Here is a 118,675-nt window from a genome sequence, read left to right as displayed (position 1 = left end):
CCTACAACCAAGATTACTCGGCAAAGCTATCATTTAGAATCAAAGGACAAATAAAGAGCTTCCCAGACAAGAAAAAGCTAAAGGAGTTCATCACCACCAGACCAGTATGATATGAAAAGTTAAAGGATCTTCTTTAAGCAGGAAAAAGATTTTAAAAATATGAATGATAAAATGGCAATAAATAGATATCTATCAACAAGAAAATGCAGACAATTTTAACTGAATAAAAAAAAAAAAAAACAAGTGAATCTGGAAAACAAAATAAACAAACAAGGAGAACAGACACCAATTCATAGATGCTGAGAATATTTTGATTGTTGCCAGATGGTAGAGGGTTTCGGGAGATGGGTGAAAAAGGTGGAGGGATTAAGAAGTACAAATCGGTTGTTACAGAATAGTCATAGGGATGTAAAGTACAACATAGTGAATATAGTCAACAGTATTCTAATAACTGTGAATGGTGTCAGATGGGTTTAAGATTTATCAGGACCATCACTTAGCAAGCTACATAATGTCTAACACTGCGGTGTACATGTGAAACTAATATAATAATGTATGTCAACTCCAATTGAAAATTTTTTTAATGATTTAAAAATTTTTTAAACGAAGAGCTAAAAAATAAAATTTATTGTCCTAGCAACTTTCAAATATTCAGTACACTATAATTAACTATAGTCACCATGCTGTACATTACCTCCCCGTGACATTTATTTTGTAACCGAACATTTGTATATGTTTACGTCCTTCACCCATTTCTCCCAGAAGCTGGCAACCACAAATCTGTTTTCCATATGTATCCACTTAGTTATTTTTTGTTGTTTTAGATTCTACATATCGGATCATACAATATTTGTCTTTCTCTGACTTACTTCACTTAGCATAAGGCCCTCAAGGTCCATCCATGTTGTCATGTTGTCACAAATGTCAAGATTTCATTCCTTTTTGTGGCTGCATGCCATCCCATCGTGTGTGTGTGTGTGTGTGTGTGTGAAGCACACCATATATATATACCGCATGATATATGGTGTACACACACACACACACACACACACACACCCCATATATATACCATATATATGATATAAATATTTTTTCTTTATCCACTCATCCGCTGTTGGACACTTAGGTTGTTTCCATACCTTGGCTATTGCAAATAATGCTGCGGTAAACATAGGGATACCACTTGTTAACCTTGTTCTAAAATGCCTAGTTCCACTCCCCTGCCTTAGGAATTGGTGATAGAATTGGGATCTCCTAGTTGAGGAGTAAGGGTGGCAGGGACCTAGAGTGCTCCTCCACCCCAGGCAACATCACCTTCTATCCGGAATCCTGATCCTGTAGCTAGATCAGTGTTGGCTGATTTTGCCCTGAATCCAGGATGGCTGGAGGGTGGGGGAAAGGTTGACACATGCAGAACTGGCAATGGTTTGCATCCTTCCCTCCAAACTACTGGCTAGGCATAAATGGAGTTTTAATAAATTTGAACCTGGTTTGGCTAAACTTTCCTTAGCATTAAACACTAAAACATCACCCTGGCCAGTGTGGCTCAGTTGGTCAGAGACTCGTTCCATACACCAAAAGGGTGTGGGTTTGATTCCTGGTCAGGGCACATATCTAGGTTGTGGGCTCAGTCCCCAGATGGGGCATGTGCAGGAGGCAACTAATCAGTGTTTCTCTCTCTTTTCCCCTTTCCCTATCTAAAAGCAATGAAAAATGTCCTCGAGTGAGGATTAAATAAGGAAGTAAATAAATAAATAAATAAATAAATAAATAAATGCCAAATAAAAAATTAAAGCAGTGTCCAGGGCTTCGGCAACTCTCATTTCCTAGCAAGACAAGTGATAAATCCACTTGGCCCCATTGCTGGACCACTGTTTTAGCTCCCAATAAGTTTCCTAGGATGAATATTTCCTCATAGTCATCCTTGAAGGAAACCTGTCTAAAAATTCAATGTGCTCCTCTTGATTAGTTCCTTCAGGATGAAGATGGGCCTTTGAAATAGGGGGCTGGTTCCCTCAGTATGACTTTGGAAGGGGTTGCATTTTTACCATGCTCGGCTCCCTGCCCTTCACCAGGGTGATACTACCTCTAGTGAGGAGGGAGCAGAGCAGCTGGACAGCTGTCCGGATACTACCAGGCAAAGCATTAACAGCAAAGACACAGTACAGCTCACTTGCATCCAAGACCTGGAAAGTAATTAAAGAATATTAAAGGTGGGAGGATAGGAACAGACCAATAAGCCTAGTCCATAGCTTGGCACATAGTCCATGCTCACTAAGGGTGAGCTGAAGTTAGGGGGCACAGTATTAGCTTTCCTAAGATATTTCATTCTACTTTATTTATTTCTTAAGATATTTTAGCAATAAGGAAATAGCTTCTCCCATTATGATTTAAAATCTCCCTCTGAAGTGGGGCATAGAGCAAAACCGAAAAGTGTAGTGATTGTGGGGGGGGGGGGGAGGCGGGTGTGGGGGGAGGGGGAAGAGGGGGGTATAAGGGGGATAAATGGTAATGAAAAATACAGTAAAGATAAAATTTAGCCCTGGCTGGTGTGGCTCAGTGGATTGAACACTCGTCTGCGACCTGAAAGGTTGCCAGCTCAATTCCCAGTTAGGGCACATGCCTGGGTTGTGGGCCAAGTCCCCAGGAGGGGGCGTGCGAGAGGCAACCGATTGATGTATCTCTCACACACTGATATTTTGGCTTTCTCCCTCACTTCTCCTCTCTCTAAAAGTAAATACATTTTAAAAATCTCAAAATTTAAAAACCAAAAACAGAAAAAATAAAATTTAAAAATGCTCAATAACATAGATTTTCTTGCATGTTGTGTTTTTCTGGTATGACCCTAACTGGTCGATATACTAAACCAACCCCGTTTTTCCTCCAATTAAAAATTTGGTTTAAGAATAGAAGGTCCATGTGTTGGACACATCAGAGGGCTTTAATTCTCAAATGTGTCCCCTGTTACCATGGGTCACCCTCTTGTTATAATCTTGGATGGATCTTACAATGACATTTTTGTTCTGGAGCCCATTGGAGTTGGATCCTCTGGTGCCACTGCAGCCCAGAACACCCACGTTGCCCATGCCATGTTTGCCTCCTCCACCTGTGCTTTCCTTTGGCTTGGCTTTGACCTGCTACGAGTCCCTGTCATCAGCATTCATTTTGTATTCCCTATCTTCCAAGCTCTGTGCATTCTACGACAGTTTCTACAGTGTTTTTCTGCCAGATTCAAATTTTTCAAAGCATATCATCAAGAGAAGTTTACCCATTGCCTACTGAATGAGTTGAATAAATGAAGAAAGTCAGTGCATTATGTTTTTTAGGGCAAGTTTATGTATTTTCAGTAAAGATGTGAATTCTCTGTGTTCCTGATTTTGTGTGCCAAGTGGGGTTAGTAGTGCATAATAGGAATTGCTGAGGGATGGCAAGGAGGTGACATCCCTATGTCACTACCAATAGGCCCTCGATCTTGGATACATACATGTGAAAGATTTTGCAAAGTAAGTCCCTAATGAGAGAACATTGTGTTGCAAGTAGGGGCAGAGCTCCACTCATACTGAGGAGCTCAGACACAATCCTGCATTCTAAAGTTTTCCTAAGAAGCTACTCATAGATCCTTATGAAAAGATAGCATTCATTGCCCTAGCTGGTGCAGCTCAGTGGATTGAGTGCTGGCCTGTGAATCAAACGGTTGCCAGTTCGATTCCCAGTCAGGGCACATGCCTGGGTTGTGGGCCAGGTCCCCAGTCGGGGGCACATGAGATGCAAGCACACATTGATGTTTCTCTCCCTCTCTTTCTCCCTCCCTTCCCCTCTCTCTAAAAAGAAACAAATAAAAATCTTTTTAAAAAATTGAAGAAAAAACCCAACGATCTGTGTTTCTTCTTCTTTTCCTTTTTCTTGGCCTCCTTTGATCTCCTTTTTGTGTCTTCATCTGCAAATTAAAGCAATTAGAAATTAAAACAAAATTTAACTCTATCCCCCCAATACTTTTGAGTAGATAAATATCACATTACTGTTCTATTTGTTGTGACACAGAGATCCATTCATTGATTGCTACTTGTCAGAAAGTGCACTAGGCACCGGGGACAGAGATGTTAAAGTCACACTAAATGTTTGGTGATATAGGGCATTATCATTAATGTTATTACATGAAATAATAGTATTGTGATTAAATAGGAAAATGTCAAATAAGAGACGTATACAGAAATCCTTCGGGTGGCAGTGTGATATTTATAATTTACATCGACTATCTCAACAACAAAAAAATACCGTATTTTGCTGTGTATAACGAGCACCCACGTTTTTGTGTGCATCATACGTGGCATTATTATGCCCATGGCATGTACCATTATATACCCATGTATAATGTGCACCCTTATTTTTCCCTCAAAAATTTGGGCAAAAAAGTGCTCATTATACATGGCAACATATGGTATTTGAAGCAAATATGTGAAGCTACTAACAATCGTTAAAATCAAGGTGATACGCATATGGCAATATACTATTCTCTTTACTTTTCTGAATGTTTGGGTATTTTCAAGATGGAAAGAGAAAACCTTCGTGTGTGTTTGGGGGGATGCTTTCCAGGCGCACAGTCTAATGCAGGAGACAAGAGGTGAAGAGATAACCAGAATCCCGAGTGACAGAGGAAGCCGGGGGTGCTCTAGGCCCACAGAGGAGTCAGGCTGATTCGAGGAAGGTGGTTGAGGAATGGCTGACCAGGCAAAGGTGACTCTTAAGCTAGCTCTTTTTAAAATCAGTTCTATTACAAAAGTAATGCCTGCCCATTGTTGAAATGAGTAAGCCAAGCCGCATGCAGGGAGAGACTGGCATTGCGGGCAGGTGGAATGTCTGCATCAAGTAACAAAATCAAGAGAAAGAACATGGAACATCGAGGAGACAGAAAGTAGTCCTCAGGCTACAGAGGATGCCACGAGAGAAAGGGATAAGGTATGTGTGATTAGAGTAGCTCAATCAGGGTGTGAACTTTACTTGGAGGACTATGGAGCACTATTCAAGGGTTTTAAGAAGGGGACAGACACGCTCAGATTTGTGCTTTAAGAAATTTGAGTCTTCCAGCAGTGAGGAAGAAGAGTGACAATGGGGGCCAGGAAACCCAGGTGACATCAGAGGAGGGGCCACCTTTATGTAAAGCGTCCCCAGAGGAGGCACCCTCTGCCAATCATCAGGCAGGACTAGGTGCAAACAGGGGGCTTTTGTGATGTGCCAGCCCACAGGGTGTCTTCCTTAAATGAGCTGCCAGCCTGAAGGGGCCCTTTATGGTGTGGCTTTTTGAAAATTGCACAAAGGTGCCCACCGAGTGTGAGAATTACACAAAAGAGCTGCTCCACTGGGCTGAGGCAGCCCCGTAAGGCTTGGTTTGGTGCCACATGCCCTGGACACCTGCACACAACCAATCTAGAGTCACACTGCTTAGGTTTGAATCCCAGATGTGTGACCCTGTTGCTCCGTGCCTCCTTTTCCCCATCTGGAAGGACTATCCTCCAGCTGCTGTGTGAACGAAATAGCAAGCATGTAGCAGGGTGCCCATCACAAAGTCAGTAAGTGTCCAAAAACTCTTGACTATTATTATTGTTTTTAAGAACCTGCTTCTGAAATAAGCTTTAAAACGTAAAAGTAGTTTTGGGGCAAGGCTTGCAGAATGGTGTTGACTATCTTACCACTGGAGTCTGTTTCAGAATCCGAGTCACTGTCACTATCGTCAGAATAATTCTTGTGTTTTCTTTTAGATGATTTTTTCTTTCTTCTTTTCTTGGACCTTTCTTTTGAGTGACTATCCTTCTTCTTCTTCTTCTTTTCTTCTACATAGAATACAAATAAAAAACAACTTCTGAAGAAGTATTTCTGAGTATCAATTTTATTGTATTTGAAATACTAACATCGTAAACATGATGGGTAAAGTAAGTAAAAGCAAAGTTTAATGTTCAATTATTTATAAACTTATTTTAATTTTCCAACATAAAAACTCTGTATTTTAAAAATACCTTCTGAATTGGGAGGTGAAGGGATGCTTTTCTTTGAATCTTCATCCTCTACTGTTGTATATTCATCAGAGCTGAATTTAAAGAAGAGGGTTATAAAAATTAGAAATATGAACCATGGAATATAAACATGTAAAATTACTGTATTTTTCGGACTATAAGATGCACCACACCATAAGATGCACCTAGGTTTCAGTGGAGGAAAATAGGAAAAAAAACCCCGCTCCACCTCCACTCCCCCCCCTCCCCCGCCAGCCAGGTAAGCTACATTCGGAATATAAGACGCACCACCATTCCCCCCCCCAATTTGGGGAGTACGTCTTAGAGTCTGAAAATATGGTAAAATTTTTCAGTAATGAGCCCTGTCTGGTGTGGTTCAGTGGATTGAGCGTGGGCCTGAGAACCAACGGGTCGCCAGTTCAATTCCCAGTTGGGGTGCATGCCTGGCTTGCGGGCCAGGTGCCTAGTGGGGTGTGCATGAGAGGCAACTACACATTGATGTTTCTCTCCCTCTCTTTACCTCTAAAATAAATAAATAAAATCTTTAAAAAATGAATAAATTTTTTTAGTAATGATACTGATTGTCCAAGAACCATTAAAAGCAAACACTGTAATAACTTTTTGTAAGAGTACTCCTCAACAGTCTACCATCTTCATAATAACATATTCTTTTATACTTGCATAATACTTTAGTAGTTTACAAAGTGCTAGTCAAACTGAAAGCATCGTGTAAGATTTATATTTTCGGAAGAAATGTCAGAGCAGATATAGGGATCCATAAGGAAAGATGAAAGAAAGTGGAGATAGGAAGGCTGAGGGAAGATGTCATAATTTTATTCTACGTGTGTAAAGGACACATGGCAGAGCAGCAACTGTTCTGTCCCCCCCAGAGCAAGAAGAGACTCACACACTACAGTAAAAACACATTTCTTTCTGTTGTAGAGAATTCTGAAAATGAGTTATTAAAATTATGTAACAGTTAAAAAATGTAATTGAACAACAATAAAATAATTTAAAAATTGGAAAAAAATGAAATTTTTATATCATATAATCTTTTCCTCTGGAGATCACACTTGAAATAATTTAGGTATCGCCTAGAAAATTATTTCCAGGGTTCCTTCCAAATCTAATTCTATTTCAGGTTGTTATAAGAACATCTATAAGAACAAGTTTCTGAAAATAATGCTTTACTACCCTGTCATAAATTACAAAGTTTACTTGTGAAGCACATTGTCTCAACTCAACCTAAAGTAGACACAGCAGCTTATGAAGAACACCAAGGAGGAAAGAAGTAAGTAAAAAGGAGTATTAAACCTTCAGATAATATTAGATATAGGAAAATTAACTAAACAAAACCATACTGGTATATTAATTTTTAATATATATTTGTAGCCCTGGCCAGGTTGGCTTAGTTGGTTGGAGTGTCATCTTGTAACACCAAAAAGGTTATGGATTCAATTCCTGGTTAGGGCACATCCTTGGGTTGTGGGTTCGATCTCCAGTTGGGGCACATATGAGATGCAGTCAATTTCTCTCTCACACTGATGTGTCTCTCCCATCGCACTCTCTCAAAATCAATAAACATATCCTTGGATAAGAATTTTAAAAATTCCTTTGTAATGCTAAAACCTGGCATGCAATCTGCAATTGAGTTAGTTCAGAAAAAAAATAATTTAAAATAATATAAATATATTATTTATTTTAATGTTGAACCCTTCTATGAATAAGAAACTAGCATCCCGTGAATTATAATTTAAAGAGAACAATTAGCATGGTAAAATCCACTGGCAACATGTTTTAATTTTTAGGTATGTTTCATGTTTTTAAAACTTAAGGGACAGCCCTGACTATCAAGGCTCTCAGTTGGTTGGGCATGCTCCCACAAAGCAAAAGGTGACCCGTTTGATTCCAGGTCAGGGCACATGCCTGGGTTGTGGGCTCAGTCCCAGTCAGGGTGCATACAAGAGGCAACTGATCAATGTTTCTTTCTCATGTTGATGTTTTTCTCCCTCTCTTCCCCTCTCTCTAAAAATAGATAAATATTTAAAAAATTTAAGGGATAGAAGAGGATAAATCACAGGAAAGAAGAAAATGTGAGATGTACTTAAAGCTCTTCACCTAATAAAAATGTATCAATAGATTCTGGATTTAACAAATGTTATAAAATTTAAAAATTGTTTTCTACAAATTACTCTGGTTCAGGATTATATTAGTCAGCTAGGGCTGCCATAACAAAATACCACAGACTGGGTTGTTAAACAACAGAAATTATTTTTCCTACCATTCTGGAGGTTAGAAGTCAAAGATTAAGGTGCCATCAAGTTTGATTTCTGGTGAGACCTCTCTTCCTGGTTTGTAGATTCTTGCCTTTACCCTGCATCCTCATGTGGTCTTTCCTCTGTGTGCACCTGGTGGGGGAAGGGGTGGAAAGAAATATCTGTCTCTGGTGTCTCTTCCTTTCCAGATAAGGATGGCAGTCCTTTCAAATAAGGCCCCATCCTTATGTCATCATTTAACCTTAATAACCTCCTTAAAGGCCCTATTGTCAAACACAGTCACTTTGAGGGCTATAGCTTCAACATACTGGGGGGTGGGTGGGTAACAATTCAGCCTTTAACAAGAATTTTTTGGAGAATGTCCTCATGCTTCAGGAGCTCCCAATTCTCAACCCCCTCTCAATATAGGCATGTCAATAATTCAATGGCTGAATTTGGTTTCATCCATTTATGTGTATGTATGTGTGAAACTCAACAGGTCCAGTTAAGTTTCCTTCCATATTCTAAACTTTAAATTAATAAAACTTGGTATAAATGTAAATTCAACATTTAGGATTTGATGTTCTGATATCAAATGGCACAGACTACAGACAGCCTGAGAGGCTGGGCCAGATATGCAGCGTGGGAGGCAGTCAAGTGCATCCTCTCTGTCGCATACATGACAATAGTCCCAACTGCTCATGTCATCTTCTGAAATCTATGACAGAAACAGTTTTACATTGGGAAATAACTTCATTTGTTTACACATGTTTATAAAAGAAAAAACAAATCTTTTCAGTTTGGTTAAAACTTCAGTTTTCAGAAACCCAGGAATTAGTAAAAATAGCTTTTTTTTAAATGAAGCATTAGAAGGAGTAAAAAATAAATGGAGCTCTGGAAAAAAGTTCCATGTGACAAAAACTGAATTCTATGAGATTCAGTTTCTTTTCTGTTTTTCCTTTAGTTCCTTTATGTTTTTCATTTTTTGTTTTAATTTTTGCAGTTATTTATAAACTGAAAACAAAACAAAACAAAAAAGAACTAATAGGAACTCAATTCCCCAAAGTGTAGCTGTTCATGTCTTGTTTTTTTTAAATCTTTACAAAATAAATATATTTGGTTTCATTGTTTGAATAAATTGTTTTTACTTCTTTATTCAGAGGAGAAGGTACAACTGTGCACAGCTGGAACTCAGAGCGATTCCTACTTCAAGAAGCAGGCAATCTCCTCTGGGGGCATTTCCTCCCTGCAGTCTCAGTCCTGGAGCGGTGGTCTCCCACAGTCTGCTCTGTAAATGGGCTTCTTGGTCTAGCTCCTGGTCCCTGCCACCGTGAATGCGCCCACAAGAGGTCACCACAGCCGATGTTTTCACCAGCCTGCAAGCAAGAGCATGGCAGCTATCCCCTCCAGTGGCATGGTTATGGCCTCCCACAGCTACTACCAGCACTGCATGGGCTCCCCTTCCAGTAACAGCTCTTGTGGAGGTACGAGTCCACTAGGGAAGCTAACCCCCACCACCCTGGTATCCCCAAGGATGAATTGGGTCACTGGTGAGCAATCTTTTTGGGGATGTTCACTCTCCAGTTCATGGCCACAGTGTTGTGAGTCCCAAGAGCATTTGGAATCTCCCTGGGCCTCCAGCAGCATGACCACCTGTGACCTGGGTTGGGAAGCCATAAGCCAGCAGCCCAAAGGCCAGCCTGGCAAAACCAAAGCCATGCCCCCATGCTGAGTGGCCACCACCAGTCACCAGACTTCCAGAGGCCCTAGGCTCCTCCCCTACTCTCCTCCTCTACCCCCTTGCCCCTCCCCACCCCCAGCATAGACAGGCAGGCTACAGCTAGCGGAAACAGTTGGGTTCTTTTATATCAAAACAGCAAAACACCAAAAAGGAGTTGAGAGAGTCCTGCTCTTTGCTATCCAAGCCACATGTGAACCTTCCTAACACCCCGTAATGGTGTGCTTTTCACCAAGTGGAAAATAAATGACAAACAGCCAGCAAAGGGAAAAAAAAAAGGTGGCAATTTAAAAGTAAACACACAAATAACAGTACTTCTAATATATGAGTATAGGGGCTAATGGAGCCTACCAGACTGTAATGACACAGAGTCCTTAAGGTGTAAAGCATAAAATTCAGGTGCAATATTATGTGCTGCCTGCCTAGACATTTGCAGGCAGGGCCTCCAATGGCCTAACTGCAAATTTCCCTCCCCACTCTCTCCTGCAGATGTGGGCCCCTAGCCAAACAACCATCTTTATCAAAGGAACCAGGCGTAGTTCCAGATTATCCCTGGGTAGTGAGTCTTAGTACCTTTCCAGCCTCTGGATCTCATTTGTCGAGTGTCAGGTATCCTGTGTTCAGTCTCCTGGTAACCCTAGGGAAGTCATCCCTTCCTCACCAACAGGGTAAATAGGACACCATTAAAATGGTCCCTGCTGCTAACTGGTTTCATCTGTACTCTTAAGATAAATTATTTATCTTCTACATGCACAAATGCAAATTTCATACACGCTGTTCTTACATATTTTGGTTAAGATTCTAAAACAAGAAGTTGTTTTGAGTGACAGACTGGGGACAACTTTCTGAAACATTTAACTTGGAGAGGTAGGTCTCCACTGTAATTCAGGGTTGTTTTTACCATTTCTGCTCCCAGGCATGAAACCCTAATAGCTAATGTGCAACCTCCAAAAGCTAAGGAAACCATGGAAACCTTCCTAGTACATCGGCAAAACCCTTCCCCAGGCCTACGTGGCTTGCAGCCCACGACAGGAGTGTAGGTATGAGTGTAAACAAGCTGCCGTTACAATCGTGGAATATATATTGTTTCAGGTAGTAGATAATTACAACACTAAAAATGTCAGCACTATTTTTATCTCCTTTTTACAGGTGAAGAAATGAAGCTTAGAGAGGTTAAGGAACTTATCCAATATTTTGACTTTGTTAATTAACATTTGTTAAGTGGATGGTGAGGCAAAGTTCAACAACAGACCATAACAGTAACTGAAATAGTTTATTACTCACAGGTCCGGGAGGAAGTACACAGTATACCTGGAAGGTCCACATAGGGAGGTCAAGACAGAGTGTAGGCAGAGACTGGACCTGGGCATATGCCTTTTTTAGGCCCTGTGGGTGTAGTGCTTTAGGCTTGGACCAGATCAGCCCATTTAAACCAAAAAGAGTGAGGTTTTGTTCAGCCCCGGGGGGTCATATTTAAGGGGCCCATACAGCATACAGGTGATGGGAGGCAGGGGAGACAGTTGACCACAAGGGTTGCTGGGGAAATGGTATCAGGAATTACATTTGCTTGTGACTCTGGTGGGCTGCTATCTAGGGCATGTGGTTGCATGAGGGGGTGATGTCAATTTAAGGTCCCTGCAAGTCTCTTGGCCAAACAAAATGGATGCCAAAGCAGCAATACCATGCAGTAGCTTAGCTAAACTCTCCACACCCACGGTCACACAGGTATTAAGTGGCAAAGTGGGGCTTCGAACTCAGACAGTTATAAATCTGCAACTATACTCTTTCTCACTATGCTTTATTACCTCTCACTGACAGAAGGAAAAAGAACCATCAAGACATGTCCCAACTGCTGTAATTTCAACCTGCCCCTCAATACCTGGAATGTTTTTAAATTTCTCATTTTTAACACATTCAAGGCACTTAGTATGCTACCTGACACATTCAATAAACATTAGATATGAATACTTACACAGCAATAATTATTACTCTTCCTTCTCCTTCTTAAACTATTTTTCCACTCCAATACTCACTTTCATTAAGGAAAACTTATCTCACCTTCCCCCACTTCTTCCAGTTGAAGATAGAGACAACTTAACAAGATCTTTCTCAGGGCAGCCTCCTCTGCATTTTAGCATATCGCTTTCCCAACATTCACCCAATCATGTCTTTAGAGGAAGGTTTTTCTACTTTCCAATTTAAACCTTTAACTTCAATTCTTCCCAACTCCCTACAAAGAATTTCCATTTACAAATCCTGTTATCATCTGCAACCAATTGATATTCATTCAACAAGCAATGGTTGAGCTCTTACTAAATGATAAATACAGCGAATTTTATGATAAATAATTCACAGAACTCCTTCTTTCCACTAAGTGTAGTGGAAAATAAAATCTTGTTCACAAATAATAACACAAAACAAATAAATGCTATACATAGGTCTGCAAGGCTTGTCCATGTCCACTGTAAGACCAGAGGTGGAAGCGGGTGAAGGGAGACCAGGGCACTGTGTGAAGAAGGGGCCAATGGGTGAGTGAGAATTAAGGAAGGAAAAAGGCAAGCAAAGGGCTGCCATGGACAGACTGAAGAAAAAAAAAATGAAAATGGGCACAAGGAAGGTAGAAGGAAACGAAATGCAAATGGTCCAAAGTCGGGGGAAAGATGAAACAGACTCAGAAGGCAGGTGCACTGAGCAAAGGCGAATCATTCTCATGCACCTCCTCCCTGTCCTAGTCCAGGAGGCTAGGCCAAGGCTTGTATCTCCCACAGGGACCACAAAAGGCAACCGGGAAGGCAAAAGCTAAGCAGGTGCTGCGCACCGAGACCCGCTCTCCCGAGCCGAACCGTACCTTGAACCGGGACAGTAGAGCTGGTTTTGGTAACCTTGGCTGCGGCCATCCAGCAGATGCCTGAGGCCATTCGGATCCCTTGACGGAGAGCAGTAGTGTCAGGGAAAGTGGTAGCTCCCGCAGGGAACGCCTGGACTTACGGGCTCCAGGTTCTTGGACGAACTGCAACATTTTCCCTGGAGCCTGGAGCCCTCCCACTACCCCACCAGGCAGCGTATAGGTGCCAGCCATTGTTGTTGCCAAAATAGGGAACCGCCTCCTAAGCCTGGGAACCCGCCTAATTCCCAGAACCCACCACTGCGCAACCTCCGAAAGCTAAGGAAACCGTGGAAACCTTCCCGGTACATCGGCAAAACTCTTCCCCAGGCTTACGTGGCTTGCAGCTACGTAAAAGGAGTGTGGGTATTAAACAAACCGCTGTTACAATCGGTTCCGGGCATCCTTTTGGTTCCACCTAGGGCCCGCTTGCTCCAAACTGGACTGGAGACCATGTCTTCTCAGCCTTGTACTTGAAATAACTGAAGAGGAGGATGACCACAGAATATGTTTCACAGAATGGCCCTATCAACAATACAGTCAATTTTGCTTGTGTTTCAGGTGCTTTCTGTGCATATCTGTGTTACATATTCTATACTATTGGGTGCTTACTGTGTCTCATATATGAATATTTATATATACATATGTATAAATAATAGATGTATAAATAATATAACAATATGTATAGATAAAGTATGTGCATACGTGTAGAATACAGGGTGGGGCAAAAGTAATTTTACAGTTGTTTGCATAGAAAATAATACAATAATTAGTAAATAATAATACAAGAATAAACTCAAGTGTTTCACGTACTCAACTGTAAACCTACCTTTGCCCCACCCTGTATATAGTAATGGCTCAAATCGAATTAGTTATATGTGAATTTCAAACTGCCTGGGAGGTCAGTACCCCTAAATCCCCCCCATATTGTTCAAAGGTCAACTGTACATATTTTTAAAGTCTATCTTTAATTAAAAGACATCTAAATGGGATAACAAAAGGCACAAAGTATTCAAAGTATTTCCTAAGCAGCTGACAGTGTGTTTTAGTGTCAAGTTTAGCAAAAAGAAATAATACAGTAGACCCACTTACATTTGAATTTCAGGCACACAACAAATAATGTTTTAGTATAAGTATTCCCATACAATAATAATGCAACATGACATTTGCATTGGCTCTTTCCCTTAGTTCACTCTGTTCTCTGCTTACACATCATCTTTTCAGAGAGGCAGTGCCTGACCACACTATCTGCAATAACACCCTCGTCATTCTCTATTACTTTATACTCTTTACTTTTCTTCATAGCACTCATTACTTTCTATATTTAGGTAATATGTAAACATATGTGTATTGTATGTCTAAGTTTCATGAAGACTGAGACTTCATTTTGATGATGACTGTAGCCACAGTGCCTAGGACATTGCATGACACAGAGTGGATACTGAATGATGTGTATTTAATGAACAAATGAGTGGATTTTTATTGTGTCAGGGTTTATAGTAGTTTCACTGTCACATATTCATAATCAACCTTGTTGTTTAGTTTTAGCCCTTCACTTAAATATATCGGCTCACTCTAAAATGTCCATTCTTAATTCTTTATTTTGACCCATTTCTTATTTGATTTCATATTGTTAAGTAATTTTTTCCACAAAAGACTCACGGGCATTATAGTCCCTCAACTTTTTTTATAATTGAAATATCAAACCTGTTGCTTTTTTAGGTAGAATGCATTATTACAAGCAATTATCAACTCCTTCTTTACCAGAAGGGTTATATATCCCTATCCAATTGACTTTGGAATGTTTTAAGATGAAAAGGAGAATTAATAATATTAAACAAGTCACTTAAACAGAGTTGTTGGGATTAAGCAGAAAAGGGGCTGGTGATGAAAAAAACAAACATATTTAGCACTTACTGGGTTCCAGACACTCATTCATTCAATATTAGGTAACCATATCTGTCTACCATTTATTGGGTCAGGATAGGCTTCACAAATATGTTAGTGCTTGGAGTTGTGGCTTTCCAAAAGATCAGGCACTTACCAAACAACAGGCAAGGTAAAATGTGAATACAATAGGAATGGTTATTCCAGGCTCAACTTCCAGGTACAGACATGGAAGCACTAAACAGCACATAATATTTTGGAAACCATAAGCAGTTTGACACTATATGTATCCTCAAAACAACTCTATAGGAAAGTATTATTACCCTGGCTGGTGTAGCTCAGTGGATTGAGTGCTGGCCTGCAAACTAAAGGGTTGCAGGTTAGATTCCCAGTCAGGGCACATGCCTGGGTTGTGAGCCACGTCCCCAGTGGTGGGCACATGAGAGGCAACCACACATTGATGTTTCTCTCCCTCTCTTTCTCCTTCCCTTCCCCTCTCTCTAAAAATAAATTAACAAAATCTTTTAAAAAAGAAAGTATTATTATCCCTATTTTATAAAAGAAGAATCAGGCCCAAGGTTATAGTGCTATTAAGTGACAGTACCAGAATCCCAACCAACTAAAGTCTTTGTTTTTTCCAATATACTCTACTGTGGTTTCTTTTTTTCTTTTCCTTTCATGCCAGACTGGTAATATGCCAATGTCATAACAAGTTTTGAGGGAGGCACACCTCACACAGAGCATGAACACCTAATCATCATGCTTATGAATTAGGAAAGGATCATAGTTTCTTCTTATACTTGTGTAGTGGCCCTACTAAATCTGTGAAGCTAAGTATAACTCAGAGGAAGGGCTCTAGGATGGAATGAATGTCATTTTTTCTCTATCATCATCAATTAATATATATTAAGCACCCACAAGATTCCTGATATTTTAATGTAGGAGAGGGCAGTTGCCACCTTCATAGAATTCATAACCAAGTTCAAACAACACAAGCAAACACTGACAAGTGGTTCTGAAACAGATTCCACTATTAGCCAGTCAAAAACATTTCTAGAATGTCAAACAATTGATACTTCCAAATCCATTTGATATAGGTTCTTCTCTTTAAAACCTACTGAGTGTGAAGTGGGGTTAAGCCTGCAGATAAAAAGAAAGTGAAAGGTGAAATGACTTGTTGAGAATCAGAAAATTAATGAAGCTTTCCAAAGACCTTGTCCCAAAGGCAAATATTAAGGCCACTCAAGATTCTTGGACCACTCTGATTTCCTCCAAAAAAATTCATTTCCTACTCATTGGATCCCCTTTAATTATAAGTAGCTTTTAAATTTTAGTTTAGTTTTTGCTAAGTTATGGGTGAAAGACATGGACAGAAGGGAAAGGAAGGTTTCCTGTGCTTTGAATTAATAGGTTTTCATCATACTTCAGTTGAGTCTCCACACTTTTAAAGCCTATTCAGAAAAGGGACAAAAAGGCAAGGCAATACTGTGGGTGGTCTTGGTGTTGTTCACGCTGGTCAGCAAAAGAAGTTGTATTGCATCTTCAAATTTACTGAGAGGTAATCAGCACACATTTGATATCAAGAGTGGCAGCTGCTGTCACTGTGATCTGTATTTCAAAGTTAAGTCGCATTTTAGTTTTAGTCAACTTCACATTTTAGTTTTAGTCAACTTAGCTGCTTAAAGATAAATAGATCCTAAACTTTTGAGATGTACTTTATCCTAATACCATATGATTTCACATATATGTGGTATTTAAAGAATAAAATAAATGAACAAACAAAATTGAAAGACTCATAGACACAGAGAGCAGACTGGTGATTGCCAGAACAGAGGGGTGTTGAAGAAGTGGGTGAAAGGTGAAGAGATTAAGAAAAACAAATTGGAAGTTACAAAATAGTCACAGGGATGTAAAGTACAGCATAAGGAATATAGTCAATAATATGGTGCAGGGTGGGTACTGGAAATATAAGGTGGAACACTTTGTAAAGTATATGATTGTGTAACCACTATGCTGTATATCTGAAACTAATACAAAGTAATATTGACTGTAAACTGTAATTAAAAAATAAAATTTTAAGGTTCTTTTAAAAAGATGTACTTTGTCCTATTTCCTTTTTTTTTGCTACTAAATTTTGGGGGAGGATGACTCAAGAATGGTCATTAATCTACTAAGTAGTTTAGTTAGGTACTCAGTTGTTAGAAAAATACTACCATCTGGTTTAGTTTCCTTTATAACAGCACACTCTTATTTCCCATGAAATGTGTTTATATTAAACAATGAAACTTTCATAATTTTAAGTCCTAATAAAAAACCAACAATACAATAATTCCCACATAATTTTTTTTCCCAAAATATAAAATCTTGGAGAAGAAACCGAAGAATATTGTGTGAATTTCTTATTTGTGTGAAAATACAACTGTATTACACTACTTTGATGTTGTGCTATGTGGATTTACTCTATTGAGGAGAATGTAGAATAGACTGGGTATGGATAGATGATTATATCCTTGTCTGATTTTATGTTGAAGAAAATAAGATATAGTTAGGTCTGTTTTTGTCCTGATGGACATTTTTAGTAAGGTTTTTGTAGGAAAGAAGCACAGGGATTGACTGAAAGGTAAACAGGTACATACTCAAGTTTTTGGAAACTGATGCATTATTCTATACATATTTTTTAAAAAGAAAGTGATACCAGTGAGTCCTTTTATTGCCAAAGAAAAAAGCTACTATTTTGGTTCCTTAGTTGAATATGATCATTAACCAACCTAAAGGGAAATATTTTCCTCTACAAATACCAATCCCCTTGTGTCATTCATCTTGGTACTCAGTTGGAAGTATATTACTTGAAGATTTTTTAAAAATTACCGTAACTCAGTTATTCATTCATTAAACAATATTGAACACCTACTATGTGTCTGACACTAAAGCTGTCTGAGGAGGAAATGCTATGTAAATAAAAATAACAAATCAGGACTTCCTGTCAAGAGGGCAGTGTAAGTAAACACGGCTTGCCTCTCCACACTACCACATCAAAATTACAACTAAAATATGGAACAACTATCACTCAGAACCATCAGGACTTGAGTTGAATGGAAGTCTGACAACTATGGAATTAAAGAAAGCACATCTATCCAGACTCATAGGAGGGGCACAAATGCAGAACGGGTTGGTCCCTCACCCACGTGTGGTGGATAAAAATTTGGGAGGGACATCTCAGTAGTGAAGAGTCCCAGCCCTACAATAGGGCCACCAGGCCAGGGTTCCAGTGCCAAGAAGTCCCCACAACTTCTGGCTGCAAAAACCAGGAAGGATTGAGTTGGGGGAAGAAACTGCTGGAGCCTCAAGCAGTTTCTCCTAAAGAACTCACACACGGACTCACCTACTCAGACTCATTCCCTCTGAGCACCAGCGCTGGAGTAGCAACTTGAAAGGCACCAGTGGCATAAAGAGAGAAACTGAAGTGTCTGGCATCAAGGCAAGCAGAAGCCATTGTTCCTTTTCTAAGCCTTCCCCTCCCACAGAGCCAGTGAGCTGGTGACATATCTGAGACTCTATCAACCTGGTTAACACTGTTTGACTCACCTTGGAGATCCCTAGAGACTCCGCCCCACCCAAGTTACGGGCCCACCCAAGTTGCCTTTCCACATGAATGGCTGGTCTTGGCTCAGGCTTCACAACTTTCTAAACCCTCTCAAACAAGCAACAGCTGGCCTCAGTGAGCCCCAGGCCCAGCACTAGCAACAGCCAGCCTATATTCACAGCTTGGTTTGCCTGGGAATCTCCAAGACCAGCACAAGCAGCAGACTTCTCAGATTCTTTTATAGAAGGTGGGATGGCCCTGGGAAGAACACAGGTTAGGACTGACCTTGGCCTCCACCACTCAGGAAACCCCAGGGCCAGCGCACCCAGTGGATAGCTACAGACCACGTCAGAGAACCACCACCCTGCCCCTGCACAGCTGATCCTCTACGGAGGGCAGAGGTTGGTGGTAAGTGGTCACAGCTGATCTTTGCAGCTGACTGACCTGGGTAAATCCCTCTCCTTGACCTGCCAACAGCAACCAAGGTGCAACTACAAGAGGAGAGTGTACTCAGCACACACAAAGGGTGCACCTTGAGTACCCAGTTTGGGTGATAGGGGAGGCTGTGCCACTGGATCCTACAGGAGACCTACTACCAAGACAGGCCACACTACCAAGACACAGAGTCATAGCAGCTCTATCTAATACATAGAAACAAACACAGGGAAGCTCCCAAAACAAGGAGACAAAGAAACATGGCCCAAATGAAAGGACAGATCAAAACTCCAGAGAAAGAACTAAACAAAAGGGAGATAAGCAATCTATCAGATGCAGAGTTCGAAACACTGGGTTTAAGGATGCTCAAGGAACTTAGTGAGGATCTCAGCAGCATGAAAAGGATCCAGTCAGAAATGAAGGATTCACTAATTGAAATAAAGAACCATTTACAGGGCAACAACAATAGAGTAGATGAAGCCGAGAATCAAATCAATGATTTGGAACACAAGGAAGCAAAAAAACAACCAATCAGAACAATAAGAAGAAAAAAGAATCCAAAAACATGAGGATAGTATAAGCAGCCTCTAGAGGCTGCAACTTCAAGAGGTCCAACATTCGCATCGTAGGGGTGCCAGAAGGAGAAGAGAAAGAGCACAGAATTGGAAATCTATTTGAAAAACTAATGAAAGAAAACTTCCCTAATTTGGTGAAGGAAATACACATGCAAGTTCAGGAAACACAGAGAGTCGAGAACAAGAGAATGCAAAGAGGCCCACTCCAAGACACATCATAATTAAAATGCCAAATGTTAAAGATAAAGAGAGAATCTTAAAAGCAGCAAGAGAAAAGAAGCTGGTTACCTACATGGGAGTTCCCATAAGACTGTCCACTGATTTCTCAAAGGAAATGTTGCAGGCCAGATGGGGTTGGCAAGAAATATTCAAAGTCATGAAAGGACTTTGCATGTAGGACAAAGTAGGGACCTACAGCCAAGATTGCTCTACCCAGCAAAGCTATTATTTAGAATTGAAGGGCAAATAAAGAGCTTCCCAGACAAGAAAAAACTAAAGGAGTTCATCATCACCAAACCATTATTATATGAAATGATAAAGGGATTTATTTAAGAAAAAGATCAAAACTATGAACAATAAAATGGCAATAACTACATACCTATCAGCAATTGAATCTAAAAAACAAACTAAGCAAACAAGAAGAACAGAGACAGAATCATTGATACAAAGAGTGTTTTGATGATTGCCAGATGGGATGGAGGTGTGGGGGAATGGGTTAAGAGGTGAGGGGATTAACAAGTACAAATAGGTGGTTACAGAATAGCCATGGGGATGTAAAGCACAGTATAGGAAATGGAGTAGCCAAAGAACTTATACGCATGACCATGGACATGAACAGTGGAGGGGGATTATCTGAGGGAGTGTGTGTGGGGGCGTGCTGGGTGGAGGGAGGCAAAGGGGGAATAATCAGGACAACTGTAATAGCATAATCAATGAAATATAATTAAGAAAATAAATAGATATAAGTAATAAATTAATGCCCTGGCCAGCATGGCTCAGTTGGTTGAGCATTGTCCCGCAAATCAAAAGAATGCTGGTTCAGTTCCCAGTCAGGGCGCATGGGTTATGTGCCTGGTCCCTGGGTGGTGTGCATGAGAAAGGCAACCAATCAATATTTCTCTCCTTCTCTTTCTCCCTCCCTTTCCCTCTCTCTAAAAAAAAGAAATAAAATCTTTAAAAATAATAATAGTAAATCAACAATGAAGGTGTTAACATTATTCATCATTCAAAATACAGCTGAAACATTAACATTCAGTTTGCTATTCTCTTCTCTGTGTTCTATACCTTGTACAAACACTTTTGTCCACATTTGGTTGTCTCTCTACTGGGCTCTTTGAAAAGGTAGAGATCTTGGCTTATTCATTTTTGCATTCCACAGAACCTAGGATAAGATTTGGTATAGATCAAACAAGTCGGTCAGTAAATGACAGTTGAAATTAAGGAATTAACATCGTACTGCATCATTTAGTAGTCAATTGAGAAGATAGTACTTGTCCAGACACTAGATTGACTTCTTAAAAATAGTTACTGTAACGTATTTGTTATCTTGTTATCGTAGAAGTTTTATTACCACAATTTGATAAAATCTATTTCATTTATTAGGTTTTTTCAAGGTGTTTTATCATCTAAGAAACAGGCTAATAGAGCAGTTTCCAACTTGCAGAAGAAATGAAACCCAGTCTCAAAGTTTTTACACCGGAGATGCTTACACTGGATTTAGATGAAAGTGTCTAGCGTCCCTTGCATCGCCACCGCAGTGACTGCATTATCCCTACTTTTCTCTTTCCTTTTTCCCACTCTTTCGCCCTCCGGAAAGGGCCGAATATTCCAAGAGCTTCCTAGTTTTCCTATGCCGCCTTACGGAAGGAGCCGAAGGCGGAGTGGGGCGCCGAAGCAGGCGAGCCTGGAGCTGGGCCCCTTCCGGAAAGACCCGAAATGTGCTCGGAAGTGTAGGGAGACTTCGACTTCAGCGCTTCGCCCCCGCGCTGTGCCCTCTGTCGGCGGCGTCGGGCAGCGGTTGCAGCGGTGGCAGCAGGAGGCGGCAGCCGCGTCGACGTCGCCCAAGACTGGAGCGACGTTTAAAGAAGGAGCCGAATAGCCGCGGAGTCCTGCCTCTTGTTGTTGGAGGACTCCCACCCATCGGCGCGGCCTGACGAGGAGAAGCGGCGGCACAGGGAAGCAGGTGAGGACCCGGCCCGACCCGGGAGGGGCGAGGGGCGCGCTGCTTCCTCCATCCCTGGGCCGCGCCTGCGTCTGCATTCTCCCCGTTTGAACCAGGAAGCGCCCAAGTCGGAGGCTTCGCTCCTCCGGTCCTTTCTTTGTGTGGGCCCAGGAGTGAAGGAGGGGGCGAACCAGGAAGGCCGCGGCGCGGTCCCCTTCGCCGTCAGGGGCCCGGGGGCTGCCTGTGCCCTGGGTAGGCCTGGAGCGTGGGGAGCCCTCCACAGAGATCCACTTGGCTTTTTCCTTGCCCCTCTGCCTGCCTTTTTTGTGTTTTTTTTTTTTCCTCCTCCTTGCCCCTACTTTGATTTAGAGCCTTTCTGCCGGGCCCATCCTCCTCTTCCGTCCCCTTCCCAGGGCACAACAATGCCGCCTGCTCGGCCTCATCCCCTCCTAGCACCTCCACCCTCCTCTTTGCCACCTTCTACTTTCCCCAGCTCGCCTTATTACTCCCGCCCTCACTGTGCTGCGCCTACCGTTTGTGTTTGCAAGAAGCTGCGTTTTTGCTTGAATTGGGGTTAAAAACCTAGGTTGCAGCCGACTGGGTGCAAATGGGGAAGAGGGGGTGGAGGAAGGGAGATGGGGTTCAGCTGCCGCAGGGAGCCGCGTGTTGGTTTGTTTCACCCCCTCGTGGATGGCGTTTTGGCTTTTCCACCATCGCCTGCCCCCAGTGAAGAATTTCTCTGCCAATGTTGCGGAAAGGCTTTTGCAGTCAGGTCGCAAGTCTTAGGGTGGGTTCAGACCGATTTGTGTTGTTCCTGGGCCCACCCTAAGCGGGAGGAGGAAGAAACCTAAATAAAATGAAACCAACTCCCAGTGTCACCGGGACACATCCATTTAACTCATGTCTCCATTAGAAAAACCCATTTGCAAGTGACAAAAATTGTGGAATCGTGTTCAGAAAACCCATCTATCGACTAAAAAGTGACTTATTTCGAAATTCCCATATTTCTGAAGACCTGGTTACTGGCTCGCTGTCCAAAGGTCACCCTTTCTGATGAGTGCAATCATAGTAACCTGGAATTCCTTGGGGCTGTTAATGGGCAATGCCTTATTATTGATGATGATTTAAATCCTTGCTCTCTAGGCTTCTCACTTTTTGTTTTTAAGCTGTAATTTTGAAATACTGAGAAGATATTTGAGATGCGTTGCCTTCCACGTGTATATAACTTAAAGCCCTGTAACAGTGGTACTATTCTGGTAACTCTAAAGGGACAGAATATTAGCAATAAAAGTGTTTCCTTACCAAAAGTACTTATCAGCTAATACATATATATGTGTGTGTGTATGTGTGTGTATATCACACAACTGAATATCACTATTATTGGGAATATCTATTGAGAAGTGCAAATAGCAATGCCATTTACTGACATCCCCCCATATTTCTAGAGTAATGTCTGCTCTGTTCCAATAAGTTTGTTTTCATTTTCACTAACCCATTTAATGTGAAAAAAGTTCTCATACCAATGCGCATAATTCTTTATAAATAAAATGTATTCGTGCAAATAAGCATTAAGAAATGTTAAACTTTCCTTTTCCTTTGTCTTGTTTTTTAAGTAGCATTTGTTTACTTCATTTGGCACTCTTTAACATTCCACCTCTGGAGATTGTAAGAGCAGAGAGGTGAGGGGAAAGAGAAAGGGGAGGAAGAAAGGAGAGGGTACTGAAAGGTGTTTAATGGTGATGAGGCACTGCAATTTAAATAAGAACAGAAGCATAATGGGAAGTTTAGAGGTAATACTTCTCAGTGCTTATAAATGCTGATTCAGTCATTGGCTGCAGGGAGTAGCTTTTGAATATGTTCTTGAAGATAAGTTCAAATTTAGGAAGAGTATATATTTCAGACACCAAGATTTTCTGACATTTAAATCATTCATTTACAGGTGAAATAACTTTTATGTGATCATGAGGAAGATTTTTCTTAAAAAAGTTTTAAGACAGCTAAAACTTTTCTTGAAGAAAAAAAAGAAAATTGGAACTAAGGAAATTAATTATAATCTTTAAAAATTGCTTAGTGGTGATGCATGTATTTGAGATTCAAAGGAAGAGATTACTGTTCACATCTGTAGATCAATTTAAAACTTGCTTGTTTCTTCTTAGGGTGAAGTCATGAAATTTGACACATGGTCCAAAACCCAATCCATACGAACAATTTATATAAAAGCCAAAAAGTTATGGCAAACTTTGGTTAAAACTTGCACGAACTGACCTGACTGGTATAGCTCAGGGAGTCCCTGGTTGATTCCCAGTCACAGCACATGCCTGGGTTACAGGCAAGGTTCCTGGTTGGGGGTGTGCCAGAGGCAACTGATTAATGTTTCTCTCCCTCTCTTTCTCCTTCCTTTTCTCAGTCTCTAAAAATAAATAAATGAAATCTTTTTAAAAAACTTGAACAAACTATTTAATGATGCTTTAGCTAAAATTCTGAATGATAAAGTACTTTTGTTTTTCTTTCCTAATCGTCTTTCATCCCCTCTTTCTCTTATAGGCATGGAGAGTAGAAAACTGATTTCTGCTACAGACATTCAGTACTCTGGCAGTCTGCTGAACTCCTTGAATGAGCAACGTGGCCATGGACTCTTCTGTGATGTTACCGTTATTGTGGAAGACCGAAAATTCCGGGCCCACAGGAATATTCTTTCTGCTTCTAGTACTTACTTCCATCAGCTCTTCTCAGTTGCTGGGCAAGTTGTTGAACTGAGTTTTATAAGAGCAGAGATCTTTGCAGAAATTCTCAATTATATCTATAGTTCTAAAATTGTTCGTGTTAGATCAGATTTACTTGATGAGTTAATTAAATCAGGGCAGTTATTAGGAGTTAAATTTATAGCAGAGCTTGGTGTCCCATTGTCACAGGTTAAAAGCATCTCAGGTACAGCTCAGGATGGTAATGCTGAAAACTTACCTCCTGGTTCTAGTGACAAGAACCTTGAAATACAAAAATCGAAAGACGAAGCCCAAGATAATGGGGCCACTATAATGCCTATTATAACAGAGTCTTTTTCCTTATCTGCTGAAGATTATGAGACAAAAAAGATCATTGTTACTGATTCAGATGATGATGATGATGACGTCATTTTCTGCTCTGAGATCCTGCCTGCAAAGGAGACTTTACCAAGTACCAGTGCAGTGGCACAGGTCCAGCCTAACCCAGGCTCTGTTGCTATTTCAGATGTCACACCTTGTGCTAGCAATAACTCTCCCCCTTTAACAAATATCACACCTACTCAGAAACTTCCTACTCCTGTGAATCAGGCAACTCTGAGCCAAACACAAGGAAGTGAAAAATTGCTGGTATCTTCAGCCCCGACACATCTGACTCCTAACATTATTTTGTTAAATCAGACACCACTTACTACACCACCAAATGTCAGTTCTTCACTTCCAAATCATATGCCTCCTTCAATCAATTTACTTGTGCAGAATCAGCAGACACCAAACAGTGCCGTTTTAACAGGAAACAAGGCCAATGAAGAGGAGGAGGAGGAAATTATAGATGATGATGATGACACTATTAGCTCCAGTCCAGATTCGGCCGTCAGTAATACATCTTTGGTCCCACAGGCTGATATCCCCCAAAATACCACTTTTGATGGATCACTGATACAGAAGATGCAGATCCCTACACTTCTGCAAGAGCCACTTTCCAATTCTTTAAAAATTTCAGATATAATTACTAGAAACACTAATGATCCAGGTATAGAATCAAAACATCTAATGGAGGGTCAGAAGATCATTACTTTAGATACAGCTACTGAAATTGAAGGCTTGTCGACTGGTTGCAAGGTTTATGCAAATATCGGTGAAGATACTTATGACATAGTGATCCCTGTCAAAGATGACCCTGACGAAGGGGAAGCCAGACTTGAGAATGAGATACCAAAAACATCTAGCAGTGAGACAGCAAACAAACGTATGAAAGTAAAACATGATGATCACTATGAGTTAATAGTAGACGGAAGGGTCTATTATATCTGTATTGTATGCAAAAGGTCATATGTCTGTCTGACAAGCTTGCGGAGACATTTTAACATTCATTCTTGGGAAAAGAAGTATCCTTGCCGTTACTGTGAGAAGGTATTTCCTCTTGCAGAATACCGTACAAAGCATGAAATTCATCACACAGGGGAGCGAAGGTATCAATGTTTGGCCTGTGGCAAATCTTTCATCAACTATCAGTTTATGTCTTCACATATAAAGTCAGTTCATAGTCAAGATCCGTCTGGAGACTCAAAGCTTTATCGTTTACATCCATGCAGGTCTTTACAGATCAGACAATATGCATACCTCTCTGATAGGTCAGGCACTGTGCCTGTGATGAAGGATGATGGTATTGGGTATAAGGTTGATGCTGGGAAAGAACCTCCAGTAGGGACCACATCCACTCCTCAGAACAAACCAATGACCTGGGAAGATATTTTTATTCAGCAGGAAAATGATTCAATTTTTAAACAGAATGTAACAGATGGCAGTACTGAGTTTGAATTTATAATACCAGAATCTTACTGAACTCTTGAAATATCAAAGTTTTGTTTTGGATTAAGGGGAAAGGATTTCAGAAGACCTATAAAGAAAATTAAGGATTTGATCTGTCATGTCATCTGAAGGTAGTTTAGTTGGATTATTTGTTGATAATTTTTAGAAGCAAATTATTCTGAAAGTTTAAGTAGAGATTGAAAAGTCCCACCTCCCAGGTATCTGTTTATATAGTTAGCTTTCAGCTCATTTAAAAGAGGCAAAAAAAAAAAAAAAAAAAAAAAAAAAGGCTTGGAGAGATAGTTTCCTGAATAGAATTTGAAGCAGTCTGAATGTTCTTTGAAAATAACTGGAGTTATTAGCATACCCTAGTATATCTTAAAGTTTCCCCTTCTATGTTAGCACTTTACTGCTGAATTCTCAATTTCCTTAATATTGAGACTATAAATGTGTCATGTCTTGTAGATGGCATAAAATGTAAACACGAACTTCTAAAGTTGTTTGGAAAATTTTGAAATAAGTCTCCGTGTGGTTGTGTATTCCGCTAGTCCAAATGGATAGCAACCTCCTGCCTCCCCCCATGAAAATGGCCATGCAGACAAGTCTCATCTGAAGAATTAGTTTTAGCCAATTAGATTTAAATCTTGCTTTTATTGTCATAGTATGGAAAAGAATGGTGGCTGGGACTGTGTATATATACCTTTCCTATGTGGTCTTTGTGGGCAAAAATACTAATCTCTGTAATGCAGGCAAGAGGAGATGAAAAGTTCTGTTGCCGGTTTTTTGTTTTTTTTTTTTGAATTTTTGCTCTTACATAGATAGAAACAGTGTGTAAGTGAATGGAGATTGCCTTTTTGCTCATTATGGTTAAAAGTAGTCCTATGGAAACTTTCAAATTTTGAATCTGTAAGCCACCAAAATAAATCTTTAATTCTATATAAATCTTTATACATGATAGATTGCAGAAATGAGACTCCTACATATTTTGGGTAGGGGGCTACCGGCATATATTTTTCAATGTTCATATTACTTAGAATCTATAATAGGAAGTTTTCATTTGAAATAGCTGAATCAGTGATCTAGTATTTTCCTTTCAGCAGGACCTTTTAAAATAAGTTCCATTCCACCTGCAAATTGCTGCAATATTATAGCAATCAGACTATATATGGAATGTAATATAGACTTGTTGATTCCCATTTATCTCGAGAACAGTAAATACCACCTTTCTTCCTTTTAAAATGACACATATTTAAACACTTAGAAAATAACGTAAAAACTTATGGAAGTGCTAGAACTAAAAGGAAGCAGGTTGGAAAATATAGCCTAGCATTTATAACAGGATTAACTTGTTGAACTCCTTCTGTAAATGACTTTGCAAAGGAAAAAATTTAATAGATACTGAAAAAGATTGTTGTGCATAGTTATTAGTCATGTGTAACTTTGCTTAAGTAATGCTTAATTCAACATAGGTATTTTCTTTCTCCTTAACCATGTATTTTTAAAAACTAGTCTATTTCTTGACTTTGAACTTAAAGCTTTAATTGTAATTTCTCACATATGTCATTCTTCTGATGGTAAGCTGGATTGAAGATAATGGTTTCAGTGTTTCTTAAGCTGGTAGCTGAGGGTATCATGCATCAGTATTTTCAATAATACAAGGAGAAAGAAAAAATAATCCTTTGCTTACCAAGGACTAGAATGATGTGCATCTGTTTTCTGTTCTGTGAGTCTAGACCTTCAAAAACCATTTTATAAATTAATCCTTGGAAAATTTTAAATTACCTTATAACTTAAGACTCGGTGATCTCTGGACTTACAATGTGTTTCCTTTCTGTGCAGATATTGATAGCATTACTCTTTGGCTATAGGGTGCATTCTGAAATATTTTCAGTGGAAATTTGGGTTTCATTAATGCTATTTCACCAGTTAGACATAATTCCACAAGTGTGAATGATACTGATGCCAGCAGAGCTTCCAGACCTTTCAGACTTAACTTCTAGGTAAATTAGTTTGTCATCATAAAACTTGGTAGTTTCTACAAGGGTAGTATGACAAACCAGGAATTCTATAATGGAAAACTATCCAGTCTAAGTAATATGGGTATAATTTTTTGCTGCTGCTGTGCTGTATGTAAATCCTGAGTATGGAATTTAAACTGTGCCTACTGAAGGTATCTTTTGGAGTTTGTGGGGAGGAGGAAAACTGGAAATTAAATGGTATTTTTGCCAGAAGACTCTTAATTGCATGTATTTCTGGGTCTTCAGTTTTTCTAGAAGTTTCTATATTCAAAGTTGGGAATTCATGTGGAATATTCCTTTGGCGCTAACACCCTTTACTTCCAATATTTATTGGGTTGAAAATCTGCAGCAAGACACTGCTTAAAACTTATCATGGGGTTTTCCTGTTTTATAGTTAGTTTTCTGGCTATTGAATTTCACTTTTTCTTTCAAGTTGGCTTCAAATTTGCTCATATGATAGATTACCTATAACTATTCTGGATAGGAACTGTTTGAAATAGCAATTTGTTAAAAAGATATGACAAGGTGAAACTGCTCAAACTAAGCAAAGATTTTTAAATGCCACAGAAATCTTGCAAGATTCACTTTAAAATATATTTTAAATGAGCATTATCATTTTGGTGGTAATGATTCCCCACGTGCAACTACTATGAGGAATTGATGCTGCATTTTTCCTGTTGTACCAAAAAGATAAAACAAGTGGTAAAAAACACCCAAGGTATTTTGTATGGTCAAAGCATGCATATTCTAAGAATTAATTGCTAATTCAACAGCACTGGCTTCCTCACCTCTGTCAATCATATGAAACCGTGTTCATTTACACCTAATGCTGTAATATTCATATTTGTACAATCTTCCCTATCATGACTTTAAGTTCCACTTTTCATTAACTGTTACCTGAGATTAGTTCGTAGAGCTTCATACAGCAAAATAAAATGTTTTAATTCTGATTTTTGAGTGCACTTTTTACAAGATTATCTTTCATAAATTATATAGACCTATGTATTCTGTTGTTTTTCAATTTTTGTCACAGGAGATTGAAGCTATATTTCTGATGACAGCATGACAAAATTTTCCATTGGGTTTATATGTTGGTTATTTGCATTGCCCAATGCATCTTGAACCCTAATAGTCAAAAGTAAGTCAGCTGCTGTCAGTCACTTTAGAGCAGTGGTTTTCAACCTTTTTCATCTCAGGGCACACATAAACTAATTACTAAAATTTTATGGCACACCAAAAAATATACAGGGTCCGGCAGAAGTAACACCTGCTTGAATGTGGTTGGTAGGGTAATAATATGGATGTAATCATTTATAGTTTTAATTTGAACATTTCATCTAAAATGTCATATAGTGTGTTTGAGTGTGATATTGTTATGTTACAGAATTACATGCTTATGATTTTGTAATAAAAGATTTTGTAATAAAAAAGGGGTGTTATTTGTGCCGGACCCTGGTTTTTTGTTTTTTTGATTTTGTTTTGTTTGCTGATCTGACAAAAAAATAGGTATAATTTTGATTCATTTACACAGGATGGCTGTTGTGTTGGCTTTTGTCATTTTTTATTTTGACAAACTAAGGGACAAGAGTATTTTAAAAATTCTTGTGGCACACCATTTGAAAATAGCTACTTTAGAGCATTTGTGACACTTGTAGATTCCATGAAGACATATATGAGTAGATAAGGAGGAGGATAGTTTTATTAATTTGAAACATCACAAAAGCAGTCTGGGTTTCCAACATGGCAGTGATAAAGATTTTAAGCAACATCCAGTTTATATAGATTCTGGATTAATATTTTAATGTTTCATGCCCAGTTCATTACTTTAAAGCAGAATTAAGAATAAAGCAGTAAATATTACAAAATACAGTCAAGGTACATATTGGAAATACAAATTCCTTCATTACAGCAAATGTTTTGCAAAAGAGTAAAGCAGCAAATATTAATTTTTCTAAGGTAACATGCACTTCATATAATTCAATGTAATAAAAAAGAAGCTGCTTAAATTAAGTGTTACAAAATCTGTACTGTTTCAAGTTATTTTGTAAAGTAAGAAAAATACATAGAAATGAGTCATAGAATCTTAACACTTTAAGAAATGTGATAAATGTAGGATATACATACTGTGTAATGGTGCCTTTTAAAAAATTAAGTCATACACAGTCACTAAAGCAAAAGGTAAAGTGTAAACAGCAAAAAATTTCATTGAGTATTACAAGTTGATATTTGTACTGTAAGTTAATTGGTCATTAGTCCCTTTTTGAAATCCAATAGAATTTTAATATGCTCAGAACTATAGAAAATAATAGTAACTTTACCTAACAGAAAGGATTATAGTTTTTCAGATTTGAAATCTGGATGAGACATCATTCGTGATGCTGAAAGTTAAACTGAATGTTTTGCAAACATTTACTGTGAACAGTGAGTGCACTTGTTGTGCCTTGATAATTCTTGGTGGCTGGATCTCTACAAGGTAAATGGGAGCACCAGCATTTGCCTGCTACCTCTAATCAGAGTTGGGAGGTAGCAAAATGGGCTGGAAAATTTTCCAGTATGTGTTCTGTTTGCAGAACTGTCTAATTAGGTACCCTCCTGTAGCCCCTGTATTTTGACGTGATATGATTGTAGGGTTATCAGTCTTTCTTTAAATCAGTCCTTGGGGTAACAAAAGATTGCAATGAAAGTGTTCATTTTGAATTGAAGGCATGAGCGCCAAAATGTTAAATCCATCAAGTTGATTTAAAGCCATGTCTGATTAAAATAAGTGTACAAATACGTACCACAATGTGCCAGATGGATTTTAAACACTACAATAACACTTAAGAAGTTATCAAGTTGGCTAAATTTGAGGTTTTGCAGATTTAAAGCAGCACTGTAATGCTTCCATAATCTTGAACACTGTCATGATTGGTCTCAGCAGGAAAAGGGACCAATAAGAGCAGTGGCATTAAAACACAGATGATTCGTTTGGGGTAGGGTGCAAGATACGTGCGGTTCGCTAGGGTTGAAGCACAATATTTGAAGATTAAATAGTCACAAAGATTAGTAACAATTCATGTCACGACCCAAGAACCTAATCTAGCATTTTAAACTCTGAATTTTAACTATAAGATTTATGTCTGTAGCAAATGTATTTTGTAATACTGCAACATGTAGTGGAACCACTGTCTCCTAAGTTATCAGATATATAACAGATCTTAGAACATCTCACATGTTGCTCTCTATGTATTCCAATGCTTCTGGAACAATCAACCCTGTTTCCCACTACTTGAGGGAATATTGCACTTTTCCCTTTGGGAGGTACCAATAACAAAAGCCGAGCTGAATGATCACGACAGCAACTTTTTCAATACTCATAGAGAAGAAAGGAGTAAGAGATGGGGACAGCTTTTTCCAACATCCAGATACAAGCAAACAAAATCCTAGTCAGGGCTCTCTGCATTGGAACTACTGTGCAGCCCCATCATCTGGGAGATTTTCCTTAGGAACTGACTTTAGCGGTAGGGAAAGATAGAGCTTATAACCCAGGTACTTCAACTGAGGTACTAGGGTAGCAATCTGCTAAGGGCCTGAGGACAACACTCAATTTACACCAAATGAAACAGATGGCAACCATACTTCTGCTGAATACAGAAGTAGAGCCATAGGGTAATGCATGTCCAAACATGATAAGCTTCTTGCTGGGCTGGATCCCCAGCCTTGCTTAGAGCATGTGCAGTGTTCCTCTTGGAAGTCCTGGGTTCAGCCTAGCCACCCCTGCTCGGCACTGATAATGAATAAGCTTCATTCCTATCTTTCCCTAGCCTGGCAGGCCATTGTAAAACTCAAAACTATGCATAAGAATCACACTTTAAATTGTGTACCCTAAACACTTCCACTAAAGCAGAAATACAAAAGCCACAACAATTCCAGTAGCCAGCAGGCATTCCTCTTTAGGGACTGTAAGGTGGTGGCTTTTCAAAAGGCGGGTAGTAGGGTGGAGAGTAACGGGGTGGTGCGCTGGAGGACCACATGTAGCTGGGTGAAGGAGAGGCAGACTGGGGCTCATCAGAAAGTCCAGAAGGAGGGGAGGATGGAAAGACACCAGAATGCTGTGTAATGAAAATAAAACAACATCATTTTGGGCAGGGAGGTTGCAATTCCCCAAAGTCAGTTGTTATTTAAAAATGAGTATGGACCAAATTTGTTTTTGTTTGGATCAACAAAGAGCTCCTAGGACCTCACAAAGTTAATTAGGGGCATGAAACTTGCCTGGTCCCACTTTCTCTCAGCCTCTCAGGCTGTAAAGCTCATGCAGAGATATCTTGGACGACTCCTACCTCTCCCCTTAAAGCCCTTTTCCACGTTTATAAACCAAGCCTTCAATACTTCTCCCTGAGCTATGGAAATAGCATCCCAACTAGTTTTCAAAAAGGTTGTTTGGGCCTTAAGAACATTTGAGGTTAAGTCATTAATACCTAGGAAAGTCTTTGCAATAAGAATGTACTACAGAGCCCATCTCATAAAAAAACAAAACAAAAACTAAGGTCACAGAGGTTAAGTGGCTTTCTTGGATATGGAGTCTTAATCTAAGCCTAATAATTTTGATTTCATCTTAGCAAGGGCAGGGTAGGGTTGAGAGAAAAGAAGAACAAAGGTATGGATAAAAGGGAGGAGCAATCTTTCAGGTTGTCAAGACACGGAGGATTCCATTTTACTTTGTGTTGTCTAACTTTGGTGGTCTTTGAGAAGGGAGTGGTTTTGGATTTAAGAAATACCCAGGGAATTATTAGGAGTCATTTGCCACTTCTCTTTGCCTGGCTCACGTATACCCTGGACCCTAATGATTTTCCTGCTCAAGGAGAGTTGGCCTGTTTTGTTCATTGCTGTATCCCCCCAGAGCTCAGAACAGAGCTTGGCAAGTAGTAGGTATTCAATAAATGTTGAATGAGTGACTAACCTCAGGAGTATATAAGATGAACCTGGCATATTTTAAAAAAATGATACTATTTTCAAAGAATATGGTCATACCTCATGGGAACTATTGCCTTGCTACAACAGTGGAGCATAACTGGGGCCTGAAGGCTGGAGGGGGCTGCAGGGGTGGCAAGAGGCAAGAGGCCAGTTTTAGGCTCTCTGGAAGAGCAAACAGAAGTCAACAAATAGGGCTGGAGAATGGCAATTTTCTCTTGTGTCTCAACTCTAGGAGGAACTGGTATATTAAAAAAAAAAAAAAAAAAAAAGAGCCACTAACACCAAAATTTCTGAAGAGTTCAAATACTGTTAGGGGAGGTCACACCTTTACTTTGTTCTGCTGACCAGAGTCTGAGTAGATCATGTCCTTTTTCCAAGCCTGGGGCAATCTAGAGTCAGCCTTAACATGAGGTTTCTGGAGCCTGAGGTCAGTTGGCTGATTCTCTTCATCCCTGGTCCTGACCACTGCCCAGGTTTCTATGCCTTACTGAAAAGAGACTGTAGGGGCAGTCTTCCCCCTCCTGCCCTGCCCCACCCATTGTTTCATCTTGGATGAAAGAATGACAGGGTCATACAACCTGCAAAGCTGTTTAAGGCAAATCAACCTCAGGCAGTGGACTCAAGACAAGCCAGATTCCTTTCTGAAATCTCAATTTTTCTCCTCCCTCCAAGAAAATGTGTGTTCTTAAGACATCAGTATCATGGTTTCCTAGTTTTCTACTCCATCTCCAGAACTCTTTCTCCTTCTCTCCCTCCTTTTCTGCTGCTTTCTTCAACTAAGAACACTGACCACTTAACTGGAGAGGAGAGCAAAAACCCACCAGGGACCAGATTCAATGCTGGGGGTGTGGTCCTCTGCCTTTTTAAATCCTGCTCCAGGATGGTAAGAGTCGGGAGGCCATTCGTATGTGTTCCCAGCCACAGAGGGGAGGGGCGAGTTTCCTACAGTGGAGCTACAGGCAGTTCTGTCCTGAGAGGCATTTAAAGGCTTTTGTGGGCAGCAACTTCTGTGGGTGGCAGTTGTACACTTTGATAATAAAAGGGGATGGTATAACGGCCTTTGGTTTTCACTTCTCAGTTTCATGTTTGGGAAGTATTAGGGGGAAGGGGTGGGATGATTTTCACTTCCTTTGAGGATGCTGGGAGTCTAAAGGATAAAATTGAAGAGTTCCTGGCAGAGCTACAGAGCTCATTGGCTGCAGTCCACACACCCGTGGGGTTTGAGTTGTTGGAGGAGGGGTGGGGAGAAGGCCCACAGTACCAGTGCATAGTTTCCTAGCAACAGGCAAGCACCTTGGGAAAGATCTGGCTTTGTTGCAGCTGGGGAACTGGCCTGGTGCATTTTGGTTCCTGCCTAAGAGTCGACTTTACTAATGGGGCAGGCAGCTCAGAAGAGCAGAGCTTTGAACCCTTGCACACCACATAGCATAAAAAACATCTAAAGAGCCTACTGCTAGGTCTAGTCACCTCAAACTTCCTGAGCTGCCTGCAGGCTGATGGCCCCAGAAAAGGAGCATCACCTTTTTAGGACACACACAGCTCCCCTCTTCCATCTTAGCCTGACCTCTCTCTGCAGGATGGCTGACCCACACTCTACAGAACCAATGTGCATTTCTGTCACAGTGGCCTTCCTTCTTCAGGAGCACTGGGAGGCAGTGACTCAGAAAATGGCCCTGACAGTGACCAAGTGATATAAGTTACCAGCAAGAGATGCTGTGTCCCCAGGGGAAAATCCAGGATCTCCTGGTCTTTGCATTCCCCCTTGGTTTCTGCCCCAGAAAGCAAAGCCACAGAAGATAGAGAGAAGAGTGGCTAAAAGGAAAAGGAAGGAAAACGGGAGTCAGAAACCAGAGAAAGCTGGAGAATAAAGGAAAATCTTGGCAGGAGAAGGAAAATAAAGGGAAAAAGTTGGGTGGCAGCAGCAACACCTTCTAAGGCTCTCAGCAACCTGTAATATACACTGCCTCCCCCAGGACTAAAGCAAGCCTTTCATTAAATAGGTCCAATTTATAATGGGTCATTTCTCACAGCTAAGATGAAATCTAGTGCATACCCTCATATGAGTGAATAAAGAACATAAACAGAGGTGCTTGCATTTTTCATAGGCTTAGACTTTTGTTTTAAGCTAAACTTGGCAATTCACCAAATGGACAGGAAAGGGATCAGTCCATGATAAGACTAAAGTAGGGGGACTGGCCCAGCAGGCCAGACTGGGAAGTATGGCTGGAATCCTTAAGGGGTTTACATAAAGCTACACTGACTGGGTCGACTTTCCCAGCAGAGGTGGAAACCGATGCTTTTGACCTGAAAGACTTTGGACTACTTGGCTGAAGCTAAAGGACAAGTAATGGGGAAATGAAGGTGAAGGGCAAGAGAAGTGAGTGTTGGGGAGTTGAGCAGGAAAGCAAATGTAGTCTTAGTTTGTCTCCTTCCTGGCTTGGGGAATGGAGAGTTCATTAGAAGCAAGGACACCTTGGAGCCCAATATTTGAAAAAGTGTTGTTTCTCCAAGCTCAGCACTCACAGCATCCTCAGGGCCAGCTGACCAGACCCAAGTGTTCACTCATGTCTGATACAAAGAAATGTTCCCAAGCTTCCTAACTGAACAAATACCTAATAAGCATATGACTCTGAGGGGTTCAAACAAAATCCTTTCTTCTCTTCCTTCTACCAGCCTTGGGGTAAAAGGGAAGCAGAAGTCTTCAAACTTTAAGTCACATAAATAGCCCTATTTGGGAATGACCAGAATGGGGAACTCATCTAGAAGAAAATCTAGAAAGGTCAGCTTTCCTGGTATAATTTGAGCCCTTTTACTATCTAAGAAGAGCTCTGGATTTTTCTTTGGCAGGGTGATTCTTGTGGTTTTATTGTCAGAGCTGGTATACATTTTGCTAAATGCTTTCTATCTCTCTGAGAACATAAGCAGATGTTCCTCTATTCTATTGGCTTTATTGGGTAAAGACTGGCATTTCCTCCTATGAAACTATAAGGGAATGGAATTTAGTAAACAAAACAAGCTCAACTCAAACACTGGGACAAAACACCATTTAAGTTCTACAGGGAAACAAATCACTTAACATACTCCTCAAATCTGCACCACACAACTATAAAGTCTCCGAACTGGAAATACAAAAGACAGCTTAAACCTAGGGAACGAACCTGGAAAGATATGAGTCCCAGCAGTCTCTGCAGTGCTGAGCAATTTAATAATGTAATAAGAGACACTTTCTGACTCATGATTAGGAATCCCATAATTTAAACCAGTAGAAAGTATACATATCTTAAAATTAACTTGGGGAAAGATCTGTGTGTGTTCAAATTTACAACTTTTCCGAAGAACCCTCAAGCCCATCTCTGGAGTCAGACCTGGATTCAAATCCTTGCTCTTCCCCTTACCATCTCTTTGCCAAAGTCACTTACTTTCACTGACTTAGTCATCTCAACTTAAAAATAGGAATGGCAAGGGTACTTCCTTCAAAGGAATAAATAAGATGATGTATGTAAAACACTTCTTAGCACAGTACCTGGCACATAGTAAGTGCTCAATGTATGGCAGCTGTTATTAAAAAGTAGAGGCCCCCTCAAATCCCTGGAGGCCCTGCTATGAGCCCATAGTGTAGGTTTGGGTATGGTAGCTATATTTGGATCCCTTTGCTGGGTTAGGTACCCTGTTTCTGGGTTTCCATAACACTCTTGGGAACAGTCTACTTTTTGTCCCCACTGCTCTCCCCTAGCACTCCCTCAAGCCTAGGGACTATGTCTTATTCATAACGCAAGTCCTATGCCTCATTCAGTTTCTTTATCCACAGCTCCTAGCACAGTGGCTGGCACATGGAAACACATAGTAAACATTAACTGAACATAAACCAGCAGCCTGAGTCACCACTGGCATTGTCAATCTTGCTGTCATCCCTGGGGTAGTGTTTGAATGAAGAATAATGGAGAGAGAGAAAGCTCCATATGCTGAAGTGGGGCTTCTTAGAGTTTGCAACAACCATCACTAGGGAGATTATTGTCCCTATTTAAGGGGCTCATTACAAAGTGAACGTTCCTAAAATCAATATAATCTATATAGTTTACTTTGATGTAAAAAAATGGAGGGGGCCTCTTCGGCTAAACCCATGTGTTGCCCCTGTATCTTAGGATGACTTTTTGTTATAGGGGCCCCAAGAGAATGGTGACCCTCCTTGTGTTAGCTACAACATTCTTGCATTCTATTAAAGGATTCCTCTTCTGCCTGTCTTACCAATGAAATTATCTATGCACTTTTTGAATATATTTGTGTTTTCCAGTTTACATCATCTATTTGGGTAACAAGTTCCCTAAATTGTTTACCTGTGAATAAGTAAGTTTTAAAACAAGTTCTAACATTATATGTTCCAAGCTTTAATGGACACCTTCTTGTTCTAGTATTGTATTTTATAACAGCGAGCAAGTCCATGTTCACACTATATGTACAGGTGTCCCTTGATATCCATTGGGGATTGGTTCCAGGACCCCTCACGAATACCAAAGTCCTTGGATGCTCAAACCCTTATATAAAATGCCATAGGACAATGCATATAGTTGCCCCTTCACATTTGCAAATTCTCAATGGCAGATAGAAAATACTGTTTTCCATCTGTGATTGATTGAATTTGTAGATGCAAAATCCTGGGATACAGAGGGCCAACTGTGTATTTCTTGAAAAAAAATACATGTGTAATTGGACCTGCACAGTTCAAACCTGTATTGTTCAAGGGTCAACTGTATTACTATTGCAGAGTCCTAGACCTCCCCAAGCAGTATCTAAATCAAAGAAAAATAATGCTTGGTTCAACTAAGTGGGCTTTTCCACTTTCAATTATTTTGTTAATCTGAAACTGAAATTATGTAGCCCAAGGGCTTTGAATTTGTAAACTGGCTATTTAACTGGAAGTACCCCTAAACACTCATAGTTTTATGTCCCCTTGGAGCATTTATGGCCTCTTAGTCAATAGAAGTAAATTCATTATGAGCCTCCATTCCTTCAAAGATGTTGCCTTTGGTTCCCAAAGTTTGAATTAACCAGATTTTAGTGTAATTCCACTTTTCTGTGGTCAAGGTTTACCATCACTGAAAATGTCTAAAGGACCACTTTATTTGTTTTCCCAAAGGGTCTAGTTAAGTTCTTTGCACACAATGAATCCATTTTAAATAAGTGCCTTTTTTGGTTCTGTTTTTCTGTGCTTAGTTTGGGGAAAGTGCAAATTTGGTAACACTATTCCTAACCTATTTGGTAATAGGGCAACAAATACGAAGGAGGTGTTATAAAAATATTTTTTCTGTGTAGTCCTAGTTAGGAAGTCTGCAGAAAAAGAAAGGATTGTTACAGATTTGATTAAAACCCTTGCGTGGCTCAGAATGTCCTTATGCTAAGGAGCAGGACTAGGCCTCACACTGTGGCAGAGAAATGGAAAAAACCACTGTTGGACAAGGGTCTATGGTAAAGTACTAATGATACTACCATCTTCTCCTTGGTGTAGGTCAAGGCAATTTGAGACACCTTGATCCTATTTTTTCTCTCCCCTATTCTTCCATCTCTCTGTTTCTTCTTGTGTCATTCTCACCCTTCCCATTCATCCTGTCTTTGCATGCCTACACAGTCCTTATGCTAGTCAGTGGTACACACAGGCTGCTAAAAAGCCATCAGGGATAGAGTGCCTGGCTACCTCATACATCTTGGGGAGGTTCCATGATTAAAGAGAGAACAAGAGAGCATGAGTGAGAGCAAGGGTAATGGATAGTTCTTTTTTTTTTTTCAAAACATACCTGAAAGTCATAAGCAGAATATGGTGGCAGGTGAGGAGGGCTATGGTAGTAAGTATTGTAGGATGCCACTTGAGGACGAGCATAGTAAGAAACAGTTGGATGAGCATTCTCAACAGAACAGTTCAGCGCTGGGAGAGTTGGATTCTGGAGAAAACCACACATTAGAAAACAACATTAATGTTCATCACTAGGAAGATGGTTAAATAAACCAAGGTATATCCATGCAGCTATTGATAAACAATTTAGTGACAGAAAATGTTGTCCAGGATATTTTGTTAAATAAAAAACAAAAACAAGTCACCAGCAAAACTATGGAAACAAAGATCAGTGGTTGCTCAGGATTGAGGTTGGAAGAAGGGATTAGTAGGTGGAGCATAGAGGATTTTTAGGGAACTAAAAATACTCTACGTGATTTTATAATGATGGATCTGTCATTGTACATTTACCCAAATCCTAGAATGTGCAAATCCAACAGTAAACCATATGGTAAACTATGAACTTCAGGTGATTATGATGTGTCAGTGTACGTTCACCCGTGGTAACAAATGTACCAGTCTGGTGGGGAATGTTGATAATGGGGGAGGCTATGCTTGTATGAAAAGGGGATATATAGGAAATCTCTGATTCTTCCTGTCAATTTGGTTGTAAACCTAAAACTGCTCTAAATTTTTTTTTTTAAAAGGAAGCCACCACATCTAACAAATCACTACCTGGAAACATGAAAACATCTGGGAGATACACAATGGATTGATTCAGAATAAATTCTTTCCAAAATCAAAAACATAAAAAAAATAAAAAGGAAGCTACCATGTTATATTAATATAGTATGATCCCAATTTATGTAAAAATGAAGACCTAAGCAACTATATGAGTATGGTATGTTTTTAAATATAAAGAAATTAATCTGGAAACATTCACAACACTATTAACTATGGTTATCTCTGGGGCGGGGAGTAGTATTAGGAGGTAAATTGAGACTCTTCACTTTCTGTTATACAGCCAAAGTTTCCACAACTAATAGGTATTACTCATGTCATTTCCCCCAACTTATTAAAAAAAAATTCAAACCTAGCCCTGGCTGGTGTGGCTCAGTGGATTGACTGCCAGCCTGCAAACCAGGGGATCACCAGTTTGATTCCCTGTCTAGGACATGTGCTTGGGTTTCGGGCCAGGTCCCCAGTTGAGGCAATCACACATCCAAGTTTCTGTCCCTCTCTTTCTCTCTCCCTTCCCCTCTCCCTAAAAATAAATAAATAAAATCTTTACAAAAATTTAAACCTATAGAAAATTTAAAATTATTTATATATGTGATATTCTAAAACAACAAGAAGAAGACCCAGAATACGCAATGTCAAATACACAATATACAAGGCTGAATAGGCTACTGCTCTTGCTGTGACAAAAATGTGATGAATCACAAAGGGTTTGTAAAAGTTGTGAGGATTCTGGTAAACTCCAACTTTGTGAAGGAACTCTCATGTAGACATGAAGTGTATTTATTTATCATGAGCCCTGCAGGCTGGAGGCAAAACCCTAGTAGTGAAAAGAAACCATGAAAGACCAAGCAGAATATATTATTCTTTTTCTGCAAACAAAACAATGCAAAAAGAAATGAATACCATTTTTATAACAGAGAAGATCTGGGTGGAATGTGTAGCCCTTCAAGGGTTTAAGCTAATCTTGTCCAGGATGGGAGTCCTGCTCCCAACAGGACCAAAGTATTGCTAAAAGAAGTCACCACTGCTCATCAGTTCCCCAAAAGACTGTGATTTGTATCTTTTCAGTGCCACATGGGTCAAGGTGTGGGGCAAATATTTTTTTTCTATTTTCCATGTCATTGACACTTCCTCCATTTGTGTGGGTAATTAGAGCTGTTTACAAAATCAATGTGTCTTATTTCTGGTACACATCTACTCTATGTTAACAGAGAGCAGAAGCTTCCTCTCAAGTGATAAAAATGTGTGGGCAGGCTTTGGCACTGGCATAGGCAACCGTGTCAGGGTGTTGGCAGGGGAAACTCCTTTACAGCAAGTTTCAACACAGTTCTGTTGCTCTCTTCCTTGGAGTGGGTTACTGTTTACATTTCTAGTAGGTTTGAAGAACTACAAGTCTTAGTCATTATGATGCATCCCATAGACAACCAGAGAAATGTTTGTCAGCCTCTCTCATGTGTGGGAGAGAGCAGAGATATTGGCCATTCCAAGGGTAGGTTCGCATTACAGAGGAAGAGTGCTCAGAAATGCCCTTACCTCTCCACCAGAATTCTAAGAAGAGATTTCATCCCTGAGGAAGTTCCAGAAATCATGTTCTCTAGGTCTTCTGTCAATTAAAAACACACCCTCCATAATAAAAAGAGAGATGACTAACCAAGATGGATTGGTTAGTCATTATCTATGTTTATCAGAAAACATTCTTATACTTGGTTGTTAATACTTTGGGTGCAATAGCATGGTTTATCTAATACATAATAATGGATCAGTGGTTCATTGTGTACTTTCTCAGAACAACAACAAATTACTTCCAAATCTCTTTCCCAGTTGAATAGCTAACATATGGCCAATTTTGATTCCTGCTGTAGTAATTCATTAATTAAACAAATAATGCATGAATTATTTGTATTGAGTTAAAGAGATAAGAAGATAAATAGTATTTTTATAACTTGCTAGCCAATTAGAGTATTTCTGGGTTTAGGGCTTTATTATTCTTATTACTTTGTTTTTATAGATTTCTTTTCCTAAAAGTGAAATGTCACCAATGAAATCTCAATAATATCCATCAATAACTAAATAAATAAATACACACCTTCCAGCTCTTCAAAATGAAACCAAATAAACCATATCTTCTATGCAAATAAATTAAGCCTAACCATAGAGAAACATCATACAATGTAAACTCTATGTATAAGTTTGTGTGTGGGGGGTCAGCAAGGCCGGGGTGGGGGGCGGGGGCCAGGAAAATCTTTGAAATCTTTTGAAATCTTTGACTATTACAGAGAAAGAAACAGAAGAAACATTAGAGGAAGATTGAATGAGCACTGAAAAGCCACAGAGAGAAGAGAATCAAGAGTAGAGGATACAGAAAAAATAGACAGGGCAGCAAGATAAGATGAGGTATCAAAGGGAGGTGAAGTAAAGATCTGGGCAGGGAAGGAGCAAAAGAGATGGCCCCAAATAAATGCCCTGGTTATATTTTAAAATCGATAATTCTGATTTTACAATAAATTTGGGCACTGCCTCTATTTGTGTGTGCATACAGGAATGTGTGTGTGTTTCTGTTAAAATTCTCGTGTTTAGGCAACGAGACCCCCATTACTGATCAGTAGCATTCTGAGCTCCAGTGAAACAAAGGTTACTAGATAGCACAGGATACGGTGAAAGCAATCTTGTCTGGACAAAACTGAGTCTGTTTTGAAACAATGATTGTGGACTTTGGAAAGAATGCCACTTTTATTCCTCTCCACTTTACTCCAAACCAGAGACAGCAGTTAGGAGAAAATGACAAGATTTAATCACTTTGGAAAGATTCATCTCTAATCCTTATAGCTTTGGTCAACAAATACTTCATCAAACATTTTCTTTAAGATCCTTTTTACCAAGCACCCCTGGTCAGGGAATGAAGACATTCTTTTTCCTTTCAGGGTCCCACAACTCTGGAAATGGTGGCTCCTAGCTGAGGGCTGCCAGCTTGTAGCCTTTGGCTCCTATCCTCACTCCCTAGAGAATGGCTTTCATCAGCTAGCGCCCTTGAGTCTCTCTGCAGACCCCAGGGCATCCCACTTAGAGGGAGGTACACCACCAGTCACCAACCACATTTGAACCAAGGCTGAGGATTTTATTTAGGTTCACTTAATTGATGTTCCAGGATTTTATACACCATGTCTCATTTTATTTTTTAACTTTTGTAAAGATTTTATTTATTTTATTTTTAGAGAGACTGGAAGGGAGAGAGAGAGGGAGAGAAACATCAATGTGTGGTTGCCTCTTGCATGCTCCCTACTGGGGACCTGGACCACAACCCAGGCATGTGCCCTGACTGGGAATCAAACTGGTAACCCTTTGGTTCACAGGCAGGCACCCAATCCACTGAACCACAGCAGCCAGGACTAATTTTAATAAAGTGAGCTAAGTAGTTCCTCCATGGTGCCCCCATCTTATACTCCTACTACTAGTGTTCTCTCACCTCATGAATCAAATATCTTGCCCCCCTGATCTTTGCTTTCATCTTTCATTTTCCCCACTGGTCCTTACCTGAGGTCCCAGGCTTGGTTGGCATTTGATAATCATCAGAACTTTTCTTGCCCTCCTCCTTTACTGTTAAAGAAGCTCAACAGTTGGAAACAGCTTGCTTTAACTTTTTTTTTTTAATTAAAGCAGCTAAACAAAGGAGGTAATGTCTGTGAAAACACTTGTAGAACCAGAAAAGGCTAACCAAATCCTAGTTAGGAGGAGCTGGGATGGAGTAGAAAGAGCAAAGGCTCTGGCATCTGAGAAACTGGGCTTCAGTCCCAGCTCTGCTGTTTAGCTCTGGGCAAGTCACTTGAACTGTGTTGGCCTTTTCCTCATCTGTGAAATGGGGCAGTAACACTCACCTCATAAGCTACTAGCAGTGGTAAGGAGTGGAGAAAGTAATTGTGCAAAAGCATTTTGTACAGAGTAAAGGGCCATTACTGCCACCTATGAGGACAGACTGTCAAAAAACCCCTATCCCCCTTAGAGAGGAAAGGTCACAGTGAAATTATGAGTCCAGAAATAAGCCTAGACATCAATGGTCCACTGAATCTCGACAAGGGTCCTTGGCAGAACCCCACTGAACCTACCAAGTAGCTATCACCCACTCCATTTGTGCCTCAGGGTAGCTCTGCTACCACTTCTGAAAGTTCTAGGAATGATTCAGAGAACTCTTCACACCTGTCCTGATGTCCCATCTCCTCAACTCACCAACCCAGGAGCTTCTCTGCTGGCCAGCCAGCAGGCCTGTCTCAGATTCAGCTTTCACTTGCACCCTGGGGGAAGTCTCCAAGAACAAAGGGCATTCTTTTCTCCAAAGAAGCCCCAACCCAGAAACAGCTTTTCCGCTTTCTCACCAAAAGCTCCCTCAGGCCCAAACAGGAAATCCTTCTCCCTCCTCCTTCTCCTCAAGGGCCCCACCTTGTTGACGCTTGGCCTACTCCTCTGTGCTTGGGCTTTCCTGAGTGGGAGGAAGGGCATGGGAATGAGAAGTACGCATATGAAAAGAGGGAGAGAAAAAGAGACAAAGAGAGACAGACAGACAGGCTGGGCATGAGCAGGAAAGAATTTCTCTTGACTTAGGGTCACCAGCAGGAACACTCAGTACTTCCAGTCAGCCCGGTTCTGCCAGAGACTTGCTGCCCCAAACTGCAGTTTTTCTTTAGCCCACCTTTCATTTTCCATTACCTATCCTTTTGACAGTCCAGAGTCAAATACCAACTGCCTTTTAGGTTCCCATTCCTCAGGAACCCCAAAATGGGACAGAAATAGCCAAGGGCCTAGGTAGGGGTGTCAAACTCATTTTCACCGGGGGCCACATCAGCCTCGTGGTTGCCTTCAAAGGCCCCAATGTAATTTAGGACTGTATAAATGTAACTACTCCTTAACAGTTAAGCGAGAGCTTGGTGTTGCCACCAGGTAGAACAAGGTGGAAGATTTGGCCCAAGGGCCTTGTGTTTGCCACCTATGGCCAAGGGGCTATCTGCCTCATTTCTAGGATCCAAGGAAAGCCCTTTTTAGGGACAAAATAATTCCCTAAACACATGAGGGACATTCTTACAAAGCAGTGGTTTGCAACCCTGGCTGCAGATCACAATCTCCTGGGCTTCAATTTAGATCAATTAAATCAGAATCTCAGGAGGAGGGGTCCAGGAATCTAGGTTTTTTAAGCACCACAAGTGATTCTGTTCTAAGAGGAAGCCAGGAGGCTAATCATAGCTCTAAGTCTATTATCTTTATAATTTGAGATCAAGGTTTATTTTTTATTTTTCATTTTTTAATTGATTTTAGAGAGAGAGAGAGAGGTATTGATTTGTTGTTCCACTTATTTATGCATTCATTGGTTAATTCTTGTTTGTGTCCTGACAGGGGATCAAACCTACAACCTTGGTGTATTGTGATGACACTCTAACCGACTGAGCTACCTGGCCAGGGCAGACATCAAAGTTTATTAAACAAGCAAATAAATGCTTAGAAATGCTTTAAAAACAAAAGAAGAAAAGAGCTCACTATTATGAAGCATCTACTGGGTGGTGAGTCCTGCTATGCCTTTGCAGACACACATGGAAAGATAGAAAAGAATTGAAAAGGAGGATAGGGAATGTGGGGAGGCTGAGATTGCGGTTGAAGTTGAGGTTGAGGACAAGACCTAGCAAGCAGCTTAGGCTAGGGCTGGTTCTCCGAATGCAGGGGGTGGCGTAAGAGTCCAGATGCACTTTCTGGAGAAACTCCAGGATGAAATTCCTGAGAGGGGGAAACTAGCATTAATCTTACCTGTAGCTAAAAAACCTCTTTCCTTCCATCTCTCCCCAAGTCTGTTAGGGGAAAAACTACCCAAAAAGGTTTCTGCTAAAAGTCTGTGTGTGGGGGCCTGGGGAGGGGAGAGTTTGAAAAGGCTATGTTTACATAATTGGCATGAATCAGAGAGATGAGAACACCCTCCCTCCCACCCCCACTCCCAGAATGTGCCTCAAGAACATAGGCAACTGATGTTAACAGGAAATATTTGCAGACAGACAGCATTACCTGGCTCCTTCAACTTGAGATGTTTGAAGGCAGTTAGTTACATTCTTGAAGCAATTGCTTCTGATTCTTCCCTTCAAAACATGGGTCCCCATGCTCCTAACCACCCAGCCTGGCCCTCGCCTCCAATAGGGGCCTGCGAGGAATGGGAAGACCCTTCCTTACCATGTCCTTAAAGCCTCCAAGAACAGCGGCAGTGATGATGCCCAGGAACAGGCCGACGATGTTGAGAATGGTGGCAGACCAGAGCAGGTGGTAGAGGTGGATGATGTCCTGGCAACTGCTGACATCGATGTATTCATAGTACCCACCAGTGATTTCCACCCGGCTGGACAGGGATAAACACACTTCAGTCAGTCCCAGGGTGCAAGCTGGCTCTTAGGGCATTGGCTAACATACAGATATGGTAAGGGGCATCATAGCCATGAATGCACATGGGGAGCAAGACACTATAATAAATCTAAGTGTGATGGCTGCTTGTAAAAAAAATACTACCTGCCAGAGAAACACTTGTTACCATCACTAACACTAATCCTAGATGACATTTATTGACACTTGCAATGGGCCAGGCACAGTGTATATATGTGACTTCATTAAACCTGTGCTAATATGGCGGTTACTAGTCAGATGTGGCTATATAATTTTTTTTATTTTTTATTTATTTATTTTTACAGAGGGGGAAGGAGGGAGAAAAAGAGTGAGAGAAACACCAATGTGTAGTTGCCTCTTGTGTACCCCGCACTGGGGACCTGGCCCACAACCCAGGCATGTGCCCTGACTGGGAATCAAACTGGTGACCCTTTGGTTCACAGGGCGGCATTCAATCCACTGAGCCACATCAGCCAGGGCTATAAATTTAAATTAACTAACATTAAGTAAAATTTTAACAATTCAGTTCTTCAGTCTCATCAGCCACATGTTATGTGCTCAATATCCACACTTGTAAGGGCCACACTAGTGGCTGCTTACTGTACTGGAAAGAGCAGATTACTGAACATTTCCATCATTGCATGAGTTCTATTAGACAGCACTGTAAATCCTTACAGTACTCTATGAGGAAGGTTCTATCACCTTTCCCTTTTTACCAAGGAAGAGACTGAAGCACAGAGAGGCTACACACTCGCTCAAGTCATAAGAGGTAAGGCTGAGATCTGAATTCAGGCTTCAAAGATTTCAGTGCTTCCTTTCTCAAGACAAAACAAAACAAAATAAAATGCAAACAAACAAAAAACAATGTCCCAATAACGAACTAAAGCTGAGTTGCTGGAAAAAAAAACTATCATCTCCTTAGAGAGGTCTTCCCTGGCCACTCTGTTTAAAGACACCCTCCTCCCCTCCAGTCCGGTCATTCTCTATCACATTACTTGGTATGGACTGAACTGTACCCCTCCAAAATTCATACGTTGAAGCCTTAACTCCCAATATGATTGTATTTGGAGAAGGGCTTATAGGAGGTAATAAAGGTTAAATGAGGTCATAAAAGTGGGGCCCTAACCAATAGGATGGGTGGCTTGAGAGAGAGAGAGAGAGAGAGAGAGAGAGAAGGAGAGAGAGAGAAGGAGAGAGAGAGAAATCTCCATACACAGTCACTGAGGAAAGGCCATGCGAAGGAAGACAGTGAAAAGGCTACCATCTCCAAACCAGGAAGAAAGCTCTTATTGGAACATGAGCATGCTGGAGCCCTGATCTCCAACTTCCAGCCTCCAGAATTGTGAGAAAATAAATATCTGTTCCTGAAGCTACCCAGTCTATGGTATTTTGTTATGGCAGCCCAAGCTAAGACCTTTCCCTTCTTTATTTCCTCTGTAGCACTCATTCCTTACGAATGTGTCTGCTTCTTATTGTCTGTCTCCCCAACTCAAATGTGAGCTCCATAAGGACAGAGACTTGGTTCATTTTGTTCACTGCTGTACTTGAGATGTAGTCGGTGCTATATAAATACCTGGTGAATGAATTAAATGAAAGTTCTTGTTATCCAGGCTGCTGTAAACTGATTTACAACTTGACCACTGGAAGCAATAATGAATCTAAAACACAGTGATTCTTAAAATGAAAGTCACAACCAAACACCCTGACATCAAGATGGTTATTACATGTGACTACCCTACTATAAGAACGCTGAAAATGAAAAAGAAAAAAAAATTAAAAGTTAATCTGCAGAATGAATCAGGGAGGCATTAGTCACACAAGAAAAGACTTTTAAACTTGACAGATGAATTTATATTAGGATTCTTTAAATTTGGTGTTTCTCTAAGAAGTTGAAATCATTATGATTACAGGACAACCTGCATCAGAATCATCTGTGTTTGTGTTATGTGTGCCTCCTTATGTGTGTCAGTGCGTTATTTGTACGTCCTTATGGGTGTCTGTGTGTATATGTATGTGTCTTTGAGAAAGAGCTGGTTAACCGATTCTTAGGCCCAACCCCAGTCCTACTGAATCTGGCAGAATTTTGGGGGGTAAGGCTCAGGAATCTGTGTTAACATGCTCTATTAGAGAACCACTGTTTTACATATTAAGCTTCCATAGTGGAATTTTTAAAAAAGATTTTATTTATTTATTTTTAGAGAGAAGGGAAGAAAGGGAGAAAGAGATGGAAATAGCAATGTGTGGTTGCGTCTTACGCACCCACTACTGGGGACCTGGCCCAAAACCCAGGTGTGTGCCCTGACCGGGAATCGAATGACCCTTTGGTTCACAGGTCCGAGGTCAATCCACTGAGCTACACCAGCCAGGGCCCATAGTGGAATTTTAAAGGTGTTTCAATTAATCAGAATTTTAATTGGATTTCACTATTTTCCAGAACATAGCTGAAGAGACCACCTGTAGCATACAATGAGTGTCTCCTGTTAGTTTGCATTGTACTCAGTCCTGGGGAAGGGGACAGGGAGGACACAGAGATTATTTACGCTCAAAAAGGCACAGCTGGACAATGATTATCCACTGGAAAGGGCAGGCCTGTGTGTAAGAGAAAGTGTGGGCTTGTAGGGAACCAGGAGAGGCTTGAGAGTCAGCTTCTGACTGCCCCCAAATTATATTTGCCTATCTCCTAAGACACTGAGGGCAGTCTGACAGTACATATAGATAGGCAGTATGGCATAGCAGACTCTGGAGTAGGACTGCATTTGAACCCTGGCTCTGTCACTTGTTTGCAGTTCACCCTGAGCAACTTTCTCAACCCCTCTGGGTCTTGGGAATTTAATTAGAAAATTCATGAAAGCAGTACTCCAGCACATAATAAGAGCCCCCACCAAAACATGCAGCTATACTTTTTCCTTTCTAAAAGCCAGTCTCTGGCAACATGATTCAAAGTTTTGAATCTTGTTCTTAAAAGGCATTAACACTTTAAAGTCACAGGCCACAATATGAGGATATATCAGTAGTTCATTTAAAAACATTCAATAGCTCTGGCTGGTGTGGCTCAGTGGATTGAGTGCTGGCCTGCAAACCAAAGGGTCACCGGTTTGATTCCCAGTCAGGGCACATGCCTGGGTTGCCGGCCAGGTCCCCAGTATGGGGCATGCAAGAGGCAACCACACACTGATGTTTCTCTCGCTCTCTCCTTCCCTTCTCCTCTTTCTAAAAATAAATAAATAAAATCTTTAAAAAAATTAAAACATTCAATAATTATAGAGAATATATGTTTGGTTTCAGTTTGAGCAGGTTCAATAGCTATTGAAATATTTTTTACTGAACTATGAAGCAAAAGAACATTAATAGTTATATCTGGTTCAGGATTTAGCATATTAATATGGTTTGTTTCTGTTTGAGATTCATGATTCCCTTTGGTTTAGTCTCTGGGCAGAGCTTCCTCTGAAATTCCATCTTTTGCATTCTCAGCACTCCTACCCTCAGGCCTCCATGACTGCAGGGCTCTCCTGCCAGATCCTACCACTGCCTGATTAAGCTTCCTACACATTAAAAAAAAAACAAAAAACAAAAACTAAGTCATTCATTTAATCAAAACCCTTCCATGGCTCCCCATGACCTTCAGGAAAATGGATCCAAATTCCTCAGCTTGCCATAATCTGACTCCAAAGTGGAATCCACAGTTTAGCTAGGCTGGAATTCTGAGAGCCCAAAACTGGCCACGTAGGGTGCTTGTTCCAAAGCTGTGCTCAGATTTCTCCCCGTGCATGGAAGGTACCACCTTCTGTTCTCTGCCTATCCTAATCTCTCCCACTACTCAAAGCTTCCATACTCACTTCACTAGTGCCTTCTTCAAGTACTCCAGTGCCCATTCATTAGCTTTTTCCCTGGGCTCCCACAGCCTCAGAGAGTCTGTTTTCCCTAGTTAGGCACTTTGCATATGTCAATAATTCAGTTATTCATTTAATCCAATGTTCATTGAGAGTTTACTCAGTACTGAGTACCGTGCTGGGTACTGAAGCCACAACCAAGGCCAAGGTGGACATGATATATCTGTCTAAATTGTAACCTGGAGGGCATGGGTCATCTCTTACTTACATTTGTGTCTTCCTTACTGTTTACAGTGTTAGAAATGTTGTAGGTCATCAATAGATACTTGGTGAATGAATAACCAAGTTCAAAGACTGATCATTGCATTGATCATGGATTGATTACCCAATATGGGCTCTCATCCTTATGTTCTGAACTTGCTGGTGTGCCTGGAGAAACAGGCACAGATAACCTTTCTGTGTTTCAGACCCTATTTAACCAAGTAGGAGGCAACTGATACTGGATAAGGCAGAAGGGCATGCTAAGGACCTAGAACTTTTTGCCAACTCTTGATGGACAAGCAGTACTCTGTGCATTTATCTCACTGCATGTATTCTGTCTAACCACTCCCGCTTCCCACAATCTCCCTGGTAAATTGAGTTCCTGAAGGACAAAATTATGTTTTACTGAAAGGTATTTTTCTAGAATAGTCCCTGGCACATAGTAGGAGCACAATAAAAGTTTGTCAGAGGAAAAAATGAATGAAAATAACCTATCATCTTTCATTTTATTACCAGCTGAAGCAGTTCACAAAGCACCTCCATTTCCTTTCATTTCCTTTAGGTTATACACTGACAACCAGTGATATTGACTTGACCTCTCCAATGCTGAGTAAATTACTCTGAAAGGCTGCTGTTGAGGAGCTGTGTCCTAGAGAAAGCCACCTTCCTATACAGGCTAAATGAAATAATCTGTGCTTGGTATTAAAACCTCACTGCCCCTGACATCAGAGAAAATCTGTGGGTTTGAGGGGACAGTAGAAACTCTGTTTCCGTAACACTGTACAAATGTCTGCCTGATGTGTTTTTCCCACTTTTTTTCTTGGCCTCCTTTCCAGGAAATGGACTGGAGGAGCTGGCAATTGATTAAAAATGGGCTTTATGTGAGGAAAACAAATACACATTTGGCAAAATTAAAGTCTCTGAGCTTTAGAGTGCTTGTGGCTAGCTATATTTAGGCCTGAAGTTTAGGTCTCCTCATAGCTGGCTGAAAAAAGCCTTGGGTGAAGATAAAGTTTTTCCTCCATTGTAGGATCATCACCTCTTAAGTCTCGTGGCCTTGGGGATAGTTTCCTGATGAAAAGCTTAGTAAATGCTTTTCTAGTGGCCTTGCCCTTGGAATCTTAGCACAACAGACTTTGCAAAGGGTCTTGACTGCTGCTCAGGGCTGGTTACCAGGCATCAGGTAGGTGAAAACCATTTCCAGGTTTCAAGATCTTTAAGAGCAATGTCCCTGTGAAGCCTGTTGTCACCTAGTCCCATAATTTATTTTCCTGGTGAAAAGGATGTTCCTTTTTTTTGTTTCTTTACAAAAAAAACCACATCACTCTCTTTTCACCATGTCTTTACTCATACCTGGTCCTGTGCTGGGGCCTAGGGATATAGATAAAATGAAGTCATGTTCACTGCCTTTAGGAAATCCAGAGTTTAGCACAGCTCCTCATGAAATTCCTTTAGATCCTTGAGGATAATCCTGGCATAACTTGCTTTAAAAAAGCTAGAAAGTCATTATGAAGTTCAGATTGGCAGAGAGATAAACTGGGCTTGAGTACCCATTTTCAAAAAAATTCTCCTAAAGGCTCAACTAAATGGAATTTAAAGTAGGATTTAGTTTATTCAAACCTTCGTCAGAAACACACCTAATTGCAAAGAGAAAGGTGTGTCTGCAAGGAATCACTTCTCAGGCTCCTCAGTTGGCCCCCCTCTCCTTCTCACATCTCAGGCCCCATTCTGTCCAGGATCTAGCCCCTGCCCCAGGAGGTCATGAAGCCAGAAAGGAGAGGGGAACAAGAAGAAGGGCAGAGGAAGGAGGAGGGAAAAAGACAGGGAAAGGCACAGCAGCGGAGGGAAGAGTAAGGAGAAACAAGAGGAAAGAAGGCAAAAAGAACCCAAATTCCCCCGGGACCTATTTTACATTCCTTTGATCATTTTTGGAAGGATGGGCTCAGCAAATACAATTATAGCCAGCTCTCAATCACTGCTGCTAGGAAGGAAGTCCTTTACAAGTGTTAGTTATTATTATAACATGAATAATTGAACCTCCCAGATAATCCCCAAACCTCATTTGAGTCTTTAAGTTTCCTTTCCTCTGCCAAACACTTTAATGAACTGAGACTGGTGCTAGTGAAGAGGGTAAAGGGCTGATGTTGAGTTCCTCCCTTCTCCTCCCTGCCTCCAGTCTGTCTATCTGTCCAGTCTTAATCCTCAACCCAGAGAAACTGCCCCCACCAATACAGAGAGTAGGGAGTGTGAGTGAGGAAGAGACTACATCCACCTGCCCCTCTGGATATAGCTTCATTCAGGCCCTTTCTGCCAATTCCTCCCTTCCCCTCTCTCTCTCCTAGCCCTCAGAACTTCTGCATTGAGAGTCTTGCTGGAGTGTCCAAACTTTTGGCGTCTCTGGGCCACACTGGAACAAGAAGAGTTGTCTTGGGCCACGTATTAAATACATTGCGACACATAATCACAAAAAAATCTCATAAAGTTTTAAGTAAATCTACGCTTTTGTGTTGGGGTGCCTGCATAGACATCCTGGGCTGCACGCGGCCAGCGGACTGCAGGTTGGAAACCCCTGGTAGAGAAATCTGCATGGGCAGGCATTGGCTGACACACCTCACAGGCAGGGCTCTGTATCTTTTGCTCATGCATTCCTGCCGATTCTACTTTCTAATGTGCTCTTGAAAGTATTCCTTGCTTTCTATTTTCTCCAAACCAGCTGAATCTAAGCTCCATTCTATTTGGCCTAAACTCTTGCAGTGACCCCCTAGCTCCCTCCTCTCTAAGCACTCAAATCCATCTTCCATGCTATACCCTTCAATGGCTCCCAATTGTTTACAGGGTCAAGTCCAAAAGCATTTCTATGGTCAAGGAGCCCTCTATGATTTGATGTGTGACCACAACTCTGCTCTTACCTCCTACCCCCTTGTATAAACTACTCAAATCTCACAACTCCTGGGAATAACCTCACCACTTCCATCCCCTTTTGGTTTGTTTCCTAACTCTCTAATTATCCTTTAAGTCTCAGCTCCCACATCAACTCTTGCCTGATACTGACTGCACACCAGCCACTCTGACTTTCAGTCATTAGTGTTGCCAACTTCCCCAGTACATCCACTGATTCCCCACCACACTTATTGCACTATATTGCTATATTGCAAACATTTGTTCACATATCTGTCTTCCCTACTAGTCTATGAGTTGCTCAGCAGTAGTCTCTGTATTCTTAGTTCCTAAATATGTTTTGAAAGAAATAATAAATGATGCTTTCACGATTAGTCAGTAGAGAGCCAGAATGGTTGTAGTGAATCTGGCACCAAGCTTGCTCTTGCCTCAGGGCCTTTGCACTTGCTGTTCCCTCTGCTTGAAACACTCTTTCTCCTCAGGTACCTACTTGGATTGCCTTCTTACATTACTCAGGTATCTGTACAAATGTCACCTCCTTAGAGGCTTTCCCTGGGTACTCCATCCAACCTAGCACACACATTCCCCTCCTGTCACTATCTATTTGACCTTCCTACTTCATTTTTTTTCAGAGCTTTAATCAACACTTGGCATGTTTTACAGGGTGGAGCAAAACTAGGTTTATAGTTGTGAGGACGTGAAACACATAGTTTATTCTTCTATTATTATTTATTAATTATTGTATTATTTTTCATATAAACAACTGTAAGCTTACTTTTGCCCTACCCTGTATATTCATATATTTATTGACTGTCTTCCCTAATAAAATATAATCTTCAAGAAAGCAAAGATTTTTGTTTTGTTTGCTGTTGAATCTCCAGTGTCAATAATAAAGCCAGGTACAGAGAAAGTGCTCAATAGTGTCTTGTTCAGTATTGTTGAACTTGGACTTACACAAAACTGCATTTGAACCCTATCCCTACCATTTTCAAGTTTTGTGTGACCTTGAGCTAGCTGTCTCCTCTGAGCCTTACCTTTATCATCTGTAAAACAAGGATAATAATTCTACAGACATCATAGACAAGAATTAAATAAGATCAAATATTTGAAAGCACTTGGCATGCTGCCTGGTACGGAGAAAGCAGTAAGCTGAAATCTGTTGACCGACCAGTGTCTTGCACTTCTCTGATCCCTATAATGTGCCTTGCCCCCACCCTAGCCCTTCTATCATCCATTGCAATCAAACCGTTATTAATCCTGTGCCTGGGGGCTCCGCTCTTACTTGCCGCAGTTGTAGAGGTCACAGCAGAAGCAGGTGTTGCCCCGGATTCGAGGTGTGCAGAATTCACGGTTGAGATGAGGACAGTTCACCTGAGGGCACACAATAGTGAGGAAGATGAGCTGGCACTGCATGGGAGGCAGGACCCTCTGGGATTGGAAATGTGAGTTAGTGACAGATGGAGATGGCAAAGATGGATGTGAAATGAACACACCAACGCATGGGAGGGATGGGGCTGGGCAGGGGGCTGACTGAATTGTGCATGAGGCAAGTCACTGTGTAGTGGAGTTTGAATCCAGCCTCAGCCACAGCGCTTAGTGCGCCATCTCTGAAGGGTAGAGATGGAGAGGAGGAAGGGTGGATGGACGGACAGACAGAAGAACAAATGGACAGTAGAAAATGAGGATACAAGGGGAAGGCAAATGAGAGTAGAGGAGGAAAGGGCACCAAATGAAAAGGAAGACAGGGGCTGTCACATGCACTCTGAAGTACAATGGTACCTCTCTAGCTGCCTGGGTAAGGTTCCTCATAACCCTCGCAGAAGGAGAATTTTTGGTTGAGGAACTTATGACCTTATATAGGAAAAATAGGATTAGGGGGACCAGGGTTACTAGTGAACCTATGGAAGTCATTATTAATATTTTTACAGTCATCAAGTTAACACAAGAAAGTGATCACGATGAAATCAAGAGAACAGCAATGACATTTTACACATCTTGAGTTGGCAAAAACTTTTAAAGATTAATTTCCATTTATCATATCTATTGGTAAGAAATTTTCCAGGCTCTTCCCCCATATGGATACAATAAGTGGTTGTAAGTTTATTTTGTTGCGTTATAGAGAATATTCATAGTAAATGACCATTCTTTTCTATATTGGGTCTTTTATCCAAATTCTCACTGCCTTTCTGATAAACATACACATTTCTACTCATCCCTTGTCACCTGAGGATAGTTAGAAAAATGGTCAGTTTATGATTGGGGAAATAAAAGGAGGCAAGAGGGTGGTGGGGCCATTAAATAACTATTTGCCCTGATTCCTTGCGAGTGAGGGTATCACACCATTCACGTTATATTTTATATAGAATGACTTTCCTTGATGTTGTGTGACTTAGTGGCCATTTTATATCCATTTACCTCTCTTTTTTCCAAATCACAAATTAAAATTTTTTGTAACTATTGGGTGGGGCTGACTTTCAAGTTGAGGTTAGCAGACAACCAAATTGTCAAGGTTCCTAGAAGGACACAGTAGCGTTTCCTATGAAAGTGATCTCTGGGTTGGAGGGTACTCTTGGTACTATTGTGTACTGAAATGAAAGCTCTTCGAAAATGACCTGGAGTCATGCTTCACCTCACTGCCCACCACCTCCATTTCTGCATGAAAGGACATGGAACACAAGGAGATCTGTATGAGGCAGGAAAGACTCTCCTGTACCCACTCGAGGATTATCTGACTAGACTCTTGGGGGTGTCATGAGAGGGGCCAGGACAACAGTCCAGCCCTCCCCAGAGACTCCAAGAGAACCAGATTTCTCAACCAACCTCATTTGGCTTCCTGACCCTTCATGTGTATGGGACTCAGACTCTGTCTCTCTGTCTAGGCCTAGTGCCTTGGTGGGGCTCCTGCTTTTCTTCCAGCTTTGGTACCTGAACCACAGACAACTGAAACATTATCCAAAGAGATTAGGGAGGAATCTGCCCTGTGGCCTCTGTACTCTCATCTGTACCTCTTGAGATCAAAGCCACACACTAAGAGGCTGCCTGTAGGGTCAGAGGGGCAGTCTATGGCCAGAGAACAAAGTAAACCTGATTAGGCCTCATGAGGCTCCAACCTATGACCATGGCCTCATTAGGACTGTGCTCTGATCCACTGAGCAAATCAACTACAGATACTTAGCAGCCAGCTTTAGATCCCTGGAGAGGAGTAGAAGAGGTTTTAGGCAGAACAGGAGACTTTCCCGAAAGGCAAGACATAGCCTCATTCTGGCTCACCTCCTCAGCTTCCTTCTGGGATGTCTTAGGAACATAGTGGCACCGGTTAGCGTAGAGTGGTTTCAGATCCTGGAAAGGAAAACACCAAACAAAAGGTGTTTTGGCTTTGAAAAACAAAGTAGCAAGTGCTCTTATCTCTCTGATCTACACCAGAGCAGGCAGTGGGTTGGGTTAATTTCTTAAAGCATCTGGGAAGCCTGAGAATGTGAGGAACAGATAAAAATGTTCTAATAACTGTGTTGCATTGGACCACTTAGTTAATGGGACATTAGGAAATTGATTGAGAAATGGGTTTCTAAAAATTTCCTCTCTGGTTTTCTTTTATTTCTAGTCTTTGTCTTCTTGGAAAGAGTCCCCAAGGGATGAGATTCAAAACTCCAGATTATTGCAACATCACACTCCCAAAAGGGGGGTGGGGCAGCTCTAACAATGAGGTCTCATTATCACCTGAGGACAGGACCAGGATTGGTGGACAGGTCGGCTGTCATGGCCACAGCTTTTCCAGAAGGAACAGCTCAGGAAGTAGGCCCCAGGGGGATGGGCAGCTACTGTGATTTTAACTCAACTGAACTATGAGCCATTTTCACTCAATTACATTAATTAGATAAAGACAGTGAACTCCACCGCTAAAGCCTAGAAAACTAACATGGGTCTCAAGAACAGTTGATTTACCCCATTGGCTTGGCCAGTTCCTGGTAAAGGAGGTCTCAGGCATGGGGTGCTGAGGGGTGAGGCTTGGCATAGAACACATATACACAATCCAATGCTGCCTGGAAGCTTGCAGGCAAGGGATGTTGTTCACTTTCAGGGTGACACTAAACATTCCTTGAGTGGGACCTGGCTTGGGCCAAAAGCAGGTTGGGACTGGACAACTAATTTATGCAAATTGAGCTTAGAGGTTTGGCCAAAACACACTGGCAGAGGGAGTTTACCAATTGCTCCCTGTCCTGACCCCACTTCTTTCAGTATTTCCAATTATCCTGGTGTCTGCTTTCCCCCATACATGTGATTTAGCATCTATTGTTCCTGGCACCCAAGTGCCTCCTGACTCCTGGCTTCCCATCCCATCAAGGACCTAGGACTTTCCATCAGCTGCTTGTACACGAACCTCCTGGCTACTTAATGTTCTAAAAGTACATTGTCCTGTTGCCTTAGCCTGGGGTCAGGCTGGAAAGGAATGAGAGTTTTCATGTTCACACCTGGCAGGGTTTATTTTCCATGTTTGGGTAATGGCAGAAGTCATTACTGTCCCGTGGAAGGGGAGGCTTGATGTGCTGGTCACAGCCCTCCTGACCTCTTGGTTCTGCAAAAATGATTCAGCCACCAACTGCCCTAAATGAAAATAGACATGTGTGATGGTTGCTCATTTGGTGCTTCTAGCTGTTATTCTGCATTGAGATCCCAGAAGAGGAACAAACTCATGCAATTAAGAGGTAAGAGAAAGTCACTCAGCAAGGGCTTGGCAACTTTTTTAACCTGAAGAGCCACCAACTCTGGAGTGAAGGGATGTAAACAGTGATTGCTTTATGGTGAGTGTCTACTCTGTGCCAAGCCCTCTTAAGGCATGTTCATACCCATGACTTCATATTGTCCTCATACTTAACCTGAGAGATAGTTTACTATTATACCTATTTGGAGGAGAAACTGTGGCACAAAAAGGTAAAGTGACTTTCCCATCTAGTTAATGACTATATTATGGGGAAGGACAAGGAAGGAAATAGACAAGGGAGAGAAAAAAGAAACATTTGGAGGAGTTTGTAGGAAGGTAGGTCTTGAGAAGTTTATATGCTCCCAAGCCAAAACACAGGGCAACATGACATTAAAGGGCCTTGAAAACAGAAAAAGCTGGTTCTAACACACCCAAGCAGTGCTAAGGTCAAAATGTGCCTTAACTAGCCAATAGATATCACCATACATTAATAAAGCTCCCTTCCTCAAAACTTTCTGGGTGTCAGTGAGGACTGGCAAATGTCTTAGGACAGGTACAGTGGATACACAAAGGTTCTCTTAAAGATTAATCCAGCCTTATCCCAAACCCCTGAGTCAAATGCACTACTTTAGGCCACTAACTGCAGGAAGTACACAGGGCCTGGAGTCAGAGGCAGGTAAGAGTATTTAGAGGAAACTTCTAGTAAATATAATTTGGATTTTCCCTCATTGCCTTTGAATGAGGCCAATAATCAAAAAACACTGAATTTCAGGGAAATGCAAATCAAACCCACAATCAGATACCACTTCATATGCACTAACCCACTAGGATGGCTGGAATTAAAAAATCAGATAATACCAAGAGTTGTCAAGGATGTGGAGAAACTGGAACACTTGGAACCTTCAGTGGGAATGTAAAATGACATAGCCACTTTGGGAAGCTGGTAGTTCTTCAAAAGGTTAAATATAGTTATCACATGACTCAACAATTCCATTCTTTTATATATATATATAACACCAAGGAAAATGAAAACATGTCCATACAGAAATTGTACATGAATGTTTATAACAGCATTATGCATAGTAGCCAAAAGATAGAAACAACCTAAATGTCCACCAGCTGGACAAAGAAATGTGGTATATCCACACAATGGAATATTATTGGGCCATAAAAAGAAATGAAGTACTAGTGCATAAGACTAGGGGGAAAAGGTAGATGGGGAGGCTATAGCTAAAAGTTATGGGTTTCTTTTGGGGATGATGAAAATCTTCTAAAATTTATGTGGTGATAGTTTGCACATAACTGTGAAGATATAAATGCCACTGAATTGTACACTTTAAATGGGTGAATTATATGGGATGTGAACCACATCTCAATAAAAAATGTTTTAAAAATTAGGAGAGGAGGAGGAAAATGGGGGAAGACATTTTAGTTCATGATGCCATCAAAATCTATTGCAGGCTTCTTGGCCACAAGACCTATGTTGCCATGGAGACTGCCTCAGAGTGAATACTGCTCGTCAAGTGGGGATAATAATGCCTGTCCTACATACCTCATAGGATTGCTGTGGGCCTCAAATGAGATATTAGATGTGAAGGTAGAATGAAAAGATAAATGTACTACACAAAAACAAGGCATTACTGTTATCAAGATGGCTTCTGTTGAATACAAAATAGCAATGCATACTATGACTGACTGCAACCATGCTACAAAAATAGGTACGTGCTCTGAGGATAATATGCAAAAATCATAAGAATTCATATATTAGGGCATTCAGATTGTGGATGTTATAAGTTCCTGGTGTGTCCTTTGCCTTTTTAAGAAGAAAAAGATTACCAAGATGGCTGCTATCATCTAAAATCAGAAGGGGTGGGTCTAATGTAAGGGCCTACATTTATATTCCTGGCCTAAAAGAAAATTTGGCAAAAGGCCCCTCCCTTCTGCCTTTTTCTTTTACCTCTTCCCAGAAGTTATTGCCCGAGATGCCCTTTCAGAGACTGCTTGGGTGGCAGCACTGATCATATGAGTTCCTCCAATCTTGGCAAAAAGGGACTAACTGTTATGTTTGGGAGGAAGATCCAAAAACAAGTTGAAATTAAAATAATAATGTTGCAAATCATCCTTTCCCTGATCCAATCATACCTATGACACTCCCTTAGGATGATCTGCAGTATTAGCCAATGACTGAAGTAGAATAAAATACCATTGATCTACAGAAGATTCTGATAACACAATTTTGCTCCAATTAAATTGCTTTATAAAAAAATTTTTCCAACTAGTTTATGAGATGTTTTCATTTTCAGTGTTGGTTCACTTGACATCAAATGGGTATTTGAATTTGTTGTGGAGGCTCAATAATTTACTGTGGCTTGATTCTTGTTTGTGGACCAGATCAGAACTAGTTTGAGTTCCTTGGGACTTAGGCACTTCTGCCTTTGTGGGCCCCTTCCTCCATTAAGAAATGTTGAAAATGATATTGTATTTATTTTAATTATATGTTATGACTGCATTGGTATATATATTTATATTCCAATAGCATATATTCTAATAGTACATGAGAAAAGTTTCTTTGGACCTAAAAGTGTGTCATTTTCTTCTGATTTGAAAAGAAATGATAATGTTTTTATGTAACCTGAAAGTACTGTGGATCATAGGCACTGTCCCTATTGTGCCTTATGGAGTCAGCCCTGGGCCAGATGTCTAGAGTAGTATAAAATGAGAAGTGATGAAAAGTGGCGAGGGCTTCTGTAGAGAGCCACATGGAAGTGCCCTAAATCCTTGGCTTCCCCAGAGAATGAGCACAGGTTTGGTATCAGGAATAAAGTGGCCTTTCTTGAGGCACAGATTCTCCAGAGTAGGAAGCATTTGGCACCTTAACAATAGGACTGGAGTGGAGGCTTCTAGTTCTGGGGCTTTCCCCAGACCCCAATCACGTCTCTACTATGCAACCACTGCCATAGGGACAGCAAAGTTCAGGCATCTGAGAAAGGGTGACTGTGTCCTTATAGTCTGCTCTTGTTGCTGTTGAAGGAGAGAGAGGCCATCTGTTGAAAACTTTAAAGTCTTTCAGGAAGTCATGTGGCTTCCTGCTCCTCTTTCCCTACCTCCTACTACCAACAACAGTTCCAAGACTTTCCCCTGGTCCCACTACCCTTGTCTTTGCCTTTCCACATCTCACCCATAGGCCAAAGGCTTAGCTCCAGCCCCAATACCACTGGAAAGCCCACCCTGACCTCTGGAGTTCAAGATAAGCCACTCTGGCACTTAGAATCTGTACCTTCAGCTTAGACCCAGTTCTCTAGAGGCCTGTGTTTCCATTGGTGTCCTCATATAGACTGTCAGCTCCTTGAGGCAGAGATCCTGTCTTCTCCCTCTTCTCTTTACCTCACAACACTCAGTACACATCCAGCACTGACTCAACGAAGCCTTGCTGTAGTGCACATTTACTTTAACCCAGGACTACAAATACTCACAATGTGTCTGGCAGCAAAGACCCCATCAACTATGGCACAACAAAAGGCTGCAATCACACCAAAGCTGATAAAGACGATTGAAGCCACCAGCTGTGGAGGGAACAAAACAAAAGTGTCTGTTAGCTTTCTACTCTTGCTGCTTCTAGAGACTAAGCAATCCCCAAGAGACTGCCACCCAAAGCAGAACTCTGGCTTGCCACTCCATGAAGATGTTCTTTGCAATCATGCAGGAATAGTGGGAGCTGAGGAATGGGGGAGACAGGGAAGGGACCAATGAAGCACTTTACATTTTCAGAGCAAACTAAGACATTCACTCTTTGAGTCTGTGAGCACCAAATGAAGAGGAAGGAGGCTTCTTGGTATCCAGCATACTGCCCATGGCATAATTTGACTCCATTCTCAGACTCAGAAAAATTTTCGACCTTTGACATTATGTAGTCCAATCTTCTATTTTATTTATTGTGAAATCGGAGGTTCAGAGAGAGGAAGTGGTGTGTGTGTCCAGGATCACCATCTAGTCTATGGAAGAATCTGGTACCCACCAACTCCTAGTCCACTGTCTTCCCAACCCATCATAGTGGGCTCTGGTGAATATAGGGATAATTGTGAGGCCCCACAAAAACCTACAAAGACTTCTGCAACCTAACATTTAAATGTCAAAGTCATTTTACAAGGGTTGAAGTCTCTGAAATTGATCAACTCTATGTGGTACATATGAAAAATTTCAAGTAAGAAAAAATGTTTGCTTGAACCAGATTGCCCTATTCCCTGACCATGTTAGCTAACAGAAATGTTCCTGATAATTTCTCTCCCATTACAAGGGTGATACTACAACCCAATGTGGGTGTCAGTGTTTCAAGGTATTCCAGGAGCATGGATAGGTGCTGCCTGAGCCCACTATCTGCCCATGTTGACCCTCAGAACTAGATGAATTCAGTGTGTTTCTTCCTTGAGGTATTTGAGGGATAAGAAGGGGAAATAGCATGGCGTTAAGCAGCTCTCCAGAGAGAATGAAGAATCAAAGTTAAGGCCACCCTAAGTTTTTCCCACTTCAACAGGCTACAAGGAAATGCTTATTATCTCCTTTGGGAATTATTCAGAAACCTCTCCCCATAAATCTCACTTCACAGCACTACAGAGAATTGGTAAATAATGGATGAACAATGTCATGAAATTGGCATTATTAGCTATGCTATGATAGGCTCTACAACTAAAACTCCTCTATTATTCTGAATAATGTAGGTCCAAAGTGCAAACACTACTGGCATGGGAGGGGCAGAGGGTGGGTAGATTCCAGGTGAAATGGAAGAAGAGAACTATTAGAACTCCCCTGAGGGTGATTCCCACATTGCTGGGGAGAGAATATATGGTTAGAGTTCTCTGTCCCTAGAGCTATTACGTTATCTGATTAAACTTGCTGTGAAATAGACCCCCTTATCAAAGTCAAGTTACCACAAAGACTTATACTGGGGGAGCCTACTCAGCCAACCTCTGACCACCTACCAGGCATCTTGATTTACAAGCCCGATAAACTGCAATATGCTTGTAATTTGGTCTGTACCTTCTTCCTCCTGCCCTCTAGGAAGCTTTCTCAGGCTGAACCAGGAAAATACAACAGCTTGCCTTTGTGCGCTCCCATTAGGACATAGTTTCCAAGTTTTACCTCCTGTTATGCATGCTCATCCTCCCTTTCAAACGTAAAACATAGTTAAATTTCAACTATGGGTAATGGAAATACTTTAGGGCTTATAATTTTATTTTGTGTTCTATGTGTCCCAAGCATATTTGTTCTCTTAATCAAAGTGCCCTAGATTATAGTCTAAAAAGTGGGAACCCTCTGCAAAAACTTCCTCAAAAGATTATGCATCAGAGAGGAAGTTGTGAGAGTCACCAATAATCCAGGGCTGCAGCAACAAAAATCACAGAAGCAAAGGCGTTCTAGGTGAGGACGGTCACTGACTGATTTAGGCTTGGGCACTTCTTTGGGAGTGGGGAGGAAAGCTAAGGGCAAGACTAGCTAGGCCACTGAGGGACCATCAGACAAGATGAGAACAAGTCCCATACCACAGAGTCACTGAAAATCAAGTTCCCTGGAGGCTTAAGAGAAAAGACAAAGTAGCAGTTTCTTTTGTGGCCCAATTTGGGCAAACTTAAGAAACATGCTATTTTCAGATGAAGAACTCGATTCTATAGTAATGAAAACTTACCATTTGCCGTTTGTTTTCAATAAGGTTGGATCCGATGATTCCAAGGAATGATCCAAAGCCGAGCTGCAAAGCAACATGGCACACATAGCATGTGGGGAGATGGTCAGCCTGACCACACAATCATTCAGCTCCTGGATATAATTCAGGATAATGGAAAGTAACTGGGGTATAGATGCTACAGCCACATGCAGTCATTACTTACACAAATAAAGTATGTGCAATAAAAGTATTTCTCCCACCATTTGACAATTTTTCCTTGTAGATATGAGTCACACCTAAAAAGAAATGCATGTGCCCAAAAACTAAAAGTCAAAGTCAACCATAGCTTTCCAGAGCCTGCTTATTTCAATTTCAATATTCATTACCTAGCATGTGACTGGTGAATCAATAAGAAACATATAATGGCAAAAAGCATGCATTATATTTTGATCTTTATCCTTTTTTTAAAAAAAGCAAACTTCCAGGCTCATGCATAGATTACAAAATAAAAGTTTGAAATAGCAAATTTTTTGATGCAGCTGGCACACTAATAAAACCCAGGAAGTACTTTAGAAATCAGCAAGCACCTTAACCTAAACTTTAAAAAAAAGAACTATTTTTTTGAAAGCCTGTATTTGTGGTTGACCCACTGCAATTTATGTTAGCACTTATTCACCTCTTCCATCTCTGCTTCATTTATGGACAGAAAGCATTCATTAAAGGGCGAATAGAAATGGCAGAGTAAAACCCTGAAAAACAATTTCCCTAAGTGGCTGGGATGATGGCTCGGTGTAGCAGATCCCACTTTCCTCTCGGTTCTGCCATTAGTAGACCGAGTCTGCCAGTGTCAGCAGAAAACGATCACTAACTGATGGCTGTTGACAGGGATGGAAATGAAAGAAGTAAAAAGTAGTGAGAATGGACCAATAAATCTTAACAAAATTCAGTGATGTAGTTACATATTTCTTTAGATTCACTAATGGTCTAGGTTTCCATCTGTAGCTTTAGCTTGGTTCATAGGGGCATCTATTTCAGTCTGAGTCCCCAAACTTCACTCCTAAACTTGGAAATCCAATGGACCCATGGCTGGGCAGGAGTTTGGTTGGGGCAGTGTAGGGGGACTGGGCGGTTGTTCCAGAAACCCAAGAATGAAAGAGAATGAAGGGAAGGAATGAATACAAATTTACAAAGACTTATTCTGCAGGGTCACTTAGCCAGCAAACCCTCTTGGGAAATAAAAACTGAAGTTTGTAAAAGTATATAGATCCCATGCCACCCAAGACTCCATTGAGAACATCCTCACTCAGTGGTTAAACTACACCTGTCTCCCACCTGATCTTATTTTAAAGGTAATTAAAAATGTGTTGTCATAAAGTATGCTGATTAAGACCTGGTTATCAAAAAAAGATAAAACAACAACAACAAACCTGTTTATCATACTAGTTTGGCTTCTAACCCAATCCCATGTGCTACTTATGTTTGTGAGATCTTGAACAAGCTGATTGACCTCTCTAAACCTCAGTTTCCATAACTGGAAAACAGGAAGTATAGTAGTGGCCATGTTATAGGGCTTTTGTAAGGATTAACCAGGAAAATACACTCAAAGAACTTTGTACAGTGCCTGGCACAAAGTAAGTACTCAGTAAATATTAATTACTCTCCTAGTGATCATTATTTCTACTTTGAAAGACATTTAACTTTTGAGCATCTCTGACCTGATTTGAGGTGGAAAAGCCTATCATTATTTTCTCTGTTTCATAATAGACTTTCATGTTCTATCTTCCCGCTCCCACCAATATGTTCCACAGCTTTTATTATTTAGGAAGAACCCCATGAAATAGTTTGTGCTATGGCACTCTGGGCCACTTGTGGAGATTGAGAGAAAGCTGGAGGCAGCTTCTTACATGGAAAATAAATTATTTTATTGAGGAGTTCATAAGTGCCCACAGATATTCACTGAATGTCTCCTGAACGCCAATAGCAGTCTGCCTTAAGACACGAAGCAAAGGCACTAGCTATTTCTGCACTCTCAAATGGCTCTCTAATGGCAGTGACCAGAAGAGGTGGGCTGAAGCCTCATGGAATTGACTTGGAAGACAAGACACTCTGGAACTGGAAATCCTGGGCCAGCCAGTTACTTCATTCAGTTCCCTCCCATTTCCTTCCATTCCGTTCTACTCCACTTCAACCCATTCAATTTCCTAACATTCACTGAGTACTTTTGTCAGATAAATAAGACATGGCCCTGCCTTCCAGGAACTCATAATGTAGTGAAGAAGAGACAGATTGTGGGCCAAGGATTACAGGTATAAGCAAAGTGTCATAAGAGCAGAAAGTAATACATTTTTATGATATCCCTGGCTCTGTTACTTATAAACTGTGTGACCTTGGGCTAGTCCCTTTACTGACCTGTGCTTCAGTTTCCTCATCTAAAAAATGGGACTCATAATGGTACCTACCACACATGGCTGCTATGAGGATTAAATGACATAAGGTACAGGCATACCTCAGATATACTGGGGGTTTGGTTCCAGACCACCGCAATAAACAAGTATTGCAGTAAAGTGAATGATAATCTACTTGCCGGTAGAGGATCTTGCCTTTAATTTAAAAAAATGCAACATCTGTGAAGCACAATAAAGCAAAGGCCATAAAATGAGGTATGCCTGTATGTAGTTGTGACTTGCATAAGGGAGGCTGCTAAATACATGGTAAGTCTAAGATTTCACAGAGCAGGAGACATTTTAACATGAGCTCAAAGGAGAGGTAGAGTTCACTAGTTGGGGAACTAATATCTATTGAGTCCTGACTGGAAGAATTCATTCTACTGGATGACAGGTTCATGAACTCACCAGTGTCATTAAAACTACCTTACATTTGAAAAGCATTTGCCCTCCATTTTGCTCACAGTAATGTTATGGAGTTTGGTGGAGCTCACATCATTCCCATTCGACAGGAACGAAAATGGAGGTCTAGAGAATTATATGGATATGTCCCCTCTTATAGTAAGTTATTGGCAGGGCCAGGACTAGCCCTCAGGCCCCCTGACTAACAGCAGGGGTGCTTTCAACCATGCTTTGTTGAATTTGTAGCCAGTGTTTGTTAAGAACAGTGACCTTCATAGCTGTCCTCCAGGGAAGAAGTTCTCTGTAGGGATGGAGTGAGAAGTTCTACTTGAGGAAGAGCTGAGGGGCTAAAAGTAAAGAAGAAAAAAAATCCTGAAACACCAATTCAAAAGAACCTATGCACCCCAATCGTCATAGCAGCACAATTTACATAGCAGCCAACTGCTGGAAATAGGCTAAGTGCCCATCAGTAAATGAGTGGATCAAAAAATTATGGTACCTTTATACGGTGGAATATTATGCAGCAGAAACAAAGAAGAAGCTCCTACCCTTTGCGACAGCATGGATGGAACTGGCGAGCATTATGCTAAGTGAAGTAAGCCAGATGGTGACAGACAAATACCATATAATCTCACCTATACGTGGAACCTCATCAATAAAACAAACAAGCAAGCAAAATATAACCAGAGACATGGAAATAAAGAACAAAGTGACAGTAACCAGAGGGGAGGGGGAAGGGGGATTATGGAGGAAAAAAGGGGAAGGTTTGTCAACGAACATGTTTAAAGGACACATGGACAAAGCCAAAGGTGGTTAGGATTGAGGGTAGGAGGTGGGGATGGGTAGGGTGGGGGGAGTGGTGGGTGGAAAATGGAGACAACTGTACTTGAACAACAATAAAAAAAAATTTTTTTTAAATCAACGGAATTTCCTAAAAATGGGCAGCTGCTTCTAATCAACTGGTTGTGCTCCTAAGGCCTCAGAAAGGTAATCTCTGTGGTCACTCTTGAGAACTGCATGGATTCATGGAACATGCAGACCTTTGGACCTCCATCTTGATTCCCTATTACCTGAACAAATAAAAAGTTTGCTTTATTTTGGCTGCCCTCCACTTGTAGAAGAAAAAGGGCAAATCGTTAGAAATCAGAGTCAGAGTCAAGGGCTCTCTTTTAGGCTGGGCCCTATAACCTATGACTATTTCCATCCACTGCTCCAGATGCCCAGTGCTGAGGCTCAGAAGGAGTAGTCATTCAGTACATATCAACTGGACACATACTTTGTGGCAGGCACTGTGTTGAATCTGTGATTTAGAGGTCAGGAAGTAAGGTGGGACATGTATGATAACAAGATCAATAAGACTCAGCAGTCAGGAGCCATAATTAGGTAAACAGGTCCACAATCCTTAGATAATTCTGAAATCTACAAAGCTCTTAAAACCAACTAACTTGGTGGCAAAACCAGACCTTAAACTGATGTGAGATTTTTCAAAATATCATCTTTATCCACTTAGTGTAAAAATTCAGTGTATTGTAGAAAAATAAAAGTCCTCAATTATGGGGTATTTCTGAAGCCCCCTTGGGATGTTAGATAACATATGATATATTCACTATACTGTTTTCTAAAATGAATGAAGTCTAAATTCTTGAACACATCTGGCCCAAACCAAGGGTTCAGATAAGAGATTGTGGACCTGTATAAACAAAGCTAAATGAGAACATACCCCAACATCCCATAAAGTAGGATGTGAAAAATTTCTAGGAATCATGAGTATGAAGAATCTATGGTAGGAAGTTCAAAGGCAGTAGACACCACTGTAGATCCTAGAAGTCAAGAAATGTCCCTGCTGTGTCTTTAAGTCGGGATAGGACAGAGCATTTGGATAAACAGAAAGAAAAAGCAGGGTGGATGTTCCAGGCCAGGGGGAACAATGAGAGTGACAACATCAAGGTAGAAAAGCCCAAGTTGTTTTCAGGGGACTATGAACTGACAATTTTGGCAGAAGGGAGGTAATGGGAGACCAAGCTGAGGACATCTTCGGAGTGCTTTGAATGACAACACTAAAGAGGCAACAGGGAGCCAATGAAGGTTAGAACCTTCTGGCATTGTAAGTCTTATCTAGCAAATAAAGATGCAAGTCTCATCTTTGAAATACACTTACTAAAGTAGGAACTTAGTTTTAGAGTGATTTAATATTTTAGAAACATTTTCAACAAGAGGTGGACAAAATTTCTGTCAAATAATAAAGCACCAAATCCCACCATCGAGAGCTCCTTATATTTCCTGAGCATTTGAGTTAGTCAAAACTTGGTTGGATTTAGCAAGAATCTTTACCTGTGAAGCTCAAGTCACACTAGACTAAAGAAGGTTTCTGGGCTATTGATTGTTTTGAATGATCCTTGTTGTCCCTGTTTCCTGTTATAATTTTCAGGTAACTCTGGTATAATTGATATAATTATTACCAGATATAAAATAACTGTGGTAACTCTGATATAATTTTCAATTACCCCACATACCCCACATACCTTGGGAAATGGGACCGAAACTACTAAAACCCAAGCTGGTGTGGGCCCTATCAGTACAACTGTTGGGGAGAGGGTTCAAGAACGAAGGCTTTCTGTACTGATCAGGTGGCCAACTCCATCTTGTGGGTTGCTTGGGAAATACACTTAGAGGTCTCCTCCTGGATCTAAAGTTAGAGAATTATAGTGAATGAGCAGGTTCTCTCCCCTGCCTTTTTCAGCTTCATACAACTGAGAGTCTGTTTTTTTTTCAGCCTCCAGAGTAAAAAGCTCACCAGAACTCTTTTAGAATGAATATATCTTGAATATTTGAGGACAGTAAAAATCCTAAGTTGGTTTCTTCTTTTGAGGGTTTTAATTTTTAAAAGATTTTGTTTATTTATTTTCAGAGAGAGGGGAAGGGAAGGAGAGAGGGAGAGAAACATCAGTCAGTTGCCTCTCGTGCCCCCCCTACTGGGGATGTGGCCCATAACCTAGGCATGTGCCCTGACAGGGAATCGAACTTGCAACCTTTCAGTTTGCAGGCCAGTGCTCAATCCATTGAGCCATACCAGCTAGGGCTCTTTGTAGGTTTTAATTTTTAAAAAATTATACAATTCAGCCTGTATAGAGAAGCATGTTTTTAAAGATGCATGTGTACATGTGTGTCTTAGGATGATGAACTACTTTCTAGCTCAGGTAGAGCAGCTAACACTCTATTATAATGCATCTCACTGTACAAGGGCACCTCTTTGGCAAAATAAATATGCTCCAGAAAAACCTCACGTGACTTACGGTTACGCAAATGCAATTATATTTTAAAATGCCTGAGATCTCAATATTTACATGAATTGTATGCTAAGCCTTCTTTTAATCTAATGACTACTCCCTAATTTGTCTATTTTGAAATTTAACATCTCATATATCGTTAACACATTTAACCACAGTCCAAAACAACAGGGTTCCAAATAATCTGAAATTATTTCACAGTTCTATACATCATATTTTATATTAAAAGTGACCAATTTGACAGTGTGGAATCTTAAAATGCCACATTATCCTCATTCTGGTTTTATCGCTAAGTATACTTTATTTATTGTGTTTTAGTTTTCCAGGTGGTTGCTGGTCCACCTGAATTAGACTCTCCTGGGGTGTTAATTAAAATGCAGATTCAGCATGTCTTACTTTTTCAATCAAAGGTTAGCTCAGGAAAAGAAAACTCAGGTACTTGAGTCCCACCCAGATCTACTAAATCAGAATCTGTGGGGGTAAGGAACAGAGCTCTGTATTTTCCACATGTTCACCAGGTCATTCTTATGCATGCCAAGTTGAGGAAATTACAGGCTTGGAATTTCTATAGTACCTCTCTAATAACCAAACTATTCAGTTAGTAAAAGTGTCCCATTCCTGGACAAATCTTAATTCTCAGGTGTTTACTGTTTCAGAGGTATGAATTGTAATTGTATCTGTTACAACATGATGTGATGTATAAACTCAAAATGGACTCTTCTGCTTTTCAATGTGTAATCTTCCCCCTTCACTTCCTTTAATTAAATCCCACTTAAAATAACAGGAACTATAAGAATAAGTTTTTAAAGGTTAAACCGTGGGGCACACTGTCAAGTGTGGCTCTCCTATTAACATTTCCAGATGAGCTTTTAGTGAAAAGTGCACACACAGACACATGCCCCCACTGCTTCAACTTGCAGCTCTAGTTGAACATCAGATACTCAAATAACAACAATTATGTGCCCTCCTTCCTTTGTTAATGTATTCCCACCTAGCCACCCACAATCAGATATTCTACAAAGAAGGTTCATACCCACCCTTTGTAAATAAGAGGAAATACTCTTAAATAACATGGAAAGTGCCTTCCCCTCACCCATGGAGAGTCTGAATCTTGGCTTGAGCATTATTAGCTCATGAGTCAGAAATATTTCATTAAATGCAGCTTACCTGAAGGACACAAAGTCACACAAGACCCTATATATTGCTTTTCCCAGCCACCAAAATTCAATCTTACCTCCACTTCTGCTCCCCACCCCCTTGCTTGTGTTTAAAAATAAAATCCAATTCTGCTGATTAGTGGTTTTCTTGCCTCACCACAGGAAGTGGACTGGGTGAGTTTTCACATCACATGTTCAACAGAAGACACAAAGCTGTGTCTGTGGGACACCTGACCTTGGCTAGGGGGAGCCCTGCAGGTCGAAGAGCTGCAAAGGGATATCTCTGGGCAGACTTCAGCTCACGGGAGTCCAGCCCATGTCAGACCCCAGCTTTGCTAGGGCTCTTGAGGTGGCTGAGTGTGGAATTGTTGACTTAGGCAACAGGCCTCAGGTTTGGTCACTGCTGGCTTGTTAAAGGCATCCATCTTTAATCCCTTTCTCTCATCCCCACCTCTCAACAGAAAAAAAAGAAAAGAAACAAAACACTAACAAAAATATGTCTGCCCTCTTTGCCATCCTAAAATGTTTTTAAGTGAATCATCCTAAAATTCCTTCCTGTTCACTAGCAACTACAATTTGGAAGTCATTTGATATTAAAAATATGATCCAACCTCTAGTTAGGTTTAGGTTTTAACAGCAGTGTGTGTAGATCCAAATGAGGCTTTTGTTTCTTTTCCTTTTCTTTTCCCCCAGCTTTATTGAGGTATAATTATAAATAAATTGTATATACTTGAAGTATCCAATGTGACAATTTGATATAAAATGAGGTTTTGTATGTAAAGAGTGCAGCAGTTTCCAAAGTGGATTGCATGCACCCTGGGAGTGAGTAAAACAATCCACTGAAGTAAGGAAAGAAACTATTTGAACTCTTGTTTCTTATTTATTGTTTATCTAAAATAATAAGAAAGGAATTAAGCACCACAAATATTCAGTAAACAGACTGTCACTGGCGCCCCCCCTTGGTGTGTCAGGCCACAAAGTGAGCTATCCTGTGGGAGGAGGGCAAGTTCCAAGCAGCAAAGGGTTGATGGTGGGGCATTTTCCGTGTGCCCTGACTGTCTTATCTAATTTTAATTAAATTAGTCTCAAGAAAATGGACAAGTAGTTTAGGAAGCCTCCTGCTGAGGAACCACAAATTGAAGATGACCTTAATAATGTAAGCACAAGTCAGCAACAAGGAAATGGCAGTGTTGACATTTTTAACTCTCAGGGTGAGCTTTTTGTCAGCCATATGGTGAGAGCGACATTAAAAAACAAACATACTGATGGCAATCTAATCATATCTGATAAGAAGTCAGCCAAAAATATTCAAAATTACCTAGCAGGCTATTTGAAATAAGGATTTATAGTCACTATCTTTAACAACAAACTTCATGTGATGTGCACATCATTCTTTGAAATTTAAATAGTGTTAATATGAAAATATTAAAATAATTGTTGATTTTACTTTTATCTAATTTTTAATTTTCCACTTTGCATGTTTTATAAATTACATAATTTATAAATTAATAAATATACCTATTTTAGGAGTAAATATTCCAAGCAATTTTCCTGATAATATTGAAGGATCACTTTGGAGATCAGTGTTGTTGGTCACATAGTGTCAAGCTGCCAGTGTCCTCAGATCTCAGGTAACATCAGGAGACTTCCATTATATATTGGAAAGCAGGTTCCCAGAGAGGAAATGACCTTAGCTTAAGGTTAACACTGCTAGTTAGTAACATCTCCAAACCTATCCTAAAGAGTGAGATGACTTCCTCAGTATCACATTGCTAGTTAGGAATGGAGGAGATTCTTAGTCCAGTGCTCTTCTTAATGGGCCCAGAATTGTCTTTGTATATAAATATAGAGATATATAAAGAAGGAAAACGAAGCAAACATTAGAAACTCAAACTGAATAGAAAACCATCAGAGTAGAACCCAAATGTCTATAGCCAGCAACCTACTGAGACCTACCTATGCTTTTTATACTTACAATAACTCCAGGGTAATAACCTCCAACAGTCACATTCTGGGTCCTGGTGGTTGCAGCAAGTCCCACTGTGAGAATTAACACGGACACAATAAGCAAAGTCACGGTGACATAGATGGAGTTTCGTTTCCTCCGATTGAAGGCTCCTGAAAGTACACAGAGAAACTGAAATTGCTCATTTCAGCTGGGGAAGGGATGGACTCAAAGAAAAAATCACTAGGAAGGATTTCTTTTCCTATTCCAACTGGTAACTGGGGTTATCTCTGGGGACTGGAATTATGGGGAAGAAATGGAGTTTTAGGTTTCTTTTGGCAATCATCAGGAGCCACATTCACAATAAAAATATATGTATTTCCAGTTTGAAAATAAACAACAGAAGAAATCTTACCAGTTACAAATAAACAAAAGAACTAATTTTCTGTGCTTTCGACATTCTATAAAAGATGTGTCATACCCACTTAGTAGAACAATTTTTTTAGGCTAAATTATAAGACATATGATAAATGGGAAGTGCACGTGTAGAAGTATTAAATGAAAATATTTTAAAGCCAATGTGTAACTAAGAAAGTTTTTTTTTCATAAGCTGGAGATATGAAATTTCATTTTTAGTGTAAATATCAGAACCAAACTAGGAACTGGGTTTTTTTTCATTTATTTCTGACATTTGCCACCTCATGTATAAACTTTAAAATGGTGTGTTGACAAGATTTGTCACATAACAAATGTGTGTAATAAAGTAAGGGTTTGGAGGCCATTAGTCCATAAAGATATGTATCGGAGGAGGTAGATGGGGAAGATTATAACTTATACACACATAAGCTTATGTGAGGGTGACATAAATATAAATAATATGAAACCCCTTCTCCTACTCAGTGCTTATCAGACATGATAGCACAAACCGATATTCTTTTTGAAAACAGGCTTATTAAGTCAGATAGAAAAATGATATCTAGACTCGTTTTTCAATTTATTTTTTTTAAAGGAATCTAATGCTGTTCCCTACTCTGCATGCATTTTTCTGGACTGGGGAGAGGGTTCTTAACAAGAAATACCAGGGACGAGTTACCCTATGAGAGTCTAATTCTTTAGTGAGGAGGATGAAGCAGTGGGAAGCCTTCTGCTGGGGTTGCCCACCTAGCTTGACTGTCATTTATGGGTCTAAAGAGGCCACTTGGGTCTGTTCATTGAACCTGGTCATTCATGGAGGCCTCACTGCAGCCTCAGAAAGCAGCTGCCGACTGAAGCTGTCCAGACTGCACCACGGGGAGGGAGGGGATGAAGAAAGGGGAAGAGAAGGAGGGAAAAAAACCATCAGTGCTCTGGACACCTGCTGGTGGTGAGAGGGAGGGGTGGTTGCTGACCCCCAAGCGCCCAGCATAAATCCCCTCCTATAGGGAAGGAAATCATCAACAGTGCCAGTCTGGTTAGCCTCATCATCTATCTTGTCTTCCTCAGTGCTGTCCCTGCAAGGCTCCAAGGGAGGTGGGAGGGGCTGGCGGTATGCCCTGACGTCAGCCTAGAAAGTGAGGGATGTGACTCACCAGGGTCATTTAGACTACGATATTAGTCTAGGATTATTTTACATTGAAATGTAAAAGTGACACGAGCGTTTATAAGCACTCACATACTGAAGAGCCCTGTCGCACCTGGGGAGGAGAGGTAAGGAGACTTGGGAAATGAGGCTCCTCTCCAGTGGGACCTACACGGGAAAACAGAAGGGCCAGTAGAGACACCTGTGACATCAGGGTCCTTGTGACAGGGCTATTTGGGATGCAAATGGCAAGCTGATGAGTGGTAAACAGGGTAAGCGAGCCTGGGAGAAGCCAGATGGCAAGTGGTGGGGATGGGGAAAGCAGGATTTATTTCATCTGTTTATCCTTCCTCTTGATTTTGAGAAGCCCTAAATGAATCTCTGAACCATGGTCCCCAAGTTTGTTTGATGATAGATCCTTCTCAGTGAATCTGAAAGTTAGTTCCACAGAGGGGTTTTAACCTAACCTTACCAATATCACTTCCCATTCCTGTCTGCCTTTCTCTTTTGTCACTCATACCATCTCTGCTCCAAATTGGCAAAAGAGAGTGAGGGAACATCTGGATGCACCATGGGGGTCTTTGTGACACATGAAAGTGTCTCGACACCTCACATGTAACCTTAGAGACTTAATTGGGGGAGCGTATGTGTGCACAGACTTTCTGATTTTTTTTTATTTTTATTTTTTTGGTATCACTAGCCTGGTCCTTTCCCACCAACTGGCTTTTGATCCTATTCACAGCTCTTGGGTCTCTTTTGCAAATATCACTCTAACTCTTAAAAGCACAGGACACAGGTCAGAAAAGTGACTCAGCAAACCACATGGTGTCATTTGAAAATCTATTCCCCCCCACTCTCCCACCCCCGCTTTAGAACCTGAATTGAAAACCCAGTCAGCTGAGAAACCCAGGCAAAGATCCTAGAGATCCACCAGAGCTTTGCCTCTACATAGATTTGCTTTGGGTAAAATTCCTAAGAAAATCTCCCAGCACTACGTTTTATATCTATTCTCTGTCCCCTCCTTCTCCTTCATGTCACCCCTTATTTTACACTATAAACACCACACTTGTGTAAAATGAAATTATTTCTAGTTGCACTTGAGGAGTAGACCATTTTAGGGAATGTTGCAGGGGAATCCTTTTGAAAAGTGAACCATCACCCCTCCATTTATCTTTAATGTCAATTTTACTTAAAAGTTACATCTACTTAGAGCAAGACACTCCTGTTCTCTGAAGGTGTGGCCCAGGCTCCTAAATAGCAACTCATTGTGTCTGCTTAGGACATTTTCCTGGTGGTTTTATTTTGGAAATACGTAGAGCCCTGTTCTTATTACTGTGCAATTTGGGATCTGCCTTAGATGTTCCTGTAAACACAGGAATATCTGATTCCGATTTTGTTTAGTAAATGAACATATCAAAAAGCTTTAGTCACCATGAGGTACTTAAATACAGCAGCAGGGACTTGAAAATAGTGCCTATTACAATGTTTGATACCCAGTGAGTAGTCAATACTTGTTGAATAAACTCAAGGCAACATTTCAAAATTGCTTTCTAATAAAAAAGTCCACGGGGGTATTTTGTGAATAAATGTAGGCTACATTCATGGAATTGATTTTTTAAAATAGAGTGCACCTGAGGGCTCCCCAGAACTGAAAGCCTTCTCACCAACTAGTGTCATAACCCCAATGTCTCTCACTAGCTTGTCTACTAGGTGCCCAGAATATTTCTGTTTCAACAACAACTACCCCTGTAACCGACAGCAGTGGGAGAATCTGAAATCTCATCATTGGCATTGCCTGCCCTCAGCAGCCTCCCTGCAGAACTACTGCAGCCCTCCCTCTCTGCAGTGTTCCCCTTTCACCCCAGATTTGTGAGGACCAGGATGCTCAGCTCTAGAAGTGCTCAAGTATTTGCTGTCTCCACCCTTCCAAATACAACCAGCTTCTCCTTCCTCTGGGTTTCTCCACCCTCACCCCATCATAGTCACGTTCCCCACCCTATACTCCTGCAATGCAGTCTCTGAATCTTGGTCCTTCCCTTCCTCTGAAACCTGCTCAAAACTCACTTCCTTCTCCAAGTTTTTCTCGACCAAGCTCACTCTACTGAAATCACTCATTATTTCATGTCTCTATGACCCTAGGTAACTTACTCAATAAGTAGATTACTAATTATAACTGCTATAATTATAATTGTAATTGTAGATCTGGTCTGCAACCCATCTGATGTCCACCAGTATCAAGATTATGTATCCAATGGGAACCAAGATGTGGTTTGCTAGTAGGTAGCATGGTTGCCTCTGCTCACTTGTGTTTTACTTCGTACATGTTCTTGATTACCCTCTTGATTATAGGGCGTATAATCTGAGTGCAGAGAAGATGGGGTCCCAGCATCCTGTCTTGTGCGCTATGTTGTTGATGACCAATTAATTGTCAATGCTGATTTTTTGAACTGATTAGGATTTGCTTACCTTAGTCAGCTTGGCCACACAGGGAGGGTCCCAGGAAGTCCCAGCCTTAAGCATCCATGGAAACAGATGGCTGTCCACAGAAGAGCCTCAAAGCTCTGCCAAACTCTCAAATATTTCCTTAAAGGCACTGAAATTCCCCCCACTTTGGCAAATCTTTGACCACCAGTAAATTACAAATGTGTTATTTGGAAGGGAAGGAGTGCCCTGATGTAGTAGCAGTACCTTAGCGCCTGGGAGCAGTGTTGCTAAAAGGAAGAAGGGGGTACTGGGAGGAATGAAGGGACGCTGGACTCAAGTTAGCATCTTTCTATTGCCAAGAGCTTGCTCTGATCCAAGCTTTGGACTAATTGCTCATCCCCAGACAGCCAGTAAGCATGGAGCGCAGGCACCTTGGTTCAGTGTATCTGTGTTGTTTTCAATTTTATTGTTTTGTTTACAGTTATGTCGTGCTGTAGGGGGAATCCCCTCAGAAATGCTGCCGTTAGAGGCTGAAACACTAACCCACCCACACCCCCTTCTGCTCCCCCATGCAAAGGAGGGTGGTGTTGCCAGAACTGAGTTAAGTGGGAGTAGCTCTTAAGTAGCCTAGAGGCTGATTCAGGCCTGGGCTGTACGGGACCAGTGCCAGGGAACTCCAGGGAGACTCCCTTGTCCAAAATATGGAAACCCAGGGTTACCACTCCACTCAGGAATTTGCTCGCGCCCTGAGTCTGCAGACTTTCCAAAGAGGGATGCACAGAGCAGACTCCCGAGTCCTTAAGAAATCTATGATTCTTTCCCCGCAGTGTCTGGACGAAGCCCACTCTGTTTCTTGTTGCACAGACCTTTCAGGAAATGCAAGATTGGCCGAGGGCCCCTGGGAGCCTGAGAAAGAATCTCTTCATTTTTTTTCCCAACCTACAGAGCAGTGTGGCAAGTAGCGACGTTTTACGCCGTGGGCTACTAACCTGTCCACTCCCCCACAGGCGATGGCCCGGTGAGGGGGTCCTGCTTTGCATGTGGTTGTGGTGGCTGCAGGTAGGGTGCTGCAGAGCCCTCACGTTCTTCCCCCCAGCCCTCCCGCGCAGCTGCCTGGAGTCCGGAAGCCAGGGCTGTGTTAGCGCCACAGCTGGCCAAAGTGAGGAGTGCATTGTGTGTGCGTGTATGTGCGTGTGCGTGTGCGTGTTAGGGAGAGAGACCTGGGAGGAGTCTGGTACTGCTGGGTTCTGATTCGGACCCGAGTCCTTGGCCTCATTTGTACCACGTTGCAAATAACTAAGCCTTTAAAAAACATAAGAGCAAATTCTTGTATGGAATATGCAAAACCAATAAAAATACGGATCTTTCCACCATCTAAGAGACTGTACTTTCTGGGGTCCCTCTAGTGAACGAATTCTGTTGAGACTGAGTCTTTTGCCAGCAATAGGGAGCTCACTGAGGGGGTGCAACCCTCTCCCAGCTCCTCCCCCTCCCCTCGAGATGTTCCCGCATATTCTTCAGAGAAAACCTGAGCAGACTGGATGGCATGAATTGAGGACGGAGGGATTTTGCAGAATGCAAAGTATGTTGGAAAGAGAAAATTCGATTTGGTTGAAGTGTATCCAAGGCGAATTTTAATATTAGATGGGATCATGGTTTGACAATCCCCCTCCCGCTCTCCTGGGCTCCAAATTAATTTCTCCGCCCAGTGAAATCATAGGACTTGGGGAAGTGCCCAACAGTTGAGGAGGACTGGGTTTGTATTTTGTTTATAACTACCAAAAACAGCTTCGAGGGGCAGCCAAGTTGGTGCCGGAGGTAGCTGTCCCCCAGTTTTGACAAGGAAAGGTGTTGAACCAAATCAGGCTAGTGGGTTCCCCCTCCCCCTCTATTCCACCCAGAGAGGGAAAGCGCCACTTCAGAAGATGCGCGGGCTCGCGCTCGCTCTTCTTTCTCGCGCTCTCACTTGTCCTCCCCCACCCCCAACCTTTTCACCCTCACGTATGTTACATTTCCTGTATTTGGAGCAGAATAGGAATCAAATTCTAGGAATGTCAATTCTGCCACTTCAGATGGCAGGACTGGGCTGTCTTGAGTGATTCTTCAGGAATTCCCCTCCCTCCAGTCCCCCTTTTTCTTCTCCTAACCGCCCATCCCCCAGGATTGCGCAAACCCCCAAGTCAGCGAGGTGCAAGTCAGCACCCCCCTCACTTCAGCTCTGTATTTCAGGGCAGCTTCGACAGAGTTGGGAGGGGGTGAGGTTCCTGCTTCTTCTAATTCTTGTTAGTCTTGAGCTTTTAGAAGTGACGCGGACTTTGCAAAGAGGGAGCGTCGAATGGCAAGGGAAGGCGCAGGTTGCAGGAAGTGTTTTGATCCCCAGACAGCTGGGATTTACCACTGTCTGCAAGTCTGTCGACACACGCACACAAACACGCTCACACCCGCACTCTGGCCAGGGAGATTCCGACGCAAGCTGGGCACTCCAATCTCAGAGCGTCGCCCCCGTTCCTGCTGGGCCGCTCCCCTGGGGCTCTGGTCCAAGACCAAGACGCTGGGGCTTGCGTACCCCCACCTTTGCCCCGCTTCCCGCTCCCAGGCTCTCCAGGTGGTCAAGGCACTCACAGTCCAGAGAGCAACGCACTCACCCCTTGCTGCCGCCGCCCCTAGAAAAGGCGACGAGACTTACCCATAGAATCAGGCAGGGACATGTCGCTGGACCGCTGCTGAGTCAGGGACTGATGCATGGTGAATGCTGCCTCGTTGCCCCGGCCAACGAAGCTGCCACAAGCACCCCCAGGCTCAGGGCACCCAGCAGAGCATCTTACTCCGCGGCAGCCGCTCCCCGTCTCTCCCAGAGCTGAGAGAGAGACTGCCTCTGTTTGCGAGCTGCAGCCCAAGTGCCTCCTCCTCCTCCCTTTCCCTCTTCTCCCTCCCTCCTCTTGTGCCTCTCTCTCCTTCGGGAGGCAACAGCATTGGCGGTCCGAGCAGCGACGTGCGCTTGCGCAAGACCCCCTTCCTCCCCCTCCCCCCGATCCTAGTTACCCACCTCCCAGCCTCCCAATCCAGACAGGGAGCCGTTTTAGCCCCTTGGGGCCAGGGATGCGCAGAGAAAGAGGGGGAGGCTACAGCCTGAGGCCAATTGGCCTTCTATGTAGTTTGGAGAGAGGGTCTTAGGCAACCATCCTGTTCTAGGATTTATAATTGGGGAGTGGGAAGAGTCAGAGGTTCAGAGCTGAGACACACACACACATTTGTGTAGGTTTGGTCTTAGTGCTTCCAGAATGACATAATGGAGCTGGAGATGATCCAGAGAAGGGCCACTCTATAATCAAGGGGATGGGGGAAGGTGGAGGGGACTGCCATATGAAGATAGATTAAACAAACGCAGACTCTTCAGTCTAGAAAGATGAAGGCTGGGAAGGGATGTGATCAGAGTATAAAATTATGCAGAGGTGGAGAGAGGGAACACAGCCTTATTCACCAGATCGGAGAATTCTAGAACCAACAGCACCCTAAGAGCTAGAAGGAGATTCAGTGAAAACAAATCAGACTCTGCATCAGCACCCTAGTTTGTGCTTTTATTGAAGGAGCTTTTGTGTCAAAGATCTCATTTTCTCATCTTAGCAGCCACGCAAGACACAAAGAAGAGGTATCAAGAACCTCATTTTACAGATGAAGAATTGGAGTCTCAGAGAAGGGATGAAAATTTCCTGGAGTCAGTCACCCAGCTAGTAAGTAGCAGAGATGAGATTTGAACCTAGACCTGTTGGATTGCTAGGTCAGTGCTCTTCCCACTAGGGCAGCTGAAAATACTACTGTATATACCATATTGAAAACCTAAGGAATTCATTAGCCCCATGAGGTGTAAGAGGATGAGAACAAAGTAGCTTTGGAAAGAGTGAAAAAGTCATGGCTGAGAGATCCACTGTGGATTGCTAAGGGAAACTAGGATGAGGTGGGAATGTCCTTGATCTTGGATGACAGCCAAGTCCTTCCCCAACCTGTGCTTCGGGACCCCATTAGGATATTGGGCTGGGAGCACTATGTTGTTGGCCTAGAAAGGTGGTTCCGATGTTCTCAAAACAGCCACAGAACAGGATGAGGCCTTGTTGGAGTGCCCCAAGACATCTGTCTGGTGGCCAGTGGAGGTGGAAGATGAGGAAGGGGATAACAGTGGGCACCAGCTCCTGGAAACTCAGCACTGTGCATCCCAAGGAATTGACCTCTTTGAAGGCATCCATTCTTTCCTAGCAACAGCTCCCAATTTCCGCTTGCCAATTCTTCCAATCACCTTTCCCTGATGATGGCTGCAGCCCTTTTTCCATGACCACCACCCTCACCCCCACCCCCAACACACAAAAAATCCACCTCAGAACCAAGTATAAAACTTTTCTGAGAGTTGATGAAGAAGAGAACTTGGTTTTTCCCACCTCTGGTTTGTTAATCTACTGTGAGGCTTTGTCTTCTTTTGTAGGAAATGTAACTAAGGGCTCTTGCCCTTTCCCATCTTCCAAAGGAAGAAAAGATGCTTCCTGAAGGTTAAAAAGAAAGCCCTTTGTAAATAACTTGGGCACACCCGAGGGACCAGGCTGAATGCTGTGTCAGGTATTATTAGTAGCCCTACACTATAGAGGTTTAGAAATATGTCATAGATAAAAACTAGATGTCCACTGTTGTAGACGTGCGTGTCTTTATCATGCTTGGCTTCTGTGTTAGTCTTTGTGAGCTCCACAAAAGCAGAGGGAAATCCCTTATTTACACTCTTGCCATCTTTGTTTTCAGGTCTGTTTACTTATCACTTCTTCCCCCAACTCTAAATATCTCATATATTTAATGCAAAAAACTCTGGCAATCAGCACTACATTTTCAGGAGCACTTTATAATTAACTGATTTTATTTCTGTGAAAGTAGCCTCAAAGAAAAGAAGGTCTCCTACAGGCTGGAAAAGACTGTTTTACACCTTCTTTAGAGATTTTGGCTTCCCTATAGCAACCATATAGTTAGAGATCTCTAAAGAAGCCAAATAGAAACTTGTTACCATGTTGGTTTCAAGGGAGAGAATGAGGCCTTTTCGTTGTAGAAAGAAGCATATTAATCACCAACTGACATAGAGAGCACATGTAATTTGACCTTTATAATCAAAGCCATAAACTAGTGAGGTGCTCTTAGTGGGGGTGAGTCTTGCTTTATGCAGCATCTCTATTCCTGAATCCTGAGTGAAGATTAAACATTGTTTTAGAAATTGCTAGAGGAGCTGGCTATTTATAAGAACTGCACGCTGTATATTTCCTTTGGGCTGTCTTTTGAGGTATCTTGTGGTACTTGGAACACAGAAGGCTCTCAGTCAAGTTAAAAATGACTTTGAGATCAGTAGTGGTGACAATAGCAGCAGCTGCGGCGGCACAGAGAGTAGTAGCAGTCTTCTCCCCAGAGATGGTGTGCTTGTTTAGACAGAAGAGCTAAGATAAGGGGAGGAACTAGAATGGCAACTCAGGGAAATAAACTCACATGTCAACCAAGCCTGACACAGAGATCCCCTTTTCTCCAAAAGAAAGTTAATTTTAACTCAGAATGAGACAATTAAAAAGCAGAAGCAATTGTTCATGAGCTCCATTCTGATTTTATTCAAAACACATGTGGATTTGATACATTAATAGACTCATAGCAAAATTGGCCAATAGGCAAGCCACATAGATGAAAGAACAGGTTTTTCATGCCAGTGAAGGCTACTATAAAACTACTTGGTTAGTTTCCGATAAAAAAAATTAAAATGGCTTAAAATAAATTATTTCACTGCAAGCTTAATCAAGCTGATAGTGTTGCTCTAGGTTGCGGCTTCTCTTCGTCTTCTTTAAACCAATGATGAGAGAGTTCCCCAGAAGGCTTCAGATCACTAGAAAAATGCCAGATGATGTTCTGTCGCTAACACATTCACCCTGGGAATAGCCATACCACTCAGGCTATTTTGATGATCAATTTGATTAGTTAAATTACCATAGTACCTTCCGGATTCCAAATTTGGGGCTGTGGATCAGAGGGATGATGTCTACATGGATACATAAATCTACATACATATTTGAAATGGTGGCCACACTAGTATACACACACACACACATCAGCCATTCTCTCTCCACCCTGATTATCACCAACCAACTCTCAGCTCCCAGACTTGAACTGACCAAGGCTATAAAGGAAGCTTCAGAATAATGGAGCACCTCAAAGAGTCTAAACACCCTAATTGAGGTTGGCATTGTGCCTACTTGACTGCCTTAGGTTAATGCCTGGTACCCAATGCCCACACCACAGACAGCTAAATTGTCACTGAAGAGAACTATGGTTGATGGTGTGATTTCAGCCAGAAAGCTTGACTGGTTCTCATTGTCAGCTGGTAATTTTCTTTAGATACTAGGAAAATAACCATAACATCAGGGAATAAAACTGGTACTTGTCCTTGCTTTCTTGTTTTCTTCCTATTCTGCAACCTGCTTCAGTTACCAAACACTATATCATAAATGTTTCCAGTTCTGATAAAAAAATTTTGATGACATGATTTTAAATGGTGGAGCATCATTTCTTTACCATTCCCTATTATCGAATATTTTAAAGGTTTTTAAAATTTTCAACATTATAAATAGCACAATGAGCTAGACCTTTGCATCTTCATTATCATTGCATACAATATTATGGTGGAATTATTGGTTCAAAAATTCCAAATATATTTTTCTAATTAAAACATTTTTCAACATGTATATAATGAAGTGTCTTAAGTGTACATATTGATGATCTTTTAAATCCTCACCCGAGGATATTTTTTCATTGTTTTTAGAGAGAGAGGAGGAGAGAGAGAGAAAGAGAAACATCAATGTGAAAGAGAAACATTGATCAATTGCCTCTCCTATGTGTTCCCAGCAGGAATCGAATCCAAAGTTGTTGTTGTTTTTTTATATAGCTGTCCAAATTTGTTTAATGATCACTACATAGTAGGCACTTAAAATACTTGGTGAATATATGATACTTTTAATCTATTGTTTTTTTCTGCTTACCAAAATAAAACATGACACTGTAAAAATTCCCCAAATGGCAGAGGTATGCAATGCAGCAAGTTACCCTCTCCCCTACAATTCTCCCCAGAGATAACACCAATTTTTCTCCATACATGCTTTTGTTTATTTGTTTTGAGAGTTAAATACTCTTTTTAAAAGGTAAACTTTTTCAATAATAAAATATATTTTTGTTAAACATTGTAAGTTGCATTTAATCTCTTTCAAATACACTGTATCAAACTCCACTTTAAATCAATCAAACTCGACAGTAGTTTATTGTTGCGCAATAAAATTCCCTTCAATTTACACTGATACATACCTAGCTCTTGTTGGCAGGGGATGAAAACTGCATCTTGTTTCTGATTACTAATGCATGAGGAAGAGAATCAGGAGTACTATACAAAAAATGAATATAAAGAAATCATTCTGGGGAGAACCAAGATGGTGGCGTAAGTAGACACACTGCGCCTCCTGGCACAACCAGAACTGACAGAAAATCCAACGGCAAGGAAGTCCGACACCAAGTAGATAAAAAGAAACATACATCCAGACGGGTAGGAGGGGCGGAGACGGGCACCGGGGTGGAGAGGACTCGCGTGGCCGTGGCGGGACCGAGACTGGAGGAGTGTGGGACAAACAGGTCAGGCAGTCTGACCACTAGCAGACCCTGCGGCCCCACATTCGCGCACAGATAAACCCTGATGAACGGCGGGGAGCGAAGCAGACCGTGTAATCCAGGCCTCCAGCCCGGGGAAATAAAGCCTCAAACCTCTGATTGAAAACGCCCGTGAGGGTTGGGGCGGCAGCAGGAGAGACTCCCAGCCTCACAGGAAAGGTTGCTGGAGAGACCCACAGGGGCCTAGTGTGTGCACAAGCCCAACCACTCGGGAACCAGCACCAGAGGGGACCAGTTTGATTGTGGGTAGCGGAGGGAGTGACTAAAACCCTGTGGAGAGTGGAGCAAACGGCCATTGCTCCCTCTCGGCCCCTCCCCCACGTACAGCATCACAGCACAGCGGTCAGTGTTACCCCGCCCCGCCCCGGGAACAACTAAGGCTCCGCCCCTTTAAGTAACAGATGCACCAAGACAAAAAAATAATAATAAATAAAATGGCCCAAATGACAAAACACTTCGAAGCTCCAGAAAAAATACAACTAAGCGACAAAGAGATAGCCAACCTATCAGACGCACAGTTGAAAACACTGGTAATCAGGAAGCTCACAGAATTGGTTGAATTTGCTCGAAAACTAGATGAAAAAATGAAGGCTATGCTAAGAGAAACAAAGGAAAATGTACAGGGAACCAATAGTGATGCAAAGGAAACTGGGACTCAAATCAATGGTGTGGACCAGAAGGAAGAAAGAAACATCCAACCAGAAAAGAATGAAGAAACAAGAACTTGGAAAAATGAGGAGAGGCTTAGGAACCTCCAGGACATCTTGAAACGTTCCAACATCCAAATTATAGGGGTGCCAGAAGGAGAAGAGGAAGAACAAAAAATTGAAAACTTATTTGAACAAATAATGAAGGAGAACTTTCCTAATCTGGCAAAGGAAATAGACTTCCAGGAAGTCCAGGAAGCTCAGAGAGTCCCAAAGAAGCTGGACCCAAGGAGCAACACACCAAGGCACATCATAATTACATTACCCAAGATTGCACAGAAGGAGAGAATCTTAGAAGCAGCAAGAGAAAAGGACACAGTTACCTACAAAGGGGTTCCCATAAGACTGTCAGCTGATTTCTCCAAAGAGACCTTACAGGCAAGAAGGGGCTGGCAAGAAGTATTCCAAGTCATGAAAGGCAAGGAGCTACATCCAAGATTGCTCTATCCAGCAAAGCTTTCATTTAGAATGGAAGGGCAGAGAAAGTGCTTTCAGATAAGGTCAAGTTAAAGAAGGTCATCATCACCAAGCCATTATTATATGAAATGTTAAAGGGACTTATCTACGAAAAAGATAAAAAATATGAACAGTAAAAATGACAGCAAACTCACAGTTATTAACAACCACACCTAAAACCAAAACAAAAGAAAACTACGCAAACAACTAGAACAGAAACAGAACCACAGAAATGGAGATCACATGGAGGGTTATCAATAGGGGATTGGGAGGGGGAGAGAGGGGGAAAGATACAGAGAATAAATAGCATAAATGATAGGTGGAAAATAGACGGGGGGTGGGGTAAGAATAGTATAGGAAATGGAGAAGCCAAAGAACTTATAAGTATGACCCATGGACATGAACTATAGGGGGGGATGTGGGAGGGAGAGGGTGGGTAGGATGGAGTGAAGGGGGGGAAATGGGACAAGTGTAATAGCATAATCAATAAATATATTTTTAAAAATCACAAAGGTTAAGGTTAGAATGAGGTCAGTGAATGCATAAACACAATGAACATATTTTATACAGTAAACTATTTATTGAAGCAAAGATCTATACAGAAAACTTCACCATATGTATTACTTTTTATAAGGATACAAAGGCAGGAGATGAGGACAAGTGGTCTTAAGCCCACAGGAATGGGTTGGGAGATCACTAAAGGCATCGCACAGTTTAGATGGCCTTGTTTACCTGCCAGAGATGGCAGTTGGTGATGACAGGATTCAGTTAAGCTATAACTGTCCTGTTTCCTTCCTCTAATTAGAGCTCAGTACATCCTTTTCTTTACTTCCATCAGAAAACATTCATTAAGCACCTAATTAGATGTGGCATTGTCGCAGGCCAGCGTGTGTGTGTGTGTGTGTGTGTGTGCGCACGCCCAACTGCTTGGTTCATGTCCGGACTAGAGAGGATTTCTGTGTTCAGTAGTTTCTGGGAATCAATAGATTTGCTCCCAGTTCAAACTGCTCCACATAGCCTGTAAAAATGTTTACATTCTGTGACCCAGTAATTCCACTTCTGGGAATCTGTGCTGAGGAAAGAGAAATCTGGGCTAAGATTCATGTGCAAGGATGTCCATGGCAATGTTACTTATAATACAGATAAAAATTGGAACCCCCCGAAATGCTCCAAATCAGGGGAATGATTAACTAGATAACACCACAGCCATAAGCTGCATATATTATATACAGCTATTACAATCATGTTTCCAAGTGTTAAGGACATAGAAATATCCATAATGAGTGAAAAATCAGGCTAAGAATTGCATATATAATTTGATCTCAATTTTGTTTAAAATTACATATATATGCAGAGAAAAAATGAATAGAAGCAGTCATAAAAATATTCACTGTAGTTATCATGGGAGGTGGAATTTTGATGACTACATTCCTCTTTATATTTTTCTGTATCTTTCAAATATATTTCATGAGCATGTATTATTATTAAAACTAGCAATCCCCCCAAATTCTATTTCATAAATAAACGGTGAATGTTTCATTAATTGTACTCCGTTCTCCCTGAGGGCTGCTCAGGACCTGTCTCTCTGTCTCTGTCTCTCTGTCTCTCTGCCTCTGTCTCTGTCTCTGTCTCTCTCTCTCTCTCTCTCTCTCTCTCTCACACACACAGACACACAGCTCTGCTTTCAGTCTTCCTTGCCTGAATGTAAGTTTCAGGCAATATTTCACCTCTCTCAAGGGAATTTGTGTTTTCCTTCCATTGTGTCATTAAAGCTTGTTGGTTCTGGCAGGTGGGCAAATACTTTTTCTGGTCCAGCTCTTTCTATGCCCCTGGAATTACACCAGTAGGGGGCTCTCTACTCTTTGGATTCAGCTTTCTGGGAAACTGACTTGTCTGGAAAAATAAAGGAACTCTGTGTGTGGTGGGATGGGGGGAATTTGAGGGGAAGACAATATAGAAAGGAATAAAATGAGCAACTTGGTTTGTTGGAGATGATTCCTTTGGTGAGATTGTATTTCAGTGTCTTGCTGTTTAAAAAGAAATACCTGCATTGCAGTTCAATTGGACCTGTAAGAAGTTCTACGGAAGGTGAAATGCATCTAACTCCATGCCTGCTCCTCAGCTGCCCAGGAACCCAGAATCCTGCTATAACGAAGAGAGGGTTGTTCAATAAAGGCAGCTGTCCTTTAAAAAACAGCCAACAATTATAAAAGGAAAATGTGCACCTAAATTTCAAACTATATAGAAGTATATAAATTAAAATGTGAAAGTCTTTCCCTCCCCAATCTCACTTCTCAGAGGTAACCTCTATTAAAATTCTGGTATACATTTACTCATAGTTTCCCACTTTTCTTATGCATATACAAATATTTTCATGCACACAGAATTATATACCAAGGTATTGAACAAAAACAGGACCAAACTATAAATATTATCCTGTAACTTGCCTTTTTAAAAACCCAATACTATTTCATGGGTATATTTCCATGTCAGTATATATAGATTTTTTAATATAATTTTTTAGCATCTGCATACAACTCCATTGTGTAAATGTTTCAGAATTATTTAACCAAGCCACCATGGTTGAACATTTAATTTAGTTCATTTTTCATAGTTACAAGCAATACTGCAATAAACATCCCTGTACACATACCATGGAGTCAATTTAAGGGAAAAATCTTTCCATCAGCTGTGCATTACCTAACCATTTGCGATTAGTTTCCTGGACTCTCAAGAACACTTTCTAATGGCTATGCCAAATGTTCTGTAGCGTCCTGAATGGACCAACGCATCTTTCCCAATTAAGTTGCAGTCTACTACACACTGCATTTTAAATGACATTATGCTTTAAGGACAGAGCACATTACATTACTGTCTTACATTACTGATACAGTGTTATAATGTTCTTATCTTCATTCAAATGCCCTGGACCTGAAGAGACTGGGCCACCAGAGGCTTACAGTACACATCAAGGGCAGCCAAACCCAGGAGAACACAAATATGTGAGCTTCCTGCCTCCACTGACATCCAGCATCTCTCCAGCACTTCTGGCAAGAAGGCTCAACTTGAGATAAGGCACTTTATTTTCTTCCTACCACCTTTGGGAAAAGAAATAGGGGAGCACTAATACTAATATCTGAATTGAAGGAGATCAGGCTGATTTCCACCTGTCTCACCTCCCCATCCCCCTGCCCCTTTACCCAGGTGCTCTTTGTCCCCACCAACCTTCCTGGCTGTTTTCAAGCCCTTGCTCTGACACCCTTCTTGGAGGTGACCTCAGCCATTGCCTGAACTCCCAGCAAAACAAACCTGTTTTTACAATTCTCATTTGCCAGTATTCATTTGTGTAGTGTGACAGAGAGTGCTTAAGGCTTGGCATCAGGAGACCAATTTTTAGCCCTAGGCCTTTGACCAAATCAGTTAATCTCTCTAAGCCTCCATTTTGACATCTGCAAAATGGGGATAATAATAATACCTTCTTCAGAGGGTTGATGTAAAAATGAAATAAGATAGCATGTGGGAAAGTACATTGAAAGCAAGGAGCCCTGGACGATGTGGCTCAGTTGGTTGGAGCATTGTCCAGTAGACTGAAAGGTCACAGATTTGATTCCAGAACACATACCAGGGTGTAGGTTCGATTCCTGGTCGGGGTGTGCATGGGTGGCGACAGATATATATCTCTCCCTCCCTCCCTTCTTCTCTCTCTCTCTGTAAGCAATGAAAAAAATGTCCTCAGGTGAGGATGAAAAAAATCAAGGAAAAGTGTTCTGTGGTTGTAAAGCTTCATTATTATCTATGGATTCTTTCTTCCAGATAAATTTGTTTTATTTTATTTTGTTTAAACTGGATTTCTGGAGACTACAATAGTTTAACTTAGAGGAGTGATTATTACAGTGAAAATGTCAGGCAGTGGAGCAGGTTAGTGGGGAACGTATTCTGAGATGGGGAAACCCTTTTAGAACTTCAAGTCCACATATGTAGGGGGTTGCTGGCACCACCAAGACAGGAGGCTGGCCAGAGTCCCCTGGCAAAATTGTCAGAGAAGTCTCTGTTACTCCTTCTATCTCTAGGGAAGAAAAAGATCGGCTGGAAGGTGGCAAGGACTGTATAGATTTCGATGGGCTGGCCCGAGGACCTGTCCTCCCTAAGGAGATGTGTTCTAGCAACTGTTTGGTGTATTTTTAAAGGTCAGAGAGGTTTTGGCTCTATAGGATGGAGTGGCTGTGACCCCTGATTAATGTCTGTCCAGTACTTTCCAGAATGAAATTTAATCAGCAGAATGATTGCTGCAAGCAGCTGCCTGGAGGAAAACGATCCTGTTCTAATGGTGGCTTGTTTGATGTGTTGGCATTGTAGTGGGGCACGTACATTATTAGTCCAGCCCAGGGGGCCCCAACTAGGACACTGGATCAACCAGTAAGGAAAGGCAGCAAATACCAGCAGCCCCTGTATGGCTCCATGTGGGGTCATCACTGTCAGATTGTCAGTTCCTCCTCACTCCAAAGACCTTTAATGTCAGCTTCCCTCCCATCCCAGGGTCTTTCCTATCAGCTCCTTTGACCCTCTCCTATCATCATTATCTATTCCCTGAGTCCCCTCAGATCTACCACTCTTAGTAACCACTCCCCCAGCTTCAAGGCCTTCACTGACAGCTTCCTCCAATACAATTACACATACATTCCTTTTCCCCTCACAGGTGTCCTCAAGGCTTAAGTGAAATAAAACAATTGCCTCATCTCACAAAATGACTAGAGTCCCCTGATCTAATGAATCCTTCTTGGCTTATTTTTCCATCAGAAACACAGGAGTTATTATACTGACTTGCAGAAGTTCTGCACTTGCATTATACTCCTTAACATGTAGAACATACAGCAGAGACCTAAGTGACTGCCATGTACCATCACTCAAATGACATGGTGTGCTTTATATTCAAGCTATGTTGGGCCTTCCTCACAGAGATCTGTGATTTGAGATGTTCCCTAGTAGTAGAGATATAGGTTGAACAATCTAGTCACATTTTCTTGCTGATTTTTGTTTCCTTAGTATGAAAAACTTTCATCTAAGCCTACCAGAGTATACCCCAGGATCACCACAAGGATCTGACCCAGGATGAGGGCATTGCTTGGAATTATTAAGGCCCAAGATTACAGTGGAAAGGGTAGCCTTTGAGGAACCAAAAGGAACAAAATGTATATAGCTGCAACAACTCTCTCTAAACTCAAATAAAAAGCTGAGCAGTCTCTTCTCTGTGGGCAGTTGAAAGTACTTTAAGACTCCTAGGTTTTGTTTGAGGCACCACCCCATAGACCTATGTATAAAATAAATCTTGAATCTAGGAAAAATAAAAAAGTGACAAGTATTCCTGGGCACATTAAGTTGTGAATGTGTGTGGGAGGGTCTAGAGGTGGAATTTAACCAGAGAGTGTAGAGATAGTATCCAAAGTTAGAAAACACCTTGAATAGTATACAACTATTACTGAGCACTTGCTATGTGCCAGGTCCTAGAAATAAATAAGATTCAATTATTTGGGAGAGAGAGATTTATAAAAAAGATAGGACTGAGAAGGAGTTCCTAACTAACCCAGGCAGAAGGAATAGGGAGAAGTGGTGCCTGATTTAACTGTTAAAAGATTTACTCATGTATTCATTAATTCTCTAGGACATAAGTTCTGTGAGGTCAAGGACTTTGTTTTGTCCATTGTCATAGGTCTAAAGCCTTAGAACAATACATGAAATATGGTAAGAGCTTAATAGTTATTGACTAAGTGAGCATATGCCCACTATGTGTCACACACTGTGCTAAGCACTTGGGATACATGGGGAAAGGGTGATGGAATCAAGAAAGGTTTCTCTAGGTTTCTGGCTCAAACACAAGGATTGACGTTAATTCTTTAAGTGCTTGGTAGAATTCACCAGTGAAACTCTGGTTTGGGGGTGGGTTTTTTTTGGTGGAAATATTTGATTAATTACTGACTCAATCACTTTACTTGCATAGGCCTGTTCAGGCTTTCTATATCTCCTTGAGTCAGTTTTCTAGAAATTTGTCCATTTCATCTAGGTTATCTAATTTGTAGACATATAATTGTTCATAGTATTCCTTTAAAATTTTTCTTTTGTAAGATTGGTATTAGTGACCCCAACTATTATTGTTGAATTGTCTATTTCTCGCTGCAATTCTGTCAGTTTTTGCTTCATGTATATGAGGGAGGGGTGTGTGTTTTCTGTTGTGTATATATTTATTATGGTTACATCTCCTTCTCTGACTTATCGACCCTATTATCATTATAAAATGTCCTTCTTCATCTCTAGTAACAATTTTTTTCCTAAAGTTTATTTTGTCTGATATGAGTACAGCCACTCTAACGCTTTTGGTTACTGTTTTCAAGATACAGTTAACCCTCGAGTGACACAGGTTTGAACTGCACGAGTCCACTTATATGCAGATTTTTTCAACAAATATTGTAAATGTAGTTTCTCTTTCTTATGCTTTTCTTAACATTTTCTTTTTTCTAGCTTACTTTATTGTAAACACACAGTATGTGATATATGTAACAAAACAAATATATGTTAATGACTGTTTGTGTTACTGGTAACGCTTCTGGTCAACAGTAGGCTCTTAGTAGTTAAGTCTTTGGGGAGTCAAAAGTTAAACATGCATTTTTAACTGCGTGACAGGTTGACTCTCTTAACCCCCATGTCATGCAAGGGTCAACTGTACATGTTTTTACTTTCAACTTAATTGTGTCTTTGAATCCACAGCATGTCTCTTGTCTAAGCATATAACTGGATCATGCCTTTTAATCTACTCTTCCAATCTCTGCCTTTGTAATATTTAATCTTTTTGAATTTAATGTAATTACCAAAATGGTAAGATTTATGTCTGCTATTTTGCTTTTGTTTTTTATATTTAATGTCTTTTTTTTTGTTCATCGATTCCTCCATTACTGCCTTCTTTTGTATTAAATCAATTATTTTCTAGTTTACCATTTTAATTACCATATTGTTTCTTCTTTTAATACATTTTGTTATTTTCTTTAGTGGCTTCCTTGGGGATTGCAATTAACATGTTAACTGATAAAAACCTAGTTGAAATTAATATCATATTAATTTCATTATTATTAAGAACCTTAATAATAATAGTTCCATGATAGTTCCATTCTTTCCCCCCTTATTTGTGCTGTTATTGTCATACATCTTTATACATTGTATGTCCATTAACGCAGATTTGTCATGATTGCTTTATGCAGGTGTCTTTTAAATCAGAAAGGGAAAAAAAGAATATGGTATACAGCCTAAAGTTAATATTATGTGTTGCCTTGACATCTGGTAAAATCAGTAGTGCCTCAAATGGTCTAACTGCAAATTCCCCACCACACTCTGCTTCCACAGATAAAGTCCTCTAGCCAAAAAACCCTGTTTGTCATGGAGACCAAATACAGTGCCTGCTTATAGCCAAGTAGTGGCCTTCAATTCCCTGCCAGCCCATAGAATTATTTAAATCAGCCAATCACATCCTCCCATGAGAACCAGGGGTCTCCCCATCTTCTTTTAAAAAGATTTTATTTATTTACATTTAGAGAGAGGGGAAGGGAGGACGAAAGAGAGGGAGAGAAACATCAATGTCTAAGAATCATTTGCCTTTCACACGCCCCCAGCTGGGGACCTGGCCCACAACCCAGGCATGTGCCGTAACTGGGAATTGAACTGGTGACCTTTGGGTTTGAAGGCCAGCTGTTAATCCACTCAGCCACACCAGCCAGGGCTCCCGATCCTCTTGATACTACAAAACCTGCTTCCCGTGAACCCAGGTTGTTCACTCTGTTTTCTTTTATTTTTAAAATATATTTATTGATTATGCTATTATGGTTGTCCCATTTTCCCCCCTTCACTCCACTCCATCCTGCACACCCCCTCCCTCCCACATCCCCCCCTATAGTTCATGTCCATGGGTCATGCATATAAGTTCTTTGGCTTCTACATTTCCTATACTATTTTTACCCTTCCCCTTTCTATTTTCTACCTATGATTTATGCTACTTATTCTCTGTACCTTTCCCCCTCTCTCCCCCTCCCACTGCCCTGTTGATAACCCTCCATATGATCTCCATCTCTATGGTTCTGTTCCTGTTCTAGTTGTTTGCCTAGTTTGCTCTTGTTTTTGTTTTAGGTGTGGTTGTTAATAACTGTGAGTTTGCTGTCATTTTTACTGTTCATATTTTTCATCTTCTTTTTCTTAGGTAACTCCCATTAACATTTCCTATAATAAGGGCTTGGTGATGATGACCTTCTTTAACTTGACCTTATCTGAAAGCACTTTCTCTGCCCTTCCATTCTAAATGAAAGCTTTGCTGGATAGAGCAATCTTGGATGTAGCTCCTTGCCTTTCATGACTTGGAATACTTCTTGCCAGCCCCTTCTTGCCTGTAAGGTCTGTTTTGAGAGGTCAGCTGACAGTCTTATGGGAACTTCTTTATAGGTAACTGTCCCCTTTTCTCTTGCTGCTTCTAAGATTCTCTCCTTGTGCTTAATATTGGGTAATGTAATGATGATGTGCCTGGGTGTGTTCCTCCTTGGGTCCAGCTTCTTTGGGACTCTCTGAGCTTCCTGGACTTCCTGGAAGTCTATTTCCTTTGCCAGATGAGGGAAGTTCTCCTTCATTATTTGTTCAAATAAGTTTTCAATTTTTTGTTCTTCCTCTTCTCCTTCTGGCACCCCTATAATTCGGATGTTGGAACGTTTCAAGATGTCCTGGAGGTTCCTAAGCCTCTCCTCATTTTTCCAAGTTCTTGTTTCTTCCTTCTTTTCTGATTGGATGTTTCTTTCTTCCTTCTGGTCCACACCGTTGATTTGAGTCCCAGTTTCCTTCACATCACTATTGGTTCCCTGTACATTTTCCTTTGTTTCTCTTAGCATAGCCTTCATTTTTTTCATCTAGTTTTCGACCAAATTCAACCAATTCTGTGAGCTTCCTGATTACCAGTGTTTTGAACTGTGCATCTGATAGGTTGGCTATCTCTTTGTCGCTTAGCTGTATTTATTCTGGAGCTTTGATCTGTTCTGTCATTTGGGTCTTTTTTTTTTTTTTTTTGTCTTGTCTTGGCGTGCCTGTTACCTAAAGGGGCAGAGCCTTAGGTGTTCACCAGGGCGGGGTAATGCTGGTCGCTGCGCTGTGATGCTGTACGTGGGGGAGGGGCCGAGAGGGAGCAATGGCGCTTGCTTCACTCTCTGCCGGACCTCAGTCACTTCCTCTGCCACTCACGACCAAATTGAGCCCCCCTGGCACTGACTCCCAAGTGGGTGGGCCCATGCACGCTCTAGGCCCCTGTGAGTCTCTCCAACGAACTCTCCTGTGAGGCTGGGAGTCTCCCCTGTTGCTGCCTCAACCCCCACAGGTGTTTTCAATCAGAGGTTTGAGGCTTTATTTCCCCACGCTGGAGCCCTGGGTTGCATGGTCTGCTTTGCTCCCCCACCGTTCCTCCCGGTGTATCTATGCATGAATGTGGGGCTTCAGGGTCTGTCAGCCACCACCTTGTGGCTAGCTAGCTGCTAGCTGCAGCCTGGTCTGCCCTGTTCCACAATCTTCCACCTTGCTTGGTCCACCATCCTCCGCCTTGCCACACGTCCTCTCCAGTCCAGCTGCCGGTCTCCGCCCCTCCTACTGGTCTGGATGACTGTTTCTTCTTTATCTCCTTGGTTGTCGGACTTCCATACAGTTCGATTTTCTGTCAGTTCTGGTTGTTTTTTTGTTTTTAAATTGTTGTTGTCCTTTTGGTTGTGCGAGGAGGCACAGTGTGTCTACCTATTCCTCCATCTTGGCCGGAAGCTCTGTGCACTCTATTTTCAAGTGCAAACTCTGTGGCTCTTTGTGACATGCAGTCTCCCCCTCCTTCAGGTCTGTGACTATATGTGACTAATAAACTGCTGCCTATCTCATCTGTCCAGTGTTTGGTGTTTAGTCATCCCCACAACCCGAGGGCAAGATCTCTCTCTCACCAATGCGGTGAAGAGGAGGTGATCAAAATAACTGGCTTCGTGAACAGGATGAACCAACCATGACCAAGGACATCTGGTTAACAGTAATTAACTGCTCATGGCTAATTAACTGGTTCCATGATATGGCAAATGCTGTGTAGCACAGAACTGCCAATTACTGGTGGGCTTGCATGGCATTGTGTTGTCTTTGCCAGGTATCATCATCTCTTTCCACTCTAAATGTTTTAATCCTCAAGACAGGAATTGTTGCTGCTAATTGACTATATCATGTCATAATATGCCATTGAGTTTTGCCTGCTTTTGGCAGGTGGTCTCTGAGGCTCTGGCCTGGGAAAGCAGCACACATAACATCTTAACCAGTTGGCACTTGAGTCCTAGTTATCAAGGGTTGGGCTATAGCTCTCTGATCACTGTGTCAATTTTGGACATCCATGCAAACCTTGCTTATGATTGTATATTGCCAGGACAGCTGTGGGAAAGGAAGGAGACCACCATCATGTGAAGAATTAAGCATGGCACCCAACCTGCCTAATATTCATTGTTGTTCAGCCAAGGGTAGCATCCTTGCTTCTCTCCTGTGCTGCAGCTTCCTTTGCTACTGTTGTGTGTGGTCTCCTAATCCCCAAATATATTAATGTGCACATCCATGGTGACCCATGGCTTAAGTACTGATGATTTAAAAGAAATGGAAAGGAGTATTTCATACTTAATTAGTCTCCCAATGCATAACCCCTAGTCAGTGCACTTGGGCTTTGTCACTTACCAGCATACCAAAGTGCTAATCTTGTGATCCTAGGGTTTCACGGATCCCTATCCAGGCCATAAAAAAATGATCTTACCAGATGTGGATCTCCAGCCTGGGAAGATTGACTGGCATTCCGTGGAGGAAGAGACAGCCACCTATGAGCCACTGAACCTTTTCCAATGACCAACAAAAAGGTCCACATCATAGGTGATTGGGCAGACACAGAAACTGAAAGCAATGGTTTTCCGTGACTAGAAATTTAAGTTATTATGAGGGAATTTGTGCAGCGAGAAAAGAGGTGAAAGAGGAAAGCCCCTGTGGGGGAAAGAGTAGGGCCAGAGCAGAATTGTGGTAAACACTCTGCTGCTTATGTTTCCATGGCAACAAAGAGCTCAGTTGTCAAAAGTTGCAGGGAAAAAGATTAAATTGAAACAAAGGTCCACAATTTGTTACAATTGGAAAAACAAAATTTACTAAAAAGATTTATACAGGAAAAAAAACAAAAGGCCATTTTTGCATCTCTACAACGTAGGTTCTGAATGAATTTCAACAGTTGCTGAAATGCACCAATTGGCAAACCTTCATGGACTTAATCAATACTGGAGCTCAAATTACAGTTTTACCTGGGAATCCATTAAATTTAAACAAGGTACCCTTTATAATCTTAAGGGACTCACTAAGTATAAAATAGAAGACAAATAGATATGTCTCATTTTAACCTTTAGAGTTATTTTGCCTAAGTTCCCCATGGGCCCAGCACCATTACTATAAAAATACCCTGTAGTGGGTTTTTACGGACACTCTGACCCAATGAGTAACAAATTAAAATTAAATAAAGTCTTTGGCACTTACAAATTTCCTTGACTAAATGAGATGCCATGGCTTCCCCAGTTAAAATAGTTAGTATGGCCTAATGTAACTTAAAACAGAGTCTTCAAAGATGAAAACATATAGACCTAATTATTAAAGGGGTGATTATCCCCACCTCTCCTTGATTTAACATTCCAATTTGGCATATTCTTAAGCCTGGAAAAAATGAACTATACCTCTCAGTGAATAACTGCAATCTCAATGCTGTGGTCCCATCCATTAAGGCCCCCATATCCAATATCCAGTATTATTGGAATTACTGATTCCATCCACTCAGCAAGTCGTAAATATTTTGCTATTATAGATTTGGCTAATATATTCTGTTCAATGTCTATTTCAGCAGCTTCTCAAGTCCAATTTGGCTTCACATCCAAAAGGACACCTTTACCAGCCTACCCATGGGGTATCTCAGCAGCCTTGTCATTATATACAATCCATAACTGCACCCACCTTTCTCTAGGAACACAGATATTACATACATTGATGACATCCTCCTCCAAGGAGATTCATTTGATACATATTAGGGACATAGAAATATTCACAAAGGAGCTCAGAAAGAGGATAGACCACTGCTCCATGCATAGTGCAAGGTCCCACCTTCTCTGTTACACTCTTAAAATTATTTGACAAACTAAAGGCTGCTCCGTCTCTGACACTGTCAAGAAATAGCTATTGACTCTTTCAGAACCCACACTTTTAACACAAGTCCAACATCTTTCAGGGTTTTTTTTTTTAGCTCTGGTGGTACCATATTTGTCATTTAGAAATTTTACATAAGCTTGTTGATGCTGTTACTTGCCAGTTGAGCCATCTTAAATGGGGCTTTCTGCAATAATAAGCTCCAGAATATGTCCAAATTGAAATCAACAAGCATTCCTGTTAGTGTCTTCGAGACTTCTTCATGGTCTCTTTAGCAACCTCCTTTTATGACTCCTGTAATCTCTAGGCCACTTATGATGACCATAAGTTGTCCATAGGCTTCTGATGCAAGAAATTGTCCTTCATAGTCCTGCACTATACATATACCACTAGGGCAGCAATTGCTGACCACATACTGAGGTCTGAGAATCAAGGCTTTTACAGTCCTTGAGCCCATGACTTTATATACCCAGCTGTTTATTATGCCTTGTGTCATGGAAGCAGCACCCCACAAGCACATCACAGCTATTGAGGCCTCCTGCTACGGGAAGGAGCCAGACTTGGGCTATCTAGTAGATTTCACCAAAAGGAGGGGTAGCCTCCCGCATCCTCGGTCACTTATTAGATGCCATGATGCTGGAGGAGGTCAATCGCTTCCCAGACCCTTGACTACCTGGGGACCCCTTTAGGATTAACTGAATGACCAACAGTGGGGGTTCATATACTTTATGGATAGCATTGCACCTCATATTTGATAGAGTTTAGTAGGATGTTGCTGCTTTTCATTCCTTAACCAGAAAGCCCCTGAAAAAGATACCACACAAGAGCACAATTGGTCATACTTCAGTAGTCATTTTAACATTGGATGCCCTGGCCAAAAAAATAGTTCCATCTGCAAAGTCTTTGAAATCTCTTGTCTCTGTAAATATAAATCAAGGTCATGCATGTCTCTACATGTACTAAGACCACAATAGAAGGCCTTACCAGGATACTTCTTATCTCCTTTGGAGTTAGAGACATAACCAATAGTGCCAAAGGTGCTCATTTTACTTTTCAGAATCCACAATACTGGCTATAAAAGAAGATAGTCAGTGGAACTTCTACCTCTCCTATAGGCCTCAGGAAGTTGGTTTAATTGAAAGGCACACTGAGCTCTTCAGAGAAGTCTTATTTAAGTTCTAAAGTGGCAAATGGATCTCCCCACTGGGTGTCACAATTACGACAGACATTGATTAGTCTAAATTCCTTCCCCCTGGAGACATGCATTCCCTGCACCAATGCCACACAAGTCCTTCAAATGCCTTTTATTGGGACACCTCTAAAGTTAATGGCTTTTGATGATCACCTCACCATGTGGCCTTCTCCTTCTGGTCAAGTGCCTACTTCTCTTCCTAGGGAGGCACTTCTCCTACTCCCTAAAAGTCTCAGTCATAACCAAGATTTAAATTGATGCCAAGACGTTCAAGAGGTCAGTTGTGATGTAATTCCTAAAATTAATATTAAGTGCTGCCTTGACAGCTGGTAAAATCAGTAGGGCCTCAAATAGCCTAACTGCATTTCCCTCCTCACTCTGCTCCCATGGATAATGTTCCCTTAGCCAAAAACTCTGCTTATCACAGAGACCAGGCATAGTTCTTGCTTATTCCTGAGTAGCAAGGGATAAGCAATTGAATAATTCCACGAGTTCCCTGTCAGCTCCTGGAATTACTCAAATAATTACATCCTTCAGTGGGAACCAAGTGTCACCTCACCATCTTGTTATACAAAGTTTGACTCCTTACAGGCCCCATTTGTTCACTCTGTTCCCAAATACAACCCCCTGTGGCCCTGCATGGCCCTCCCCTTGGCCATGAGTATATGTGACTGATAAACTGCTGTCCATATCATCTTTCCAGTGTTGGATGTTGTATGTTTGGCCATCCGCGTAACCCTAGGATGGGGAATCCATCCTTCACCAATGGGGTGAAAAGAAGGTGATCAAAACAAGAAGTTGTAAAGACAAAAATACATTTAATTGTCTTGTATTTACCTATGCAATTAAATTTATCAGTTTATTTTTTCATGTGGATTTGAGTTACTGCTTAGTGTTCTTTCACTTAAGCTTAAAGGTCTCCTTTAGTATTCCTTGTACAGCAGGTCTGCCAGCAATAAATTTTCTTAGTTTTTGTTTATTTGGGAATATCTTAATTTGTCTTTCATTTTTGAAGGAAAGTTTTACTGGATACAGAATTCTTCATTGCCAGTCTTTTTTCTTTCAGCACTTTTAATGTGTCATCTTACTGCCTTCTGGTGTCCATTGTTTCTAATGAGAAATTAGCTGTTAATCTTTTTTTTAATTAATTAATTTATTTTTATTCAGTTACAATTGTCTGCATTTTCTCCCCTTCCCTCCACCCCACCCTAGCCAGTCCCACCTCCCTCCCCCATCTCTATCGTCCCCCTTGATTTTGTCCTTGTGTCCTTTATACTAGCTCCTATAGACCCCTCTCCCCACTATCCCGTCCCCACTCCCCTGTGGCTATTGTTACAATGTTCTTAATTTCAATGTCTCTGGTTATATTTTGTTTGTTTTTTTCTTCTGTTGATTATGTTCCAGTTAAAGGTGAGATCATATGGTATTTGTCCTTCACCGCCTGGCTTATTTCACTCAGCATAATGCTCTCCAGTTCCATCCATGCTGTTGCAAATGGTATAGCTGTTAATCTTGTGGAGCAGCCCTTATATCTAATGAGTCACTTCTCTCTTTCTCCTTTGAAGATGATCCCCTTTTCTTTGTCTTTTGACAGTTTGATTATGATTTGTCTAGATGTGGGTCTTTTAACATTTATCACACTTGGGTTTTTTTGTTTGTTTCTTGTATATGTAGATTCATGCTTTCTTTATATATATATATAAAATTTGGGAAGCTTTCTGACATTATTTCTTCAAATATAATTTTTTTAAAGATTTTATTTATTTATTTTTAGAGAGAGGGGAGGGAGGAATAGAGGGAGAGAAACATCAATGTGTGGTTGCCTCTTGCACACCTACTACTGGGGACCTGACCTGCAACCCAGGCATGTACCCTGACTGGGAATCCAACCAGCAACCCTTTGGTTCAAAGGCTGGCACTGAATCTACTGAGCCATACCAGCCAAGGCCAAATATACTTTTTACCCCATTCTTTTCTCTCTTTTCCTTCTGGGTTTTCCATTGTGCCTATGCTTGGTGTATCCAACAGGTCTCTCAGGCTCTGTTCATTTTATTTTTTTTTTTTCTTTCTGCTTCTCAGATTCAAATACCTCAATTGACCTATTTTCAAGTTCATTGATTCTTTTTTATGCCTGCTCAACTTGTTGTCAAGTCCCTCTAGTGAATTTTTCATTTCACTTATTCTACTTTCCAACCCCTTAGTTTCTATTTCATTCATTTTATAATTTCTGTCACTATTGATAATTGGTATTTGGTGAGATATCATTTTCATACTTTGCTTTAGATCTGTTAACTTGGGTTCTTTTATATGAGCATATTTAAAATATCTCATTTAAAGTTTTATCTAGTAATTCCAATGCCTGGGCTTTCTCAGGGATAGTTGTTTTTGTTTCTTTGCCTGTCACATTTTTTAAAAACCATTTTCCTCTAATGTAATATGGCAACACTGAAAATTAGATTCTGTTATGCCCATGGTGTTTTATGGTTTGTTTGTTTTTCTGTTTTTATTATTGTTGCTGTTTTTTGTTTAATTACTTTTCTAAAGTAACTGTGAAGTTTGTAGTCTTTGTCATGTGTGACCAGTGACAGTGTCAATCTTCTATTTTTTGAGCTGGGTAGTGGTTTCCTTATGGTGTTAGCTTTTTAAGACTTTTCATTATGGATGTACAATAATATTTTATGCATCAAATTTGTATGTAATCAGTACTAAAAAGAAAGGGAGTAACCTTAAATGTATATACTTAGTGAGAGTAGCCAATATGAAAAGGCTATATACTATATGATTCCAACTATATATAACATTGTGGAGAAGGCAAAATTATGAAAACAGTGAAAAGGTCAGTGGTTTCTAGAAGGGAGAGAAGGATGAGTAGTTTAGCACAGGATAGTTTTATGTCAGTGAAGCTATTCTGTATGATACTATAATGGTGGATATGTGCCATTATACACTTGTCAAAATGCATAGAAAGTACAATGTCAAGAGGAAACCCTAACATAAACTATGGACTTTGGGTGATAGTGATTTTTCAATGTAAATTTATTGATTGTAACAAATGTACCACTGTGGTGTGGGATTTTGATAGTGGGGAGTTTGTGTGCGAAGGCAAAGGCAGGGGGCATATATGGAAACTCTGTACTTTTTATTCATTTTTGCTGTAAACCTAAAACTCCTCTAAAAATAAAGTCTATTTAAAAATCTGTACGTATATTATATTTCCCATTTTTAAATAAAGGAAATGTCTAGAGGGAAATGATTATAGTTATAGTGCTGTAAGTTTCTCATATTTAGGTAAATCAATATATTAATTTTAGACTTAATTAAGTATACTGGGCTGTCAAAATCCAAATTCTATGCATTTCACATTACACCATTTTTCTCTGTAGAATCAAGTATGGAATTACTAACTACCCAAGGTCTCCTAGGTCCAGTCATGATAAGTGAACAGTCATATTCAGTTCCTGGGCCAATTTTTGCTGTTGTCATAGAGCTTCTTTCTCTTCCCTACTTGTGAGGATCTCCCTGCTGTCACATTTGAAAGCTTCTTCCAATATCATTCTCTCCAAAGACTTGGTTTCTCTCCTTGACCTCCAAGTTACAATGGCTGAGAGGTAATGACCTCTTCCTTCGAGCTCTCCCCTGAAGTTAGTCATCCTTTACTCTCTGCCCCAGGGAGGAACAGTGACAGGAGCCTTGGCATACCACTTGGAAAGGTCCCTGACTCATGATCAAGGGGATTAGACTAAGAAAGAGGTCGAGCTAATGATTAAAGAGAGAGTTAGGGATCACGTTTCCTTGCTTCTATTCCTAGCAGTACTGTACTAGTACAGGATTGGTTCAAATTAACACCTGTCTTCCTATCTGTGAAACTAGGGAAACCAATCTATTTAGGCTCACAAAATACTTGGGGAAAACGTTTTTGTTGATACCATAAGAGTGACTGACCAAAGCAGTCTAGGAATTTTTATAAATACCCATGAATAAGCTTGTAAACACCATGCCATTCTATGGCATCATTCCTTTTTTTAGCTAGTTATTTTTATTTTTAATTTTTTTTTTAGAACAGATTGTGTCACTGAACAGATGCAGGCTTTGCTGGGAAGGAAAGGAGTGAAAATGGGTTAGAAGAGAAATGTAAGGTACAGGTCTTGCCTTCAAGGCTCTTAAAATCTTATTGGAGACAAAAAAATATTCATATAGGAGGAGGAAGGGTGATAGCAATCCAGTGAAACATGGATTTCACTGGTTTGTAGTGCACAATCATTGCTTTATAAGCCAGAGGTGAGGCTGTCCTTGGAAGAAGGGGAGGGAGGATTGTGTAGCTAATTAATTGTAAAAAAATAAGGCACTGTGTAGGTTCCTTAAGAGTAAAGGCCAAAAGGTGTGCTTTCAAACACTCCTTTGGCAGCTGTGTTTTCTCTTAAGGAATGACACCATTAATGTCAACTGGGATCTGTTCTTTCAAGTCCTCAGCAGATTCTAGAAGGCTTATTTTCCTGACTCTCCTTTTTATCACAATGCTGCTGCCCATCTTGGAAAGTAATTGGACTCCACTCCTTGGACAGTGTTCTACATCCTAGCTGCTTCACAAGTTTAGGCTAACCTCTTACCTAGTTAGGGCCCAGAAGTAAAATTTAACTCCGTCAAGGAAAAGTGGTTAAGATACAATCCTTTGTGGACAGTGTCTCTTAGTGAGGAAGTTCAGATTCAATGAGGGAAATGGGGATAATCTTCTATTCCATATGTTATGTTTTCCTGATGAGCAATAATTTTGATTTATTCATGCAATATCTATCTTCCTAACTAAATGGAACACTCCAGGAGTGTGGTGATCATGTCTTTTTCATTCCATGTTGTATCTCCAATACTTAGCATAGTATCTGACACATAGTAATTGTCCTACAAATATTTGTTAAATGAATAAAGAATTAATTAATTAATTAAGTGGAACTTAAATCCTGACATAATATTAATGAAAACTAGCAAATGAGTGAGAAAAGGTGATGAGATGTAAACTGAGGTCTTTTTTGGGAGTCATGGAAAGACTGCAGAAGTGGAACGGTAAGTGTGGAATAGCAGGGCCTTCTAGTAATAGTGGTGAAAAAGTGAGAGTGAGAGGAATGTAGCTGACATTTGTTGAGCATCTTCCAGGTGCCTGGTGCTTTAACATGTATGAACTCATTTACTCTTTACAACTCCATGAAGTATGTACTATTATGATACACATTTTATGGATAAAAAAAAACACAAGACTTGAAGAGATTAGATAACTTGCTCATGATCATTATTGTGAGATAAATTCCTGTGGATCTTTTGTGTTTCTGCCTGTCTTCTGACCAGAGACACTGGCTGACAATTTTCCGGACTATTTTTTCAAGGTGTTTGAATAGTGAAAAGCTTTGGAAGATACAGTGTCTCCCTTTGAAGCAAGGAAAGGCTTATTTATTGTCCATCTTAAATGTTCATTCAGCTCAATTCAGATTCATTAAGCTTAATGTTCCTTTCCTGTAACACAACCCATAGTATGTGCAGCTGTCACCTGGCCCTTTTCAAGTAGCTCCTATGACACTTGGGGGCAATGGGAAATGAGTAGGTTCACGGGGTATACAGTGGTGGGAGTAGCAGAGAAGAGGTTTAAGCAAGAAGAAAATGTTATACTCTGGTTGTTACTATTGTTGTGAAAAATAAGGTCCCTTATCTCTGATTCAGGAGTCTTACGTCTTCTTCCAGCATCCATGAAAATGTGGCAGGCTAACTTATTGTCATATATATGTATATATATTTAATGGAATATTACTCAGCCATAAAAAGAATGAAATCCTGCCATTTGCGACAACATGGGTGGACATAGAGGGTATTATGCTAAGTGAAATAATCATGCAGAGAAAGACAAATACCATATGATTTTACTTATATTTACAATCTAAAGAACAAAACAAACAAACAAACAAATAAAACAAGACAGAAACACACTCAGATACAGAGAACAAACTGATAGTTGCCAGATGGGACAGGGTTGGGGGACAAATGAAAAAGGTGAAGGGGATTAAGAAGTACAAACTGTTAGTTATAAGAACAGTTATGGGGATGTAAAGTACAGCATAGGGAACATAGTCAATAATATTGCAGTAACTATGTATGGTGTCAGGTGGGTGCTAGACTTACTGGGTTCATCACTTCATAAGGTATATAAATGTCTAATCACAATGTTGTACACCTGAAACTAATGTAATATTGTATATCAACTATAATTTTAATTTTTTAATTTAAAAATAATATTATAATAACTATGTATAGTGTCAGATGGGTAACTAGACTTATTGTGGTGATTACTCCATAAGGTATATAAATGTCTAATCACTATGCTATACACCTGAAATTAATATAATATTGTATGTGAATGATAATTTTAAATGAATTTTAAAAACCTCAGAAACTAAACACATCTTGACAGTCACACAGATGAAAAGCATCAGAACTAGGAGTTGTACCCATGTCTCTTTGACTCTGGAGCCCGCACTTTTCCCAGGATGGTGTTGCTTCTTGAGTTGTACTCAGGGGTAGTTACTGCATCATATAATGTCATTCCTCCCTGCCCTTTCCCCATAACTATGTCACTGGACCTGACCTTACTTCTCAAGCTGGATGACTTGGGTGTCCTAATAAGCAGAGAAGAGGTTTAAAGCATTTGATTCATTGTCTCCTAGGTTAACGGAAGTCCTTAGTCTATCATCCTATCTTCTTAGTTGTGCAACTTTCCCAGGGCTAAGGCTCTTGCAATAGTCAGGCTTTTGCCAGGCAGATTCATATTGATGGAAGGGAATTCCCAGAGGAAACAACTAAAGCACCTTAGATACCTCATAAATAACCAGCTAAGTTTAATTCTTTGTGGGATACTTATCAAACTCTACATCAAAGGCACCTAGTTTTGCAAGGTATACAGTGGTGGGAATCCAAGATAACATTTCCATGTATTTTTAATCACCAAATTAATTGTAGAAATTGGTTTCAGTAAAAAATTCTAATCTCAGGAGTCCCAAGTATCCCTTTGTTCATATAGGTATTTTACTTTCATTATATACAACCTCTTTTTATCCTCAACAATGTTGGGATGTCAGACAACAATTCTCTGTTCACTAAAGCTGGAACAACTGCTGCCAGCCCAAGGTTGGGGAATGGAGAAATAGGAAGCTGTGGAAGAGTGAGGCCATTCCTACTTATCATGTCTCCAGACAACTGCTCTACCAGAAGGCCTAATTATTTGTCTAGCACTTTCAACAAAATGATTACATACTATCCTCACAACAGCCCTTTGAGGAAACTAAGGTCCAAAGAGTTGAAGTGACTAACTAGTCCAGCATCACACTGTGTCCATTTAGAGCAGATCTAGGTCTAAAATTCCTCTCCTTACCATGTAAACAGTGAGTTCACAGACCAGTGACCTGGTTTCAGAGAGGTAGAGGAGTGGAAACTTTAGGATGAAGATTCTTTCTTTTGACAGCTTCTAGTCACCCTGGCCAGAAGACAGAATCTCAGGTGACAAAGGGCAAGGCAAAGTCAATGTCAAGCCATGTCATGCTTCCTTTCACAAAGACAGAGTGGAAAGGTGGCTTGAGGACTGATGTACTGCAAAGAGCTGAGGACTGGGAGCCCCAAAGTCTGACTGGACCACAAATTTTTCTTTTGCCTCCCGGCATCTAAAATCTATCATGTGTAGGTATCTTTGGGCCTGAGATGGTAGTCTTTCTCTTGCCAAAGTCCAGCCAGATGGCTGATCCCCCCAAATGGCCCACTGGCAAAGTTTCAAGAATTGGAAACAACTTCCCACAGCCTTCAGCTAACCCCTCTGTGACCCCCTCCAGCAGCTGTTGCTTTTGTCTGAACAGAGAATGATTTTCTCACTTGTTGATTTTTGGGCATGGGTTTACCAAGCTGGACTCTATTTGGGTTGGAGTCAGAGGTGGTGGGAATAAAACAGTTTAAGAAAGAACTACACAAGCTGGGGTTTCCACCATCCTGAACCAAGCAAGGAGGAAAAGAAATGGGGAAGGGAGGCATTTGGGACACAGGTATCTATAAGAAAGGGAGGGTCTTGAGAAAATGGGCTCAAGGTTTCTTTTCTTAACTTGTATGTCTGCTTGAAGAGGCAAGAGACAAGGAAATAATTAGTTTATTTCTGTCCTGCCAGCTCCTCAGGTGAACAGCAACATGTGCTAGAGACACTTTCTTTTTTTCATGTGGGCATTAGGATTTCCCTAATAACTTGGAACCTCATAGAAGGGACATTAACTTAATCCTCTTATCATAAATAACAAAGGCCCACTTAGGATACCTCAAGAAAGGAAAGGTTATAGTAAATATAGCCTGGAAAACTATGAAACTCCAAAGCAGCCTTAGTCATCAGTGTTTTGTTTTCTTCTTCTTGTATAATGCTCCTATTTCCCTCTGTAAGTCTGCTCTATTCTTCTCTTGCCACCGACTGGAAAATTCCCTCCATATTCTATAGGAAGAGTTTCACAGGGTGCTAGTTTCATAGGGTGCTATTAGCTTGTTACTATCAATCTTATTGCACAGAGCTCTTTGTGCCTGGCTACCTTATCTGTCACCAAATTGTTGGACCCATTCCTGGTACAGTAAAAGTCACTTCTAGGCCACAACTAACTTGATTTGCTTTCCTGAGTAGGAGGCAGTGAGCAGAGTATTGCACATGGCAGACACCATGACTAACAGGTCTAGTACAGAGGACTTTCCTCTGAAGGTTCATGTCAGCCCTGGTGATAATTCACCTATAAGAGATACAGCTGAACAGGATAGAGGCAGGGCTGGTTCTCTGTGTACATGGAATAGGTAACTGTTTATGTCAGTGTTTCCCAAGTCATGGTCCTGAACCCTGCATCAGATTCATCTTAGTGATTTTTTTAAACCTTCAATTTTCTGGACCCTACTTCAAACCTATAGAATCAGAATTTTGGAGTTGGGATCAGAGACTTTGCATAGTTAACAAGCTCCTCACATACTCTATGCACACTAAAGTTGAGAACCTCTGCTCTACATTTTTCAAGTTTCACTTGAGTTGTTGCTTCTTTCTGGAAAGTTCTTTCCCTGTTATCTTTGCTTGGCACAATTCTGCTGCATCCCTGGAGACTAAACTCATATGTAGTTGCCTTCATGAAACTTTCTCTGATTTCATGTCTCTTTAACTCCAAGTATTTCCAGTTGCTATGGGGTAGGGAACATTAGGTGTACAAGAGCTGGGGTGCAGGGGAGGTTTGGGGATACAAGAAAGCACATCCAGGACAGAGTTATAGGAAAGGATTTGTGTTTTATACCCACCCTTTTTTTAATTTTTAGAGAGAGGGGAAAGAAGGAAGAGAGGGAGCGAAACACTGATGTGAGAGAGAAACATCATTCGGTTGCCTCTTGCACATGCCCTGACTGAGGACTGAACCTGCAACCCAGTGCCCTGACTGGGAATCGAATTGGCTACCTTTCGCTTTGTGGGACAACACCCAACCAACTGCGCCACACTGGTCAGTGCTACACCCAACTTTTTATTTGGAAAAAATTTGTAAGTAAGCTATTATGAATACCAGCATGCCCTTCATCTAGGAATTGTTAATGTTTTAGATTTGCACACATGCTCTCTCTCCAACACAAACATACCAGTATGTAACACAAATATGTATGTATTTGGCTACAACATTTGAAATTAAATTGCAGGTATCACGTCAGTTTGCACCTAAATATTTCAGTATGTATCTCCTAAAAACAAGAGCATTCACTCATTTTTTTTGCATAATCACAACACCATTATCATATCTAAGAAACATAACATTGATAGAATAATATTATCCAGTATCAATTCCATATCAAAAGTTTTCACATTATCTCCAAAACACCCCAGCTGTTTGTGTCGATACATGATTCAAGAACCGTGTATTTCATTTGATTGTCATTTCTCTTTAGTCTCTTTGAAACTAGATTCTAGAATAGTACTTTTGGCTTTTTTCTTAATAATACTGACATGTTTGAAGAGTTCAGGTCACTTGTTTTGTTTATACGCTGGATTTGTCTGATTGTTCCCACATGATTAGATTCATATTAAACATCTTTGGCAAGAATACTACAGAAATAATGCTTTTACTTCCTATTGAATCACACAAGGAGGTTCAGATGCCTTTGCCCTGTCATTGGTGAAGCTAAATTCAATCACTTACTTAAGGTGGTATCTTCTAGAGCTTTTTACTATAAAAGTACATTTTCTTCTTTGAAATTAATAAATAATCTGTGAAGTAATCAGGAATACACATAGTTAACAAGCTCTTATGGTGATCTTTGAGTGCACTGAAGGCTGAATCACTGTTTTACACAGTGTGGTATGAATGAGGGTCCTCATAGGCCTTATCTATCTTCAAAGCTTAGCTGTAACTTACCCCAAGCTTAGCATGTCTGCCTTCACCATTTGCTCCTCACTCCACCTCCAAATATCGCCTCCCTCTTGCCTGGCTCCAAATCCCTTGCATGAGAGACATTAGGAGGCTGAATGTGGTCATTGCCTCCAATCTGAGGGGCTTGCTCCCTTTACCACTCAAGTCATTGGCCTTGTGACAAAGAGCCATGGGGAAAAACAAGGTGTGTCTGTTTTTCTGTATTGTTATCAATGATAATAATTATTATTTTTATTGAGTGAACTAAGCCAAGAACTTTATATTAATTACATTATTTTATCCTTATTCCAATCCAATAATTTTACAGATGGGATAATTGAGGCTTGAAACATGATGTAATTTCCCCAAGGTTACACAGCTATGAAAATTGGAACTTGATTCAAATCTGTGTCCAATTATAGAGCTCCTGCTTTTAAACACTGTGCTATACTCCCTAATGAGCAACAACTCCATCTGACTTCAGAGTTCTCTGGCTGTTTTCTTCTGAAAAGCTTTAGGCCCACAGCACTCCTGAGAATGAAGAAGCAGGGACAGTGGACTTATTCTCTTTCAAGGTGGAGAGGTGGTTTCAACAGAGAAATCAGTCCGTATTCCTGTGGTCTTACAGCAATGAGTAACTGAGCAGGACTGTTGATGGAGAGACCTTAAGCTCTTGCTTATGAATTTGGTTTTGATTTAAGAAGTGGCTGAGAGCCACTATGATTTCTGGCTTTTGCTTGCTGAACCCAGAGTGGGTTCTGGTGGATAAATATCACTGCCTTTGTGGGGGAGATGCTGCAGCTTGATAATAGACAGGCTTGTGGGGTTTGGTGGAAAAGACCCATGTTGCCAAACAGCCCCTTCTGTGCTTGGTGCACTTGATTGATTGTCTTTCAGTTTAAAGATCTCTGTCCAGCCTGTCACAGTAGAAAATGCCACCTCTTAGATTCTAATTAGCTCAAGAAAACCTCTCACCCCCACTCTATACCCTCCAATTCCAACAAACAGAATAAAATGCTGTGTAAAGCTGCTCTGGTGGTTTGTATAGCCTGCAGTTTTTTCTAGCCTACCAATTCTCTCATGAGAAAGCCAGTCAAACACTGCAGTAAAACAAAACAAAACATTACAAAAACCAAGACTCTCTCCTGCTAGCAAGAGTCATTTGTAATTTGGGGGGAGGGAGTCATTGCACAGTTTATCTTTAGTATCAGGTTGCCAACTTCTTAGAGACAGAGGTGTCAGGAAAATATCTCTGCACCTGTTGCAAAGTTTCATCTACTGCTGGAGATAGACACAGACAAATACATATAGAGTATCACACCAATTTTAGCATATGTGCTGTTGGAGCAAGCACATGTACATATATAGTATCATCCAAGTTTAGCATATGTCCAGATAAATGAAACAGCATCATATATAGACACAGAGGATTTCAAATTTGGAAGGCTTACAAGAGGTCATCTAGCAGACCTCCATCCTAGTCCTCACCTCCTAGCCGTACATACTTAGAACATCTCTATACTGAGATAAAGCAAACTTTGGTCAGCTCCAGGGACAAGTTGCTTACCAGCTTTCAGAGGCAGCTGGTTCCTGTGATCATTTTTTTTTTTTTTTAAACAAAAGTCTTTTATAAAATAAGGCAAAATCCATCCTGCCAGCATCTTCTAGACTTTGGGGGCTACTTCCTTCCTCTGGAGTCACTCAAAACAAGTGATCTCCTTTCCCATCCAAGCCCTATCCCCTGACCTTGGAGGGACTAAAATTTCTAGTATCACAGTTCTGAGCCAGAACCCTCTCTGCAGTAACTCTTCCCCACCCCCCACCTCCGACTGTTCTCTTTCTATAGCAGGTGTCTCCAAGGTTCATTTTCCCAGTGGGTGCTACCCCACCTGTATTGCTCTGCTCCTCCCTGCACACCAAGCAAGTACAAGGCTTCTGGGAGACTGGGCCTCTGCAGACCTACTGCAGTGCCATCACTCTGTTTGCCAAAGGTCATTTGATGCAGCAAGTAAGAAAGCAGTTCGAGAGGTACATTGGGTTTCTGAAAGGCACCAGTCTAGCTAAGGCAGAAATAGGCTCTAACTTAATAATCTGCTCATCACACACAGTAAGAGACACCCTGACTTATTCAAAGACACTGTGGGTGGTGCAGAGGATGAATAAGCATGATTCACTGCCACTCTGGCACCTGGGGCATGAAGAATAATAAAACCCAAAGAATTGTAGCGGCCTGAGTAGTAAATTAAGAGATCCGGCTCAGCTAGACTCTAGACATCAATGTTACCATGGCAATAAAGGGCCCTAGCGTTCAGCAGCTATTACAGAGCAGGCATCTAATAGGCTAGTCTATGTCACAGCCAAAGCTCAAGGGGCTAGCAAAGAAGACCAATTAGCATATCCATTCATTAGGGGCTGCTGTACATTTCTTCTCTTAATTCCAATTAGTTGTTTGTTTGAACTAACATATCTTGCCTGCATTATACTCATTAGTGCCTTTTAGCCACTGGAAATAAGTTTGAATCTTCACAAGGACCTCATAATTTCCCAAGCCTTCATTTTTTTCTCCTAGGAGCCTAGGCTTATACAGTCACAAACCTATAGTCCTCAGTCCCTCAAAATGAAAGCATCTCTCACAGTACAACTGTACTCGACAGATGGAAACTCTGTTCAGGAACGTGATGCGCTAAGGGTTCTTCCTGGAACCCAGTGAAATAGGGATCTGGGGCCATTATCTGGACTATTCAGGTCAAGGAAACTCTCTGGTCTTAGCCAGTAAGCCTACTGGCCACGTCTGCTGGCCACTACTCAGAGGCTAGCTGTTCGGGAGGGGGAACTTTGGGCACTGGGGACCATACTGGCATTACCAAAGTCGGGTAGTAGCTATTCCAGCTTGAAGGACTGCCCCTCAAGGTCCAGCCCAAACCCCGCCTATTCCGGGAAGCCTTCCCTGATATTTGCAGTCCCAAATGAGTTCCCCTTCTCCATGCACTTCGAAGATGACACCCTATGCTGGGCAGCATTCACAGTCAGCCTCAGGCCCTAGGCCAGCCTGGAGTTTACTCACCCATGACTTCAAAATCTACAAGGTCATGAGTGCTGGAAAGGACTGGGGTTCTAGAGAGCACTCAACAATGCCTGGGTGACTCTGATGGCAAACAACTCTTTTTCGTAAAATTTTTAAAAATATTTATTTATTTATTTATTTATTGTAGAGAAAGGGGTAGGGAGGGAGAAAGAGAGGGAAGGAAACATCAATGTGTGGTTGCCTCTCGCACACCCCCAACTGGGGACCTGGCCTGCAACCCAGGCGTGTGCCCTGACTGGGAGTCAAACCAGCGACCCTTTGGTTTATAGGCTGGTCTCAATCCACTGAGCCACACCAGCCAGGGCCCGATAGCAAACAACTCTTAAGTTCCACTCTACAAGATCTCCCTGAAGATTTAGCCAATCCCTAGTAAAGTACAAAACTGTTCTTTGATGGCTCTGGGACACATTCCTCCCACTCCCCCCACAATAGTAGAAATGATCCACAAGAACAAATGCCATAAACTAACCCATCACATGGTAGAGGCAAATATTCCTGAAGTGTGCTACCATCTCTTTCTTCTTTTGGGAACAGGAAGACCCAATCTGTGAGATTGTTTCTGTTCCCCATTAGCAACCATGTGGTATTATTGGAACAGGCAACTAGGAAAAGGGGCTTATAGAAGCAGCTGCTAATACTTGTGCCTAGGGACTGGACTTATACATGTAGTTTTAGAGACTTGAATCATTTGCCTTTGGATCTACTGTCACATTCAAAGCCTCTCCTTTCTCCCTCCTCTCTTGCCACTGTAGCAACTGCTGCATTTACAGTTCCACTGGCCACTTCTGGCTCCAGTCTGCTGCACTGTTAACCTGATAGCTCTTTTTTCAAAATTGGCAGGAATGTTTTCTCCTTTAGCTAGAGTTTTTTAGTGCAGACTCAAATACAGGTTTTTGTCTTTGAGATCCTATGGGATTTTGTTATTTTATCCCACCCAACAACTGGCATTCCAGAGGGCAGCCTGGGCTATCATTGAAATACATTGCAAATAGATTAACTATATAGCAAACCCCAAATTACCTACAGTGCTAGGGAACAAGATATTCTGGAGAACGGAGTATTTTGTTACCTGAGGTCACATTACTCCAAGTCCTCTTTTGTCCTCCCACTCTTGGTTTTTTCCAGCTTTATTGAGATATAATTGACATAAAACATTGTGTAAATTTAAGGTGTACAATGTGATTTGACACACTTTAACACTGCAAAATGGTTATCAGCATAGTGTTAGCTGACACTTCCATCGTGTCATGTAATTACCATTTATATGTTATGGTGAAAACACTAACCAAGATATAGTCTATTAGCAACTTTTAGTATATATAAAACAGTAGTATTAACTATAATCACCCTGCTATACAGTAGATCCCCAGAACTTGTTCATCTTACAACTGAAATTTTGTACCTTTTGACCAACATATCCCCTGGTAACCACTATTCCAGTCTCTGTTTCTAGGAGTTTGGTGTTTCAGAATTCCACATATCAGTGAGATTATATGGTATTTGTCTTTCTCTCTCTGACTTATTTCACTTAGCATAATGCCCTCAAAGTCCACATTGTCACTAATGGCAAAATTTCTTTCTTTCTCGTGGCTAAACAATATTCCATTATATACATGCCACATTTTTATCCATTCATCTGTTGACAGACACTTAGGTTGTTTCTATATCTTCACTATTGTAAATAGTGCTGCCTCCCACTCTTGTTTTTTGAAATCTTGCTAACATGATTGTGCTCTCTTTTCTGGCTTAGTAAGACAAGACCAGTTAACCTGGTCTTTGTTTTTTGAGGCTTCAGAGGGCTTCAGAAATTTCATATTTAACATCAGGGATCACATAAAAGGCTCGAGTGGAGAAAGTGTAAGAGGTAGAGCTTGATATCTACTGAGACCAGGTTATCCCTTGGAATATATTTTGCTTTTATTAAACTCCAAAAGGGTAAATGTGTTTCTTTTTTTGACACTGGCCTCTTTGTCTTCAAATGAGGGTATTGGAGGAGATTCTGCTAGGGAGGAGTCCCAATTAGTAACAATCTAGTAAATGGAGTCTTTATTTTAAATTAACCACTATTGAAGCTATCTGTATCAGAATAGCTGAGACTTGGAATTATGAATAGGTAGATAAATCTATCATCTATCTATGTATCTAAACTCTTATGCGATTTTCCATTGTTCTTTTTTTTACTTTCTTCTTTTTTAATATCCTTGCCTCACGATATGTTTACTGATGAGAGAGAGAGAGAGAGAGAGAGAGAGAGAGAGAGAGAGAGAAATGTGAGAGAGAAACATAGATTGTGCCCTTGTGCCCTAACTGGGAATTGAACCATCAACCTAGGTATGTGCCCTGAGTGGGGATTGAACCCACAACCTTTTTGGTGTATGGGAAGATGCTCCAGCCAGCTAAGCTACCCAGTCAGGGCCAGTGTGCTATTTTTCTTGATTATGAATCTGCCCAGAATCTCAGTATGTGCAATATTCCAGTCATCTGGGTGTAATGGGATGATTTGTGAAGGAAAAATTATAAACTCTACCTGGGCCTTTTAGCCACCCAGGCTCCAGTAGGGTGGATCAAACAACCAAAAATGCTGTACAATGTTCTTGGCTGTTTCTACTAACTAACTATTCTGTAGTTGGATCCCACATTGGCTTCAGGAATTATGTATGTCTGGGAAACTGACACTGCAAAGTTCTGGCTTGTTCCCTGCCCTGATGCTAAGGGATAAATATAGGTCTCAACCACTACAGAAATCTGGCCAGGATTCCAGGCGATGTGTGTGTGAGGGGCAGTGAATGATGGGGCTATTCTGACACGTGGCTAGAAAAGGGCTTTTTAAAAAAATTTCCAAGACCCTCTTTGGGGTGGGTAGAGGTAAAAGAAAATCCTGCCTCTAAAATCAGGATTTATAATCCACACTTTCAGGATTGACACAAACAAGGAATATTGTAAGTGGCTTAATGTGTGTATGTGAGGTGGGGAGAGCAAAGGGAATCTTTCCTGACACCCTAGATCCTTTTGCATGAGATCAGCCAGATGAAAAAAGAAAGTTATTCTTAGCTATCTCCCCTCACTCCCAACTCCCACCCACGCCCCACCCCCTGCACACACAGATATCCAACTCTCAATTGAGAAGAACACGACTTAAGATTTCCATTGGGCTCATAGTATCCCAGGCACTAGAGAAGGGCAGGGGGGTGGTGAGTTGCTCATCCTCGTGACCCAGAATATCTCCCCCTCCCTGTAATGATGAGCTTGCTTTTCTATAGGGCTTTCCTTTGATTCAAGAAAGGGGCCAACCAATGAGAGAGGAGCATGTTAGATTATTTTGGGGAAGGGCTCATGCCAGAAGGGTTCACTTTTACTAGGTGCCAAGTGGCCCCAGCAACCAGTGTCTCCTGTACCAGCAGAAGCTCCAGAACTTTCACCCACTTGCCTGCCTCTGCTGCATCTTTGCCCACTGAACAGCCATGAGAAGGCAGCTCCGGTCCAGAAGGGCTCCGGCCTTTCCTCACAGTTATCGCTACAGACTTGTGAGTCCCAGGGAACAGTATACCTTGCTGACTCTTTTTACTGGAGTGGGTTGGGGGTTGTGTAGGTCTTCACTTGTGGTTGTTTCTCCTTGGGATGAACAGGATCAGGAAGTTTAAGAGAGCCCATAATTTCAAGAGCACCCCACTTGTGTCTAAATTTCTGGGTTGAAAGAGGAAGCCCCTCTTCCTATGGAAGAAAGATAAGGGAAGGGGAAGATGCCAGAGAATGACAGGAAATTTTCTTGGGAGCGTAGAATTTAAAAGGACCTTTTGGTGTCTGGGAGTAAAGGTTTTATTCTGATAGCAGGAAACTTAACCAAGAGAGAAGGGAAGGGGAAGAGGAAATGAAAGGCACTGCCTACCTAGACATCATATTTCCAGAAACCCTCATGTAAAGAGAGTTGCTGGGGCTCAGAGCACAGGAGTGACTTACAAGTTAGTAGACAAGCCAAAGTGAGAATGCAAGTTTTCTCCCTTCTAATCTTGTTTGCTTTCTACTATACCTGCAGTATGCAATCCCCAACCCTCTGATGCTCCACCACCCATTGCCATCCTGCCTGACACTCTGCCCTGACCAAAACACACACACACACACACACACACACACACACACACCTTTGATGTTGCCATTTATCTCCAAGGTGCATTGCAAATTTCTTTGAACCCAAAGTTTCTTTGTATTTACTTTGCTATAATTCATTAATATATGCCACATATAGTAGTTTTTTTGAGAAGAGGTATAATCTGAAGTCTCCCCCAAAGAGAACTGTGATCTGAGTCCCAGGAAGAAACAAAACTTAATCCATTTTTCTTTGGGACTGGCCACTTATTTAATCAGGGAGTTAAATGAAGACTGTCAAGGGCCAACAGAGGAAAACATGAATTCTTCTAACTTCATATCCACCTACGAAGGGCTTTCCTTAACTTTCCAGCCACAGTTTGTAGAATCTTTCTTTGGACATTCCAAAGTTCTTTCCAGCTCTTAGAGTAGTCACAATCTGTAGGGCATATATAACTGTTCCTTACTTGGTTTCTTTTCTATGTAATGTTTCTGAAGTGTTGTATATAATTTCAATGATTTGTCAACTGGTTTGGATCTTCTTGGTTATTTTTCATTTTTTATTTTACAATTACAGTTCACATTCAATATTATTCTGTATTAGTTTCAGATGTACAGAAAAGAGGTTAGACAATCATGTACTATACACAGTGGCCCTTCCTGATATTTCCAGTACCCACTTGGCCCCCTACATAGTTATATGATATTATGGACTATATTCCCTATGCTGTACTTTAGATCTCTGTGACTATTTTGTAAGGACCCATCTGTACTTCTTAATCCCCTCATCTTTTTCACCCAGCCCTCCAATCCCCCTCTCCACTGTGAACCATCAGTCTGTTCTCTATATCTATGAGTCTGTTTCTACTTTGTTCTTGTTTGGATTTTTCCATGCATCAGGGGGTCTTGCTCTTTATAGAGAACACAATCAAATTTAAAAAGAAATACCTTTAACTGGAACATAATCAACAAAAGAAAAAAGCAAACAAAATACCACCAGAGACATTGAGGGGGGGAACTGTCTAGCAGTGGCCAGGGGGGAGTGAGGTGGGGACAGTGGGAAGAGGGGATTGCAGGAACTACTATAAAGGACACATGGACAAAATCGGGGGGGATGGTGGGGGTGGGGGAGGGAGGTGGGTTCAGCCGGGGTGGGGGGAGGGAAGGGGAGAAAAGGCATACAACTGTAATTGAATAACAAAAAAAAATAAATTATAAAAAAAAGAAATTATTTGATGCAGTGAATAATTGTGTACTAATTTCTCTTTTAAAATTGACCAATTGTTCAAATGTTTACAGGGTATTACTCAATGCAGGACAAAAATTTGCCTTTTGGGTTATACTGTTTGTTTATATATTTGTTTATATGTTTATATATTTAGAGTGCTCAAAATAGAGCTACCCTCCATCCTTCAGACTCTTCCCGTTTAGGGAAATATGATGGCCCCAGCGCATACCCACTACTATATCCCAACACACTCACACTATCACATGAGGGAAGTGCCACTTTGGGAAATTGACAAAAACAGACCCTCCCATTACCAAAGAATCCCCTACTAGATTCCATTAAATAGTTGCACAAAACCTCCTCTCTTGTACATTGTGAGGTTCTCCTATACCTGCAAGCAGGAGAGAGGAAGAAGATATTTAAGGGTTTTGATTACTGAGGCATCATGACAGCCATGGGGAAATCAGCTCTGAGAAGGTTAATTCTTCCTGCAGGGGTAAAGCTTTATAGACAAGCCATCTTTAACAGGATTATCATGAAAGCTCATATCTACAAATAAGATCAGGCTAAAGCCAAGGCCAGTTGCCTCCTCTCTGGAGCAAAAGTGGAGGGCAGGCATATAGGCAACAAGGCGAGAAAAGGAAGTTGTTCAGGAAATATAAAGGGAATGTAAATCCCTCCATGATGAAATGTTACACTTCAAATTCTCTGAGATTCTCAGTTGCAGTAGATTCTCTGGGGCCATGATGAGTACTTGCTGTAGTTCACATCACTGCTGAGGTGAGAGCAATGAGTTCTGTGAGAACATTTCTCCAGAGTCAGGCAGTTATCATCAACAATTGTTCAGTGCCCACCTGTTACCTAGCTGCAGGCTGCACACTGTGGCAGGCCATCAAGGAGTAAGAAAATATGGACCCTGCCCCCTGGGTGCTCAGAATGTACTTTGGGAGGTCAAATGTGTACATATGTTCATACCCAAGTGAGAATTAAGAACATTTATCTACTTAACATTGAGTAATAGAGTTTATTTTCCTA

At 41.1% G+C, this 118,675-nt stretch overlaps 3 protein-coding genes, 1 long non-coding RNA gene and 1 other non-coding gene across 8 annotated transcripts in view; 2 read left to right on the top strand and 3 right to left on the bottom strand.

Moving 5' to 3' along the window:
- Positions 1-2,514: 2,514 nt before the first annotated feature.
- Positions 2,515-13,131, bottom strand: LOC139440518 (uncharacterized). The gene is made up of 5 exons (XR_011650747.1): positions 12,850-13,131; positions 8,290-8,416; positions 6,012-6,082; positions 5,688-5,828; positions 2,515-3,937 (listed from the first exon to the last, which is right to left on the bottom strand). It is a non-coding gene; the product is annotated as an uncharacterized lncRNA (long non-coding RNA).
- Positions 13,132-15,451: 2,320 nt separating this feature from the next.
- Positions 15,452-15,554, bottom strand: LOC112310903 (small nucleolar RNA U13). Its single transcript, XR_002975413.1, has one exon. It is a non-coding gene; the product is annotated as a small nucleolar RNA U13 (small nucleolar RNA).
- Positions 15,555-21,188: 5,634 nt separating this feature from the next.
- ZBTB33 (zinc finger and BTB domain containing 33) lies at positions 21,189-29,024 on the top strand. The gene is made up of 2 exons (XM_024567051.4): positions 21,189-21,547; positions 24,071-29,024. The coding sequence occupies exon 2, from the start codon at positions 24,073-24,075 to the stop codon at positions 26,089-26,091; it is 2,019 nt and encodes a 672-aa protein (XP_024422819.1). The 5' UTR covers positions 21,189-21,547; positions 24,071-24,072; the 3' UTR covers positions 26,092-29,024.
- A 633-nt stretch (positions 29,025-29,657) lies between these two features.
- Positions 29,658-79,420, bottom strand: TMEM255A (transmembrane protein 255A). Of its 2 annotated transcripts, XM_024566773.4 has the most exons (10): positions 79,187-79,420; positions 72,549-72,691; positions 63,305-63,367; positions 61,098-61,187; positions 56,196-56,264; positions 54,705-54,776; positions 54,208-54,296; positions 45,733-45,895; positions 38,819-38,962; positions 29,658-32,167 (listed from the first exon to the last, which is right to left on the bottom strand). In XM_024566773.4, exons 1-10 carry the CDS (start codon positions 79,242-79,244, stop codon positions 32,009-32,011), a joined length of 1,050 nt encoding a protein of 349 aa, XP_024422541.1. In that variant the 5' UTR covers positions 79,245-79,420; the 3' UTR covers positions 29,658-32,008. The 2 variants fall into 2 exon arrangements, with proteins under 2 accessions (XP_024422541.1, XP_024422539.1); XM_024566771.4 differs by lacking the exon at positions 54,705-54,776 and having other exon boundaries at positions 29,660-32,167.
- A 36,295-nt stretch (positions 79,421-115,715) lies between these two features.
- ATP1B4 (ATPase Na+/K+ transporting family member beta 4) overlaps positions 115,716-118,675 on the top strand; it is a 20,673-nt gene continuing 17,713 nt past the window's right edge. For all 3 annotated transcript variants that reach the window (XM_024567129.3, XM_045200465.2, XM_024567128.3), the window contains exon 1: positions 115,716-115,853. In XM_024567129.3, coding sequence (XP_024422897.2) covers positions 115,791-115,853 — 63 coding nt within the window. In that variant the 5' untranslated portion in view covers positions 115,716-115,790. The remainder of the gene's footprint in view (positions 115,854-118,675) is intronic.

The sequence above is a fragment of the Desmodus rotundus genome, chromosome X, assembly GCF_022682495.2.
Source record: "Desmodus rotundus isolate HL8 chromosome X, HLdesRot8A.1, whole genome shotgun sequence".
In the NCBI taxonomy this organism is placed as follows: Eukaryota; Metazoa; Chordata; class Mammalia; order Chiroptera; family Phyllostomidae; genus Desmodus; species Desmodus rotundus.
Note: the sequence above shows the minus strand (reverse complement) of the source record. Positions and strands in the feature narration are given on the sequence as shown.

Coding starts and splice junctions, on each gene's coding strand:
- ZBTB33 (XM_024567051.4), top strand. CDS start 24,073: ATGGAGAGTAGAAAACTGATTTCTGCTACAGACATTCAGTACTCTGGC.
- TMEM255A (XM_024566773.4), bottom strand. CDS start 79,244: ATGCATCAGTCCCTGACTCAGCAGCGGTCCAGCGACATGTCCCTGCCT. Junction 56,265..61,097: donor TCTTTGCTGCCAGACACATT/GTGAGTATTTGT, acceptor TTTCCTTTCCAG/GATCTGAAACCACTCTACGC. Junction 54,297..54,704: donor TTACCCAGGCAGCTAGAGAG/GTACCATTGTAC, acceptor GTGTGCCCTCAG/GTGAACTGTCCTCATCTCAA.